Source organism: Equus asinus, chromosome 5 (assembly GCF_041296235.1).
Source record: "Equus asinus isolate D_3611 breed Donkey chromosome 5, EquAss-T2T_v2, whole genome shotgun sequence".
In the NCBI taxonomy this organism is placed as follows: domain Eukaryota; kingdom Metazoa; phylum Chordata; class Mammalia; order Perissodactyla; family Equidae; genus Equus; species Equus asinus.
The window spans coordinates 53721318-53865496 of NC_091794.1; the positions used below are offsets into that span (position 1 = coordinate 53721318).

Consider the following 144179-nt stretch of genomic DNA (forward strand, 5'->3'; position numbering starts at 1 on the left):
TCCTTCTTCATTAAATTAGAGACGGGCCTCAAGAACTGGGCTATTCAGTTTTATATGCTATTTATCAGACCACTGACTGAACTCACTCATATGTACAGCCAAAGAGCACGTGGATTTCCACAGATCTTACAGGAGTGCTTAGGGATAAAGGAGCATAATGCCCGCAAATAACATTGAAATAATGCATAAAAAAGTGATAGGCACATATAGGTACATATAGATTATCATATGCATATATAGGAAGAAAAAGAGAATGATATTGAAAATGGGTCAAAATATTAACAGGGGGCAAATATGGGTAAAGTTATATGAGAGTTCTTTACAGTGCTTTGAAACTTTTCTATAAATTTGAAATTAAATGTAAATAAGAAGTTACATTTCAGGAAACTAATAAACACATGATAATGTGGTTGATCACAGAAATAAGCAAATGCATTAAACATAGAGTCATATTTTATCAAGTGGAATGGGAAAAGATGTAATAATCAGTTGTCTTTTGAGCATAAAAAAACATACACTTTCTTAGATTGCTGGTGGGAGTATAAATGGACAATATTTTGTGCAGGAGGCTGGCCCTATGTGTCTTAGCCATAAAAGTGTACATACTTTTTGAACAATTCTGGTTTAGGGAATTATTCCAGGAAAAATAAGAAATGCATAAAAATGTTTACATTGTTGTATCCATTTTTATAGTGCTATTTCCATGATAAATCTAAAACAATCTACCTTTACAACAAAAGTAAGTTAGATAAATTATAGTGTATCCAAAAAATGATTAATATACAGGCAATAAAATTGAATTGAAGAAAAATATTTGATAGTATCAGTTATATGAAAGTAGAATACAAAATATATTTGAAACATTTCCAAATTAGCTTAAAGTAAAAGGTGTAATTGCACATGCATAAATAGGAGAAAAAAGATAAACTATATACATGATAGGATAACAATTTCCTGAGGAGCCAGGGCGCTCGACTTTGCCTCCTAGAGTGTGGTCTGTGAACTTTCCAGATCAGTCCCTCATAAGAGGCTCATTTAAAACATACCACCCCAGGAATTCATCAGACTAAAGAGGTTCTTCAAGGCAAATGACAACAGGATTGAAACAAAAAAACAACCCACTAACTGGGAAAAAATATTTGCAAGTCATGTATCTGACAAAGGCTTAATATCCATAATATATAAAGAACTCTCACAACTCAACAACAAAAAATCAAACAACCAGATCAAAAAATGGGCTGGAGACATGAACAGACATTTCTTCAAAGAAGATATACAGATGGCCAATAGGCTCATGAAAAGATGTTCATCATCGCTGATCATCAGGGAAATGCAAATCAAAACTACACTAAGATATCACCTTACACCCATTAGAATGACAAAAATATCTAAAACTAATAGTTGCAAATGTGAGAGAGGTTGTGGAGAAAAAGGAACCCTCATACACTGCTGGTGGGAATGCAAACTGGTGCAGCCACTATGGAAAACAGTATGGAGATTCCTCAAAAATTAAAAATAGAACTACCATATGACCCAGTTATTCCACTAATGAGTATCTATCCAAAGAGCTTGAAGTCAGCAATTCCAAAAGTCCTATGCACCCCAATGTTCATTGCAGCATTATTTACAATAGCCAAGACATGGAAGCAGCCTAAGCGCCCATCAACAGATGCATAGATAAAGAAGATGTGGTATATATATACAATGGAATACTACTCAGCTGTAAAACAGAACAAAATCATTCCATTTGCAATAACATGGATGGACCTTAAGGGAATTACGTTAAGTGAAATAAGCCAGTTAGAGAAGGATAATCTCTGTATGACTCCACTCATATGAGGAATTTAAAAATGTGGACAAAGAGAACAGATTAGTGGCTACCAGGGGAAATGTGGGGTGGGGGGTGGGCACAAAGGGTGAAGGGGTGCACCTACAACACGACTGACAAACATTAATGTAGAACTGAAATTTCACAAGATTGTAACCTATCATTAACTCAATAAAAGAAAATAAAAGATACCACCCCATGTTGTTGCAAATGGGACGGTTTTGTCTTTTTTATGGCTGAGTAGTTTTCCATTGTCTTCTTTCCATTCATCTGTAGATGGGCACTTGGGTTGCTTCCACATCTTGGCTATTATTAATAATGCTCCCATGAACATAGCGGTGCATAAATCTCTTTGGATGATTGATTTCAAGTTCTTTGGATAAATACCCAGTAGTAGGATAGCTGGATCATATGGTATTTCTATTTTTAATTTTTGAGAAACCTCCATATTGTTTTCCATAGTGGCTGCCTGAGTTTGCATTCCCACCAGCAGTATATGAGCATTCCCTTTAGGGTATGATGCTAAGTAAAATAAACCAGACAGAGAAAGGCAAATACTGCATGATTTCACCCACATGTAGAAGATAACAAATACATGGATAAAGAGAACAGATTAGTGGTTACCAGAGGGGCTGGGGGTTAGGGGAGTGGGCGAAAGGGATAAAGGGGAAGGTATGTATGGTGATGGATAAAAATTAGACTACTAGGGGTGAGGACAATGAAGTGTATTCAGGAATTGATAAACAGTAATGTAGACCCAAAATTACAAAATGTTATAAAACATTATAATCACAGAAAAATTAATTGGAAATAAAATAAAGTATAAAATTCAATGGCAAATAAATAAATAAATAAAAGATACCACCCCAGATTTATTAAAGCCAAAGCCCAACGAAGGGGCAGGAATCTGGACTTTTAAAGAGCACTCTGATTGATCTGGTGGCATGCTAATGTACAATTTTTCTGAGAGTAGAATTCTAAGACTAATCAATTGTTTGCAAGAGGAAATTTGAGTCAATTCAATAAATTAGAGTATAAACAAAGAAGGTTGCTACTTCTCTCTTTTTAAAAAAAACAAAAAACGAAAAAAACAAATGAGTTTCTCCTTCTTTGCTCAAGCCCGCAGAGTTTATTTTCTTGCTCTGATCCCCCTGCCTTTGCAAGTTCCATGAAAATCGGCTTGGTACCACATTCCCTCAGAAGTTGTGGCTTTTTCTTGATTAGTTATCTTAGAGAGTATTGTTGTAGAATCTAGCCATTTGTTAGTGCCTACACACCCCTTTCCAGAACTCCTTTACACGAACTAGCTGTACCGCTACAATGGCACAAGACTGCTTGAGCCTCCCCATCATTCCTTCTCCCTTCACTCCGAAAGATCTTCCCTTTGTCTCTACAGACGCCACTGCCTGCAGGCGCTTCCACAGTAGCTGCCACCATACAGTTAAAGAATTTTCTTCCTAGCGGGGCTGGGCCCACTTCTAAAATCTGTCGAGAAATCCACTTTTAAACATATGCCACACCTAGGTATGAATGTCTAGTCTCTTGGTTCCAGAGAAGTGTTCAGATTTATTCTGATAAAGAACATTTCCCTTTTTTGTCAGAATTGTTGGAAACCTCTTCTTATTTGACAGTCTATGAAGAGTGTCAGTAGATGGCAAAAAACAAACAAACAAGAAGTCTACTTTGTACTAGTCGATTTCAGTTATTCCACTTCCTCGAAAATAAATTAAGAAAAAAAGCAAAAGTTGCACCTAAATATCTACATATAAAAATGCCAGTTGTGATAGTGTTTATATTAAACAAAAATTAGAAAATACATTTATTACCTGTCTGCTTTTTGGCACATTGCTTATACCTTTTGTGGCTAAATTTTCTCAGCCATAAAATTGGAATAAAAGTAGTACTTACTTAAAAGTGGTTTTGAGTTTTAAATGAGTTAATATATTCAAAGTGCTTAGAACAGTGTTTTCAAATAGTAGTCATTAGCTGAAATTATTATGATCATAAAAGTAGCAAGTGGTGCAATAAATTATGGTATACTCATTGACAATATGTCACACAGTCATTAAAATATTGTAATAAAAATTACTATCATGAAATAAATTAAAAATAAGAAGCAAAATTATGCTAACAACATGTTTAGCTATTGCTATATATATAACTCTGTAACTGTAAGTATGTACACATATTTAAAGAAAAACTAGAATGGAATACATCTAAAGATCTTTTCCATATCCGTGATATGTAAAATGTAGGAATATACTTTTTTTGCAATCCATATTTTCTTTAGCGATGACATTGCTCTTATAAAAAAATGTATTAATAAAAGATTAGGGCATTTGTGTGATATCGGTATGCCTGAAGAAGACTAATGTAAAATATGGGATTACTATTTCCCATAGCGTCTCAAATCTCCTGGAATGTTGTTAACTAGATAACAACCAGCCCAGTGGTACTAAGGCACAATAAAACCTTAAAAGCAAAAAGTCACCACAATAGGCTAACGGAAAACGGTCATAGAGTCAAGACTATGATGATTGCCTTGCTTGTGCTTCAGCATATATGGTTGCAAAGTCTGAGCAGTGTTAATGCTGTGTCAAGTGTCTTGAGATATTTCAGCAGTGCCACTTACAAGGCACACTCAACATTTCACAGCATGATCGTTAATCAAGGCTGTCAGGTCACAGAACAGCGCTTGCCTGCTGATCCTGACATGAGACTCACTGCATGTGACCTACATCCTCCTACTGGATATGTGTGAAAACACAATGACATCACAGAACTGAAGCAGCTGCCGTATGTCGAGCCACAAAGGAAGAAACCTTCAAATAAGACAGGAAGAAGAAATGCACTGAAATAACGCATGAAGCAACCGGGCATAGCTGAGAAATCCTGAGAGAGAATGAACGAAAGGGGCAGGAGCCACAGGTGGTTCACTGAAGCAAAAGTATGAAGCAGAGAAAAAACTGTCAGGTTTAATAGCCAGTTCATGTTGCTGCTCAACCAGTTTAAACCTGTTAAAAATGAACATCTGCTTGCAACTGATTATTTTACTGTTTAGCTTCAGGTTCAAAGATGAGAATGCAGTACGTGTACATACATGATATATTTTGCATAGTGGTGAGTGGATGCTAAGACCATGCAAAATGCTCTGCTGAATTCGCTCACAGCAAAAATATTCCTCAACAATCACAGGATTTGAGAATAAGACCCACCATGTGCTAGCACAGAAAACAATACAGTGAAGCTGTGTTGGAGAGAAGAATTTAGACATTTGGATTAAAAATCACATATATTAAACCAATGAACTCTCTTCCGTGTGAGTCACCAAAATGACTATGTTTTAACAGAAAGGCAATCACTTTCCAAACTATTACATGATTGTCAGTGTACTACATTTTAAAAACCCTTTCCTCCTTTTGGATAGATCATGTATTCCGTAACGTTTGTGTAACTAGATTGTCGTCACATAGACTATATGCTAAATACATCAAAAATCATTGTGATTGTAAAGTTTATTATAGAATATACTCCTGAGTAGCAATTTTCCCAGAAAAGATAATTTTGAAAGAATAAAATGGCTATTATCTCAGAAACAGTTGACATGAAATGACATCAGACAAATCTGTTAAAATTCTGCTCCCAACAACTACTAGCGGTAAGATACATAGCAAGTTTCTGCTCTTTATAAGCCTTAGCTTCCCCATCTGAAAATATGGTTAATAACATTTAACTCATATATTTATTGGAATAAAATAAAATAATTTCTGTAAACTGTCCATAATAATAGCTGGCACAAGGTAGTATCAATAAAGAATAACAGTTCTTATATTTGCATATTTGAAATTTTAAACACCATTAAACAAAAATGGGCTTACCTACGATTATGGGCGTACTGGTTAGTCCATAGTAAGCCCAAAAGCTGGAGATTTAAAAGTGAAAGTGATCCTTTGCAGGACGTAAAGAAGGTAATTGTATTGAGAAGTCAGGCATTGAACAGTTCATTAAAAGTTTTGGGATTTTTTTTTCCATTTTCCCAAATATCTAAGTCAAGGAAGATAACCCTAAAAGACATCAAAACATCCTTGAGAGCTTGCACACTTGCAGCTTACAGAGTTTGGGGACAATCATTCTTCATTGTATATTCCTTATCTTGACCAGAAAATTGTGGCTTCTCATTACACTTAACTGCCTGCAGGACCCCTGACTAGGAAATTACCAGAGCTGAGATCTGACTTAAATAAGTGTTGGTGTGTGGGGGTGGAAAGGACATTCCTGTCAGAGACATTCATTCAGTTAATAAAATTAATCTTTTTATTTTCATAGTTTTATCTACAGAGCAATTATTTTGTTTCCTATTTTATCTTTTACACTCCTTTCTAACTACACAATTGGCACAGATTGAAGGTACAAAGATTTCAATAGCAGCGTTTCTTCAGAAAAACGCGTACATCTTTAAATCTTAAAATGAGCATAAGAAAAGTGTATAGTCTATAAAAGAGGAAAATACCTTAAAAGTTCTGGCAGTGTTAAAAAAAAGTGCATTTTCTGTGCATTTTCAGCTTCAGTTAAAGAAGCTTCTACATCTTTTTTTCTTCGCTCTTAAATGAGTGCCTGCAATCGTAATACATTTACCCAGTAACGCTTTTGTAAATGAATTACTATGGCATTCATACCTTCAGTCTCTGAACAGAAGTCAGAAAGTAAAGATTGGCTGCCTCTAGATCAAGTTGCTGCTGCCAACTCTCGCGAGCTTTGTCAGGAACAGTTGATTGTAATGTCAGTGCAGTCCAATTTACAGGCTGGAGCAGCAGCTGCATACTGCATTTCCCTGAAGTGTTACATGATTTCCACTCCTTGCAAACTTTATCATCTTTGTTGCAGTGAGTCGGGTAAGTTGCTCTGAATTTATGTCTTCCTTTAGCTGCAAGTTACTGTGAAGCTCCTTCTGTAGGATTGTGTTCCCTTCACGTGTTTGCTGTGCCCCTTTGGTGCTCTGTGGGGGACAGTCATTGCAAATGGGACAGATGAAGCAAGCGAGCAGCCACAAGCATCAGATCTTCCTGTTATTCAGGGAATGCAGACTGAGTCCATTTAACTGCTGAGGAAATAATAGAATTGCTCAATTTTGTATAAAGGACGGTGGCACTTGTGGAGTCACTGTGATGTCTGTTCTCTGTGCACTCCCTAAGGGGAAACATTCTATCTGTTTTACCCTTAAATGTGCTGTTTAGGAAATTTCTCCTTAAAAGAGTAACAAAAGTGATCTTTGATCAGTCTTACTTTATTATTTTTTTCTTTTTTCTTAAATGGCATGAAGTGAATAGATCTCTTATTGTCTGGCTTGACAGGACACTTTTCTTAATAAACATTTTGCCATCTAAACTTTATAACAATTGGCAAAGCAAAAGTCTAAATTTTTTTTTATCTAAAAGGAAAGTCTATTTCGTAATTTGATTTCCCAACTTTTGTCCACTTTGCCCTGTTTATCCTCTTTCTTTTAATGTGTGTGTTTAAATTATGTCAAAATATTTTATATTTTTAAATTATTTTTATTATATCAATAAGCCAATATAGACTTTCTGTTGTCCTACATCTTGTAAACCTATTTTTATTTTGATGATATCCGGCTCTTGTTTAACCTGAGGATTAAGCATTGAATATAAAAGGTATGAATATTTAAAAGTAAAATGAAATGTGAACAAAATTGTTTCATTATTTATGGTTTCTATTTGCAATTTTTTTATCTTGAGTATGAATTTCAAAGTTTTGTGAATATATTGCATGATAATAAACCTAATTAGGAGTTACTATCACTAGTTCGTGTAATGTCTCTCATAATATAAACTATCACATACTTATGATAAATATAATTATATTTCACTTATATAGTTACTCGTTTAAGGTTAAACACGAGCTTTTAAAGAGTGGCTTTATACTTTAAATGAAAATCTTTAGAATTCTCTGTGAATTTGAAATAACATGGCCTTTGGATACCAAATAAAATTTCTAATTGCATTTGCAAAATTCTGTTCTATTCTCCTTGATTTGTTGTTGTTGTTTGTTTTTAGTGTCCTGTTTTTTTTAACTGTAAGGAAATGTTTGGGATCTGCTCCACATTTTAGTTTTTATAAATACAAGCTAATGATATCTTAGCAAGTCTTATCTATAAATTTTGTTTCTGCTCTGATTCATCTCTTGGTAACAACTAGTAATACATATTTAAATTGTATGTTGTCTTCATTTTAATGCTTTCATGACAAAATCTGCTCATTCTTATCAAAACTGAACTGTCCCAGATGTTAGAGAATTATAATTGGATAGATGTCAACCTAAGAACAGATTCAACTTTCAAAGACCTAAGATATTTCTCTAATATTAAATGTTCAAATTATTCCCACAATGAAAAGTTTATGAATCTTCCCGATTAAGGATAGATACAGATCTTATGCTTCTCATACTTAATATAGTGTCTTCTATCTGTACATCTGTATCCTTTTAGTGCCTAGTGGGTATCAGAAGGATCCCTGAAAGACAGTGATACAGTCTATTTATAAACAGACTTCCTCAACTCCCCACTTGACTTAGCCTGCAACAAAACAAGCTTTCTAGGTTTGGTATAAAGGCTTAGTTGTTTTAATTTGACCAAATACATTTTAGTGGCGCTTGTTCTAGATCATATTGTCTAGGTGGCTCTTTCCCACCATTTTAAAACACTTTATTTTTATGCAGAAATATATATTCTATTTAACTTTTTGAAAGTCAGGAAAATTACTCTACCTTCAAAAGAAAAACTGTCAATATTTGCTTGACCATCCTTTAAGAAGTCCTTTGGTGGCTAATGATTTTGAATATTTCATTGATATCCTACTATGGCAAAACTATGGCAAATGAATAGCTCTCTATAACAATCATTTTATTGTACCCATTCTTGTAGTAAAGATATATTTCTTCTTAAAATTGGTTGAGGAATTTTGATGTTACTTTCAAAATTGAATTAAAAATGCAAAAAGAAGGAAATAATTTTTGCCTTTTTTTACTTTGAAAGTCATATTATTAAAAATTTAGAATATTTTCCAAAATTTCCAGTAGATTTTGATATTCTAGAGCTTTTTATAAACTTGGAACATCAGAGTATTCATTGTCTTTCAGGTTTTCCACCTTCCCACTCCCATCGTTTGTTTTCTTTTTCAATTCCACACAAAAACTTCTGCCTTTCTTTCAAATATTATGAGAATAAGTTTAATCGATCTAAATTTGGATACTCAGTTATACTCAATATGAAAATTTGCCCCATTCTTTATGATAAACATCTTGTGTATTCTCAGTTTGAATTGTTTATGTAATACGCCAGTAGACAATTTGCACCAGAATTTATAGGAGGAAAAACAATGAAGTTTTGCTGAATATTTTAATTACTAATAAAGATTGAGATATAGACTAATAACGTTTTCTTAGTCTCCTTTATTTATTTCTCTTTTGATCGTTTAATCATGTGATAACTTATAATAAAAATGTAAACATCTCTTAACAGTAAAACAGCAGAGCAGCGTATTAAAGAATACCAGACTAGGAAAAGGACAAAATAATAATTAGTTAAATAAAGTGCTGTAGCTAAACACAAAAATATTAACCTACACTAATAAGTATGTGAGCATATGCATATTTTCGTTTTAAAATCTAGATTTAATAATATGGTATATAACATTCTCCAACAGGTAGCATGACAGTGCGTTAGGATTATACTGCCATTCTTGCAATGAACGCATGCTTACAATGATTTTTTGAATGTTATTAGTTGCATTTTTACAAGTTGATGACTCACAGATATCATTGCTGAAAAGGCTACTTTATCATTCATATAAATCATTACATATAACATTAAAATTCACTCAGCACAAAATATAATTAAAAACATATAAGAAATACTTATGTAAATCAAAGTGACATGTGAATGATATTATAATCTTTTAGCTGTTGTGGTAGCTATTATTTAACATATGCAATGGAAATTATTACATTTATTAATTACATAAGGAAACAAAATATTCGGTAGTAATTATACTTGCTGTGCAACAAAATTAATAAACTGTAGAACAAAAGTTTGAAAATTATCTCAGACCAAAAATCATTAGCATTTGGTGTTTGGCTTAAAAAGACAAAATAATATTTATATAAAACCAAGGGGAAAAAAAGAGGCTCTTAACACTAGCCTCAGAAGAAGACTGACTGAGCTGGGCCAAAGGTCGGAACGACTACAACCAGAGAGCCTGCAATTGATCTGTTGAAGTGAAGTTTAGAGTCTGCCAGCTTTGTGTCGTAATTCCTTTTTCCTCTCCAAAGCGGATTTTAAAAAAGAAAAAAAAAAGTCATCATAAGACTTTTTTCTCCAAATGTCCACCTCCGTTTATTTAAAGAAAGGGTTTAGAAATCATCAGAAGGAAAAAAAAAGACTACGGGAGCAGCGCCTCTAAAATTCCTAAACTTTCAAAAATATAAAGTTTCATTAGTGATTGTCAATTCCACAGGAAGCTTTATATTATTACATTTTATTTATTTATGATTATTTATAATATAAGAAATGCATTTATGATTGTAATAATCTCTGAATATCATAATAGTAAAGAAATTGTGTTAAAATATTATATACTTCAATAATATATTTTATTGTTCTTAGCAAAAATTCAATTGTATCGAAATCGAGAACATGAAAAAAAATCTTGTGGTTTGATTTTTTAAAACTTTATTATTATAACAATCATCATATATAGATATATTTGTATATTTGTCCATATACATATAGACATTGATAGAATTAGGTAGACAAGTATAGATATGGACATAGACATAAGTATAGACAGAGTCAGAGACAGAGAGAGAGGGAGAGATACCCATAAGTACTGGACACTAAACAAAATACTGTACACAATGGATTGGTTTATTCAAATATTTTGGGGAGATCAAAAAATACTTGTTGATCACCAGCTATTGTATGAGCAGCAGTGAAGAGGCTGATTTAAAATGTGAGTTCCTAAAGCTGAGACAGTTATCAAGATAGTGCCTTATTCTCTGCCTTCGAAGACAATCTAAATAAAAAAAAATACAAATTCTCAAAGCTCACAGGATTAACTTCTTGTACATATAGGTTGGATTGACAATTACGATATAAAAAAATAAAGAAAAGATTCTGTACATTTATGGACCTTTGTTGTTGATATGTGGATGTGAATGAGTGTTTGTTTGAATCAGGTTTCCTTTCAGTTATATCATGATGTTCTTTTAAATGGTATTTGCATTACATTTTTCTCTCCCTCTTTGCCACATGGAGTTTCAGTATCTGATTTTTAAATTTTATTTATTTTAAAGAAACTCAGGTGTGCAATATGATTTTTTAATAAAACTTTGATCTCCCAATCTCTTCATGTCATCAAACAGATATCATTTAATAAAATGCCAGATAGTTATGATTGTAGGTCTCAAAAATTACCTTTGCTTCCTCCACTTTTCCAAGTAATTTCTCAGCTTTACTCCTATTTCATTCATTTTGTCCGCTATCAGAATACAAGTAAATCTGACCATGATAACACATTTAACCTCACTAGTTGCATATGCTTTAATCAATTAACAAATTAACAGATGTGCATCGAGTAATTCTTGGGTGTAAAATTCCTTTGAAGTCAGCATCTTCTCTGGCACATTGTATTACTGCCTGCCGGTTCTCCCCATTTACATTGTAATTCAGGTCAAGAAGCCCTTCTTGGTTATTCAATTTCAGGGAAATTCTCTAGTATATATCTGTAGCCCTCCCTTTCCAATTTTTCCCATAGGTCTTTATAACAGTAGCAGATTTATTAGTTTTCACAATCTGTATGATAAATGGCAACTACTGTGTTTTTGTTACTTAACATTCTATAGATATATTGTCCAAATTCTTTTCTGACCATAGACTGTATAGATTTTATCGAGGAAGAAACTACTAGGCAAAAAGGATCACAGAAGGACGTGGAGACAGAAAAAGATGATAATAAAAGTCTAAGGATCCTTAAAAGTTCTTAAGAACCATTCACCCATGAATAGAAGTGTACATATTTCAGAGAATACATGAGCTTGTATTTCCTCCTCTAACCAACGTAGAAATTATATTTTGTCAACGTAAGTGGACAACCACTTAATACCACTTTCTGTGGGGCTGTGTGTGCTAGAGAAGTATATATATTTATATACACCCCGGGGATAAAATTTCTCTTTAAAATACTAAATCTTCCTTACAAGCATTTGATAATGAATCTCTCCAAAGTGAAATAATTTATACTTTTCCATGTCACTTATTTATTTTCTACATTGAAAACTGAAATATCTCCAAGCATTTTTTATGTTTTTATTCATAAGCGTTTATAGTGGTAGCAGATTTATTAGTTTTCATTATTTGTAGGATTAATAAGAACTATGATATTTTAGTCAAGTATAACGTTAGAAACATGAGGCTGTTAAAACTTCCTCCTCACCTCTCTTTCAGAAATCAGTATGCAGAGCTGGGGTACAATCATATGCATTCGAATTCTCTTGCGATTTCTTCTGCTCTGGGTGCTTATCGGGAAGTCACACACTGAAGAAGACATCATAATTACAACCAAGAACGGAAAAGTCAGAGGGATGAACTTGCCAGTTCTTGGTGGCACAGTAACAGCCTTTCTTGGGATTCCCTATGCACAGCCGCCTCTTGGTAGACTTCGATTCAAAAAGCCACAATCCTTGACTAAGTGGTCCAATATTTGGAATGCCACAAAATATGCCAATTCTTGCTATCAGAACACAGATCAAAGTTTCCCAGGCTTCCTTGGATCAGAGATGTGGAACCCAAACACTGAACTTAGTGAAGACTGTTTATATCTGAATGTGTGGATTCCAGCACCTAAACCAAAAAATGCTACTGTAATGATATGGATCTATGGTGGTGGTTTTCAAACTGGGACATCATCTTTGCCTGTTTATGATGGCAAGTTTCTGGCTCGGGTTGAAAGAGTTATTGTAGTTTCAATGAACTATAGAGTGGGTGCCCTAGGATTCTTAGCCTTATCAGGAAATCCTGAGGCACCAGGGAACATGGGCTTATTTGATCAACAGTTGGCACTTCAGTGGGTCCAAAAAAATATAGCAGCCTTTGGTGGTAATCCTAGAAGTGTAACTCTCTTTGGAGAAAGTGCAGGAGCAGCTTCAGTTAGCCTTCATTTACTTTCTCCTAGAAGCCAGCCTTTGTTTACCAGAGCCATTCTGCAAAGTGGATCCTCTAATGCCCCTTGGGCAGTAACATCTCTGTATGAAGCTAGGAACAGAACATTGACCCTAGCTAAACTTATGGGTTGCTCTAGGGACAATGAGACTGAGATGATCAAATGTCTTCGAGACAAAGATCCCCAGGAAATTCTTCTGAATGAAGTATTTGTTGTCCCCTATGATACTCTCTTGTCAGTAAACTTTGGTCCAACTGTGGATGGCGATTTTCTCACTGACATGCCAGATACACTACTCCAACTTGGACAGTTCAAAAGAACCCAGATCTTGGTGGGTGTTAATAAAGATGAAGGGACAGCATTTTTAGTATATGGGGCTCCTGGTTTCAGCAAAGATAACAACAGTATCATAACAAGAAAAGAATTTCAGGAGGGTTTAAAAATATTTTTTCCAAGAGTGAGTGAGTTTGGAAGAGAATCAATCCTTTTCCATTACACGGACTGGTTAGATGATCAGAGAGCCGAAAACTACAGAGAGGCCTTGGATGATGTTGTTGGGGATTACAATATCATATGCCCTGCCTTGGAGTTCACCAAAAAGTTCTCAGAATTGGGAAATAATGCCTTTTTCTACTATTTTGAACACCGATCGACCAAACTTCCTTGGCCAGAATGGATGGGAGTGATGCATGGTTACGAAATCGAATTTGTCTTTGGTTTACCTCTGGAAAGAAGAATTAATTACACAAAAGCTGAGGAAATTTTGAGTAGATCCATTATGAAACGCTGGGCAAATTTTGCAAAATATGGGTAAGTGCCAATTTTTGTAATTGTTCTTTTTGGTCTTGCTTGTTTTGTTTTGTTTTGCTTAGCTTTGCTTAGTTTCTGGTGTAGCCTTCATTAAAGGCACAGAAATGTTTTAGTTATTTATTCTCTTTGTACCTTAAGCTAGTTTTATTTTTTTAATATGTAGTGAATATCGATTCCTTGCATCAGAGTGCTTAAAACAAATCATCAAAGAACTTTTTTGAAAAATATTTTATGATTTATTTTCCAAAATTCTGCAGAGTACTTTAACAAAGTTAGCCAAAGTTTGTATGGAAATGGATGTTTACCTTGAGAACTAAAATTACCGTGACCATGTTTTTTAACCTGAAAATTTTAGGAAAGAGTAGGAATATGTCTTCTCATGCTCTTAAACGGTGGTACAGTGGTAGCTGATACATGAAGAAACACATTCTTGCTCAGGAAAATCAAAGGGCAAAATGGTGATGGGGTTACCCAAAATACAGAGGCTGCCAATTTGTCCATTTTTTTTCCCTACTAGGTTTGTTCAGATCTTTGAGGTAACTTGTGTAGGACCCGAGTTACAAGGGTCCTTATGTTTAGCTAAGCTGTTCCCTACATGAGCAGTTAGATGGATGACGTCATATAATCAGAGACAATACAAAAGAGCATATTTTCCCTCATGTGTTATAAATATTGTGATACCACGGCCTCAATAGTCAGAAGAAAATAATCTGTTACAATATGTTTTCATATTCGTATATTTGTATGTGTATAGAAAAAAGGTTTTGGACCAGCCCAGTGGCACAGCGGTTAAGTGCTCACGTTCCGCTTTGGCAGCCTGGGGTTCTCAGTTCGGATCCTAGGTGTGGACATGGCACTGCTTGGCAAGCCACACAGTGGTGGGCGTCCCACATATAAAGTAGAGGAAGATGGACACGGATGTTAGGTCAGGGCCAGTCTTCCTCAGCAAAAAGAGGAGGATTGGCAGCAGTTAGTTCAGGGCTAATCTTCCTCAAAAAGAAAAAAGATTTTTTTTTTCTATACATTGGAATAATTTATATCAATGAGAACACTTAAAAAAACAGAAATTTGGGCATCTACTTTCAAAAGGAGTGCTTACAGAAACTCACAAATTGATTGCCGCTTTACTCAATCTTTCATACTGTCTTTTATAATTGAAAAGAATGTTGAGAGTGATGCTGTTACTCTTTGGTCTTCTTTTCCATCCCCCATTTGGAATTCATTGCATTCCATGTTACTGTATGTATCGTTCTACAAAGTACTTGTATGAAAGAATTCTTCTCAAAGTTTTTTAATACTTATCCATTGTGTATAAAGCTAAAATTCTTCTATCTGGCATTAAGAGGCCTCTATAATCTTCCTGCAACTCATATTGCCCAAGAACACCTGGCTGCTTGGTAGGCCACTTATCTCTTGAATGCCAAAGATTTCAAGCTTAGCTGCACCTTACAGGCTTGTTCTTGCTATGTGCCCTGTTGAGGACATTTACCTCTCTCCTTTGTTTTTGGTGAGGAAGATTGGTCCTGAGCTTACATCTGTTGTCAATCTTCCTCTATTTTGTATGTGGGATGCCATCACAGCACGGCCCAATGAGCAGTATGTAGGTCTGCACCCAGGATCCGAACCCACAAACCATGGGCCACTGAAGCAGAATGTGCCCTTAACCACTATGCCACCGGGCCGGCCCCACCTCTCTCCTTTTTAAAGACACAAATCCCACTATTTTTTAAAGGTCCTCACCAACTAAATGTTTCACACAGCATATCTTTCATTCCTAGAGTTGTAATTGCTTCAGACCTCCTTTTCACTCTCTCAGAAGTTATTGATTGAGTTTTCTATCTGCTATCTTTCATTGTATGCCAAGCCTCCTAAACTAGACTAAACTAGCTTCTTGAAGGAGAAACTATCATTTTATTGGATACTCATTAAGGTACTACTGACATTGGTATATATCATACTTAACAAATATTTGATTAATGATTGAATGAGAACAAGTAAAAGCTAATATGAATAAAAAATATAATTGATTCAAGATCCATGGGCTATTATATTATCTGCCACTGTGCATTATCTTCTACCATCTGAGCATCAGCCTAAATTTCTACTTAAGAAGGATCATCTTATTTCAGAGCTGCACTAAAATTGCTTGTGTCTCATTCTGTTCTCTCTCCAAAGGCTATAGCCATAATAAATCATTTGAATATGTTTTTAATTCTTTCTTACAATTCTAGAGATTGTAAATAACTTAACGGGAAATATTTCCTAAAGTTACTGATGCCTGTTATTTTTAAAGGACTTCGTATTTTGCATATTGAAATCATCAAGGAATTTATATTTTCTCATGTCCCCATAGAGAACATTGAGAATCAGATGTGGTAAATATCTTGTTTATGATAGACAGACGGCAACAGATCAAAGAAGAAAGTCTTTGACACTTGATAGAATACTTTGTTTAATCTTAATCTGTTTCTATGATTAACATATGTTAATGGGAAATAAATGAAGGTTGACACATTTTAATTATACTGATAAATTCATATCAACAAGATTATAAACCATAAAGATTAAAGTACACTTTTTAAAGTAATTTAGTTGTAACAAGATGTCATGGCTAGTCATTTTAGCTGATAAGCTTCTTTACAGTCCATATTGGTATAGCTGAACAGAGAAATAATAATACATCATATGCGTTGAGAGTTGACTTGATGGCAAACCTAGTGTTAATCTCCTGGTGTCCATTGTCTTTTTTCAAAGTTTTTATTTTTATTTATTTATATATTTAAATTTACATATTTATTTATATTTACCTATAAATAAATATAGACACTTGGAATGGGCAAGTCAACTCCAATAGAAGCGAAGTTGGTGTTAGGTTTGGAATTCACCCACATTCGTTTGACCACAGACATGATGTTCTAACTCTGTGGTTCTCGATCCAGGAAATCCTCCCTCTTCCCCCCAACCTGGGACACTGAATAATGTCGGGAGCTCTTCTTGAATGTCACACTAGAATGGGCACGCTACTAGCACAGTAGAGGCCAGGGATGCTGCTAAACATCCTACGATCCACAGGACAGCCCCCACAACACAGAAGTCTTCATTCCAAATGTCAATGATGCCAAGATTGATGAACAGCAGGTTTCTACTTCCACATAACCCAAAATGACACATTAAAACAGTAAAAAATGTAGAACCAGGAGTCATAATTATCCTTCAGAGAAATGTTTCCAAGTTTATGGTTCATAAAATGTTTTAATAAATTCTTCTCCTTCTTAAATAATAAATTTAGTGTATGTTGTATTTTTTGTTATGATTAAGTTCAAAATAATTTTGAATTTTTCTTGGTGATTTTTAATTTTGTCAATAGGTTATTTAATAGTCTATAATTTAACTTCCAGATATTTGGATCCTTTCTGGATATCTTGTTGCGGATTTCTAATTTAATTCAGTTCTAGGCTGTACTCTGTAAGATTTTCCCCTTTGAAATATTCTGAGAGTCATTTTATGCCCCAGCCCCCAGCGTATGATGTACATGGGGAATTCTTTTATGCGCTTTGGAAAGAATGCGTGTTCTTCAGTTGTCTGCTATGGTGTTTTCTGTAAATTAATTAGTTCATGGTTGCTCAGGTCTTCTATTATTCTTCCTAATATTTTTGTCTACCTGTTTCAAACATTGAGAGAGGGGTATTAACATTTTCAACTATAATTGTGGTTTTATTTATTTCTCCATTTAGCTTTGCTAATTTTCCTTTTAGTGTTTTAAATCTATGATATTAATTCCATGCACATTTAGGATTATGTATTCCTGATTAATTGGCTGTTTTATCATTATGAGATGTCTCTCTGTCCTGACGTTGGCTTTGTCTAATATGAAGATAGATACATCATTTCTTATTCTTATGATTACATCATACATTTAGTACTATCCTTTTATTCCAATTCACCTATATTTTTTAAAAACCTTTCCTTAAAGTTAGTGTGATTAATCCATTTGACATTTAATGTAATTATCAATGTTTTTGTTTAAGCCTACCATCTTATTATTTTTTAGTTTGTCCTTCCTATTGCTCCTTTGCAGCTTTTTTTTTGCATTAATTGAATGCTTTTTATTATTTCATTTTATTTTTATATAGACATTTTAGTTTGTCTTTAACTTTTTTTCGGTGGCTATGTCAAGTCTAACAATTGTTTCTTTAACTTACAACAATCTGCTTAGAGTTAATACGGAACCACTTGGCAGTTTGCAACTGACATTTGCCAATTTCTTCACAATCCATGTTTCCCCTTTCCCATTTCACTCTTACTACTTCACAAATGTAAGAAATTAACAATACAGTTGCCTGCATTCTCCTCCATATTTCTATATTTTTGTCATATGTTTATACAATATATAATACAAAATCCCTCTTAATATATTATTTGTTTTAAACAATTATATTTATGCAAATTTATAAAAGAAAAGAAAAAAATAATCTTTTATATTTACCCACATACTTACCTTTTCCAATGTTCTCTACTCTTTCCTGTTGATCCTAGTTTTCATCTGGTATAAATTCTCTTTATGCTGATGAACATCCTTTAGGATTTCTCATTGTGCAGATTGGCTAGTTACAAATTCTGCCAATTTTCTTTTATCTGAAAACGCCTTTATTTTACTTCAATTGAAGGATACTTAAGAAGCTAAAATCTAATTTGATCTTTTCTTCTATTCCTTTCATTGGTTGAAAGCTGTGTTCCATTACCTTCTTTATCTCTTTAGATCTGATGTGAAATGCATCTCTATTCATGATTTTTCCCCTGTATTCCATCTTTTTTTTTTTTATTTTCCTCTGGTTGATTTCAAAATTTTCTCTTTTTTTTTTATATTGTCTATGATGTTTCCAAGTGTGATTCTTTTTTTTTTTTTTTTGTCTAGGGTTCACTAAAATTCTTCTTGTTGATTTTTTTTTTTGAGGAAGATTAACCCCAAGTTAACATCTGCTGCCAATCCTCCTCTTTTTGCTGAGGAAGAACAGCCCTGAGCTAACATCTGTGCCCATTTTCCTCTACTTTATATGTTTGATGCCTGCCACAGCATGGTTTGACAAGAGGTTTGTGTAGGTCCCCACCTGGCATCTGAACCTGCGAACCCTGGGCCCCGAAGTAGAATGTGCAAACTTATCCGCTACGCCACTGGGTCGGCCCCCTTGTTGATTTTTAATGTCACAGTTGAGAAATTTTATGTCAGTATTTTACTAAATATTCTTTATGCTCCATTCTCACCCTCTTCTCCTTCAAGAACTCCAATTATACATATATATTAGCCTATTTAATATTGTTCCACAGGTCACTAAGGTTCTGTTCACTTTTCTTCAGATTTACTTCTGTTCTTCAAATTAGATACTTTTTATTGATTTCTCTGCAAGCTCATTGACGCTTTCTTTTACCTTCTCCAATCTTTGGTTAACGCACCCAATGAGTCTTTTTATTTCACTTATTTTAGTTTTCAGATCTAAAATTTCCTTTTCTTTTTTTTAGTATTTTCATTTTTTTTTGCTGATAGTCCCTCCTTGTTTCTTATTTAAAGATATTATGCTTTAAGTTCTTAAACATATTGAAAATGGCTGCTTTAAGATTTTGTTTGCTCATCCAATATCTTGTTCATGGGATCAGTTTCTGTTTTTGTATTTCTTTGCATGCTTAGTAATTTTCAAATTTATACTAGACTTTGTGGGTGATATGCAGTATAAATTCTATATTATGTTATCCTCCTCTGAAGAATGTATGCTTCCACTGAAGAATGTTTTCTTACTTTACCAGGCAGTTCAATTTAGGGATGTTCATAGACTTGAATTTGTCTCAGATATGTATAAGCTTGGTTTTATATTTTGTTAGAGTGAATCCACACAAGGGTCAAGATATTTTATAGACTACGACTTGGCAAGACTTAAACTCTAAAGTCTGTTTTTACTGAGGATACTGCAAGTACTTGGTTTAAGTGTCTATTGGGGTGGGGATAGACTAGGTTTCCTTGTATTCTCTACTGCTGAGATATGGTCTTCCACTCAGCGGGACACAGAGTATTAATGAGGAATTAATAAGATGTAAACAAAGTGTTGGCCACATTATGATAGTTACTCACTCTCCAGCATTTCCCATCTCCTTTCTCTTCTCAGCCCTGCAGCATCTTCTCTCTGGCCAGCCTCTCATACTCTCATCCTGTATATATTCAGCCCAGGTCTCAGCCAAAGATCTGCAAGGAACCCCTGCAGGGAATTCTAGCCCACTCCCTTTGCTAGCCCCCTCTTTTCTGGAGTACTGCCACACAGATTCTAGTTTCTTCTATATCCCTGAATTGTTCTGTCTTTTAACCTCAGTGAAACTACTGTGCTCTGCTTCAGCTCAAGCTCTCTGCATCTTGGACAAGAAATTATCCTCATGTGAGTAACCACGGTAAACAAGAACTCATCTTCGAGTCCCCCTTCTCTCAACTGTCATAGACTCGTGCTGCCTATTATCCAGTTCCTGAAACTCATTGCCTTGGGGGTTTTTTGGTCCATTATATAATTTTTTTTATGAAGGGAGGGTTAATCGAGTTTCAATCGCTCTGTCACAGATGAAGATGAAAGCCCAACCTCTCCCCATTTGTATTTTAAGAGAATCTTAACCTTTATATTTCTCATTCAGTTTATGAAACTTATTTTTCCAGTTACTTTAAAAGATCTTATCAGTTTCCAAGATATATAAAGAAACTTTTTAATTTGACTTCTTGGCAAAAATAAAGAAAACATTATTCTGTGATAGCACTAAGTGGTATTCAGATTTGGTATCTTTATCTGCAATGTTTGAGATTCCTTATCAAATAGAAGGCACCGTGTAATTTATGCCTTTGCTAACTGAAATCACCACCTGTATGTCCTTTGCTTGTTCCTGCTTTTCCCTCAATCTCCTCTCTAAAAATGAATTTGAAACCTTACCCAAATAGCACCCAGTTCCATATGTGCCTTACATCCAGTATCCTATAATAATATGTTGAAATATCAATATAACATATATATCCATCAATTATTCATCCAAGCAATAAATTGATGGCCAACAAATTAAATTAACCAGCAATCAACGACACATTTTCAGCCCTATCCTAGTGATACAGGAAATTTGTGAAATCAAACTCGATTTGTCAGAACAGCTAACAAAGGAAAATAAACCAAAATACAATTAGTAGCATAATGTAAGATAGAAGAGGATCATTATTCCAGGACCCCTCCAGTTGCCTCCTATTGTTGCAGATGACCTTTTGTTTACTACATCCTCTCTGGGTGCGATATTCCCAGCTCCCCCAGTGTACACCTTCAAGGGGAGCCATTCGCAGTGCAGGTATATGATCCTCCCCGTTGTACATGACAGCCTAGGTGTGTCCAGTGTTAATCTTCCTATAGATCCTTTGTATATAAAACCTTAGGTAAGTTACTTAAAATTCCCTACTCTTTTTCCTAGTCTGTAAAGTGGGGTTATAAACATACCTCCCCTACTGACATGCTGAAATATACTTTACCATTGACAGGGAATTCCATTCCTCATTTTCACTCTAAAAATTTAATTTTTCCTCTACCAGGCATAAACTACTTTAATCTATTCTCATCTGAGGTTGAACTTGAAATCCCTCCCAAAATGTATGATTGTTTAGCTTCCTGGTTCAACATTAATTAATCAGCTATTTTCAAACAAACAAAAGGCAATTGAGGTGATTGTTGAGGCAGTTAACTTACTTCCGTCTTTTTGGTGATCATTTACTCATTCAGAGCCCATCTAAAGTAGTCAATGTTGCCTAACTCTTTTCTGCGAGAAATAAATGTTTTGACGCAAGTCACTTTTACTTTGTCCTATTTTGATATAGTGAAACAGAAAGTTATTTAACAAAGTATTTGTAAGTAGCTTCGCTGTAGCCTGCCTGCTGCTATTCTCATGTGTTTTATTTATTTATTATTTATTCTCTTTGACTGTAAGGAACTTTATCAGAGAAGGAACAACTTAGTAAATGGGAACAAAAATATATTGCTAAACTTTCAGTCCCATGGTTTACTGATCCATAAAAGATAAATAAGAACAGTGTTTGACATTTGTACTGGGGAGCCAGCGTGCATTGAGAACAGATGAAATGCTAAGCTGTAATTTCTTAATGCATAAGAGTTTGTGAAATAATTGGGACAATTTAAAATAGACATGCTACTGTGCACTAAATCGTAATTATAATCATCAGAAATTACAAACTTGCCAGATTTCTAAAGCAATGAACTTTGTTTCTGATTTATATATATTATATATATGTTATAAATATATAAATATTTTTATATCTGTATATATCCATGTATACACACACACTAAAGGATAGAGCCTGATATACATTGCTGGAACCTCATTACATTAGTAGGAATGCAATCAATAATAATGTATTTTCCAATGTTTGTAATTTGAAGTTGATTTAGTAATATTTAGTGTTTAGTAGGTACATTTCTATCTTGTTTACTTACATATGACAAAAAATAAAGTGATTGCAATAATATTTCAACCCCATTTATTTTTCAATTGGATGTGTTTTCTTTGCGTGTTCTTTTTTTCCTCTCCTGGAGTCATTTTATGTTTTCAAAAGCTCACAGAAAACCCGAGGGAAATTCAAACAAAGTATAAGTGGAGAACTAGGGCTGAATAGGAATTTAGCATGCGTCTGCACTCATTATATGGAGTTTTTGTGCAAATCCCTCACCAAGAACTTAATTTTCAAATTATGCTTGAATTTATTTTTTATTATGTTTTTCAACTTAACAAAACAAATATTCTAGAACTTCAGTACAACACACTTCTTAATAAGCGATGTCTTAAATATACCAAAAGGTTAGTAGTTAAAGATAGTTTTAATGTGAATGATACCATTACACTGACAAGGTATGAAGTATATGGATTCTATTATTAGAATGAAAAAATGCCAAAATGATGACACTATCCAACATTTTCTGATGAGAAAAGTGTAGTCCATAGAAGAAAAGTGAATTGGAGCTGGTAGGTGACAGAACAAAGATTAAATATGACTCAGGACTATTAGCTTTCATTTCCCTGTATTACCCATTCCCCAGGCTGTCTTCATGCTGAATTATTGAAAGCAGTCATTAAATATGCTTAGGAAATGCATCTGATGGCAAACTTATGATTTTAACACGTTAGCATGCTGATACCTGCTTGGTCAATGTTACAGAGGTAAGGGCAGAGAACAGATTAAAATTAGACATCGTGACATACAGAGACAAGTTCAAGTTTGTGAAAGACAGTCATCTGGCCATCTAGTCCAATTATTATCAGGCTTATAATTAGATTTTCTGACAGATAATAGTTCATACGGCTTCCAGAATGAAGAGAAAAATTCTTACCCTCTGATTCTATAATTATTTGTGGTACATTATCATAATTAACCTAACTGGAACATTTTGATGACTTTGCAAAGGGTCAGGGTTCATATCCCCTTGGATTTATTTTATTGCTATCATGACAGCATCAGTGTTCTATCACTTCAAATTCTTTATCCCCCTTAGGAATTAGGTGAGAAATTACTCAGTAAGGAATAAAACAATAAATGTTAGCATCAGTGTTGCTATAAAGTACCTTAAGTTTAACAGATAGAATATAAATGTAGATTTAAAAAAAAAGTGTATATATATGCATTCGTGCACCTTATTTGAAAAATAAGAATTATATAGGGGACAATTTACCATGTATGTAAGACCACCAGCAAAACCATTTCAAATGCAGCAATATTTTATCCTCAGGACAGTGGAATGAGAAGGATAAACCAGATTCCCCAAAGGACTACATCCATGAAGACAGTGATAAAACTAAAATGTGTTCAACTAAGTCTTTTGAAATACTTTACCACAGTGAAGTAGGGAAAAACTAATACTTCTGTAGTTTAAGGGGGCTCAGTATTCATGGTATCCATTTACTTAGAAATAACTTAATGTGATTTGTTCTCTATGTTTTGCTTTTGGAAAAATTATAATATTCAGTCCACTTATAAATCTTAAGTTCAGTCTGAAATTAAACTTAATCAATTATTTTTTTAAATCAAAGTCATACTTTCAGGAATATACATATAAATGCAATACTTCAAAGACTTGTCGGATACAAAAGGATAGTTTTGAATTTCACAAAGTAACAAAATACAGTAACCAAATGTGACTTTAAATAGTTTACTGTATAGAATACTATGTTTTTCTGACTGTTGTGCAATCAGATATGACTAAACTGTTTTTGGTCAGAGTGATGAGTTCCTAAGAAATTATTTTTGCTCCAATTTTCCTTCCCAGTCAACAACGCTAACTCAACCCTCTTTTTTACTTTGTATGTGTTAATATTTTGTCTGAACTCCTACATATTAGCATCTTAGGTGCAATTAACCTGCTGCAATGATCTATAGATTTATTAGAAATGAAATGTTAATATTGACTTATCCATAGACCTCTGTTATGTAAAATCAAGTGATTATTTATCTTGTACAAATTAAGTTGACTTACTTTTGGTGTATCAGACACTAAAAATTGATATCAAAATAATAGTTCTTTTGTGACTTGAGTTAAAATATTAATTATAAAAATATATTTTATCTAATAAACCATTACAAATTAAAATAACCCAATAATGTCACAAGTGTTAGAATTTCATGTTTTGCTTAAGCCATAAAACCAATCAATATCAGCTTTTGTTGGTTTGATAATGTTTCTAGAAGTATGAGAAATTACACATTTTATCAAACTCTTTGAAATAAAAATCTATGTTTTTTTTAATAGAGCATTTGCTAATCATGTTATATTTGTTTGTATGGATGAGTTATATGTGATGGTGATTTGTTTATTCATTCTTCCATTTAGTCATTCAATAAATATATTTGAAAGTCTTTATGCACCAAGCCTTACCTATACCAAAATATACCCAGAGAAAGAGAGAAAGAACTGAAAGGAAACAGTGTGTATGGGGGGAGGGGGCGGAGCGGGGTTAACAGAAAATCTCTACCTTCAGGATCCTTACAATCTAATAGAAGGAAAGAAAATAAACAAATAAATGTATTTTATATCTTACAGTGATCAAAGCTCTGAAAATCTATTAAGCACAGTGAGAGGCATAGAGCACGATGTGAGTGGGACATGCTATCTTTTGTAGCGTGGCCATGAAAAACCTCTGACAAAGTTCCATTAGAGTGGAGTGACAGGGCTCATCATGTGGAAACCCAGGAGAAAAATACCATGGGGATATCTTGGGAAAAATTTCCTCAGAAGAGAAAGCAGCAAGGACCCACCCTAAAAGTAAAGTATTTAGTATTTTGCAGGAACAGCAAGAAAGTTCATATCTTTGAGGAGTAAGTGGTAGAAGCTGTCAAGTCGGAGACATACAGAGGGTCAAGATCCATAGGATTTGAAGCTTTATAAGTGTTTGGAATCTACTCTGAGTGAAACGGCAAGCCATGAAAGATTTGGGGCAGCTGAGCGGCATAATTAGACTCAAACTTTATAAACATCTCTCTGACTGGTAGGTAAATAAGGGGGAAGCAGAGAGAAGATCTAGCAGGCTATTTTAGCAATCCAGCTAAGAATGATGGTGTCTTGGATTAAGTATAAGTGGAAAGAAATGGTCAGATTCAGGATAGACTTTGAAAGAATATCTGACAGGATTTATAGATTGGATGTGAGATATGAAAGAATAAGTGGAGACAGGATGCGACAAGGTTTTTGACCTGAGCCTCCAGAGGAACAGAGGTACCATGTTCTGAGATAAACATGACTATGAGAGGATATGGTTGGGATTGTGTAGTCAAAAATGCTGTTTTAAATGTTTTAAGTTTAAGGTTCCTATTTTGCAGACACTTGGAGCAATCAAATAGCTAATCTGACATTGAAGTCTGAAATTCAAGGAAAGGTAGGGGTCACAGATAGAAATTTGGTACCTAACAGCATGAAGATGGTATTTAAAGCCATCAGATAGGATTATCTTATTTATGGAGGATGTAGATGTTTTAACACTCGAAGATTAGAGATTTGGAGGAAAAGAAACAAGCAGAGAGAATGAGTAAACAATGAGTTGGAAGGGCAACCAGAACAAGATATCTCCCCAAGACCAAATAAAGAAAGCATTTCAAGGAGGAAGTGAAAATCTGTATCAAATATAGGATGAGTATAATGAAAACTATGTGAAACTATTTATCAAAGGTCTGTGGGTTTGGAAGTGTAGAGGTTACTGGTGGCAAAGCCTTGTGGTATTTTGATGGAATGGTGAGAACTAAAACCTTAATGGAGACTCAGAAGAAAATGGGGAGGAGAATTAGAAATTGCAATTTGAATCACCTTTTTCAAAGATCTTTACTATGAAGTGGAGCAGGGAAATCCAATCAGGGGACGTGGGGACAAGAGAGGGCAGGAGGTTTGTTTGATTGTCTTTGCTTTTTTATGAGAGATTGCAACATATTTGTGTGCTGAATGGAATGGTACAGTGAGTAATGTGACTAATTCGGTTTCGTGTCAGCATCCTACTCATCTACCTAATTTAATTCATCCATTTATTTTCTTTTTAGAAAACAATGCATCTAAATACATTGCAAGCCCTTTGGTTAGAAGTCAGACTGTCAGTACCTTGGATTTTACAGAGCACAAACTAAAGGAATCAAGAGATGAGAAGCAAAGGGAAAATAAACAAAACCACTACCTAAATATTCTGAACATAAAAAAAAAAACGTATCATGAAATATTTCTTTGATATTTACTCCACAGAAAAGGTGGTATTTCATCATTTGGAACCTATTGATTTGTAATGTGCCCTAAATTCTGAAAGAATTATTCCTTTATTTTTGAAGATGAGAGACAAATCAGAAGCAGCAGTTTTCTGAGAGCTGAGGCAGGAAGCAAGCAACTTGACAACAGAACTGAGAGGTCACAGACTAAGGCAAGACAAGCAGCTGGGGAGTGTTTGTAGGTGGGATTAACCGCTGATAAAGGAGAGTGTAAGTGGTGACAAAATATTGACCCTGAGACCACAAAACATGTTATGTAGTACCTTCTATGTGTCCCTTAACATTCAGGGAAGTACTATGCAATGTCTGTTTGGAAAATTAATTTGTTGAAATAAAATGCATGTGGTTATAATAAAAATAACTGAGCCCTTAAGGAATATGCTTCACGTGTAACCTATAAATAATAATTTAGCTTATTCTGTGATCTGAATATTAAGAAAGTGCTGAGCAAGTAGCCTTTGGATTAGCAATGTTAAGCCTATAGAATTGTTTGTATTCATAATAACATCAGTTAAGGTGTATTAACTGCTGACGTGTGCCAGCTCTCTGCTCAGGACTGCACTTCCATTATGACAGCTCTTTAAGGAAGTATGATCCTCATCAACAGGTGGCGATAAGGATACTAAGGCTTAAAGAGCTTAAGCTGCTCCAAATTCCACAGCTATTAGTAAAAACCAGAGCTCCAGTCTGAACCCTGTGGTCTGACAGAGGAAGCCAGGTACACCATCCCTATACTTAGCTCCCACTCTGTTAGAATGTTTGTGTACCAGTGGGAAAGGGAAAGAGGAAGTAATTGAATCCCTTTGCCCTTGGTTTTCTTATCTTTAATATATGAGGGTGCTAATACCCACATCCTGGGTTGTCATGGAAATTTGAGAAACTCTATGTAGAATACCAGCCATATTTCCAGACACAGAGTACAAGTAGGGTTGCCAGATGAAGTACAGGACACTCAGTTAAATTACATCAGCTAAACAACAAATATTTTTTTTTAGCATAAGAATGTCCCATAAATTTGCATGAGGTATACTTATACTAAAAAAAATTACTTGTTGTTTAGCTGAAATTCACATTTAACTGGGTGTTGTGTTTTGTTCTGTTTTTGCGAAATCTGGTAACCCTAACTGCAAGTCAGTCGGATGGCTTACAGAGAATGGGAAGTAGCGCCTAGGATTGGGTTTGGCAAAAGCTGAGAAAGGTGTAGAGGGAAGTTCAGTGAAGGGCCCACAAGTTGGCAGGAAGAACAGAAGGAAAAACAGGACACTGAAATGAGAGCTGGTTGTCACAAGTGGACCAGGCCTGCAGGGATTGGAGAAGGGAGGCTCCCAAGGAACTCGGCACTCCTAATGCCCTGGCTGCATTTCTCAAGATTGGCTGTGGGACAGGGCAGGGCTCGGCTTGCATGTTTAGGGTTTCTATTAAGGGTTAATGCGCTGAGGAAAGTACAGATTAACATGATAGGGGCAAAAAATTGATCTAAATATTAACATTATGATAGAATTAAGGTTTCCTTCCCCCTAAGCCTGAATCTTCAGAGCTCTGAATATGCGTTTATTTTATTGTTTATTTTGGATTTTTTAGGGTTTTTTTTCTTTTTTACTTAAATGATAACCTCTGGGAAATGAATGTTTCATAAAATGTATTCACAAGGACTTTTGAATTATATTAATGGACCTTGAAATAAAGAATGAGGGAAAAATAACATAAACCAGAAAACATGTTATTTGTAGAATCTTCAAACTGATTCTATTTATAACACTAGACTTTACAATCTCAGATTTCACTTTCAAATTATTACAAAAATAACTAATGACAATGCTATTATTTTTGTAATAATTTGAAAAATAACTAATGACAATGCTTTATCTAATTATCAGTTTGAATTATTAGAAGTAAACTATACAGACTTTCGAATATAAGATGTTTTATTATGAAGTAACCATTGTGGGAGTCAAAGAAACCTAACAATTATAAAAATGAGTAAAATTCAAGGGTATACAAGCCCTAATCTTGTCTTCTCCATCAACTTTGAGTTTACATATTCTGTTAGTTACTTAGATTTATAATAGACTATGTGTAAATTAAGACATGTTTTTTGAATCTCTACCTAAATTATTGTATAGACCCAGATTATATAGACAAAGTTTCATATCTTTCTCAATTTAGTTACATTCTTTTTTTACCATTAGTACAATGGAGATCATTTCTACATAGTGAATAAGTGATATTAAAGTGGAAAAACATTAACTTCTAAATATAAAATTGAACTTCATCTTTACAATTGCCCTTTCTCATATGGAAACTTTTACATAAAATTTGCTCAACTCTGGTAAATTTGTATTTATTGTAGTCAAATGAAAAAAAAAATTTAGCAATGTGTTTGATGTCCTTTATCCAAGGGGAACAATCCATGGACTAGGGGAGCACAGTGCCTCACGAGCAGTGGAGCACTCTTCCTAAGGGATGTTTGAGCAAGAATGAGTTTCCTGCATGGAGTGTTAGATGCCACAATGTGAAACAGGGCATGACTGGCTGGGGTTACATATCTGACCTTATTTAGAAAGATCAAGGAACAAGGAAACAAATATAGGGCCCTGAGATGGCTTGATGTTTGGGAATTGGCTGACTGGATATACTGCATTTCTGGTCGAGTGGAGCAATTACAGGAAAATTATGTAAGTTTTGGTTTGCTGACATAGCACCCTGGGCAGGAGGAGCTCCATCGTGACCTAGAAATTTATTTCAACATTGTATTTTAACTTTTTTCTTCATTTTTTGGACTAGGGAAAGATTTTGGTGTAAATAAGTAAATCTAAGAGGTGGATTAATTATGGTTTAAACAGAATATGCTCTCAACCAACTCTTCAACGTGGTTAAGAGTCAACAACCCATATTTCATAAAATAATACTGACTTTACAAAATATTAGTATACCGTATATAAATTGTCCCATTGTGAACCTGCTCTAGAAATAAATGTAACCAGACATCTACAAATGGAAAATAACAAGGTGATGAAAAATCAAAATTAATCTTCAATCTTTAGTGAATTTAAGAACTGAAAATTTTTCATAAGGAAGAAAAACAGAAAAGAGAGTAAAAGATGATTTTAGTAAAATAATCAACAAAAATATTTGATAATTTAATACCTAAAAGAATATAAAAATTATCGTTCAATATCAAAAGATTCCATCTTTTAAGTTTTATTGGTAAATAGTCAAAGTGAACTTATTTCTTGTTTAACAGCATACCATAGAGCATTGATTTAGTATAATTCTGTAGTTTGTGTTGTTTAATCCATAGTAGTTTCTCTTTTTACCTTTTTCTTTTTCCTGGTAAAAAAGTTTTGAATCATAATCCTGACAAAAAAGTTCTGCATACAACCCTCTTGGAATGAATGAAAGTAAAGATGATTGAGCAATTATAGAATTGTAGAAACCTGATAACATTATGAAGGTCATCATGAATATTTTTAGTAGCTTGAAATGGTAGACAAGAGAGAAAGGAGTCTAGAAAAGAATCGGTAAGAAGTAATGCCAATGTGCAAAGCTTCAGAGCGCGGTCCTTTAATAACTAGACAATAATTCCGTATTTAGAAGGCACCCCTCCCACACCCACACACTATTAAGGAGTGTGCCTGTTCATAGTATTATGTGTCTTTCTATAGGATATTGCTTAAACATTTTCATCATGGGAAAATACCACATTAAAGATAGACCAAATAAATAATAATTATACCACTGGTAACTAGCAAAAAAAATTATGGAAAAATGTTTGTAAAATATTTAATTTTCTCTTTATTTCTCTGGTGTTCTAGAATAGTTCAGTTATAAATATAATACCAGGCATAAATTTAAAAGGAAATGTATTGTAATCTACAAAATTAGAAATGGCAATCTAAACACAGTTTAAAAATTGAACATATTGGTGCCAGCCCAGTGGTACAGCAGTTAAGTGTGCACGTTCTGCTTCTGGCAGCCTGAGGTTCGCTGATTCGGATCCTGGGTGTGGACATGGCATGGCTTGACACACCATGCTGTGGTAAGCGTCCCACATATGAAGTAGGGGAGGATGGTCATGGATGTTGGCTCAGGGCCGGCCTTCCTCGGCAAAGAGAGGAGGATTGGCAGCAATTAGCTCAGAGCTCATCTTCCTCACCAAAAGAAAAAAAAATTGAACATATCATTTATTTGAAACTACGGTAGTTTTACAGTTTTCTTATGTCTAGCTTGTGAAATGAGTAGTTAGATTATTATGCCAACAAAAGCAAATTAATGTTTTAAACATAGAGTATAAATGGTGTAAATACCTTTTTTTCTTTTTCTTTTTCTTTTAAGTCTTGTACTAGAACCACAAAAAGTGAAAAACTTATGAGATCCAATTTTATTCAGTTGTGGATTCATTTCTAAGAAATCTTTGGATGAGGATGTTATAGTATTTTTTAATCTTTTCAAACTGTTCACCTATTAATAAAATTGTATATTTTAGATCTGTTAACAAAGTGTTAAGAATAGATAAAGACCAAAAATATTTATTTGTATTAATTTCTGTTTGTTCCTGATAGAATTGAGGTGTCCCTTATCCGTTCTTAAAAGCCAGTATTCACAGTCTTCAGGATCCAGCCTGCAGATGTTCTGAACTCTTGAACTGATCTGCACTAAAATGAATCTAGAGAATGAAGAATGAGAAGGAGAGAAAGTAAGAAAGCAAAAGAGGAAACTTGACCAAGTTTCTAGCTTTGGACTAAGAGCTTTCACATATATTAAGACATTTAATTTTCATAACAAATTTGCTTAGACGGTATTAGCTCCACCAGATAGATGAAGGAATAGGTTGAGCCGGGCAAAGTCAAATGGCTTGACATAGTTCGAAATGGGTTTCTAAGTCTTTCTGACACCAAAATCCATTTCTTTCCACTAGATCACCTAGCCACCTTGTCACTCTAGATTTTACTAGTTTTATTATTATTTTTTAGTCCCCACTGTGTTCAGTACTTACTCATAATTCTGGTTTTAGGCTGGAACTCCACGCATTGGGAAGGTACAACAATGGTTGTCCATGTGCCCCACGGTCTTGCTGAGGAAATAAGTCTAAATTATCAGATTAAATTTTCTGTACTTGAAATTTCCAAATTAAAAATTTAATGCTGAAAAATAGAAATCCATAAGTGGAATTTTTGGAGAGAAAATCAGATTAATTTCTTTTGTCAGTTGAATTTTCTGTTTTTTTGGAAGATGAAGAGAATTCAGTCATTCTTGAAACATTACCATTGTCTGTTTATGCAAGACTTTTCTCATGTTTAAAATTATTTTCTTGTTTTTCCATTTACCCCAATTCTTGCATCTCCCCCCCACACACACTTACACTCCTCTGTTAGGCATGTGTGCACAAAAATGGGGTATCTGTTCCTAACATATAGGTAGGTATGTCTTCGCTTATATTTCAGACTGGTGTCCTTTGATTTTAAATGGAAATTTAGATAAGAGAAGAATTAGACCTCCACCTGCGTGGGCAGAATTATTTCTAATCTCACCTCTCCGTGAAGATCATAACAGTATATTAAATGCAATATGAGTCTTCCACTTTTGAGCATGGTTGTTTCATTTCTTGGGCTGTGATAGTCCACAAATTAAAATTTAACATTGCTGCTGTTTTCATGGCTGATTTAAAAAATTAAAGACTATTGTATCTATTTCAGCTATCAGTTGTGTACTGAAGCTTCGTTTTTATCATTGCTTTGAAATAAATTTCAGTCAATTTAACTTATAACTCTTAAGTAAAATTACAAAAAATTCTTCACTCAACTCCATGTTTTAGTCCAAGTTTTAATATACTAATCCTGAATCAGGAGTTTCTGTTCTTCCAGAAGATTCCTCTCAGTCTTATCTTCTGCTCTTGCCACAATTTGTCCGAGATGAAAGCACCACACCAGTTCTTCATTTAATGGCATACTAAAGAGCAAAAGTTTTTAAAAGGGATAAAAAGAAGAACAGCTTGTCTCAAATACTGCTAAGAAAACCAATGTCTAACATTTCCTAATAATTTCAAATAGAGGAACTTGATTCTCCACATGGCCACCGAAGCAGCACTGATGAACACAATGCATCCTTACTCCCAGCGGCGATTTGACTAGTGATGTTTGTTTGTCCCAATATCACAGCCTAGCCTCAAAGTGGAAAGCTGGCAACAAAACAAGACACCCAAGGACACAATGGGAATAAATATAAAGTGATAAAGCTATGCAAAGTATTCAGTAAATCTCTTAAAATGCAACATTAGCACACAAATGAAGGAGATATAGGTACTAGGAATCTGCTTTCTTCCAGGACACTATATATGTATAGTGTATTTTGAGTGGGCATAATCTTCCTAATAGGGACAACATGGACAATTTTCATAAGCATTTTCTCCATGAATTTGAATCTGCTGCTAGGAAATCACAACCTAAAAAGAAAAATATTATCTACAGCTCATGTTGAGTATAACTATAGATAACAAAACTAACACAACTCATCTCATTGTCAGACATCTATTTTAAGAACTTCAGTAAGCAAGAATATAGCCTACCTGAAACTTACTATTTTTGTCTCCCCAATACATAAATAAACTTCTATATTTGCTGTGAAAATAGAATGTATTTAAATCAATTAATGCAATGTCTATTACACACTAAACATGATAGAGAATAGTAATTTTGAATGATATTACTAATAATCATAGACATAAAAACTATCCTAGGAATGTGTAAAACTCTACTGACCTCTATAAAATACCAAAGAAACAGGGTCATTTTCCAGTAAGTTATGATAATAAAATAATGGGGGTTTTTTTTGTGTGTGTGTGTGAGGAAGATTGGCCCTGAGCTAACAACTGTCGACAATCTTCCTCTTTTTGCTTGAGGAAGATAATCATTGAGCTAACACCTGTGCCAATCTTCCTCTATTTAGTATGTGGGACACTGCCATAGCTTGGGTTGACGAGTGATGTGTAGGGCTGCGTCTGGGATCTGAACCTGCGAACCCCTGGCGCCAAAGTGGAGTGCATGAACTTAACCACTACACCAAGGGGCCGGCCTCAATAATTCTTTTTTTGATAACACTTTTTCTTTAAGTTTGACAGTTAAGGAAATTTAACTAAGGTCCATGCTCTCCTAGGCATGCTTAAGTGAGCTTTTACTATTATGAGTTTAATAATCATAAAAACTACGCCACTTCTCTTAGGATTTGTGTACATTATCATGTTATGTACTTTACCTTGGAAAGTACGGCAATAGGAATGTGTGCCAGGCTTGGATTATAAAAATGCATGGTAATGTGGGTGAGATAGTTAGAGGGGAGCTTACCTGACAAATATTTGCCTTAAGGCAATGTTGATAAACATATGTTAAACATGAGTAACGAATCTAAGCAGTTATGCACGTGAGATTATGTAGACACATACATAATAGGAAGTAACATATTTTAATGCATCTTGAATGCTAAAAAATCTTTAAAATCTACCCGTGCATCCTAAATTCTTATTATATAACAGTAAAAACATGAAATGTGCCCTGTAAGTATTTATTTAGTGTATCACACAAGAGACCTACAAACATTCAAATTTGGCAATAGTGTTATATCTTGAAATAAAAGTTGAAAAATTCTCATGAACTTTTACAATTGAAACCACATGGAAATTGAGTTTAGCTATTTTTTGTACCTGGACTTCAACATGTTCACTTATCGTGTCACTTGTGACACTTCTCGCTTCACTTATCATGACTATGTTATTCATCCAACCTTGCAGATAGCCCACATGAATTAAAGATTAAACATTTTTACAATATAGGAAATGAAAGTTCATAACAATTTTGTCTTCCGTGAGCTAAACACTAAATAGTACTGTGGAAAATAATTACGCAATATCTTCACAAATACATGTATGTCATTTACTTTTTAGATATATAAGGTAAAAATAGTCCTTGGCTTTCTTAGTGTTGAAACTTAACATTATATTTAAAGTCAAAAGGAATAAATACTTTTATCACTCCATAACTGATGATAGTTTTCTTTTTTTCCTACATTTCACTTTCTTAACTTACCCAGAAATAAGATTATATTCAGCATTTTTCTGTAGTATATGTCTGTTTTGTAGCTATGAATGGCATTTTGGAGGTGTATTCTTAGCAGTCCAAACGCTACCCAAAATTGACCTTCTTGAGTTGTAGCAGAAATAAATTACCACAATATAGTCATAACCTTCAAAATTAAATATTGATTTATTATGTTTATAAAAGAAAACCAAGTTGGTATTTAATTAAAATGGAAGATACTTCCTAAAGACAATTTTATCACAGTCGATGGATTATACAGCCATCGGTCATAAAATATCACTGGAATATAACAAATCAAACATACCAAAAGTTACTAAAAGGAATATGCAAACTCCTTTCATTGTTTCCTTCTGGTGGATGTAACTGGTATACTATGATTAGGTATGTATTTGACAAGTCCAAAAGAAATTCCTTGAAATCTATTTTTCATCAGCGTATATGAATTCATAAAGAGCATCTGACATATCTATCACTCATTTTTTAATAGCTGGTGTCAGAATATTTAATATTATTTAAAATGGGCAAGACTATACTAGGTCATCAGTTTTTCTTAATGAAGTTTAATTCAACAAAATCTTAACCATAAAATTTCACTATGGGTAAAATACTTTTTACTTTAAAAATCTTAGTAATAAAATGTGTCCATTTTGATCTCAATCATTTTTTAAATGACTATCTCAATGTACTTTGCAATGATAGGTTTTAAAAACAACTGTTACTGTTTTAAGTGTATTAAAATATTATTGTGTTTCACATAGGGAGAACTTCAATTCTATTTCGTAAGGAAACTTATTGTAAAATAAACTTCTAAAAAATATTACTAAGCTTTAAAAATTGCCTTTATCATGAAAGATTGCAGCAAAAAAAAAAAAATCTTGTATGATGTCAGAACGGTAGACAAACATTATAATTCAAATATAATTTACCACAATCTGGACAATTTTTGTTTTTAACTTATAAAAACAGATGCTGGAAAATCTTAATAAATTAAAGTGAAGAACCTAAGGAAATATTTTTGGTTGTTCTGTAATATTTACCTCAAAAAACAAGAAAGAACTGAACATCATGCACAGTCATCCCTTGGTATCCAAGGGGATTGGTTCCAGGACCTCTGCTGAGACCAAACTCAGAGAATGTTCAAGTCCCTTATGCAGAATGGCATAATATTTGCATATGAGCTACACACATCTTCCCATATACTTTAAATCATCTGTAGATTACTTATAATATGTAATACAATATAAATGCTACGTAAGTAGTTGTTTTACTGTATTATTTAGGGAATAATGACATGAAAAATGTCTGTACGTTCAGTACAGAAACCACCGTTGTAGATCTTTCAATCTGTGGTTGGTTGAATCCATGCACGTGGAACTCATGGATATGGAGGGCCGACTCTACTGTTTGTTTTTGGGTCTTTCTTTTTGAGGAAGATTAGACCTGAGCTAGCATCTGCTGCCAATTCTCCTCTTTTTGCCGAGGAAAACTGGCCCTGAGCTAACATCCGTGCCCATCTTCCTCTACTTTATATGTGGGACACCCACCACAGCATGGCTTGATGAGCGGTGCATAGGTCTGCACCCAGGATCCAAACCAGTGAACTCCAGGCTGCTGAAGTGGAATGTGCGAACTTAACTGCTGGGCCACAGGGTAGCCCTGGGCCAACTCTACTGTTTGAGTTTCTATCTCCATTCCTCCAACCAAAAAAAAGAAAAAAAAAATGTAGTAACTTCTTAAGGAAAATATGATAGATTATAGTTGTTTTAAAGTAAAGTGGGTTTTTTTTAATTGAGGTAAAATTGCTATATAACATTATATAAGTTTCAGGTGTACAACATTTTAATTTGACATCTGTATACATTACAAAGTGATCACCACCAAAAGTCTAGTTAGCATCCATCACTATACAATTGATTCCCTTCACTCATTTCGCCCACCCCCCCAACCTCTTTCCCCTCTGGAAACCACCAATCTGTTCTCTGTATCTATGAGTTTTTTGTTTGTTCCTTCATTTTTCTTTTTTTTAGATTCTATATATGAGTGGAATCATATAGTATTTGTCTTTCTCCATCTGAATTATTTCACTTAGCATAATAGCCTCAAAGTCCATCCATGCTGTTGCAACTGGCAAGACTTCATTCTTTTTTATGGCTGTGTGGTATTCCAATGTGTGTGTGTGTGTATTTGTGTGTGTATATACACCACATATTCTTTGTTCATTCATCCATTGATAGATACTTAGCTTGTTTCCATATCTTAGCTATTGTAAATAATGCTTCAGTGAACAGAAAGGTGCTTGTCTTTTCAAATTAGTGTTTTTGTATTCTTTGGATAAATACCCAGGATTGCAATAGCTGGATCATATGGTAGTTCTATTCTTAATTTTCTGAGGAATCTTCATACTGTTTTGCATGGTGCCAAATTACATTCCTACCAGCAGTGTATGGTACAAATACACTTTTCTCCACATCCTCTCCAAAACTTATAAGTACTTGTCTTTTTAATAATAACTATTCTGACAAATATGAGGTGATATCTTATTATGGGTTTGATTTGCATTTCCTAATAATTAGCGACATTGAACAACTTTTCATGTGCCTGTTGGCCCTCTGTATGTCTTCTTTTGAAAACTGTCTATTTGGGTCCTCTGCCCATTTTTAAATCAGCTTTTGTTGTTGTTGTTGAGTTGTATGAGTTCTTTATATATTTTGGATATTAACCTGTTGTTGGATATATAATTTGTAAAATGTTTTCTGTTCAGTAGGTTCCCTTTTCGTTTTGTTGATGGTTTTCTTGCTGTGCAGAAGCTTTTTAGTTTGATGTGGTCCTACAGTAAAGTTTTAATAATATCTATTTAACTATCCTCCCAAAACATAGCATTATTGTTTACAGTTGTTTATATAAGATTATAGTGTTCCAGTCAAGCTAGATTTTCTCTCTAATTTAACAACTGAATTTTGCATAATGAATCAACACAGCCACGGGAAGTACCCAATTTGGTCATTGAAACAATCAGAACAGTATTTTATCCATTTTGACTATTTCAGGCAGATTAAAATAAACTACATAATTATTATTATAAAGATGTGATTATACCATTATGTGGGCATCTGGTTCTAGCCCCTTTTTGTTTTATACAATATTATGAATATAAATGATGTTTATAAAAGATCAAATGTTTTATATTAAATTTTACCTCACATCTCTATAATATTTTATAATTTCATTCATTTAACAAATATTTATTGAGCATCGATTATGAGGCAAGCACTGTGCTAAACGTTATGAAGTCAGTAAAAATATAGTGCAGAATTAAATGCAAACCTACCATCAATGAGGTTATCACTTCTGCTGGAGGAGTGCAGCGAATAAGCAATTCACTGTGCATAGTGATAAGGACTAACTATAGACTTCTGTGGAATGAAACATAGAAGAGCCTCAATCCAGTCCTATAGTCTAGGAAACCTTTCTCAAGGAGACAGAGTCCTTTAGGAAGATAAAATAGTATTTGCAAAGACCCAGAGGTGATAGACAGAGCAAGAGAAATTAAGAAGGCAGGTGTGGGGAGACGAATCTGGAGAGGTATGCAGAAACCAGGTCGTAAATTTGTAAACCCTGCTAGTTTTGGACTATATCCCAAGGGTACTATGTGAAAACATAATATGGTAACATAGAATATTTTGTCTTATTTGTTAGTTTTTTTTTTTAAGTCAGGAGAGAACGCTAACACATTTGAATTTTAGTAAGATCATTCTGTCTGCAGAGGAGAGAATGGTTTAGAAATGAGCACGAAAGGTGACAGGGTGAATAATGTAGAGATATATTGCAGTGGTCCAGGGCAGCAACAGTAATGGCCTGTATTAGTAAAGTTACATTAGGAATGAAAAGACCAGTCAGGTGATGGATTTGAGAGGTTGAGTGGATATAAGTCTTAGGGTTAGGTGATTACTTAGATAGTTATGGGGAGTGTGCGAGAAGAAAGGGAAATCAATGAATGTTACCCAGTTTTCTCACTTAACCAGCCAGGACCTTTTACTGAGTTAGGATCAGGTGGAGAACAGGGTGAAATTGATGAGAATAGTCCTTCATACACTGAGTTAGTGCCTATGAGACGTCTCATGGGGATAGGTGCACTAGGCGCTTGGATGTAATTGGTAATTTAATCAATCAAATTGGGTGTGATCACTAAGATATTTTGTATATAATGAGAGCCTAACAGGCTTAGGAAACCTGACAAGACCCAATGTTAGAAGAAATACAAGGAAAAGGTGTCTAAAATTCAGAGTAAGAGGAGTGCTAGAAAATTAGAGGAAAAAAAAGAGAAGAAAACAAGAAATTTGTGATGTTTCTGAAGGCAATGGAAGTAAGTTTGTCAAAAAGAAAGGTAAAAAAATTGGCAAAATAAGCGCTAAAAACATGACTTTTATATTTAGCAATTTAGGTCGTTGATGTCATCCATCTGTGCTGTATCTTAGATCTTCCAGAATCATATGAAGAGTTATGTGTCTGTCCGTCTACCTATATACATCTGAGTGTGCAAGCATCGTTAGATATTTCAGATATGTAACAAAACATCTTATGCCTCTGAAAAACATAACCTTATGTTTAAAAATCCCTTTGGAAATATGTTTGTGTTCCTTTAATAATTTATACTGAAATACATACTAATCATATTTCCCCCTTTTCCAAACATCCAAATCCCTTCAACTGTTCCTTCTAGGATTCCCAGTCTGGCAACAAAATTCATTGCAGTTTCTACTTCTGAACATTTCCTTCACCCTTTGGCTTTAACTGATATCTGGCAGATCCTGAAGATTTCATCACCTTCAGCCCATTCAAATGATGGCTGTTATTATTCCACTATTTGTGTACCACAGAGTTGTATACATATATCTTCCTCAGTGCTCATTGTCATTTCCAAAACGTTATTCCTCCCTCAGAATAATTCATCTCACTGAAGCAGATTCTATCAAGACTATGCTATCCATTCCTCATTCTTAGTATAGTCATGTGGTGAATCTTACTCATTGATTGGAGATTTTTAGCATCTAGCTTACTTTCCTTCTCTCTACCTAAATCATGTATTTTTAATTATCTCAGTGTTCATACCAATAATCCATCCAATGCTTTGACTCCTTTCTCTCAATCTTGCTTACCTGCAGGACTTACAGCCTTATTTATATCTAACTGTATAATTGCAACAAAACAACTTAATGTGCCTGTAAACACACACACTCACACATGCACACGTGCGCACACACACACACACTGTGCTAATAAATTCAAGACCTTAAACTCAAGATCTTTAATGTTGTATTAAATGTTGCTAGCCAATTCATTTCTCCAGCTTTTCTAGAGAATATTTATATTTTCTCTCTCCTCAAAGCTTAAAAATTCCTCCTCCGGGCACACTTTCAGTCATAAACTTGCATTTTACTTGGGGAGAAAAACCCTCAAACCCGAGTCAATCAGCTCACCAAATAAACCAACCTATAAAGATTCACACCTATGCATTCCACCTTCCTCGTCCTGCAATGTGTATTCTGTCTCCCATCTCTACTGCGGGTCAGATTCTGCAGAACTCATCCATTCATGACTATAAAAGACCTTAGCTCTTAAAATTATTTTCCTACTCTCCTTTATCATCATGTTTTTCCCTCTCTATTGTCTCATTCCTATTACTTACTAATATATAATAGTATCTCTAATCTTAAAAAAAAAAACCTAACATTGTCCAATAGCTACTTCCTCATTTTCCTGTTCTCTTTGACAGCAAAACTCTCTCATATGACTTACCTCTACCAATTGCCTACTTTCCCCCTCTCCTTAGATATGTAAGCTATTCCACTATCCCAGTCACCTCATTTTGACTATTCTCATAAGGGTCAGTGGTTACTTCCACATTACAAATCATGTAATCATTTCTCAGTCATCTTACTTAGCCTGTCATCAGTGTTTGACCTTTGTGCCTTCTCTCCTCCTTGAAGCATCCTTTTCAGTAGGGTCCTGGGAACCCAGCAATCACCAGGTTTTGTCTAATCTTTGCAAACCTGCCATTTTCATCTCCTTTGCTATTTCTCCTCTTCCTCTCATCTCTGAATGTCATAGTGTTCCAAAACTCAGTTCCTGGACATTTCTCTTTTCCATACATATTCATTCCATAGGTGACCCCATCCAGTTTCATGCCTTAACAACAATCTACGTACTGGTGGCTTCAGTTACATCTGCAGCCCAGACCACTCCCTGAACCCCCAGACCTTATGTAGATATCCACTTCGACATCTAGTCAGTTATCATGACCTTTAAATATCCATAATTTTCTTTTAATATTCTCCTCACAAGCTTCTCCATCTCAGCTAAAAGCAACCCCATTCTTCTACTTGCTTATGCCAAAAACCTTAGAATCAACGTTGCTGCCTCCCTTATTATCATTCTCCACATCCAGTTTGTCAGTAAATTCTGTCAACTTGACCTTTAAAAAATAACCAAGCCAGAATTCTCTTCAAGAGTACGCCTTGCTTATAATTATAAATAGCCATTACATATCTTTTAATCTAAAATAGTCATAAATACAGTCTGGGCATTAGGTGATATCAAGAAATTATTGTTAAATGTATTAGGTATGACAGTGTTGTTTTGTATAAATAAGAATATGCCCTTTTTAGGGGAAAGGAGATGCATACTGAGATGCTTAGATGAAGAATGTGATGTCTGTACTACAGCATAAACAAATAAATAGAATAAGTTAGAGAATATCCAGAATTTAACCACTCTTGACCACTTCCACTGCTACTATTTAGGTTCAAACCACCATCTTCTACCTGAATTTTTTCACTAGCCTTCAGTCCGGTGTCTGTGTTGTCTGTGTTTGCTCAACTTCTGCAGGTTCTCAACATATCATCTCCATTCCGCACCAGCCACACTGTTTTTCTTGCTGTTTCTTGAAGTTACTGCACACATTCTCATACTGGGTATACTCAGAAAGTTTGCACTCAGGCTCCCTCGCTGGTCCCTTTGCCTTTTTCTCCAGATGTTTGCATGAGTATATCCTCCATTTTCTTCAGGTCACTCAAAAGTCATCTTCACATTGGAGCCTTTCCTGACCACCTGAACACATTTTCAACTTTCTACACACTTAACATTTTCCTTCTCTTCTTATTTTTGTCCTCTGAGCATGTATGATTTAGCACTTTGATCTCATTCATCATCTTTCTCCCACCAAAATATAAGATCCAGAAGAACAGGTTTTAGTTTATTTTGTTTAGAACTCTATAGCCAGTACCTATAACACTGTTGAGCACATAATAAGTAGTGAATGAATAATAAGTTCAATAAGTGAGTAAATGAATAATTGAACGAATTCTTCTCATCTTCCCTACCTCTAAAGCTCTCCAGAGCTCAGTTCTTAGATCTCTTCTCTTTTGTTTTCCAGTACTCTCCCCTAAGTATTCTCATCCATTTCTATGATGTTAAACACCATATATATGCTCACAAATTCCACTTATATCTCTATATGTCTCCCACATTTACAAGTTTCTCAAAACCCGAAACTCTCCTATTTTTAAATCCTTACTTTCCCCATTCCACATCAGCAAATTCTTTCAGCTCAACCTTCAAAATAGATCCAAAAATAACTTAGATCTCACTCTTTTCAGATCCAAGCCTATTCTATGCCATCCATATATCTTTTCTGATCTACTAGAATAGCCTGTCTCTCTGGTTCCACCTTTGTTTCTCCATGGTTTATCCTCCTCACTGTAGTTGGAATTATCTTTTCAAAATGTAGGCCAGATCTTTGCCTAGAGAGTAGGTCTCCAGTGATTTGTTATTTTATGTGCAATAAAATCCGAATCTCTTAGCATTATCTACAAGGACCCATATGACATGTTCTTTGGCCACCTCTGTTAAGATTCTCTCCCTGCTCACTATACTCCACCCAATCTGATCTTGAGACCACCTATTAAAAATGTATGGATAAACAGACCCTGAGAAGTTGAATAACTCCATTCAAGTTCAACTAGTTTTTAGTAATAGAGTCGGGTTGCAAAGCCTGTGATTCCAAACCATGTATTATGCAGCCCCTCAGGGTGTAAGGTGATACCAGGAACAGGTTGAGGACATGAACTGAATCAGAGGACACACAAAGTGTATGATTTTGTGTAAGTTAAATGTGGTGTGGTCCCATAGAGACAAAGAGAAAGCAGAATGATAAATATAGGTGTACATGCAGTGGCTGGGACTTCATGACTAGAGCCCAGGAAGGTGTTATGGATGAAAGAATATGGAGAGAGACATATGAGTTCGCCATTTACAGAATAATTAAAGCCGAGAATGGATAAGTTTGTCAAGTGAGTGGATAGAGGCAGAAAGAAAATTTGAGTCAATGTTAGGCCTTGGGAACCCAGAATCTGAATTGCAGTTTGATTTTTTATTTATTACAAACATTTGAATAACAAGGTCTTATTTGCCTCTGGAATATTTGGTCACAATGACAGTGATTTTAAAGGTAAGGACTAAGACATATATCTTTATCAAAATCTTTAGGTAGGCATGTGCAATTTTAAAAAGTCCTGCAAATAAGTCTGACATGACCCCTCAATAGATGTGTCTCCTTATCACCTCCATTTTCTGCTTATTCTTATTTCCCTTCCCATTGAAAATCACTGATTTATAGCATAGAAAGCAGAAATACACCTAAAACGTCTTTTTTTCAAATTACACAGACAAAAGAGCAGGTTAACCGCATAAAAGAAAATAATGGTAGTAGCAAGAGAGACAGCATAAAAATAAATACGTATTTGAGTTAAAAGCTATTATATGGCTAACACTCTCATCACTGTATGGCTAATATAAATTACTGGTAAATTCATGTCTGAAGGAATGTGTTTTCTAAAAAAGAGTTGGGATGAAGATTTTTAAAATTACAAACATGCTTAAAAGATGAAATACTATTTCATTCTTATTACTTTTTAATCCTAAAGATATTGAAATAAATCATGATAAAAGTTGAAAGCTTAAGCATACTTAAGCATGAATTTCTTGGTTTTTCTTTCACCTCCACAAAACAAGCCTTGTTTTTTTATTGAACTTCCAACAAACTATAAAGCATCAGAAAGAGCATGGCTCCTGGAGGAAAATATGCTTGATTTTGAGTCTCCTGTTTACCACATAGTTGTCAGGGCAATTAATTCCTCTGTGTCTCTATTTGCCCTGTGAAACCTACCTCACATGCTTGTTGGGAAAACTTGTCTAGTGAGTAATATGGCTCCTATCGTGGAAAGTCAGCAAGCAGCAGCCAGAATGACCTTGGTGGTTATAGGACAGCATCACTATCTACACTGTCACTGTTGTCTTCCTCTTCAGCTTGATAGCTTTCATTTATTAAATATTGTATTATGATCCAGGCATGGCTCTAAATATTCTGCATAGGTATTTCACGTATTCTTTACAAACACTTTATGTAAAATGAGTTAATATCCCTATTTTACAAATAAACTGATGTTTGAAGAGTTCAGGCAAATTACTCAAGCTCACACAAGCAATAACATTTTAAACTAAGACTTTTTCCATCTTATTTCTTGATATTAAAACTGTTTTTAAGTTATGATACCTGAAATAACACTTTAGAACTCCTGGTATCAGGAAAAACCTTTAAAACATAAGATGGATATATTTTTGGCATGAATACTTCTAATCTTCTTTATAAAACCACCACTCTATGTACAGAAAATAAACTTTTATCCCACCTCTCAGATTAAGGACATTTTAAGATTTCTAATTAAAAAATAGTATGTTTATTAATCTTACATATTATATTTTATAATTTCTATTTCAAACTTCATAAGTATGTATCCATATAAAATGTTAAAAATATATCTAATCATAACAAGGCAAATATTTTTGTAAGTCTAAGCATAAAGCAGTATGCAATTTCATAGAACATCTGTTTTTAATTTTTTAGTATTACCTCAAATATTTTTGCATAAAATTCACAGAATAGTGTCTAAGGAAGACTGCCTTTAAATTGACAAGTTATTAAACCCTACTTTCTGGTATAAAATAACTATCTTTGTAATTTTTATTATGGTCCATCTGCCTTGGACACAAGAAGTAAAATCCTGTGATTGACTTAGCTGCAATTAGCAAGTCATTCGGAAGTCACATTCATCATTGTCACTAAAGAAGAGTCTGGAAGGAATTGCCTGAGCTGTATTTAGCATTTATGAGAACAGCAAAGTCCACACTGTTCGTCCTTCTCATATTTCTTTTTCTAGGTAAAAGCCAGAAAGCTGTAGCCAAGAAGCTGTGCAGGAAGTAAGCTTTGCTTTCAATACCCTTGTTCAGTTCATCTCACCGTTCTTCGCTATGACTCAATAGCCAATTCTGAATTACCACATTGTCTATAAAGATATTTGGTTATCCTGCTAGTCTTTTCTCATAGACAATGGTAGTACCTCAATTTTTAACACCTATTACTTTATTTATTTGTTGTCTATCTCCACAGATTAAATTGATGGAGCTCTGTGATCAGGGACGTTATGGGTTCTGTTCACTGCTGTAGCCCTTGCCCATAGAGGAGTTCCTGGCTCACACTAGGCCATAAAATTCAATGAATGAATAACAAACAGCTTCCTGAAAAAATCAGTTCAATATTTCATTGTAGATTAAAAAAATCAACAGGATACCAGCTATCATGTGATATATCTCCAGACAAGAATAACCTCATAGTCTTACAAATGAAGAGCTTATCTGTAGTCTGAAGGACAAAAAAAGACGTTTGTGTGAAGGGGTGAATGGATCTGGCCTCAAGAAAAACAAAAGAGTCATAAAAGAAAGTTTAGCTATATTCTAAGTGGGCACAGAGAACCTACAGGTAAAATTCATAGAGAGACCATTTTTAGCTTAGTATAAACAAAACCAAAACATATTTCTCTTTGAGAAAGAATAAAAGATAGCCTCAGTGCCTGGAATTCTAGTAGAGCCTGAATACAGGTCTGTTGTATCAACTAGAGTTAGTAATGAATAAAGTTGTCAGGGATTGGAATGACCTGGTCCAGAATGTGACACACATCTCATTATGGAAAGTGAACAAACAGAAGCTAGAATAACTTTATGCTGATATTCTAGAGAAAATGAAACACTGAATAGGAGATTAGACAACATTACTTCAATAAAACTTCAACTTTATTTAAATAGTATAATATTTATCTTTGAGTAAAAAAATAAAAATTATTTAAGTAATAGAAAAGGTGGAAAAAGTATCCAGAAAAGATTTAACTGAAACAATTTAAGAATCAAAAAATGTTTGATTATAAAATATTTCCAACTACATGCTAATAAAATGCAATGCTTTGATGAGAAATAATTAAAGGTTCAAATGGGACATCATAAAAGTTTCAAATAATGGAAAATATGGATAGGATAATTTTTAATTTACTAATTGCTGGTCAAATAATTAATATAATAGAAGAATTATTGAAACACAGCATTATATTTTATATAGTAGGTAGCAAACATATACGTACTGTTGTCTCTCCGATGTTAATATAGATTTAATATCACTTGGGTCAGATATTCACCAATTAGTTAAATTATAAAAAATTGGTCATTTAAATGAAATAAGATTATTTTCTATGTGTAACCATTTTACTAATTACAAATTTAATATGCTTGAGTGCTCACTTTGGAAACGTCATTAAAGTGGCGTGATTTGGGGCTTCATTCTGTACATACGTGTATTTCAATAAAACTTCCTTAAAAATATTTGCCATGTTAACAGGTTTCTCAAAAAATAGTGTCACTCCTCTCTATGCACCTTAACATGGCACATTTTTTTCTTTTACCTTGCTCTGCCTAGACACAGTGTCCTGTAAATGTGCAAATAAAATCAAATATACATAGGTATTCTAAAAATTTTAGTTTGCAATATATTCATCCCATTGCCTAAATTGTTTCTTTGCATTTTGGAGATACTTATATTTACATGTGTATACATAAAATTGCACTGGGTTACAATACAATCAGTCTAATGGTTTATTTACTTAAGCAAGAGCTCTGGTAGTGTAAAACCTTTACCAGGAAGCTCTTATTGAGCACTGACTGTGCTAGGCTAGAGGAATGAACAAAACAGGCGTGTTCTCTGGTTTCATGGAGCTTTCCAGTCTAATGGAGGTGATTCGTCAAATTAGAGACTTCCAGTAAATAGTGATATAAAAAGTAACTTTGAATTCAAGGAGAATTATTTGATGAGTTCAAACTACCCATTAAAGGAAAAAGTTGCAATAATTAAAGCTTTGTATAATTTTCTTAGAGCATTTGATTTCCCAAGTCCCTTCTAATGTTCCCTTAAAGTCAAGCTATTTTAAGACTTGTGCATGCTCCTACACAACTAAGTTTCCAGGACTTTTTCTTGGCATTTCCTAGGCTTATTCCTGAAACTGTAGGCTTGCTGCCATCAACTTGATGGCACAGACTAGAGAAAACCGACATGAAGAAGAGCAAAACTGATAGGATTTGGAAGACACAGAAGAGAAGCCAATTTGTTTCAAGTTTGGGATTATTTTCTTATCCATAATTAATGCTACATCTGCCCCCTTATTAAAATAAGTGCTCTAGTGCTATTATGTGGAAGTGCATTCGAACTTTCTACAGCCCCTTGGGTTACAGCCCCTCTGGGATCCATGTGATTGCATCCAATTAATAGCAGTTGCTCTACTGTCACTAGAAAACAAAAATAGGTACAAATAGAATGCATTTTCACATTAGGAAATTAGGCATGATATCTGGATGCACTTGCCAAGCTAATAAAAAAGAAAAGAAGGAAGGGACAGTGAGAAGGAAGAAGGAAGGGAGGGAAGAAAGGTTTCCACTTCTCTCTAAATCAATCTGGTATTCAGCCCAGTTCATTTACTGGAGAGCTGGAGGCGGCTAAATGTGGCCTGGTATCCCTCTTTAACTTTCCAGCTAATTAAGCAAACCCTTCTGTCCAAACAATGCAGAGGAAAGAAGGAAGAATAATCTTCCAGACCACGAAAGCTTTGTTCATCCATCACAGCAACAGTGCAGTAAAGACCGTAGAGATCTTTTGTCTGGCGACCTCGTGCCCTTTGAGCTAAGGAAAAACTGAAGCTGTGCTATGCAACCTAATTGCTAATGAGAACTGTGCACTGGGAATCCATTTGTTTGCATGACTGTATCCAACTACTTTAGCAAAGTATCTGGGAGAGTGGGTTAAGTACAAAAAACTCTTTTAAATACTAATTAAGATTTAAATGTTTTTACAAAACTTGGAACGTGTGCTTTAAAGTGGGCACCTGATTCCTAGTTATAAATTTAGAATAAAAAGTGCTACAGCTCAGCAAAGGTGAAAATATGTTGGAAGATTTAGATTTGGATTAAAAGGGAGAAAATATTTGTGTGTTTAAGACAGTTTTCACTCCTCTTTTTTTTTCTTAAATATGATTGGGTTCAACAACACTGATTGACAATGCGTACCAGGTTCTTTGTTACGTGCTAGTAATAAAAAAAAAAAAAAGGTTAGACAAGGTGCCTGGTACAAAGGAGCTCTCAAGAAGTCTCACCTTATATGCAGTATTAGCTTTACTTTTTTGAATCATCCTTTACACCGGATGTTTCTTTCTTATTAGCCAGGCGTCCACTTTCATAGCACATGTCTAGCTATATTATATCAAAATTGGCCTTTGCTTACTGCTAATGCCAAAACCTCATCCCATATTCCGCATGCCTCCCGTTACTACAGTTGCTAATTATTCTTAAAGTTAGAAGATGATGTGCAGCTAAATATATCTCATCTTCTTAATGGTGTTTGTTTAACAGAAATGTAATTTTCTCCTTTTTATTAGTGATGAGTGAAAATAAATCTTCCTCTTTTTTTTGCTCCTCCCCTGGAAGGGTTAGCCCATTGAGGTATTTTGCCTTTCCAGCAAATTTGGTAACAGTATCATACAGTTTATATATTTCCTTTGGGAGTCTTCTCTTTCCTTCCCTTCCCTTCCTTTCTCTTCTTTCTGTGATAAAGATCTGTATTTCTGTTTCCCTGTGAAGTTAAGACTGTATCCCAATCCACTAGTTAGGAATGATGAAATAATAAAACTTTAATAACCGATTGACCATGGACGCTACTTACACAGTATATTTAGATCCAAGAAGTCATTGTTAGAGACTCTCTGAATTATTACAAACTTATACAGCATACTAATACAATCCTGTCCCTCTGGGTACCCAGATTCCTGACTAGAAAAACAAACTTGTTGAAGTAGGGAGGAAACTTAACAAACTAATGAATCTGGGGAATGGTTCTTCAGTAATTACTTCCCTCATTTCCACAGTTTGCAATGGAAGCGTCAGGAGATGGGAAAAAGCAAGTAACAAAAGTGAACTAGATTTAGATATTTGCATTAAATATAATCTAAATTGCAAATAATCCACTTATAAAAAATTCTCTATGCACAACTACATTATTATACGCTCCATATTGCTTTAGTAACTAATATTTTTGCCCTTATTACATCCAGAGGGAAAACAGTACAGTCATAAAAACCTTCCTAACAAACAACAGTGAGTCTAGACGGAGGACATAAGTGAGCTTTGGAAAAAAGCAGAGTTTCAATTTGTGAACAGAGAAATGCGTGCACGTTGTGATTCATCAGCTCATGCGGGACTTTGAAGTCAAATGTGCTATTGTTTTAGGCACCTGAAGAATCAATGTGAGTTTTCAAATTTTTAATCTCAGAAGAGAATATTTACAAGACTTTTTTTTTATCTTAATGCATGAGAATAAAGTGAACCTCTCTCTTCTAATACTAGGAAAATTAATATTTTATAACTGATACTGAATTAATCTAAAATATATCCAAAGTTCTGAAGGCTGTTCTCTTAGTTCTCATTTCAACAAGCATTTATTGAGCATATACTTTCTGTTCAGGCTGCTGATAGATGCTGAGCATGCAAAAATAAATCAGATATGATTTGCTCTGAAGCTCCAAATACAGTTGTTATTTATGTAATTTGTCACTGTTACAGTGAGTTACAACAGTATAATATGATACAAAATAAATGTTTATGTGAATGATATATGTTCAATTGTTTTTGGTACCCCTAATATTCAAGTTGCAGGATACACACACACATATATGTAAATATGTAATACACAGGAATCGGGAGTCAGATACACAGAATGTGAATGTTTCTGTGTGTATGTGTGTCTAAAGGCAAAGAAAAATTGTTTAAATTGTTCCCTTTGTCTTTAAAAATTCATCTTGGAAGCTTGTAGAAAATTATGAAGTGCAGTATAAGAAGTTTTATTAAGATAATTGAGCAACCTAGGGTATAGCCTGTAAATTAAAGTGGGCTCAGTATGATTGAATTATTGGAAATGCATTTATGAATTAATACTAAGTTGCTTTAGCAGAACTTAGGGAGTATTTAACTCATTTTAGTTGGTTATATAATTAAGAATAAATGATGAATTAATTATTTAGTTTAAGAAAGCTATCTTTGGGTCAGTTTTAAAGATTGCACAGATTTTGGAATACTTAAACAAAATCAGTAATGGAACTTGGTCAAATTTATAAATACGTTACTGTCCCAGAAAATTTCTCCAGAAGGAATCAAAAATTACTTCAAAATGTATTAATGTCTATATTTACCCTATGCAAAGAGAATCAGAGACTGTGATCTTAGGAGAAATAGGATTTTATTTACCCTTTGCTCTTTATTAGTGTCACTGTTTTACCCACGTCTCCATATTTTTTTTTTTTTTTGAGGAAGATTAGCCCTGAGCTAACTACTGCCAATCCTCCTCTTTTTGCTGAGGAAGACTGGCCCTGAGCTAACATCCGTGCCCATCTTCCTCTACTTTATATGTGGGACACCTGCCACAGCATGACTTGACAAGTGGTGCCATGTCCACACCCAAGATCTGAACGGCGAACCCCGGAACTCCAAAGCAGAACATGTGCGCTTAACCACTGTGCAACTGGGCTGGCCCCCACCTCCATATTTTTTGAAAACATTATGTTATGAATTCATGCTTATCATCATATACTTAATATGAAGAGTAATTTTGTTTACATATGAAAATTGCTTTGTCTTTTTTTATATAAATATGTCAAAATAATAGAAGCAACTTGTGTAATTTTTCATTTGCTGCTACCACTACTAATCATGATATGAACTAAATGTCTCCTTTTTCTTTTCTTTTTGATCCATTTCGCTCAGTTGGTTCCTAATTTTTTCTAAAGGTACTAGATCTGAATACCTTGCTTTTTAAATGTGGATCCTTTAGGCACAGGTTATATGCAATGTTATCAATTATTTTTATTTAAAATTTAAATTATCATGGTAAAAAGTAGTTTACACATAAGGCACATGTTAAAACTGTCCTACAGTGTCTTGTAGCCATAGTAAAAACAGAATTTCACATTTGGCTCAAAATAGTGATTTTCCTGAAATTGGAGAAATGGTCATCTGTGGAATATAATTTTCTATGTGGTGGTAGTTTCTAAATGTGAACATTTACTATAGTTAAAGGAAAATGAGGTAACTTGAACTATCAGTTGTGCTGTTTCCTAATTATTCTAGTCCTATTTCTTGCTTAAACACTATGAGTCTGGCACAGTTCCAGGTTGCAATCAAAGCAACCAATTGATGTTTTGCATGGAGCTTGCCCTCTGCCTTGGTCCATTTGGGCTGCTAGGACAAAATACCACAGCTTAGAAACAACAGAAATGTATTGCTCACAGTTCTGGAGGCTGAAAGTACAGGATTAAGGCACCAGCATGGACACCTGCTAGTGAGGACCCTCTTCCTGATTCATGGGCAACCCCTCCTCTCTGTGTCCTTACATGGTGGAAGGGGAAAGGGATCCCTCTGGAGCCTCCTTTAGAAGGACACTAATCCCATTCGTGAAGGCTCTGCCCTCATGGCATAAGAACCTCCCAAAGGCTCCAGCTCCTCATAACATCACCTTGTTTGGGGAGGACACAAACATTCAGACCACAGCAATCTCTAATGAGAGAAGAGGGAACAAAGCACAGTTAAAATAAATTTTACAATATGAGGAAATAGAAACTATTTTAATTCTTCCATCAAGGAAGTCCTGTCTGAAGAGATGGTAGGATAAGCACAGGACAAGGAGCTACCATCTGGGAAGGGACAGGTGCTATAGTCTATGAATTAATTTATTGCAATATGTATATTTTTCAATGTTATTTCTGTATTGAAGTTTGTACACTGAGTCACACTTTTAGTGCTCTAGGGGAAAAATATATTAAAGAGCTTATAAATTCATTTGAAATGCAGATTCCTTCAGAAAATAAAGGTTAACCACTAAATTCCAACTGCCTACTTATGATCTCTATTTGGATCTCGAATTTAACATACGAAGAGCTGAATTCTTCATATTTTCCTCCAAACATGCTCTTCTTGCTGCATTTCCTGTCTCAGTAATGGAACTCCATTCATTCTGCCAATTTCTCAGGCCAGACTCTTTGGATTCATCTTTGACTGTTCTCTTTCTCTCCATATCTAAGCCATTGGCCAATTGCAAGGGCTCTATCTTCAAAATGTATTCAAGATTTGACTGCTTCTCTCAACTTCTACTACCACCTCCCTGGTTCCAGCGACCACTATCTCTCACCTCAATTATTCCAGTAGTCTCCTAACTGGTCTCCTGCTCTGGCCTTGGATTCTCCGCAGTCTATTCCCAGAACTGCAGCCAGACAATCTTTTTAAAAATACAAGTGATACCTTTTCCTTTCTTTGTGCAATATTTCCAATTACTTCTTCTCTCCCTGAGAGTAGACGTAAAAAGCTTATAAGGTCCTACAGGTCACTAAATCAAGTGGCTCTCCTGTCACCTCTCTGACCTCACCTCAGACCTACTCTCTCCCTGGCTGGCTCCACTCTAATCACACTCTGCTACTTGCTTGTCTTGGAAAACTCCAGGCACACATCTGTCTCATGCCCCTTGCTTTCTATTCCTTCTGTTGAAATGTTCTCCCTCCAAAAAATTGCACGACTTACTCCTCTCCTCCATCAAGTTTTTACTCAAAAGTTTCTTTCCTATCAAATATTGCAGAGTTTCCCTGCTCAGAGTTAAGCAAAGTCAAGGTTAAGAGCTCAGTCCTTAGACTTCCAAATTGCCCTAAGATTTCTGACACCAGTTGTAAGTTCAGGGTCCCCAGGACCACTCTCACTTCAGACTAGCTGGCTACAAATTTGGGGTGCCACAAACTCCCTCAGATTTGCTAGTTCACTAGAATGACTCACAGAACTCAGGAAGTGTGATCATTACAATTAGAGTTTAAATAAAACAAAAAGACATACATCAGAACCAGTCAAAAGAAGAGATACGTAAAACAGGGTCTGGTACTGACAGGGTTCCAAAGGCAAAGCTTCTGTATCCTCAGAGATAGTCTACAATGTGCAGATGAAGTATTGCCAATCCGATAAGCTCATGTGAGCTTGAGGTCCAGAGTTTTATTTGCATTTCATTATATAGGCATACTTGATTGAATTATCAGCTATATGGTTGAACTCAATCTTCAGCCCCCTCCCCTTCTGGAGATCAGGCTGATATCAAGTGGCTCAAAGTCCCAACCCTCTAATCACGTGGTTGGTCTTTCTGGAATGGCCAGTTCCTTTCCTAAGATTGTCAGTGTGAACAGTCCCACCCTAAGTCTTGTCATTAGCAAAAGCCACCAGGTGCACACCATGAGTGACCTTGTTAGCATAAACTATCAGTTATGGTGCAAAATTCCAAAGATGCGGAGGTTATCTCACAGGAACTGTGGACAAGAGCCAGTCAAATTCATTTTCATACACTCCCTCACCATGCACACCCTAATACTTGCTCACTAGTCATTTCCTATTATCCCCACTCTCCATTTTATTATCTCCAGCAGCTGTTACTGTTGAACATATTATGTATTTTATCTTGTTAATTGTCCATCTTCCTCATAGAATGAAAAATATAAGAGGCAGGAATTTTTGTCTACTGTCTTTGTTAAATCTTCTGTGACTCAAATAAGCCTGATGTGGTATGCACTCAATAAATATTTGTTGAATGAATGAATGAATGGATTTCTTCTCTAAATTCAGATCCTCTTATACCCCTCCATTCTTTAATTTAAGATACAATTTCATTTGTATACCATGCACAGAATATGAATCCTTGAATATTTGCATATTTAAGAATTATCCAATGTAAATTGTATCCTCTTAGTCTTCTTATGACAGTGGAATATTTCAGGTGGGCTTTCAATTTATAACTATTAATTATGGCTTCATTTTACTAGTTATAAAGCATACTGAAATATACTCACTTTAAAATCACTGTATAGTTTACTTAGAAATCGTAATCTCTGAATTTTTAATCTAATTTAATTTTTTATCCCCAAAGCCCCAGTAGGTAGTTGTATATCCTAATTGCAAATCATTCTAGTTCCTCTATGAGGGAAGCCACCTCAGCATGGCTTGATAAGCCATGCTAGGTCTGTGCCCAGGATCCTAACCAGCAAACCCCGGGCTGCCAAATTGGAGTACATGAATTTAACCACTTGGCCATGGAGCTAGCCCATGAATTTTTGATTTTTAATTTAATAATCAAAAAGAATCAATTCTTGTGTAGCACTGGGTAGGCAATATTGGGATATATAACCACAAGAAAACTTGATGCATGAAGCCGAATGCATACTGCTTCTTCATATCAGGCATCCTGAGTCAGTTACTGTCTTTTCAAAAAATCCATTCATAAAATGAATTATCAAATCTGTCCTCAAATATCAATAACAAGCAGGTAATTTCCTGAAATACGGATGTTGGGAAGATGCTCTCTGCCTTTTTCGGCTGAATAAGCTGTGTCTTAAAACTTTTCAAACCTACATAAGAGGAAAACTATAATGGATGATTTTTAGACAACTTTTCTATACCACAAAGTAGAAAAAGCACCTGATACTCAAGTAAACTGAAGAACTCAAGTAAAAATAAAGCATAGATTTCTCCATTTCTTGTGAAATTTTAGATATTATCAGTTTGAATTCTTTATTTTATGACAGAAAATATTTTTGAAAAATAGCAAAGTCAAGATGTTTAAATTTATCTTATAATTTTGAGATTAAATTATACAGTGTTGCAGAATTGTCTATCTGGGAAATATGTTGTATTTCACAAAGTTTTTATTTGATACAGATAGGAAGAGAATTATATCTAAGTTTTAAACTCTTTGGAGATTTCTTCAAATTATAGAGTAAATGCTCCATCACTTCAATCACTATTTCAATCACTTTTTGAAAACTATATCTGCATCCATAGGCAAAGAAATTTTATTATCTCTGTATTACAATTTGGAATGTCATGAGTTGTTTCATAGGACAAAGGTTGTTAAATGAACACTGGCAGTGCCATTAGTGCTTTGCTCTTGAACTCAAGTACATGTCAGCTCTGTTTAAGTCACCATTTGCAAAGCCAGAAATGAATGTGCAGTTAAAATGGTGCCATAAGTTAATTAGAGTGGAATTAGAAGAAAAGTGGGCAATTTAGGAACATGAGAATTGCTGTACCGAATCAAACCAATGATTCCCCTGGTTTAATATCCAGCCTCCAGCAGCTGTACTTGTTAGTTTCTAAAGCTTTGAAAGAAAGGAAAAAGACTACATAATTCACCTAGACAACTGTGCCTTCTGTGATCTGGAGAAATTTTCTTCAGGACATCTCTCAAATAATACCCTAAAGCAGGAGGTTTCAATCCTACCATGATACTGGTTTAGCTTGAATAGCTCTGGTTATTAATAATTCTTATTAAATCATCCAATTCCGACATAAAGTCAACTAGTCCATTGGGAAGCTATTTATCTCTAAAGCTCCTGAATCCATGGTTGAACATGTCTGCTCTCTGATAAAATATGAATTTATGGTACTTATTCGATACAAGTTCTTGATGTAAAATCTCCCTGTAGATAACCATACTGGATAAATGCCCAATTCTCTTTCCAACCTTTTTTGGGTTCACACCAATTCTCTTTCCAAACTTTGTTGTGTTCACACCTTTTGGCAAAAAGAAGTCTTGTATATCCTATCACTACTCCCAATTTCCTATCCCTTAATAATCTACAGAAGCTATTTCAATGATCAAGAATTTTGTGTCCTGAACTTTTAGAAAAGTTCAACTGGAGTTTTTCGTATATGATTTTGCTTAAGTTAGATGCATCTAAGAGAAAGGAATGAATTACTGATTCTTATCACTTTAGGCTTCTGGTTTCTCGATTATTTTAGACACCACCTCCATGTCAATATTTCTAAAATGTTATGTTCACAATAAGCCATTTAGTCAAAAATCCCTTAAAAATAGTAAATGCCTACAAGCTAAAGTCTAAACCATTTTCCCAGGCTGTCAGAACTTAATGTGATAACATAAAGATCCTAAAGCTATAACTCTAATAGGATCTCCTCTATCCTAGAATCCAAGAAAGCTAGTTTTCTCATTGTTATTTGAATTAAGATCAACACTCATTATTTTTGCATATGCTAATTTTCTTCCCTTTCTCTTGCTTTCTCAACTTTTCTTTCTGGCTCAGGTCCTTATTTCCTCTTGTTACTTCAGCTAGAATCTCATTCCTTCAGGTAATTTCCTTTCAAATGTAATGACTGCTCCCTTTTCTGAGGATTTCTGTCTCTTGGTTTACACATGATTTATGTTACAATATGTTGTTGGTTCTTTGTTTTCATGGATGTTATTGCTTGTAAATTCCCTGAGGGAAACTACATTTCCCATCTTTATTTGTATTTCTAGAGCCTAGTGCAGTGTTTGACTCATAATAACAGCATAAAAATATGTTAAAGAGAAATCTATAGAATCACCAGTGACCAATTAGTTGGAGCCACTTTCAAAATGTTTAGTCTTTGAGTTTTTGTTTGTGAAACCTAGCCAATAATATATTATTGAGTGCTACAAAGGTATAAATGAAATGAAAACTATAAAATTCTGAAAAATAGAGCCCAGTAATACTGATTTAAAAATCACAATTAAAGATATGGAAAATAATGGCTCAGAAAGAGAAAATGAAAGTTCTGAATTGGCTAAGACCCATGATGTTGGGAAATGAAAGAATTCTGAGGAGAAGTAATAGGAGGCACAAAGGCAAGGAAGTGAAATAAGGAACTGCCACTAATTCCTGTTGGTTGGCTCATAAAGACAATACCTGAAAATAAGCTTGGAAATATGAGTGCACCATTTTCTTTAACCTTTATTTAAACCCACTGGGGAACTATTGAAAGATTTTTAAGCAGTGACCAGATCTAAAAGAATGTAACAATAACTTGAATGTGAGACTGAAGGCAGTTTCCTAGAGTAATGAGGCTATTGCGTAATAAGGACATATGTAATAAATCGGTCCCAAACTCAGGCAGTAATGAGAACAAATAGAAGGAAATAGATGTCAGAGATGTTGAGTAGATGGTATTAATGTTCACTTCGAGGAGATTGGGACTGGGATAAGGGAAGAAGATATAACAAAAGTAACACTGCCACTTTGAGCATATTTAAGTGTGAAGAAAACGTTAGCATTATTGAAATAGAAAAAAAAATTTTTCTCCCTGTACATTGAGCAGAAATGCAAGTAAAAAGTTCTTCTCTAAATTTTAATCCTACAATCTTAACTAACATACTGCTTCAAGGTACTGAAAACACTCAACCCAGTTCATTTATGCCTGACATCATCAAAACAAATCTACAATTTTTTCTGACTTTTTAAAAGCTCTTGCTGGTTTTTGAGAACAGTATTCGTTTTTCTAGCAATGACTTCAGTCGAACCATAATGTCTCTCTTTAATTTTTTAGAAATCCAAATGGGACCCAGAGCAATAGCACAAGATGGCCTGTCTTCAAGAGCACTGAACAAAAATATTTAACCTTGAATACAGAGTCACCAAAAGTGTACACCAAACTACGAGCTCAACAATGTCGATTCTGGACACTATTTTTTCCTAAAGTCTTGGAATTGACAGGTGTGTGTTATTTAGTATTTGGTTAAATGATTGGTGGTGGATTATGTAAAAGTGGAAAAGGTAAAGCATTCAAGGCATGGTGATGGTGTTAATCTGTGACTTCACAATTGCTTGATTCCAATGAGTCCATTCTTTTAACTTTCCTCCAACAAGTTTAGATATGTTTTGAGGTCTTAGTATATGAGCCACACTTTAGTAGTTAAATAAAATTAAAATAGAAATTTTCCCCTAGAGGAAGATAAAACCTAGTAGTGAAACTAAAATAGAGCCCTACTGGTTATTCAGGCACTTTTTGTGGAATTAATTAATGGATAAATAAATAAATATATAAAATAAGCTATAGAACTAAAAAATAAAAGTAATAAAATATAGAACTAAATATAATTTATACTCAAAAAGAGATAGAGACAAATTTATTGATTCATCGTAGAACCCTTGCTTTCTAAGGGGGAAAGAAACTCCAAAATTTATATATTTAATAACACAATCCAAACATTTCTAGATATTCTGAGTTTGGAAATATTTATCTAACACATACAAATATTACATAATACAATAAACAGATAGTAATTTAGTTAACTAATCTTCAAGAAATGATTACTTAGACTTATGTAAGGAGATACTAAAAAAACTGGTTCAGATTATCACATTATTTCAAAATTAATTAGTAAAAAAATGTAAATCAACTTGAATGATCACATCTTCTGTGAGAAAAATGAAATACACATCCAAATCACTGCCTGCTTTTAAAATGCCCAGCTGTTTATAACCCATATGGCTCCTGAAGTCTATTTTCTAGCTTTATTTTTCAAATAAAAGTAATACAGTTTCAACCATCAGACATTTTGCTGGCCAGTTCCTTTAGACTTCACCGTTCTGTTCATCATAACACTCTGCCATTTTCATGCTGTGCATTAGATATCACAGTATAGTAGATTTTTTAGTTTCTTGTTTAGAGAGGTTAGGGGTTAGTTTCAGGCAAATATGGGCATCTCAGAGCTATATTTGATTGTTTAATATGCCTTGTGATTATCAGACATTACTCACCAAAATTATAATTATGTCCTCCATCTGTTTGGGAGATGTTCCTGGTATACCAGTGCTCTGTGTATTACCAAATGTTCTGTGACATAATATATATCCAGAGATGGCTTCTGCCGCCCTTGGCAGAGCTACAGTGCTGCCCTTGTGTCCTCCGGGTGTGAATAACAATGAGGTAACGCATTCAGTCTGCCAAGAGATCAGAAGAGGTGCCATTTAACATACCACAGCCTACACAGTCTTAATCTTTACTTACTGGTTTTTTAAATGAGAGGGTCGTAATTGAGGGACAATAAGAAGGGAGTGAAGAGGATTTTAAATAACTAATTTATTACAAGCCGAACTGAGTCTTTCTGGTTCAAGCACATATGGTTTATTGCAATTTATTTGTTGATAAAATAGAATTTGAATATCAGTAATTTTTGAAGATGTACTTCAAAATCTTTATCTCTAAATACGCAACTGCCATAAAGCAGGTTGTATAAGTGTTTGGCTAGTTTTGCTGCTGCTTCTGATGCAGTGCCAAACAACTTACTAGTTCCAGCCATACTCAGCTGGATGGAAGTATGATACATACCTTGCTCCGGGTTAGTATCATGCTCTGGGATAGTTCCAATGTGTCTTGAGGACAATTTTATATTTTAGCACTATATCTTTTTTCAGATAATTCCCCCCTAAAAGTTGTATTAAAATTATTTTATAAATTTTAAAGTAAATGCAGGATATGATCGTTGTAACATCAATGTTTTCATTAATAATCAAAAATTTTTAACATTTAAACAAACAAAGCCAGTTTGAAGTTAGGTTTGGGGAAGTTTTATAAGTAAACAATGTAGGGGAATTAAAAAGATCAAGAACACATGTTCTTACCATACCTTATATTTTTCAAAGTGAAATTTTCACAAAACTTCAAACATTTCAGTCTTTAATGTTTTGAAAATTTATTCAGATGACTTGGGCTGAAGTTTTTTGGAAATAATTTTTTTAATAAAGGCAACTCTACAAGTAAAGGAAAATTTCAGAGAATAACTACTGATTAGATTGCCTAAAAGGGGAAATGTTCAACTCACTCAAGATGGAGCCCCAATAAGCTTTATAAGTAACACTGAAGGAATACTTTACATTTGAGCAACAAATCTTCTCAAATAAAATGATCCTTAAGACTTGTTTAAATACATGAATTCCAGCATTTAACTTCCATACTATACTTCAGCACATGCCTGTGCTGTTACTGCATGCACCTGCAAGAAAAAAAACATGCAATATTCGTTTCAAATCAAATTCAGATGTTTTCCTAAGAATGTAACTGCACAATATCTCAGAATCATTTAAAAAAGAAAGAAAAAGAAATAGAAAAATGACCCATTCAATGTCAATAAGATATCAATATTTTTCACTAAAAGTGGAAGAGCAAATTTATTTAAAGGAAAATCATCTTTGACCTTCACGTCTTCCCAGTGAAGAAAAAGAGATCCAGTGGTTTCTCCTTTGGCATTTGAATAAATCATGAAACATTGTTGCTTGCCAAAACTGAAGAAGACTACATATAAATCTAAGAGCTGAGATACCTCTTGGATTGGTCGCTTGGGAAAATCATTTACTGCTATTTGCTAATCAGTTAGCAAGACTGGCAGCCAAAGATGAGTGAGCGGAATGGTGGTTAGGAGAAAAAAACTGTTTTGCTGTTTTTGTATTTGAATTTTCCATTCCTCACTAAAAGAAAAACAAAACAAAAAAATAAGCAAAAGGCTTTGGGTAACTTGATAATCAAACCCAATTATTTTTTGTTTTACTTTAGAAGTGTATGTGGGCTGGCCCCATGGCCAAGTGGTTAGCTTTGTATGTTCTGCTTCCCCAGCCCAGGGTTTCGTCAGTTCAGATCCTGGGCACAGACTTAGCACCGCTCATCAGGCCGTGCTGAGGAGGCATCCCAGATAGCACAACCAGAAGGACCTACAGCTAGAATATAAAACTATGTACTGAGGGGTTTTGGGGAGCAGAAGAAGAAAAAAAAAAGATTGGCAACAGATGTTAGCTTAGGTACCGATCTTTAAAAAAAAAAAGCGTATGAACCGTTCACAAAGCCTAGCTTGAGTTTGTAGTAGTTCACTCTATCTTACCCCACACTCAAAATAGTAGCAGGACAGCTAATAAGTTTGTGATCTACAGCATAAAGAATTATACATTCCTTGGTAATTTTAATAATTGGTCAACAAATAGGGAAATAAGCAAATAATGCGGACGGGAGAGACTTTCAACAAACTCTCAAAGTATATGAAATATGGTGGTTTTTAAATTATAATGCTCAGCACAATACAATGTTAATTTAATCTCTTGTTCTAACTTTGTCTCCATTAAGAGTTTTGGGTTGAGACACCTCTCCTGTGTTCCCTCCTAACGCTCAGTCTTGATTAAATAGACTCGGCTCTGGTGAAATACTGCTCACTCTTTTTAATTGCAACACAAAAACTAGTTTTATTATTATTACTCTTTCCATAGGGAAGAAAGCCTGACTTTCTTTTTTCCAAATTAGACAATAATGTGGGCAAGGCAAAGCCCTGAAAATGTTGTGTCCGTTTGTTTATGAACTACTGGTATTGATCTAGCTGTACAAGGATTCAATAAAGGGCAAAGTTAGGAATAAATTTTTGTAACAAGGGCAGTAACTCCATTAGTGTAGCTCTGATAGGTGCATAGAGCTTGATAATGTACACACCATCTGATTTGTCCTTCACAGTAACACTGCAAAATGGGGATTACCAATCTCATTTACACTTGGAAAAGTATTTTCAAAAGTTAAGGATTTTTTCAAGGTCAAGCTGAAATTTCAACCCATGGCTCTCCAAAGCCTATAGTGCTGTCCTTTATTTCACACTGCAGTATCTTGTTAAGTACAGAACAAATAGAGCTACATCTCATAGATGATAAATCTATAACCAGTTAAGTAGCATTCTAGTTTTGGAGGAAGAAGAGAAAGAAAGGGAGGAGAAAAATTTCTAATTTTGGCTTTGATTTGTGTGATGGGACTCACAATTTTTATTATCTTTTTACTATGATATATTCAGTTCCTCTGGATTCTATTAGAAAATAATCAAATGTTTCATATTTTATTGTCTCAATCAATGTTCAGTACTTTTAAGGGAAGAATGTACTCAGGTTTACTAAGCATTTGTACACTAAAAAGTAAACTATTTCAATACACTAAATTGTATAGATGTTTGATTATGACACATATGGAAATAAATTTACATTTATATGAATCAATGGATTTGGTATTATTCCATGAACAAGAAAAGAAAATCAAATCTAGGACCTTTTCCATAAGTATTAAAATTCATGATCTAAATGCTAAATTACCAATCATTTATTTATTATATCAAAATTTTGTTCTTTCTGAACTTTAGAGGCTTTATTTTGTATAACATTTAAAACAGCATTTAATCATAAAAAAGAATGCAATAGTGAATCATTTGGCATACTATTTAGTGTCTTTCATCCACATCTAAGTTTTTTGACTCTTTAGAAAAGTTCTATTATTCACAAAATAATTATAGTCATTGACCTTTTAAAAGCCATTTTTACATAAAAATGGGACATTTTTGCATATATTCTCAAATATTTGTCCAATGTCCAAGCATTATGAATATTTCAAACCTAAATATATCCTAAATTACAGGGCATATTTTAATGGCTGTACGAATGTTTTAAATATTTTGATTTTCGTGTAAACTAAAAATGACTCATTGAATGTGCTCCATTGTTAATAGTGTGAACGAAAAGAAGACATTTTTTCATGTATACTATAATATAGTATGAGACCACATGAAGTTTCTTCTCCAAATTAATATCTTATGAAGTTACAATTAATTTAAAAAATTCCCAACTGAAAAATGTATATTAAAATAATTTTATCCTTGTTTACAGGATAGTTGAAGTAACTTACAATTTTGGCTTTAATTCAGTGAGTATAGCTCAGCATCCTAAAATTTTAAATAGTAAGAGAATTACAAATGTATGAAATACTTATAGATTTAAGTAATTTAAACCATCTTCTAGCCTTACCATATCTATTTATATTAGGAACATAAATATGTGATCTTTAAAAGTTTGTAAGTAAAGAGTTTTATTGTTCACAAACTTTATTCTTTAACATAATACACTTTCAAATGAATCGATAATTCAAGGTTTTAGTAGTACGCAGGCCTTTTTTTGTTCATTGCCTCCCATTATTTCTGGCATAAACACTTCTCTGGCCTGACACATACACACACTTTGCAAACTACTGGAAAGCAGCGATTGTCTCTGTCATCCTTCTAATTTGCAAAGCAATTAATGAACTGCTTTTGCGTAGCGGTTTCAATAAAGTGCTTTCAATGACTACACGTTGTTTGGAATTAAAATATATGGATATAGGATGAGTGTAAAATTTATGTAGAATGCCAATTGCAAAGTTATCCTTATGCATTAATATTCATTACAAACATTTTCATCAGAAATAATAGCCTGCTATATAATTATACGTAAATGAGATACATTAAATGAGATTTTTGTTATGTGTATAGAGGTCAAAAAAATAGAATAATATCTATATATCTTCTTAGAAACTAAAGTAAATATAAAGTAATATAATTTGGTATAATACATAAACTGATTTTTGCGTTTTATGTTATGTACATTCTATACATTATATTATTTACATTTTCATATAATGTATAAAATTTTATTAGAAGATTTTCAGTTAGTGAAAGAACCTAGTAATAAATTATGAAGAATAAAAAATTGCTGTACACTGTACTTAGAGAAAATGGATCTGTAATCAAAGTTATTTTTCAATTAATGTAAACAGATTAAAAGTTAGATTAATGCAATTTATTCCATGTTTTACAGGAAATATTGATGAAGCAGAACGAGAATGGAAAGCAGGATTCCATCGCTGGAACAATTACATGATGGACTGGAAAAATCAATTTAACGATTACACTAGCAAGAAAGAAAGCTGTTCAGGTCTCTAATTAATAGATTTACCCTTTATAGAAGGTTCCTTGTCCTGTAGATGAAGGCAAAAATATCAGTAGCTTTCTCACACACCTAATAGGAAAGCTCTTATGTAGCCGAAACAAAAATGCCAGAAGGATAATATCGATTCCTCACTTCTTTCATTTAGTGTTGTACCTAGCATTTCAAAATCCAAATGGTTAGAACGTGTTTAATTAAATTTCACAATATAAAGTTTGACAATTAATTGTATGCATATTAAAATGATTTGCAGCTTCTAACTCTCTGTTTCCCGAATAACTTTCAAAAATGTTTCCCCTGAAAGTATCTATATTCTGGTTTTAGTTGCATATATATTTTCATTACCACTCATAAAAAGGTATCTTTTTAAAATGAATTAGATCTTGAAACACTGGCCACTATAATCTACAGTACTGCTTCTTTTAATTTATAAATTTAATGTCAATATGAGATATTAAAATGAACGGAGAAAATAAGTGGCCCCTTTGTTTTTTATGTAAAAGCATGAGAAAATCTTAAAATAAAACCTCGGTCACTTGGAAACACCTCATGATAGAAACAAAATGTTGCTGCCAAGAGACAAAATGTAAAAGAATGGAATTATTTCTGTTTTGTATTTTTAAAAATATGTATGCTTAGAGTCCTCCAATTGTATTCCTTATTCTTTCAACTGTTCCCTTTCCTCATCTGCCTGCTTCTCGACTCTCCCTAAACGTGTACATATATTACTGTTTCTGTGTCTCAAAAATAAAAACTATAGATGAGCAGCAATCTAAAATCAGATGTCATGTACCATCTGGGATAGGGGAAACCTTGGCTGGACTCACAAATATTAAGATTTTAATAGGGAAATTGTTCAGTTCCAGGAGAGAAATGGTTATACCTTCTGCAGACAAATGAGAGCATTTTTATAATTTAAAAACTTACGAGGATGCATTTACTAACTTGCATGGCATGGTAACACATCCAGTGACTAAATTCACTAAGTAATTCACTGAAAGGGAGAAGTTGAAGGATTTTAAGTTCCAGAAAAGGGCATACTTATTGATCATGCTAATTACGCATTGAAAACTAGCACTCAGGATAGGACAAAGTGAGTCTGTAGGTCTGTGGAGTGTTGGTTAAGTCATGCACCATTGTTCGTTGGTCCTAAGTATGTCTATAGTTAGATCCAATATGGGTCTGCCATCCTCATTCAGAGAGTCACTCAAAGATCATGGTACTTTCTCAGTTTCAGCTGGTTACAGAGAATTGCTATACAAGCAAAGTTAGTTTTGATATTACTTCAGTGCTGCTGTAAATGGACATTTTGCTTTATAGTTCTTTCCTCCTCCCGAGATGAAACACACACACACACACACACACACACACACACACACACAAATGATTAGAGAATTATCAGGCCTCCCATTCTATACCACCATCTTGGTTTCAGGTGCCATTCTTCCAGAATCCATTATGTTTTTCTGAATCACTTGAGCCTCCTTTTGATGCAAGTGCCTCTGAAATATGAAACAAGAGGATGATGGCTGTTCAACAGCATTAAAGACCCTTTAAAAATACTCTTGGGGCTGGCCCGGTGGCATAGTGGTTAAGTTCTCATGCTCTGCTTTGGCATCCCGGGCTTTGCCAGTTCGGATCCTGGGCATGGACCTGCACACCACCTAACAAGCCATGCTGAGGTAGTGTTCCCCCATGGAAGAAACAGAAGGACATACAACTAGGATGTACAACTATGTATTGGGACTTTGGGGAGAAAAAAAAATACTCTTGATGAGAATAATAATTCGGAAAACATAACTAATGTTTGCAGAATACCTGTAACCTTCCTCACATGACAAACCCCAGTCATATAAAAAGATCCCATCAACTACTTGTCCCACCTTGGACAACTAGTTGCTTTGTTCTTGAATGTCAGCCAGACTCCCTTCACTTACTCTGAAGCTTTTACCCAAAGGCAACAAGAAGTGTTAGCCAGCACATAAACCCCTCTGAGCTTATTCTTTGAATAAACTAATGTGAATCCACTGTGTCCATCATCGCTGTAGGAAGTCAGGTTAAGGCTTTTTTTAAAAAAAACACTCGTATAAGAGAGTCTATATCATTTCCCTTATAATTTCTCTTATGGTTGTCATTAAAGGGCAGTTTAAAAGCAGGATTCTAATTCAGGGACCCCAAACCAGGGAAGGAACTTATGCATAAAGTAAGGGAAGTCAGTATCTCTGACTTCTTCTTGGAGATTTGCATTTCAGGAGGCTCACAGATGAAAGAAAGTTTGGTTACGTGAGATATTAGCAATATATAAGTATTAAAACCTCAAAATGGCAGAAAACCCTTCCTAGAAGGCAGAGTGTGGGGAGCTGTTATCTTAGCATGTGTACCCAAAGCCACAGAGGTTATGAACTAATTTTGGTAAATTTTTTAGGTACATTTCTAAAAATCTTGAGGGACAGTTAAAGTTTACAACAGAACAAATGTAATTCGTCCAACCAGTGTCAGGATACCTAGCTTAATCAATTATTTCAGTGAAAAAGTGTTATTATTTCTTGTGGTGTGGCACCATCTGTAAGACTTTATACTGTATATCCTTACTGAAAAATGATTATCCCTTATGGTTTAGTATCCATGTAATATTTATAAGGATTAAGGTAACAAGTCACATATCTTAAGAAAATACCATTATAACTAGTTTTGTTTTTCCAAAAAAAAAATGTCTGCTGAATATTATTAGCATGCAGGGTATAATTTTTAAAAGTAAGGCAATTAATTTCTGCCTAATCAGAAATTAAATTTCATGGATAAACCTTAACATAATTGCAGCTGTGACATTTTTATCAGAATATTCTAATAAATGGAACCTTCCTGACATTACTGAAGAAGGATGACAAACTCAACTGTTAGAGTTTCCCTTTGCAGCTGTAGCCTTACTGAATTCAGCAAAAGTGTTCTCATTATAAACAGTTTGTTTTAAAATTAGGGTAGTAAGAAAAATAAGAAATGTAAGTTTTTTGACTAAATGTACTTAATATAAATGTAAACCAAGAGTGCTGTTTATCAACACAATCTTGGTGAAGCTTTAGACTGTCAGAGAATAAAGCAAAGACTACCAGAATTAAACACAGGTACATGCGCATTTACCTTCATATATACCTCCAGGAGTCCAGCAGGGGATCACAGTGAAGAAATCCATGGAATGGTTCCAAGAGGGTGGAATAAACGAGGGTTTTGGAGTGTTCAAAAACAAGAGTGTGGGCCAGCCTCAGTGGCCTAGTGGTTAAGTTCAGCACGCTCCACTTCAGTGGCCCAGGTTTGGCTCCCGGGTGTGGATCTACACCACTCTGGTAGCAGCCATGCTGTGCTGGCAGCCCTCATGCTAAAAAATAGAGGAAGATTGACATACATGTTAGCTCAGGGAGAATCTTCTTCAGCAAAATAAAATAACAAGAGTGCATACGGCCGTATGATGGTCACATGGTCATCTAATCAAACATCAAAAACTAAAGTAAGATATAAAATATATTTCATAAATACAAATGCAGTATATACTTATTGTGCATAAATATATAATTATAAAAACAATGTTAAAATATATAAGACAATATATATTATATTAGGGCCAGTTGTGATAAAAGAAAATAGACATTTTGGTATGTCATTGGTAAGTGCTGCTGTAATGGGAAAACATTTTATTTACAAATTAATTGAACAGACAGATAATAGACCGAGTATATGTCAGTAACTGAGGAACATTGTCAATCAAAATATGAGGAAGGCACTGCAAGGAGCAGAAAAGATAAAACCATTACATATCCATGCAACAAGTTTAATGCTATATCCAAATGTGAACAACATCTAAAATTCAGAATTTTCTTGGAAACAAAGAAAGACAGAGAGGCAGGGAGGGAAAGAGGGAGAGAGGAAGGAAGGAAGGTAGGAAGGAGGAAAGAAGGAGCGAGGGAGGAAATACGGGACGGGGAGAAGGAAGGAAGGAAGCAAGGAACTTCCTTTCTCAATTAGGACCCAACTTTCATGAGTTTAGCTTGCCTTGTTTTGTCTTATCCCTGGTCCAAAATCTCACTATGAGAGTTATCAATTGATGACCCAATAAGGCAATATAAGTGGCATATTGATTTTAGAAGTGAATGCTAACATAAGTAGCCATACGTGCACAACACAAAACCTCATTTATCTTACAAAAAAAGGCTGTTTTTCCCTCCAGATATTGCCCATTTTCTTAGCCTAGTTTAATCCTTTATGGATTTCACATGAAAGGTGAAAAACACGAACTGTCAACACCTTGATGTTCACCTCCAGATTCACCTCTGGGTTCCCAGCCAGGAGCCGCTTGCACAATGCCACCACTCTGGGGATGGTGCTTGTTGATTGAGTAGGTGAATGGGAGGATGACATACAGCAGAGTCCAGTTTCGCCGTGTAGGAGAAAAATTGCATTGTGAGTCTTTGGGGGCCAGGAGGGAGCATGATAAAAAGTAGAAAAGAAGAAGACGAAGAAAAGGAGGAGGAGGAGGAGAAAAGGGAGAGCCACCACTGCCAGGCGCTGGAACTGAATTTATCCAGATGAGCTGTCCAGGCACTTGAGAGTTTCAGGGTAGAAGAGGTGATGAGATATTAACAACCTCTGACCTTGACTACACGTTAGAATCCCTGGGGATAACTGTGGCCTGTGCACAGCAGGCCAATTAAATCAGAATAGCTAAGATTAGAGTCTAGACATCAGTATTTTTTAAAAGTGTTGCAGGTGATTCTGATTTCATCAGGTTGCGATGTGCTGATTGACTTCCCTGTGATAGCACTACTTGCCTTGAAAGGCTTAAGGAGGATGTTTCTCTAGAGAAGAAATTATAGATCCTAGAGTAGGAATTTCCAAACTTTGTCACATGTCAGAATCACCCAGGAAGTTATTAAAAATCCTAGTATCCATGCCACACCCCATACCAATTAAATCGCAATGTAGGGGTGGCAGCCAGGCGTCAGTGTTTCTTTCTTCTTTTTTTTTTTTTGAGGAAGATTAGCTCTGAGATAACTGCTGCCAATCCTCCTCTTTTTGCTGAGGAAGGCTGGCCCTGAGCTAACATCCATGCCCATCTTCCATCTACTTTATACGTGGGATGCCTACCACAGCATGGCTTGCTATGAGGTGCCATGTCCGAACCCAGGATCCAAACTGGCGAACCAGGGGCTGCCAAAGCAGAATGTGTGAACCTAACTGCTGCACCACCAGGCAGGCCACAAGTCAGTATTTCTTAATGATCCCTGATTGTTTCCAGCATACAGCAACGTTTGGGAACCAACGGCTCTTTCTACATGGTTAATTGAAAGAACTGGGAGGATATTCATATTGTTTTAGTATTCATAAGCAGATAACTATAAAATTTGAAACTTTGTGTGAGAAAGAAATGTACTTATTACTGATATATGAGAACCTAATAGTTTTTCTCTGAACAAGGAGCTGCAACAGAGATTACTGAATGTGTAGAATAAATTTGGGGTGCGCACATTTTTCTAAGACCTCTACACTGGAAAATTATCTTTTCAGGGTATCATTTTTACTGATAAATCTATGCTTTGGGGAGAGGCATGTTTGAAAAGTAAGAACGAGTAAATGAAATATATATAATATTTTACAGCGGTTTGTATAATAGCAGTTATTAAGGAATATCATTGTTGGCTTTGAGCTAACCCAGAATTTACTCACTTGACAATAACTGATAATAATAATTCAGAGTTAAGAAAAGGAATTTTAATTCACTTTTTCCATTGCACATTTCATGTAAAAAGTATCGACTGTCCAGTGAATTCTCAAAAATACAAGTAATCATTCTTGCCAGGCTCATAAAGAGGTATTGTCGGGCTTAATTACTTAACGATTATTAAACTAGGTAGGTGAGTACTAAGAGTTGATTTCCCCTCAGAAGAATTAGCAGAAGTCCTTTGCTTGAAGCAATTACTTTTACCTTGTTTTTCTGAAGTGAGACCTTCCATTCTCTTTTAATTGTTTTTTATCTCCTTCAATGGTTCAGGGAAAAAATATCTTATCAAAGAAGTCTCTGGGGAATAAACTATAAAAACGTATTTAACAATGTTAAGCATTCTCAAATTCTTGAAATGAATATGAGAAGAGAATATCAATCAAAGGATCCGTCTATCTATCATCTATGTATTTATCACCTATCTAGGATAACCGCTGCCAATTTTAGCCTAAGGGGGAATGAAAACCAGAGGAATGTTACTAATATGTCTGATCCAGCCGGAATGTAAATTCAAAATCGTTGCCTTGACCAGAATAGTCTTAACATTCCCCTGCACTTGCTTAAACTTTCGACAGATTTCTCCCTGACTATATGCCTCTGACCTCTTGTTTTTAGAGCATTTACTTCAGAAGTTTTGCAGTTGTAAATTCTTTCTCTGCCCCTTTAAAATGTATGTAAATCTCCCAGCCTCTTGCCACTTTTGCTATCTAGGAAAGGTCTTTCTCAAGGATCTGGGAACTATCACTTTGAAATTAAACATTAAAAGAGAGTGCCTCCATCTCCCAGCTCTATGGAAAGGTAGGAGCCGAACTTCAGTGAGAGCCAATTACCAAGCACAGGTGGCCTAGTCTCAGAGAAAAACATTTGCAAACTCAAGAATAACTCTATGTGCTCAACACATCTCATTGGCCAACCCGCTCCCAAATGTCCACCAGCACTTTGCCACCAGTTCACCTCAGCGCTTAAGAATCCTCACAGCTTTTGCGTCAGCAGCAGGGTTGAGTTCTGTCTCTCTCCCCTATCTCACTGGTCTTGAATGAAGTCTTCCTTGACTGTTGAACTTTGCCCAGAGCAATTTTAACTTTAAAAGCCTAAACTAAAATCCGACACTCCTTACAGTGCATAGCGCATCCTCAAATTTCTACCAATTTTCTATTACCATATCAGCAAAGTATACATATTTTTCTTGTAGCAGATGTCCTTCAGAAAGAGTGATTCCCTTGACAATCTAATGAGGAGAGTGGCAGGACTGGCATTATGAGGTGTTGAATATCCATTTTTTTCCCAATATCTTTTAGAGCTTAGGCAGGTAATAATTTCCCTACCTGTGTTAATCTCAAATTTTTGGCACTTTTTACTTTTAGCATTTCTTAACGTTTTAGAGTATTTTTTTCTTCTTTCTTTCTACATCAAACTTATTTTCATGGTCATATTATTTTCCTGATAGAATTGCTGTCAAGAAATGGATTCTCTTTTCTTGAAATAGGATTTTTTTAGTTTCCTTTTTTCTGTCTCTCCTGTCCTTGTACTTTTTGCTTTTTCGTTAATGCAGACAAATAGCTAAAGATACCTGTGCTGTGGTCTAGGACTCACTGGTGATATAAAGAAGGACATTTACATCTGTAATGCATATTTTCATTATACTGTTAAGCCTTTGGGAATAGACCTTAGAAAATAACCTTTTCCCAGCGAAAGATTTATCTTTAGTTTAAGCTAATATAACTTAAACTTTAGGAATTCTCACTTTCAAGGACTGCTTTGAAAGCACCATATGTAATTTTGTATTATTATCCTTAAACAGGGTTCTCAGAAATACGTAAGTTTCAGAATGAACAAAATTTTGTTTAGCTGTTGATTTTTACCACATCAACATAAATGAGCCTTTAGTCTATAGCTCCAGGCACAAAACAACATTTTTAGTCCAGGAGGACTCCTCCTCTCCCACTGCTCTTAAAGATATTTCCATGGTTTTCTTTAGCTGAAATGCACTATCTTTGTTTTACAACATTGTAATATGCTAATTTCAAGTTACTATCTTTGTGCAAAGTAATAAGTGAGTGAAAAACTCAAATGCTATCTGCTGTGGCATTTCAATTTTAAACCAAATGTGTGTATAATATTCTCTTTGGTAAGTGAATTAACATTTTGACATAACCGTGAAAGATAAAATTTTAATAATCTCCTTTGGAGTTGTTTCTTTGAAGTCATGTGCAAAATATTAAGTGAGAATTCTAACGGAACACCATTCCTTCTTTCTTTAGATTTTTGAAGATTTCAAAGACGGCACGTGTGTACCATGTTCTCCATCTCAGTTCACCTGGTGTTACAGCCAGTTAGAGAGGAAGCTATGTACTTAATCTTCAAGTAGATGGAAGGCTGCCAAGGAATGCCTCTAATTCCAGAGCACCTAAGCTCCTTGATGGTTCACTGGCCCTGCTATATGGAATTCTACCACCTCATATACACTTTTCAGCACCTGAAAAACATTCTAACTTTTTCTAGGCTATCTTTCAATCATCTTTTAAATCTCTTTTTGACCATCACCATCCCTTGGAAGAATAAAAATTTGAACTATTATATGCTAATGTCCTAATGAACAGTGTTTGATTTATCCCACTACTATTACCAGTCCAATGCATAGGGTGTAAATTTCAGTAAAGTGAGTCTGGCTTGGATCCCACCTAAAGAAATTCAGTGGTGAAATGTTTTGGGACATTGTCCCATTTAAATTTAGGCAGAGGGAACAAATGAGAAGGCCCTGGGGAGAACTTCTCCTCGACTACTGTGTTCAGGGAACAGCCCGGAGGCCTAAGCTGCTGGAGGAAATAAGGCAGGGTGGTAGGAGATGAGGCTGGGAAGTTAAGAGAGGGGCCGATTAGAAGGCATCATAGGGCTTTGAGCAGATGAGTAACATGATCATAATCATACTTTATCTTAGAAGGATCACTGTGGTTCCTTGGAGTCTAGACTACATGAAGGCAAGAGTGAGTGTAGTTTAATTCTTCCATGCAAGAGATAAGAGAGGCGTAAGCTAGGTAGTAAGTACTTAGGGGAGTAAGAGGTGTTATATTTCTTATATTTCTAAGCAACAGACAAGAGGATTTGCCAAAAGACAGAAAGGAGTAACCAATAAGTACAAGACTTTTTGCCTAAATAACTGACTCAATGGATTTATCATATTCTGAGACAGGGAAAGCTGTAGGTTCAGCAGGTCTAAATAGAGAAATTAGGGTTTGGTTCAGGACAGGTTAACTTTCAAATGCCCATTAGATATCTAAGAAAGAGGCAGAGATGACACTTTGTTAAGTGACAGTAGAGTTGAGAGGGGATGTCTAGATTAGAAATATAAATTAGGATGTTTCCAGCATAAAGATGGTACATAAAGACATAGGACTGAAGGAGAATCGCTGGAAATTGAGTGTAAACGTGGACTGCACAAAGCCGGCACTCCAGCGCTGAGACTCAATTGATGTTTAAGTCTCTGTTCAGCCACCGTGCTTACTGTTAGACATTTATGAAACAACTTCCCTCTTCTTAAGTTTCTAACCTTGACTTGTCTCCCATTCATGGGTAGTTCAACAAAATTTTTCTTCAGGAAAAGTAAACCAAGCCTTTTTATAGCTGAGAAAATCTTTTGATTGCCTTCACAAATAAATAAATATTTGGTTGAATTTGTATCGCCATTTAAATATATTTTCCTCAACTCCATAGAATTCTCTAGAGATTAAAAGTCTGAGAACAATTAGATTTTTATTTCCATGCATATAATCTACATCTTCTGCTTGGATGCTTGCAAGATTTTTACATACACACATACATACATGCATGCATATATAAAATTCACAGGCTAACTCATGGCCCCCCAAAAGACATCCACTTCTTAACCCCTGGAATTTGTAAATGTTACCTTACATTGTGTAAAAGAATTTTGCAGAAGTGATTAAGTTGAAGACCTTGAGAGGGGGAGATAATATTGGATTGCCCAGGAGGGCACTAAAGGCAAGCAGATGTATCCTGATAAGGCAGAGGCAGAGGGAGAGCTGACCCACAGAAGAGGAGAAGACAATGTGACCACAGAGGCAGAGACTGAGTGACGCAGCCACAAGCCAAAGAATGCCAGCTGCTGCCAGAAGCTAGAAGAGAAAAAGAATGAATTCTTCCATGGAGCCTGTGGGGAAGAGGTGGCTCTGCTAACACCTTGGTTTTAACAGTGAAACTGATTTCAAATTTCTTACCTCCCGGAACTGTGAGAGAATACATTTCCATTGTTTAAGCCATCAGGTTTGTGTTAATGTACCACAGCAGCCATAGGAAACTGACGCATATGTATAAAATTTCACACAGATTTATCTAACATAATTTTCCCTAGGTTTTCAAAGATATTCTCAATCTGCCAGTAAATGTGTACCTTCATTTGGTGAAAGTTTTCATATATATGTCTTTGTTATTTTTGCTCTCTCTGCTCTGTTCTCACCTCCTGTGGTATCATACATGGGTCAGATTACCTAGTCTGTCTGACGTTAGCCTCACTTTAATTTTTCTTTATTCTTTTCCTCAAAAATACTCTGATTTGGGAACATTTCCTTCTAGCCTTTGCTCCTCCTCTCAGATTTATCTTCTATATCTAATCCATTATTTTTATTTCACCATTATTTTCAATAAATTTTATAATTTTTATTTGCATCCCGTATGTTTTTTATTTCAACCTAATCTCTATTCATGATTCATTGTTACAATTTCATAAATGCAAAAAATTCCTTTAATCTTTTAAAAATAAATTCTTATAAATTTATAAATATTCTAAAAATTCCTTTTATTTCTGCACCAACAGAATTTCAAAAGTACGTTATCTTTGGATATAGTCATTCCTTTTAGATGAACTATTTTTCCACTAGTCTATGCTAAGTCAGTATTATGTGATATAAATTTTGGCAGAAATAGGTGGGAAGTCCTGGTGTAATTCTTCAGATAGAGGCAAAGGAAGAGGAGACAGATTATATTTAATACAACTTTAATTTATCAGTGGGGAAATCCCACATCTGGTAGGATCTAAGAGACAATTCTAGTGGAGAGCCCTGCCACAGGAAGGGTATTTATCTGCATTCCACTCCACAATAGGTGTGACAGAAAATTGCCTTAGCAATGTCCCGTTTCAGCTTATTTTTCACTTTACTTATTGATTTTATTTCACATGATGTCAGCCTTGTGTGGCCATGGAATGTATCAGAGTTCAACTTCAGTCTGTCTACTCTTTGTCTGGCTCAATTTTCAGTACTAGAAATATGATTGGTTAAAACAGTAGAGTCCAATTGTTGCTGACCTGCATTTTTAAAGGTTTTTAAAATTCTAACAAAGTAAAGGGATGTAGGTTGGAATCGTGTGCGACACGAATGCAGAAATTCCTATTCTGGAAAAAGAAGAAAAAAAACAACATCCTCAAAAACAGTGGGTAAATCAGTGTGTCAGAAATCTTTCATCAGAATCTCAAAGAAACATATCACCCAAGAAAAAGTAACTCAGCCACACTGATGGCGACTGGCGATCACAATACTGGTATTGCTTTTTCTATAGACAAAGACAACTAAAAATGTATGTCAACACCAGCAGAAAATAGTCACAGGAACTATAAAATTATTTTTACTGAGTCATGGCACTACAGTTTTCAGTTTGAGTAGCACTTCTACCAACTATTTTATTTCATTGTTATAAGCTCAATAATTCTCAGACATACTTTATATAATATGCTTATATGTTCACTAGCACTTAAAGACTCTTTTTATTTTTCATTGAGGTGTTTTCTTTTTCCAAGAGTCAAGAGGCATGATGCTGCCAACCCTGAGTTGAAATAAATCAACTCGTTGCTTAGACAGATTAAATTCACCCAATGCCTCTTCTTTTCATTGTTTTAAGATGGCACTGGTTGGCGAAGATCAAGATGAACAAGTGGGGACCACTAAGCTAAGAGATTCTAAATGCCATAATTAAATATCAGAATTTATTTTGAATATAATAATAACATATTTCAATAATAAACTAAGGACATAATGTCCTAATTCAATAAAATCCTAAGCAAAATTCATGCCTTATGCAAATTATTGGTCCCAGAACTCAACTCATTGAAGTTAAGAAACTAGCACAGGATTTACAGGAAAGCACTAGAACAAAAAGAAAATGAATATGAAAATAAATGATGGACAAATAACACTCACTTAGAAAAAAATGATTTCATGGAGCAGATAAAAATTGCTTTAATTGTATAAATAAAAGTTTAATATATTTCAATTAAAGAAAACATCTTAATGAAGCAAAAATTACATAACCAATAGTTCAAAGCAGAGATACAACAGTTTGGGAAAGATGTGGTAGATAACAGAGAGAGACAACACAAAAGTTAGCAAAGCAAAGGAAAGAAGTAGGAGGAAAAGAAGAAAATCTCAGGTAAGAAGCCCACATTAGGAGCAGCATAAAAGAGAACAATCCTGGCTGAAACAGTGAAAACATGACAAGATTGAAAAATAAACAAAATGAAATAAAAGTAAAGAAAGAGTAAAAGCAGACAAAGAAGAATAGGAAAACTTGGAAAGGAAATCCAATACAATCAGCTTGCTAAGTGTGAAAAAGCAAATAGAAGGACAAAAAGAATTGATGTAATTGAAATAAAAGTACAATATTTTGTCTGTAAATTGAAAACGGGCACTTCCTCTAGGGGATAGATTGTTAGAGCCTATACATATCCTAGGAATTGCTTTTTTCTTTTTTGAAGATTGGCCCTGAGCTAACAGCTGTTGCCAATCTTTCTTTTTTTCTTCTTCTTCTTCTCCCTAAACCTCCCAGTACAAAGTTGTATATTCTAATTGTAGGTCCTTCTGGTTGTGCTATGTGGGATGCTGCCTCAGCATGGCTTGATGAGCAGTGCTAGGTCCACGCCCAGGATCCAAACCAGCAAAACCCTGGGCCGCTGAAGTAGAGAGCACAAAATTAACCACTGAGCCACAGGGCCAGCCCCTATCCTAGGAATTCTACAAGACTAAAAAAATTCTTCTTTATTAGAAAGAGTAGAAAACAACATAAATGTTCACTAATAGGAAAGTATTGAAGCTGATTTAGTTTATTCATAAGATGCAAAACCATGCAGCAATTAGATGGGGTAACTCTTTATGGGCTGATATGGAAAAGTCTCTAAGATTTTTTTAATTGGAAGAAAGCGATGTGAACCATATCATACATGTATTATGATTTCTATTTAAAAACAATGTATATCTGCTTGAACATACATAGATTATTTCTGGAAATATTTAAAAAATATAGCAGTGTATGCCTCTGGGGAAGGAACTAGGTGGCTGGGATAGAAACATCAGACCGAGAATTGTTTTTCATGTTCCATCTTTGAGTGTCTTTTATACTTTATAGCATGTGTATATATTACATATTCAAAACAAATAAAATAATATGTAATCTTAAAAAGGCAGCCAAACTCATTGTTTAATTATTCTCAGGGAAAAAGAATGCAAACAACAATAACTGAATACCCCTGCTATTGCTTTTGGCAGCCTTTGCTCAGCAATATAACCGATGATGCTAAATAATTCCATCCAACATGTTAATACCTTCAACTTCTTGGAGCAGAATTTTGCTGCTAACTGATCCTGGAGGACCTATGAAGGCAGTGCTGTTCAAAATTATACATTTGGCAAGAGATTTGCTAAAGTTCTTCAATGTCCGTGGATAGCTGGTGACACCTGCCCTTAACATTCAGGCCAAAGCGGCTCTTCTAAGCTCTGTGGTGCAGAACTCTAGGATCTTAACCAAGGCATTGATTCGTTTACAGACAAAAACTAGCCAATAGAATTCCTTAAGTGAAAACAGAATTCATAACCTTTAATTTCCATAATGGAATGTTAAAATGGGCACTTATAGTTTGCTTCAATCAATATCAGAATGTATCTATAGCCTAAGTTGTTGGCAAGGATAAAATGGATGTGAGGACCTATCCAGATCCCAGACCATTCCCCCTTCTCATAAAATTAAGGAAAAGAAGCATCAAAATTTTGCTATCAACCACACCCAGGCAGAACTCCTTCAACCTTCATGTTATCCACACACACTCCTTTCCTCCCTTTTTCTGTTGATAAGATACAAGAGGAGGGTAACAAAAAGCAAAAAGTCAAAATATCACACCTAGACAGGTTCTTTGCCAGATAACCACGTCTGTTTTCTGATCAAGATAAAGACACTTCTCAGAATTTTCACCAAACTGGCTTCTGTAGTTTCTGAATAAAGCAAGTATGATTCTTACACATAAGATGTTAAAGCTGACATTTTTGTTACACAGCAAAACTTCCTTGATAAAGAAAAAGTGCATTGTTTTGCATTCTGTGCCAAGTTTCTTATTTCCATTTCCAACTACTCAGAAGGTCTTACTTAGACAAGCACTGTGCTAGCGTATACCTGGTAGTCGACTTTATGTTGAGAAGTCATAAATGGTTCCCCAAGTCAGGGATACCTAAGTCTGAGATAAAAATAACAAGAATGAGACCATTATGCAAATATCTGAGGGAGAGTATTTGAGGCTGATGCAAAAACCCCAAGGCAAAAGCAAGCTTATTGTGTTTGAAGAAAAGACTGGAATTCAGAAAGGGTGGCATGAGCCACAGGAGATGACGTTGAATTATGTAGGGTCTTATAAGAACATTAAGACTTTGCATTTTATTTTAAATTCAATGGAGAGCTATTAGAAGGGTAATACTCAGGGGAATGACATGATCAGATTTAGATTGTAAAAGATCATTCTGACTGCTGTGTGGCAAATGGATTCCTGGAAATGGTAGTCCAAGCAGAGCAGCGAGCCCAATACGGAGGCTATTAAAGCAGCGCAGACCAGAAACGACTGTAGCTTGAAAGTGAATAATAACAGTGAAGATTTAGATAAAATGATGGAATATGCTTTGAAGCTGAAATCATCGGAGCTTTTTAATGGATTGAATATGGGAAAAAGGAAGACTTGAGAATGACTCAAAGATTTTTGGCTTAACTTAGTGTATTGTGCCACAGTGAGATTGGGAAGCTGACATGGGGAAACTCAGGAAGTGGAACAAGTTTATTAGTTGAGGGTGTAATTCAAGTGTCCTGTTCTAGACATGCTTACAATATATGTTTTTTACATTTAAATAAACCCATATTCCTTAGGAAAAATTATTAGATCTTCATTTCTGACCCAAGACTATCTCTCCAACCACATCTCTTGTTAATCCTAAGAAACATACATAAATCCCATTTTCCAAAATAAACCTGTTATTCCATTTCCCTTTGCCCAAACTACCTACATCTGCAAACTTTCCTTATCAAGTACTACAAATCCTATAAGCCCTAAGTATCCATCGGTTTCTTTCTATTGCTTTCCTTGACCCTTATCAGGCCAATTGCCTCTCCTGCACCAGTATCACTTCACTTTATTCATACTTTGTGGTAGAAGGTATCACACTGACATTCTCATCAACTCTACCATAAGTTGCTCAAGGGTGAGTCTTCCTAATTTATGTTAGGATTCCTGGAAACTAGCCCAACGCATAAATTCTCACTAAACTCAAATTTTCAAATGCACTCATGCTGAAAAACAGCTCACAAGCAGTATTTTCAGACCCTCCCACATATATAAATAGCAATAACTGTCTTTAGATGCATCTTCAAGTACAAAGCACAAAGGTACGGTTGGAAAATCAAAAGTTTAATTTGAAAATGAATAGCAAATATATGACTTTTTATCAAAGAAAACCTTTTTTAAAATGCATTTTTATTTTTGTTGTAGAAATATTTTGTTTTGAATTAGGAAGAAAAAAAATACTATCTTCAAGTTTCTCAGTTCCTACTCCTTAGTTGGTAGTAAATATTGCAAGAAGAAGCATATTATTTCCATATTAAATTTGCACATTTGTAATTAAAGCAAAATGGTTTCCTCGCAAGTTGCCGATAGGGGTCAAGAATTTGACGGTGACTCGGGACTAAGGGGCAACCACAGCAGTGAGTCCGGCTCAACTGTACGGCCCATTGCGGAGAAGGATGAATGCCAGCTGAATGCCTATGTGCTTTCTTTTTGCTTCTTTTAACAACTGTGGGGGGCTGCCAAAAATCTGTATGTTGCTGGCAGGCAAGCAAAGCCAATCCAAGCACCTGTGTTGCAAAACCCAGTAATTGGGTGATTGTCATTACTGATCCATCTGTGAGGCTGGTACTGGCCACATGTCAGTTGACTCACATAAGGTGGCTTGGAAGGGAAATTCCATTAGATAAGGAGGACTGCAAAATTAATACATCATTTGTTCTTCTTTATGATAAAAAACAATATAGCAAACTGATGGAAAGTGAGAGTTTTACAAATAATTTGAACAGATTAGCAATGGCTGTTATACAACATTTTGGAGACCTTTAATTCAACAAGAAAAATAAACAATATTATATAGTTTCAGGAACAAAGCTTTTACTGTCTTTAGTGACTCATTACACACAAATGGAGTACCACAGTCACTAGTCTGGGATAAAAGTAAAAGAACGATGTCTTATCAAAGAATCTAAAACATTAGGTGAGGTTCTTTAGCCTAAATTCTTAAATGACAAAGTCTCATTTACTGAGACTCAGAAATTTCAGGCTTTGTGGTGTCAGAACTTGTCTAAGCTAAAGATAAGACTGTATTACCAACCAAGGGGCTTAATAAAGATATCAATAATGTGAAAAATATGGGAAAATGTTGAAACTTTTGACTACAAACGTTTTTAGTACATTTTAGTCTGTCAATATACTAACAATGTTCAAATCAAAAGTAACCTACTAAGAGCAATTATCATAGTTCCTGAGTGTGTGACATGAACTGGGTGAGATGCTAAAAGCATTTTATTCTTTTATTTATTTATTTTTCTTCTTTTAAAGCTGTTAAGGTTTGAGATCTGGGGCTCAGAGAAGTAAGCTACATTAACCATTCAAGAAAATGACCTGTTTTGTATTTCTTAAGATATGTTTTATTTCCATTATATTATTTTTGTGGCACCATTCAGTGGTGCCTATTAGGCAGTACTTGATAAACATCTCAGTCCCTAAGCTATTGAGATAGTACAATCCAATAGCATTGTATTATGAAGTACACATACAATACTGCACTAGCTGAGAAAATCAATAGAACATAAAATACCCATGGAATCGGTCAAGAGAAATCTGAAGGATCAAAACAAATATGTGTCATGATAAGGTTCCACTGGGAAATGATAAATTTGGATTTTAAGAAGCAGGGTTTCTGGCCAGATCTTTGAAATGACAAAGATAATACATGCCTCCCATATGTTTTCTTTAGTCTTTTTAACTTTTAAGAGAGCATTTATTAAAGCAAATTCTAAAAGAATATACAACAAAAATCTCTGAGTAGGGTGTACACAGATAATTTATATTTTCAGATTTTGTTTTCCTGTATTTCTAAAATGCGTAACTACTCATTGTGGAATTAAAAACTTGAAAGAAATATTCAAGATGACCCGTTGTAAACAGTGAGCATGGTACACATTGAACTTAGAAACTCTAAAGATAAGTGAGCTTAAAATAATGTAAAGTACTATCTTGAAAGTAGGAGGAATAAAGATTCTCCTAGATTCTCAGGTGCACAGAAATATTAATTGAAAACACACTCTTTATGTTAGGAGGTGCTGATTCATTAGGTATTTTTTTTCCCAACATTTCATTGAATAATTTTCAAACATACAGAAAAGTTGACAGGGTTTTACAGTAAAAATTCATATATACACTATTATAGCACTACAATTAACATTTTACTATATTTTCTTTATCATATATCTATTCATCTGTATTCATCCACACAGCCCTCTAAGCATCAATTAATTTATCTTATTTTTTTAAACATTTCAGACAAAGTTACAGACATCTGTATATTCCCATAAACACTTCAACATGCATATTATAACCAGAGGTCAATATTTGTTTCCAATGCTTTCTTGTTGCTGTTATTGAGGTAAAATTTATATACAATTAAGTGTATAAATCCTTAGTGACCTTGCAATGAATTCTGACAAATGCATCTAAATGTTAATTTTAAAAGCGCATGAATTCATATTAAGCTCATCTTCTTATTGTTATTTTCTCAGTAGCTGTCCAGGTTGGTTGACTGAGGGCTATAAATGAAAATCAAACATTCAGCATTAATGAATTGTATTTTATGAGTATTGTCTTTCTTTATTGGGTAATTCTGAGTTACAAGCAACAGAAACCAACTCAAGTGGATTTAAATCTTTTCTGCCTAAGCAGAAAATAAATTTATTGAAAATATATGAGCTTATAGGTTTCAATTGAAGAGCATAGACAAAAGCACCAGGAAGCTGGAAGAGCCAGGCTTTGAAACTGGTAGAAACATGGGCTAAGGTAATAAGTAGGATCCTCAGACCCAGTCAGGGAAGCCACAGTGTGACAGACACTGAATACTGCCACAGCACCACTGCCACCACTGACCGGGAGGAGGTCGAGCTGACACAACTACTGGGCTGCCATGGCCCAACACAAAACCGACTCATGGCAACTCTATGTCACGCCATATGCAGTCCCTGGTGAATGCCCCTGAGTGGCCCACCTCGGTCACATGTTCATGCCTGAGATATAAGGGAGACTTAGAATGTGACAATCTAGTGTTTTTAACTTCTGTGATGTGTGCAGGAACTTAGCTTCCCAACAAGAAGGATAAAGAAAGAAATTCTCTAAATATAGTGAGGAAGTTCATATGATTGACACCGAAAACATTGCAAATATTACTAACATATATAATTTCATTTTTCTGCTCAGCAATCCTATAGTGTCACAACTAGAACAAGCAAAACATTCTTGTTTCACAAATGAGGGAGTTTTTTAGACAACTGATATTTTGTCAATTTGGCCTTATTACTGTATTTTCTTGTTTGCCTAGTGAGTACTTGTCAGGTTAGAACAGTGAGACCTTTCTCTGGACGCAGTAGCAGGGCTGCAGGACTTGTTGTGGTTAGACTAGGAGTGATACTTGATTGACACCAACTGGGCCAAATAGTTCCTTAGCAAGGAATCTAGATATTTAATCTCTATTATGGCACCCTTCCACAATATAAGATTCTAAACTTGAAGTAAAAGCAGCCATTTCCAACTAAGAGAAGAGGTTGGTCAGCAACAAGACTGAGCAAGGAAAGAGCCCAAAGCGGTCATTGAAGAGAAAGCCCTGCTAGCCATCACGGTGGTGGTTCCAGTTCTTTTCCTGAGGTCTAGAGGCTTGGGGCCCTTGTGAACTGTGAATTACCCTTATCTTATATTCTGGTAATAAAATTCCCTTTTTGTTTAAGAAATTTCCATGAGTTTATTTGCCAGTAAGAGCTATAATCACTATACTAATTATAGGTAGATGATCCTGATCTGAAACCTCCTGTCACTCACATTGCCAAGATATATCACAATTTATTAGGTGTGGACCTCAACATTTTCTGAGTTTAATCTTTCTGAGACAGGAACCAGCCTAACGAGACAAAGCCATCTGCAAGGCCCCTGGCATAGCAAGGTAAGGCCTCTAACCACTCTGGCAGGCTAGGAGAATCAGATAGAGGCCACCAAGATCCACATTCCACAGCCTCTGGACTTTCCTGGGCTTACGCATGTGCCCTAGCATGCAGGAGTCCACTGAAGGTGACCCTAGTCCCATTAGGATAGTAAAAATCACACCCAGAGATGGAGAGCTGACCTGCTAATGATACATGTGTGACATGTAGTAGCATGCTACATGACAACACAGACACAGGCACAACCCTGCCCCTACATACCATGACAAGGCCCTCCTCTCCAGTCTTGCCTAATAAAAGCCCCATGATCCCATTCCCAAAGGAGGGTCACCTTGCCCCTTTCCTGTCCACACCGGCTCCCTTGTGCCTCTCTTGTGCACAAGCTAATAAACTTTCACTTTTCTACTCCTGTTTGGTTTGTTGTCTCTCTTGATTTCCATCCTGGGGGACAATAAGAACTCAATGCCATTACCATTTCCTTGAATCAGTGCTGAAGTTAGTCCCTCCTTAATAAATAATGCCATAGAATCATAAGTTTCTTTTAAAACAAGGAATGCCTGCTTGTGCTCTTAGAAATAGCTGAGAGACCAAAAAAGGATCAAGAAGTACAGAAGAACCATCTCATCTCTACTTAAATTATTATCCATTTTATCTTCTCCACCCTGTTTCTATAAAATATTAATAAGGCTGTAAGTCTAAGCTCTTATGTCATTGTAACTGTGTGTAGCTTTTGGACTCTACAAGAGATTGACTCCAAATATGGTATTTTCTTGCTACAAGTAATGTGCATGTGAGAGGCAATAACTCATCTCGGCAAGCTCTAATTCCATAATAATTTATTCCAAGGCCTTGGCAGCTAATGCTTCACTCACTATTAATAGAAAACTGTGCAAGTAGTGTAGGTGGGACTTTCAGTTTAGTGATGCTGTAGTTAATTTCTTTAATTTATAAAGTATTTATAAATCGCATCTTTGCAAAGCTGCTGAAACTGTGTAGGCAGAACCCAGTTCTCTCCCTATCTCACAGCCTTCCAAACTGTATCCACTCCTGGAGCCCACATAATCACATCTACTTCTCTTACTAAATCTGCTGCATGACCCCATCTGTTACTTTGCATGTTGTGAAATAGCTGATTATTTGTATGGTTCATGGTTAGGACTTATTTTGTTATTCCAATTACTCTACCTAAGGCAGCTTTTGTTACACAGGACTTGGGGGCTTGTTTCAATCCAGATTCCCGGGCTCGCTCTCAGCTCTAGAGTAGCATTTTCTACTTTTACCTTTCTGATTTTCCTTATTTATATCTGGTAATACCCTGTGCCCTGAAGCCTACTTTATCTGATCCCAGTAAAACCATATCAGCTTTATCATGCTCAATGTTTGCATGGTCCATCGTTTCTCATCCTTCTACCCTCCTATGTTATAATAAAACTTTATTTATGAACTCTGACGTTTGAATTTCATACAATTTTTCACTTGTCACATAATATTTTCTTCTTTTGTTTTTTTCCAACCATTTACAGGGTAAACACCATTCCTAGTTTGTGGGCCATACAAAAATAAGCTGTGGGCTGAATTTAGCCTATGGGGCATCATTTCCCAAGCCTCGCTCTGCAACACAAAATAAAGTTAATTCTATTTAAAATGTTGGAGTCCATATTTATAGTTCACTTTTATTTGCTCAATTGATATTTATTGATTATCTAAATTGGGCAAGTCTGCAAAATTGCAAAGTAAATAAATAACTCAGACGAGACTTTATAATTCCAACAGGGGAAAGAATACATACAAACATGTAGAAAATCCAATATTAAATGTCGTAAGTGACAAGAGGGCATTATGTAGAACATTGGGCAGTGCTTTGAGGTTTTGTTGGGAGAGAATTTAATTGGAATAAAATGCACAGATTTAGGTGTATAGCCCAAGGAGTTTGACAATGTGGATTCCTGTGAAACCACCATCCCAATCAAGAAAAAAAAATATTTTCATCACCCTGAGAAAATACCATTTGTCCCTTTACAGTCAAACCTCCACCAAGAGCAATCATTATTGAGATTTCCTTCAGATTAGATACTTTATGTTCTCGAAATGTATGTAAATAAAATCCCAGCGTGTCCAACTATAACGATGGATTTCTCTAGTTCTCTCTTTAGTTCTGACAGTAATTACTTCATGTTTTGTTAAACTGTTATTAGGTATATGCAAGTTTAATATTTTTAGATCCTCTTGTTAAATTAACTCCTCTCTCATTACGAATATTCCTTATAGCTGGTAATGCCCCATGTCCTGCAGTCTACTTTATCTGATGTTAGTATAGTCATATCAGCTTTATTATGCTCTGTGTTATATAGTATATGTTCTCTGATATTTTTACTTTCAACTTTTCTGTGTTTAAAATTCATCTCTTATAAACTGCATATAGATGAGTCTTGCTTATTTCTTCAGTTTTGCAATTTTTGACTCAATTGGAGCATTAAGTCCACTTATATTCAACGTAATTATTGATATGTTCGGGTTTAATTATACCTTCTTGCTATTTGTCTTCCATTTTTCATCATCTGTCCTTTGTCCCATTGTTCCTCCTTCACTGCCTTCTTTTATTTATTTTATTTTATTTTTTTGGGAAACAATAAAATGACTTTAATTTGCTACTATTCATTTTGAAAGGCCATTGTGGTATCATTGGCAAAATTCTACAAGGAAACATGGCCCTGGATGACTGCACTTGAGCATCACTGAGAAGCCTCAATCCTGCGTGTGGTAAAAGGCATGGGTGAGAGGGCTGGACTTCACAGGCCAGCATTTCTTCTTGCTTCCATCCAATCCAATCCTGAGCTAAGACAAGCCCAAGTGGCCCAAAGGTTTGGAGGAAACCAAGTTTATCTGTGATGAAAGCACCTGGCTAGGGGCTGGGAGGTAGGGATGCAGAGCACAGGGCTCCCCCTGGCAAGGATTCAGGTAGGAGAGTTCCCAGTAGAGGCCACACTGTGGACTGAAGCCACTATGGAAGGTTTGGAGGTCCCAACGTTTCCAGCTACTGAAAGGTGGCACGTGAGCTGTTTTATTGGAAAGCTCTCTTCCACTATATTCTGGATGAGGCCCTTGAGCTCCTTTCTATTTTCATGAAGAACTTGTAGAATGTAGAAGGGAAGAGTGAGGGACACAGGTCCAACTACAACTATTTCGACTCCTTACCCTGAAGTCTGGGTGAGGGCCTGGGTGGACACACTTGATTAAAAGATCTGCAGAGAAATAAAGCACATTTCCTATTCCTATTAATTATCCAGGTTCTTACCTGATCCCTGAAAAACTAGAGGTCAATAATGCCTTTGAGAAGACCAGTCATGTCCAATAAAGAAAAGGTTCTTTTGGTGAAAGTGACATCCCAAGTTAGTTTCTCCAAATGTGGGGACAGAACTGGCATCCCAGGAAAGCACTGTTTTGCCAGCGCCAAAGATCAACCACAGGTTGTTGGTTCTATTTCCTCCCATCTCAATGGGTACTAAGAATCAGCCAGGATATTTGACGTGTAGTGAACATAGAGCTAACCTGTTTCCTAGGCCAGCTGAGGTACAAACCACCTGGGGTCACTTGTCCCTTGGCCAGCCACCTGTCTGCACTCCATGCCCAGGTCTGTGCTTCACAAACAACAAGTGGGATTGGAGAACAAGGTGTCCCCAGTCGTTTAGCTCAATACTGCTCAGATGATCAGAGTCCCCTTGGTTTCAAGGTCCCTATCAACTTGACACTCAGGAGGGAGCTTCCTCCCAGGAAGTGCTTTTAAACTTCCGTCCTGGCATTGGATCTTTGTAAATGTCCTGTCTTTTCTTTCTCATCACCAAATCTCCCTTTTGGTATTCATGCGGGGGATCCAAACATTAATGCCTATTAACGTTTTTCACAAGACCCACGAAGAGGGAAGGTTCAAGCACATTTGTTCTTTATTGATCTAAAATCAGGAGCAACTTTAAAAAAAATTCTTACTGTGATTTCACATATCAGGGGCATGTTAGACTTGGGAATGAGGCATAAAATCATTTGTTGGAGTTATTCCTTTGAGCCATTCTTGACCAGTCTCTTCTTCCCTTTTCTGGCTCCTCTGGCATTGGAGGTAGAAGGTATTGTGTGTCAGGTAGGTGAAAGGGTGACTTCCCTGCTGAGTGAAGATACGGTGTCCAGACCATATGTGATGACTGAATAGTATGGAGAGCCTGGCCTGGGCTGGGGATGGGTGAGCATGTCAGGGGAGATCCCAAGTCTGGCAACCCAATGACTCTTTCAGGCTTGTGAGCTGGGACTCCTTCCCCTTCCCAGGGGAAAATGGACTGCTAGGACAAGACCTCTTCACAGATCTTGTGTGTGTTCTCTGTCTCCATCACAGTGTAGTCCACTGGTCTTGGGTCTGTGAAGATCTCATGGTCATTCCCACCTGCCATACTTTTGTCTCCAAAGGAAAAATGGTCTTATAACTGTCATCTTCCACATGTCCAGGAAATACCTCTTCTCCTATCCATCAGGAAAGACTTTAAAGCTATCTGGCCTCCTAAGGGAAAAATGAGGCCTTTTCCTGAAAACTTTCCACAGATCTGGTACAAATTTTTGTCTTATATTTCCTTTGTATTGAGTTCTTTTTGGCTGCAGCTTCTTCCAATAGAGGCTGCATTTAACATACCATTTTGAAATTCAATGAAAGGACCCCTCTTCTTTGGGAGCTTAATTTTCCCAATGTAACTCAGATAGTAGTTGATTAAATCTTAGATTAGAGCCTCACTCTGGTGACCTTGAATAGTCTGTTTACGCAAGAGTTTCCCATCTTTATATACTTCCAAGCCATTTTCTGGAAACAATCATTTTTTTTTTTTGAGGAAGATTAGCCCTGAGCTAACTACCGCCAATCCTCCTCTTTTTGCTGGGAAGCCTGGCCCTGAGCTAACATCCATGCCCGTCTTCCTCCACTTTATATGTGGGACGCCTACCACAGCATGGTGTGCCAAGCGATGCCATGTCCTCATCCGGGATCCGAACCAGCAGACCCTGGGCCTCCAAGAAGTAGAACATGCGAACTTAACCACTGTGCCACCAGGCCTGCCCCACGCTTAATCATTTTTAAACCACAGCATTTCCCAGTTGCTCCCGCACTTTCTCAAAGTCCAACTCACCTACCACACTGACTCTGATCTTCTGCCTCAATTTTTGTAGACAGCCATCCATTTTTTTTGGTAATTTTCTGCTTCAGGGCCATCAGGTCCAGTCCACAGGGAAGAGGCAGAGCGCCAGGCCGGGAGCCCTCAAGTCCCCAGTTTCAGTCCCCTCCTATCCCCTTCTTTTAAAGTAATTGACTGTTTTTAGTATTCCATTTTATCTCCTATTATGGAATTTTGTTATTAACTCTTTCAGTTAGTTTTATAGTGGTTATTTCAGGGATTATAATATTCTTCCTTAACTTTTCCTCTACTTTGAATTAATATACTACTTCAAATATAATACAAGAATTATTTTCAGTCTCATTTTATTCAGCCTAATTCACTTCTTGTAGTGGCTTTTGCAATGCTGCTCAGTTGGCAACTCATTCTCTTGAATTTTGTTTATCTGGAAGTTTATTTATTTTACCTTATTTTTTGAGGAATACTTTCACTGTATATAAAATTCTATGTAAATGTTTGTATGTTTTTAAACATTTTTAAGGTGTCATTTCATTGCCTTCTGCCCTGCACTACTTCTGTCCTACTTTACTGATGAATTAGCTGTTGTTTATTGTTTCTTCACTATATGCTTTGTTCTCTCTTTATTTACTGGTTTCTTTCAAGTTGTTCTCTTTATCTCTTATTTCTAGAAGTTTGACTATGTTGTGACCTGGTGTGGTTTTCTTTGTATTTATCCAGTTTGGGATTTCCTTTCTACTTGGCTATGTGGGTTGACATTTTAAAAAGCTACTGAAATTTTTAGGCAGTGTTAATATGATTTTTTCCACTTTCTCTCCTCCTTCTGGAACACTAGTTACATGTATTTTTAGACTGCTTGTTGTGATCCCCTAGTTACTGTGGCTGTTTATTTCTTTCAATTTTTTCTATCTGTGCTTCAGATTACATTAGTTTGCATTTCATAGTCTTTAAGAACAATGATAAGTCCACCCAATAATTTTATTTCAAATATTGTACATTTTTAGTTTTAAGACTTATTTTTTGGTACTTTGTAAACAAATTACTTATGTCTCCTGAAATTCCCTATCTCTTCACCATTGTAGTTATCTTTTGCTGTAAACCATTTAACATATTTATAATACTTATTTTGAAGTCCTTTTCAGCTACTTTTAACAAATGTGCCATCTGAGTATCTTATTCTTTTCACTGGTATTTTTCCTTTGATTATGGAAACCCCTTTCTTTTGCTTCCTCACATATCTAGTAAGTTTTATTTACTTACTACAATGAAACATTGTAGGTGATATATTGTACGGAATCTTGATTTCGTTATCTTCATCAGAAGAATGTTAAATTTTCCACCTGGCAGTTAAATTATTGGTTGATCTTCTCTCTCCTGTGAAGACTTTTGTTTTAGGCTTTGTTAGGGTGAATTTATGTTTATTCTATCATTCCTACAATATAGCTGTGTATTTTGGGAAAGATCATTCTTCCTAAGGCATTGGCCCATCTGTGTTTCACTCACATTCATTAAGTGTTTGCCAAATGTTTTCTATATGACCTGTTTAGGCAACTACAAAATTTTGACATATCTTCATCCATTTTTTGGCATTTTTACTCTCTAGTGTAAAAAGAATTTCTAGGCTCATCTTTTCCTTTCTCTTTCTCATAAATGAAATCAGGAGTTCTGGTTCATTTTGGTGGTTAATGGTATTTGAAAGCAAAGATCTGGCAGCTAGGTATCCTTATGTCTATGATATATAGATATATGGACACTTTCAGTGGAAGAGATGGGAGAATTATTTTTTTTTAAATGATTTTGAGGGTATTTCCACTTCTGCCCATAAAGCACTGCTATGATAATGGCCCTGCTACTATAAACAACTAGAAAAACAAACATGTCTATGCACACACATAACACCAGGTTTCAGACATCAGACAACAGCCAAACAGGACTGTGATCCTTGAGAGAAAGGAAAAAAAATAATCCAGCCTTAAGATTGACATAGTTTACTACCTGAAGGCTGTTCCCTGGCTGTGGTGCAGGGAAAGAGAAATCAAACAAAGCAAACAAGAAGTCTCAATGAGTTGCTGAGCCAGAAGTCCAAGTTAAAGGAGGTAGAGTGGCTCAAAAGTCTTGGAAAGAATGAGACGCATCAACAGCACAGAGGGAGAGCTTCAGAGAACCGCACAGAGGTCTCTTTGAATATTTACTTCTTCCTGGTTTGTACCTGATGGGGGTGACATTCCATGAGGTGGTTAGGATAATAACAATAGAAACAAATCCTAGAGCTTAAAAACTACCAAAAGTAGAAATACACGTAAAGTTATGGAACATCAAGGATAGTCCACATATGGGTATCACTTTAGAAGTTGGGCCAAATCAGCCATAGACTAAAGACTTTTCTGAAGCCAGCCTCACAATGCTTAATAGCAGTCCCAGAAAAATCAAATTGGCTGAAAGTAACTTACCTCCATGCCAGAGAAAAGTCCAAACCTCTTTAAACAAATAAAACAAAATCCATCACCTAACAATGCAAAATTCCTAACATCTAGGATCCAATACAAAATTACTCAGTATGCAAAGAAGCAGGAAAAAAATAGGCTATCACCAATAGAAAAATGAATCAAACGAAAGAGATGCTAAAGTGAAGTGAAGTGCTTGAAGATGCAGTAATAGAATGGAGCACAAAGGGAATAGCCCCGGAGGGGGAAGAAAAAACATTTGAAGAAATAATGGCCAAAGAATATCCTAATTTGATGCAAACTGTGAACCCACAGATAGAAGAAGCTCAGCAAACCCAATCAGAGCACATATAAAGACAAGCACATCCATGTACATCATAGGCATATTTTGAAAACCATTGAAAAAGAAAAAATCCTAATTTTTTAAAATTCAGAATTAATAAAGATTTAGCGAAAACCTTTAGATGTACATTGATTGTTTTGAATCTTTACTAGGTCAGTGTGCTCACCAGATAATTCTACAAAGGGTCCAGGGTGTAAAAAGGGAATTACTAAATCAAAGGATAAGAAGTGAAGAGATGATAACATGGACAACTAATAAGGACCTATTGACCGATAATTGTACTGCTTCAGGCAATGGCTGTTTTCCTCAATTATTTATGTCAATGAGCTTTTTTAATGCCTTTATCTTTTCTTTGTGAGTTTAGACTTGTGAGTACCTGGACCACAGAAAACTGTGTACATCTGTGTATATCCATGATTTAATGGCATACTATTTTAAGCATCTCCTGGAGATGCTGCAAGATTAATAATGCCAGATATATGATATAAAGCATCTCGCCACTTTGAATTTGCTGCTTGAGCAACTTTGCTTTAAAAAAGTGTATAAATTACAGTGGCATTTAATGACGAGACGTTTGCATTGATATTTACCGTTTAAAATCATTTATGTAGAAAGAAGGACTTTCTAAATACATTTAAATCTTCCTTAGAATAGGCTGATTTTTTAAAAAAATCCAAACACATATACCTTTAGCTATCTCTCCATTTACCCAGCCATCAATCCATTTACCTTTTTGAGAAAGCTATATCAAATTATGAAACTTAATTACTGTGGGATTATGGAAAGTATTCTCAATAAAGAAAACATAAACATTAATATTTCACTAACAGCAGTCTAACAATAATCATGTCACGTTTACATTATGTTTAATACTTTACAAAGCGCATTTATACATATTATCTCATTAGAATTGCACAACCCTGTGAGAGGAGAAGAGAGCTAGTATAACCCCCATTTTAAATACAAGAAATGTAGCAATCACAGAAAACAAGAAATTTCTCAATGTCACATGGCTAACTCCGGACTTGAAGTCAGATATTTTGGTTGCTGTTCCAGTGCTTTTTCTATTATAAAACAAAACCTCTTTAGAAACAGAGACAAATTTATATATTACCCTACATGGATTATGCTTTCACTAAAAGTAAATATGGTATCATTATTATAATTTCTCAGATTAAACATGCAGTTAAATTTAATGAAATTTATCATTTTTTAATGCTTAAATCTCTTAACATTGAAGTGTCCCAGCAGCTCAAACCACAATGGTATTGAACAGTGATTTAGATAGCATATTAGATTCTATTGCTGCATAACCAGTGATGACGAATATAGCAGCTTACAACTATGCCCATTTATTATCTTACAGTTTTGGTAGGTCAAAAATCTAGCCTAGCATAGGTGGATTCTCTGCTCAGTGTCTTACAAGGCTGAAATCAAAGTGTTAGCAGGGCTGCAACTCAATCTAGGACTCCAGGTCCTTTGCCAAGATCACTAGCTATTGGCAGGATTCACTTCCTTCCCAAGCTTTCTGTGTGATTCCCTCCATCTTCAAGCCAGCAACAGCAGGTGGCAGGTCGAGGCCTCCTCATACTTCAAATCACTGATCTACCTTTTTCCCACATCTCTCTCATTTCCTTTTCTGATTTTATGGGCTCATGCGATTGCTTTGTGCCTACCCGGATAATCCAAGGTAAGCTTTCTCTCTTAAAGTCAACTGATTAGCAACATTAATTATATCTGAAGTCTTTTTGGCCATTTAATTTAACATTCATTGGTGTAACCCCAAGGGCAAAGGTTATGGAAACAAAATTCTGCCTGTTATGGATAGAGAAATAAGTTATGAAATATCTTGTGACAAGAAAGAGATACCAAATTAATTTTTGTCTGGGAATGAAGTCCTATCTACTCAAAATTAAGCTTTAAATGTTAAAAAGAAAATTGAGATTAATAGTCATTCAGAAGTATTTATTTTCAAATATTGAAAATGTCTCCTTTTGGAACTTAAGACTGCACATTAGAACATTAAAGTCTCTGAGAAGTTCTGTAGTAAAGAAAGATATTTTTGCTTAACCTCGTATGGAGCATTTCCCAAATTTCAGTCTTTTTTTCTATTTCCATCCCCCCTTCCTTTATTCCTTCCTCCTTCCTTTCCTTTTGTCTCTCTCTTTCTTTTTTCTTCCTTCCTCCCTTCCTCCTTCTCTCTTTTCTTCCCCTCCTCTTCCTGTTTTCCAGGACACTGCTAAGATTTTATTGGCTTTGAGTAAGAAACACTAAGACCTACTTTGAATAACTGAATAATCCAACACAGAGATTCATCTAATGAAATCCCTACAGTTCTGTGTCTTATTAAAATGAAAAAAAATTGCCTAGAAAATAATGTCTAGTCTTACTCTTTGTCAATACTTCTGAAAAATAGCTTTCTCTTCTGTGAATCTTATTGGATTCTCTAGAGTAACATTTCTCAAACCTCAAAAAAAAAGTGGGTTAACAACAAAAAAGACCATTCTTGATGCTATGAAGAGAAGGAATTATAGGCAGGAGGGAGGGAAGCAAGAGAGAAGTTAAGACGCAGTGGTGTTACTACCAGACAGAGATGGTGACCTCTGAACAGGGGTGGGGCTCTCATGCAGACAGACCTGGCTGCTTGACTCACTAGCTCTATGAAGCCGGTAACGTTGGCTTGCTAAACCCTAATTTACATGTTTCTAAAAAAGTGGTTAGTACAATCCAGCTCGGAGATTTTTTTGGGGGATCAAATGAGATAAAACAGAATGCCCAGCACATACTCAATGACATTCTATGAAGTCAAAGGATGGTGTGCTGGCAACAAAAAAAGTATTTATTTGGTGCATAATAAAAGACAGTCAAGAGATATATATTTAGCACTTGCTATAAACCAATACTACTAGAATCAAGACAAAACTGTCTTAATATTTTGTTGTCCCTGATGGGTAGCACAGTATTTGACAAAAAATGTGCTAGTTTCACAAATAATCATAGAATAAAAAATTATCATCTCTGACCCCCAAAAACCCACAATGTATAAAGGGTAAGTGGCAGGCAAATGACAGTGAAAGAGAAAAAACAGTGTCTCTTCAGCTTGTGACCATCAGGGGTAAAAGGGCAGAAGATAAACCTGGAGAAGTGAGCAAGAACCAGATCATCAAAAGAAGGATTTGGAAAACTAACTCAAAAAAACAAACTGATAAAACAATCTACAGGCTTTTTATACTCTTTTGCTCTTTAATGTAAATTGGAAAACTGTGTTGTCTCTTCTAAGCCATATTGCAGTCAGGGGATAGAAGAATAAGAAGATATCACTAATATGTCTGCCCTACCAAATATGTTATAGGTATCGATAAATATATAACGTATTTGGGTAAATAGTTTGTACTGTCTGTGGAATTATATAGTATAGATTATCACCTGTTCTATCTGTACATAATTTAAATCTCATGATCCATTACCAGATCCATTATTATGAGCAAGTACACATTTTCTCTGTGACCTGTGATTAGACACCAAGATAATTCTTTATGATTGCAAAATTGGTGAAATTATCATAATTGAACATATTTCATAATTGAACATATCTGATCACTTCTTTCACTGTTCAAAACTCTCAATGCCATCCTACTGCATTTAAGTTAGTCATAACCTTCTAACAAGCCCAGAAGACTGCATTTTAAAGTCTCTGCCTACTCTTCCAAACTTTCTCTGATATCTGTCATCACCTATACTGTCCTTGCTACATTATCACCGCCATTTTTTTAAGTATGCTATACTATGTGTTTCCTTTCACCTCAGAGCCTTTTAATACTCTGTTCTTCCACACAAACTTCAGCCCAATTAACTCATAATAATTGTGTCAGTTGTAAATCAATCTTTTTCTTTTTTAAGAAATCATGGTTAGGGATAGATGTGGGTTTTTTTAAATAGAAAAAGATTTAAAAACTTTTACTTTCTTTTTCTACATTATGGAACATTTTAAATAGAATTGGGATGTTCTTATATTAAAAGTTTGATAAAATTCCCATTCTTCAGTTCAAGAGATTTGGGGAGTGGAGCGACAATATTCTTGTATTAGTCACTGAACCGTGACTTCCCTTCTGTTTGCTGTGTTCCTGCCTTCTGGAGATCTTAGTAGACAGATGTTGGGCATTGGAAGTCCTGGCTCCATGCTTTAATTTCTCTGACTTCCTACTTTCCATCTCTTTCGTTGTTGTTGTTCTACTTTCCAGAAACTTTGCTCAAACTATTTTCCAAGGCTTTTATTGAATTTTATATTTCTGCCATAATATTTTAACCTCTAAGATCTCTTTCTTGTTCTCTCAATATTCTTTTATCATGATGTAATAATACTTATTTCTGTATGCAATGTATTTGCTCTTTTTGAGAATGGTTTTGAAATTTTTTCTGCTATCTCAATCTCTCTGTCTCTCTCTCTCTCTCTTATTATCTATATCTTTCATATTGGAGTATTTCCTTCATGTATATTTTAAGGTTTTAGGAGTGAGTAAAAGTCAATACAGAATTTAATTTTCCAGGTTTAATGACCATATCTAGTAAAATAAAAATCAAATGTAAGGTATTCTAATCCTCTAAAGCAGCTCAAATCTCTTAATTTTATAGGTTTTTTTTTTCTTTTAAAGATTGGCACCTGAGCTAACAACTGTTGCTAATCTTCTCTTTTTTTCTGCTTTTTTCTCCCCAAATCCCTCCAGTACATAGTTGTATATTTTAGTTGCGGGTCCTTCTAGTTGTGGCATATGGGATGCCTCCTCAATGTTGCCTAATGAGTGGTGCCATGTCTGCGCCCAGCATCTGAACAGGCGAAACCCTGTGCCACCGAAGTGGAGCACAAGAACTTAACCACTCGGCCATGGGGCCAGCCCCTATAGTTATATTTTTATAAGTGCGATTTTTAGAGTAGCTTCTAAATCCTGGAGAAAAATGGCATTTACAATGCAATTTTCTAAATTGTCTGTCTGATCCTTAAATTTTATGTAAAGAAAACAAGTCCAACAGGTGATTAGTTTTATTATCTTGATTAGCAAAGAAACTAAGAAAGAGACATTAAATCAAAGCTCATGAGGATTCCCATGTTAAAACTTTGGCTCTGGGGCTGGCCCAGTGGTGCAGCAGTTAAGTTCGCACCTTCTGCTTTGGCAACCCGCTGGTTCGGACCCCGGGTACAGACATAGCACCGCTTGGCATGCCGTGCTGTGGCAGGTGTCCCACATATAAAGTAGATGAAGATGGACACGGATGTTAGCTCAGGGCCAGTCTTCCTCAGCAAAAGGAGGAGGATTGGCAGCAGATGTTAGCTCAGGGCTAATCTTCCTCAAAAAAAAAAAAAAAAAAAAATGGCTCTATTGAGATACAATGAATAAACTGCCCCAAATCTTCACACTTGCCATGGACACATAATGAGTATAGTGCCCTTCTCTCTTCTGACTCTAGGCTTGGACATGTGATTGTTCTGGCTAACAGAGAGCAGATGACAGGATCAGTGAGCCAGTTCTGAGCTAAGAAAGCTCATGTTTTCTTGAGAAGAGTTTCCGCGGGTATATTAGTCAGGGCTCTCTGTAGACACAGAACAAATCAGATATGTATATGTTATGTGTTATAAGGAATTGGCTCACATGATTATGACAGCTGAGAAATCTCAAAATCTGCAGTCGCAAGCCAGCAGCCTCAAGACTCAAGAAGAGCTGATATTTTGGTTGGAGTCCAAAGGCAGGAAACAACTCATGTTCTAGCTGAAGGTGGTCAGGAAGAGGAGTTCTTTCTTACCTTCAGGAGAGTGAGCCCTTTTGTTCTATTCAGACCTCCAGCTGATTGCATGAAGGCCACCTGCATTAGGGATGGTCATCTGGTTTACCTAGTCTATTAATTCAAATGTTAATCTGATCTGAAAACACCTTCACAGACACACCCAGAATAATACTGGCTAAATATTTGGGTACCATGTGGCCCAGTCAAGTTTACACCTAAAATTAGCCAGTACACCTGGGTAGCTGCCAGCTCCACACCCTGGGCCCTAAGATGAACATAGCTAAAGTAGAGCTGGCCCAGCCAAGCCCAACCAGACCCACAGCCTGCAACACAGCCAGCAGCCAAGCATAGCCTATATGAGCAAACTCCAAGAATCCACAGAGGTAGGAGAATAAGTTAAGTTTTGTGTTAAGCCATTGAGTTTGGGGTGGTTGGGTATGCAGCAATAATTAACCTATACATCTAGCACTTCCCTACTAGATAACTGGATGGCCAAACATCTTTATGAGAAGACCCAGTACAAAGTCGTACTAATGTATTTAGTTTAAAGATCTCTACTGATATCTATATCCACCTCTGTATTTTGAGCCATTACCACATCTGCTGTATTGGAAACTGCAAAAGCATGCTTTTAGGTGGAAAACTAGTGTAAGTATAAATGTCAGTGTATATCCCACAGGTGATTGAAAGTAGTGTCTTAAAATGATAACCAAAATAAGCTTTGAAGCAATACTGAAGCGATTTTATTTTTCATTTTGAATGTGGCATGTCTCTGTAAGCATTTGTTTCTGTACTTGGTTTTCTAATATAGTTTCCCCTTTAATTTATGTTAAGCTAACCAATTTTCTGTTCGTGCACTTGTCATCACTTAATGCCTTTCCGATAAGTGTGTTATGACAACCACTTTCTAGTCTTCAGGAATCTAATCTGTCACAAGTGCGCTTCTAAAAATATCACTTGCAACTTTCCTAATTTCTACTGCACTTACTACAAAATCTACAAATGCGTGTGCCATGTGTTTCCAACACAGCACATTTTATTTCCCTGAAGAACATTTGATAACACCTGAATGCTACTAGAAGATCTTTCATAAAATGAGATAAATTTCCTCTTGCCTAAATTACACCTAAACTCCACTACAGATAGCTCTAATTTTTCTTGAAATGAAGACAAATCTATTAACAATTAAATCAAATGTTGAAACCAGATAGACACCTGGATTTGAATGGTGTGCCTACTACGTAGTAGCCATGTGATATTGGACAAATGCCTTATGTCTCCAGCCATTTGTTTCCTCAGCTTAACACCTAGCTTTTATGTATCTTATAACGATTAAATTAGATAATGCAAGTAGTAGATAATTTAGAAGTGGTAAGTTGTTCAACAGTGGTATTTCTTCTTTCTATTTTTATTTACAGAGGGCCCTTTTCATATATGGAGAGGCTTCTTAATGTCAGCTAATTGTGATCTTGCTATAGAAAGAAGCTTTTAATAATGAAAATGTCAACTGGCAGCTAACTTATAATAATTATAATAACAATAAGGAGAAGAAATCAGCAGAGTTAGGAGACCATAATTTGTGCCTATAGAAATACACTAAATAAATGCTTCTAATAGGTAGACAATCATTTTGTTATTTATAGCCATTAGAACCCTAGTCCAAGTGAGAAACTGCTATTAAGTTGTTAATAAAAACAGTGTCAGTATTTTCTTACCCCTCAGAGAAAGAGTCACAAAGGAAATATGGATTAAAATTGGTTGGATTATTTTATTCTGCTAAGCGCTGGGGTAAAAATCTTTTTGAACTCAGAGTATATGATAGTATAAACACAGAAAAGAGAAATCCATTTATTATATATAATAAAAATAGTATTTATGGCGAATTCACCAGGTTCTAAGTATTGCCACACATTTTATATATTAATTAGTTTAAAACTCACCACAAGACTGTGAGACAGCTATTGTGATTATCTCCATTTTACAGGTAGGAAACATAAGTGCCAAGAATTTACGTCACTTATCTAAAGTCACACAGCTGGAAGAAGACAGAGCCACTGTCAGATAATAGCTGAAGCTCATTAACATCCATGGCCAACACTTAAACCTTGATGTTGATATCCTCCACTGTGGAAATTTAAATATAGTATTCTAATTTCAGACCAAAATTTTCTAATTTTTTATTTGTCTGAACAATTCATCTTCCTGTTACACTTCCAAATCCATGCTCCACCTCTATGTTTCTTGCTACATAAATCCATGATTCTCAAGTACCATTGTGTGTGAAATGCTCCCCACCATCTTCAACTCATTCCCAGGAAAACCCCACTTGGCAGAGGAAAAATGGACACTTCACACCCTCTGTTCCAAGCCATTACTACTCTCCTGTTGCCTCTTACTTGAGTAAGACAACCATCTCATCCCAGGAATCAGAAATGCTTCATAATTCAGAGAAAATCTATTTTTATCTCTATACATCCAAAAAGTAACTCCTTATCCTCTCCCAGCAAACCCAGTCTTCCCTAAGTGGTACTAAGTGGTACTTTCTCAAGAGAGAATACTAGAAATCATTGTTTACACTTCATATTCTCTCATCTTCCATTTCCATCAGCAGTTCTTTTAATCTTACCTCTTTCAAATCTCTAACATCTATCCTCTTCCCTTTGTCCCCATTCACCTCCCTAGAACGATCTACTATAATCTCCTATTAGGGCTATTATGATGCAGTTCTACGAACTTGTTGCTCTGCATCCACTTTCAGCCATCTCTACTAAGGCAATCAGTTCACAAAGCAAGTCTAATCAGGTCAAGATCCTTACTCAAATGATTCAAAGTTTTAACAAAAAACTTTAATAAAACCCGATCTTACATTATTATTGGTTTCTATGTCCTACCACACTGGTCTGCTTTCAATTGCTTAAATTGAAATTTAATTAAATCTTCACCACTAGGCCTTTTACATGTTCCTTGCTCTGTCTTCAATGTGCTTTTCCCTCCTCTATGTGTTTATTTCCTACTATTCCTTCATGTTACAGTTTAATTTCCTCAGGGAAACCTCCCCTGACCCCCAATAATAGGTCATTTCTCTACTCTCATGGCACTGTTTGATTTATCTTCACAGATCTCACTCTGTTGTAATTACAATGTTACATTTTGGGGGCCATTTTATTAATATCTGCCTCATGTACTAAAGATCTGTAAGTTTCACAATAACAGAGGTAGTGTCAATTATCGAGCTTTCAAAATAGAAAGTCTCTAATAAATATTTGTTGATTAATGGATTGATTGATATCAGTGTCATAGGGGTCCTTTATTTGACACCTTTTTGGACTTCCAAACTTTAGGATACTAAGATAGTAAATTTGTGTTGTTTTAGGCCACCAAGTTTGTGGTACTTTGTTAAAGCAGCAATAGGAAACTAATACACTGGTGTAGCATTTATAACTGTAGAACTTATTTAAAGCACAGAAGTGTAATTTTCTGTTTATTATGCCTCGCACCAGATCTTCCCTCGCAGTAGAGAGGAACTCTTTGGAGAGCCCGGTAACCTGCACGATGTTTGGCATGTAAGTTGATTGACTGAAAGAATAAATTATCATCTTCCAACAACCTGGTGAAAAGGAACATCTTCTTGTACATAATGGCAAAATTTTTATTCCTCTTGCATTTTGTATAACTTTTGTGACTACTTGCTGGTCTCTTTTTGAAAAAACAATAAAACTTGCTTCCCTTGGTATTCATTTTTCTCCTTCATGGTAATAAATGTTTACTTCAAACTTAGCCTTGAACATTGTTTTACATTCTAATGACAATATAAATCAAATTAAGAAGACTAGGAGCGGCTGGCCCGGTGGCACAGAAGGTAAGTTCGCACGTTCCACTTAGGGGGCCCAGGGCTTGCTGGTTTGGATCCTGGCTGTGGGCCTACACACTGCTGGCAAGCCATGCTGTGGTAGACGTCCCACATATAAAGTAGAGGAAAATGGGCATGGATGTTAGCTCAGGGCCAGACTTTCTCAGCAAAAAGAGGAGGATTGGCGGCAGATGTTAGCTCAGGGCTAATCTTCCCCAAAAACAAAAAAAGACTAGAAAAACATTATGGTTCATTTTTCCTACAACAATGGCGTTTGGAGCCATAGTTTTGCTACTTTTCCTGATTTCTTAGAAACCCTCTTTTCTGAAAAGATCAACATTCATAGTGGTCAGTTAATTGAAAAAAAATCTGGCAGGTGGGCAATAATTAATAAACTACATTCATACTTACAACAATATGCTTTAAGTTAAAACAAAAATGTTCTGATGTGAAGTTGAGTGTACATCTTCACTGTGGGCCTACTGACTGGAATTGCATGATTTATAATAACCACAGCCATATGCAGTTGTATTGGGGTTTTTGAAGTAGAGTAATAATCTAATGAAAAGCAATCTGAGTAAAAATCCTTACAGTAAATACTTTAGAATTTTTTCACCATATCTTTAGCATTGTCCATGTATACCTAAATTGACAGCAATGCATTCAAAGTCTCGCCTAATCCTTTCCAAAATATTTAAAGGTTTTATATAAGTGATTTTTATTTCTTTCTGCTTCATCTCTTTATGCACTATTTAACTAATTATAAAATTATAATAAAAATTTGACTGACATAGCAATTTTAAGAATAAATGTAGCATGTGATGAACATACAACCCAACTGAGAGGAGGAGGGGAGCGTGGACTCCACCAGAAAGCAGCGTCCTGCCCCCAGCCTGCTTTGCGGCCCAGTCATGACAATTCGAAGAAGGGCCATTAATCCAATTAGTTAAATGGAGGTTCGTTAACAGACCTACAATTGCATATGCTTTTCTTAATTCCACTCTCTTTTCTATCTGGAAATTTCTAATTCCTCTTTTAAAATTCAATTTACACATTACCTTCTCCAAGAGGCCTCCAACATCACCAGACAGTCAACTATTCCTCTGTTCTCTCACCACACCTGTGGTACTTAAATTTTGTAATAGTCAATGTATTATTTGCCTGCTTCAGCAAAGTTTCTGTGCTCTCCAAAGTACAGAGATGGTAATCTGTTCATCATTATACCCCGCTGACCAGTGCAGGCCTGCTTCTGCACAAACAGATGATTAATAATTTTTTTGTGTGTGAGTGAATGACATTCCAGATATAAACGTATGCTAGACAGAGCCTGGGTTCACACCTCTGGAAAAAATTGTTACCCTGAAGTAAACATAAAGGAAAAGCATTGTAATGGATATTTGAGTGAAAGGTGTATGCTAAGAAAAGACTTAAAGGAAACAAAAGTTTTGAAGGAAAGAAGGATTGAATGTTAAGCTTTCATTTATACCCACATGGTTGCATATTAAGCAGAATCAGCACCAGGAAAATCATCACAAAACTGTCCAGAGACATGGGAGGTAGGACTAGAACAGAATGAAGCAGTGGGGGTCAGGAGGCTGGAATATTCCCGCCTTTAGCAAGCATTTATCGAGAATTTATTCATAGGTCTTGATGAAGTGGGGAGTTATTTAGAAGTGAGGAGGCCTTGACTGCAATGTATATAATTTTTAAGGAATTAATATTTAAGGAAAAGAAAAGAGGATATTGCTTGAGTCTTTAATTCTAAAGGCTAATTAAGGATGCAAGAAAAAGCTCAATCAAATACTTAAGAGAAAACGAAAAAAGGCTCTAATTAACATCCTCCAATAAAATATAAACTAATAGATAATATCAGGTATGATATTTAAAACATTTAAGAAGCAGTACAGCATGGACACTGACCAAACGGAATAGACACAGGCCAGTTGGTCGAATTGGAGCACATCCGCTCCTTGGCAGATGTGGATACAACGTTCTTCCCAATAGACACAAATTTATTTTCACTTCTTCAGAAATGTTTGGAATAATTTCAGCCTATTCTTTGAAGAATTAAATTCTTAGCACTCAGTGTCTTCTTTATTTAGCCCGTTATTCTACTCTTCCCCTAAGCCAGGTGTTTAGTCATCTACTTAAATTTTGAATTTTCAGCAGTTTTTAATAATGCTGACTTTTCAGAGTTTTTCGCTGTAATTTAAATTATAATTTTCAACAATATTTCTTTTCAGCATTATAATGTGCTTAGTGATATTCAGAAATATAATTGCTGTTTGGCTGAAAATTCATGGTCCAATAAATATGAAGAGAGTTTTATTCTGCCCTATCAAAAAAGCTTTTGACTAGAGCTACAAATATATTATAGATTTTTTTCAAAATAATTTTATAAATACGGAAACGACATATATGTGTCTGTGTTTATTTTCTCTTTTTTATCAACAAAATCGTATACTGACATCTTTCCAGTATGACATACGTTATGTCTTATTTTTCTATTTATAGGCATGGACTGAATAGATTTCTCTATTTCTTTTCTTCATTTCCCTCAAATGAACAAGTAAAGCCTCTGAACTGACATGCTGAAATGTAAACTTTTATTAAAATATATGCTTTTGAGTAAAATAGTAAGTAATTGGGTAAAATGATGAAAACATGAATACACCTAAATAAAAATTTTAAAATTCCTGATACTAACTAACTCTTCAAAATGTTCTATATAGTTTCACTAATCCTTCAGTCATTCAATCATTCAAAAGATATTTATTGAGCATTTACTGTAAGCTGGGTATCCTGACCAATTGGTTGCTAGCAGAAGTGGTGTGTGTCACTTACAACTGAATATTTAGGAGCCCATGTATGTCCTTACACCTCTCCAAGTGAGGGTTAAGCGAGAAATTAACCCTCATTATATTAAGCTACTGAGATTTTACAGTTTAATGCCTCACCACTGTAGAAAGTGGCCTCTCTGCCTAATGCACTAATTCACTTCATCGTAATTTTATAGTCACCAAACAAACAATATAGGTTTGCTCTGCATATAACCGTAATTATTCAGAAAGAATGTATGATCAGGCCACCATGAAAATTCTTGTATATGTGCAGGTACATGTCCCATTGTCAATTAACATATAGGTACTAGGATTTTATGCATCTGTCCTCTTGTTTTGGTTAATTTTAGTCTTTAAAAAAGAAAACTATTTTTCCTACATACAAAATAAAGTTTTAGATACTTTACTAAAATACTGAGTTCCTGGCACAGAACTAAAGTAATTCCTCCACGAATGGTACTCTTACCTTATACACACAAATGCCCATGTCCTTCCTGGAAAATCTTTTGATGGACTTTCAGTCTGCCATCGCTGAATTAATTTAACTACCTTTTGCAATATACATTCAGAAAAATATTTATGAAAATCCTAGAAGCATGTGTATAGAGATAAAAATAAATAACATTGCTTTTTATCCAAGTAGCACTAAACATAATTCAACGTGTTTAGGAGTTTAGACTCTTGTCCTCAAAATGCTATCAAAGCACCAACTTCAGAAATGATTCAAGTATATAACAACACAGTTCAACTTTATGTTTAACCTTTTTTCTTGGTACAATTTAAGTACACTTTTATATGCTATGTTTTTGGTTTAAATAGAATTTTCAGTAACTTATTCCTCAAGATTCTCTTCTATGAACCAACCACCCTTTTTAGCCTTTTTATATATCTTATTTTCCAGGCCATTTAGTATTATCATCATTCATGACTGCACTCTCTGGGTTCTTTCCAGATTTTTTTTCTTCTTTAAAATTTATAACATAAAATTCTCAAAATAGTCTGAACTTGATACAAATAAAAAGAAATCTCCATATTTACTGATATGCTTGCCAGTCAATAGCTCAAGAAAAAGGCAAAAAAAAAAAAATCTCCAAACATTGCCATGTCCTCTCGGGGGCAAAATTTCCCCCATTTGAAAACTATTGATAAAGATGATGCAGTTTTCCCATTCAAGTTTGAACTTACTGAAGAGTGTCTGGAATATTACAAGGAGTATTTGGGCAGAAGAACTGAGAAAAAAGGTAAGAAGATCGAGGATGTTCAATACTCACAGCGTTGGTAGCCCAGTTCTGAGACTGCCAGTTCAGAAGAAAGAAGTGATTCTGTGTCTGCTCCTACTTAGTGCAGTTTGCTGATCTGAAACAATTTCACTTATACTCAAAGCATGGGAAATCTTTTTCAATCTCTTAAGCTTTATGTTTTCACTCATCCTCCTGCATTGCAAGTATTTAAGGCCTCTTGGACCTCTTCTTAACTGACTTGTACAATCTACCTGGATAATCTTAACTACTGTCATGGCTTCAAATAATATCACTGTCTGATATATCTACATCAGTGTGTCACCAATGCTGACTTTTATCCAGAAATTTCCATCCAAACTGAAAATTTCAAACTCAATTTCTTACTCCCCAAATCCTGTTCTTCATCTTTAATACGTTGCAGCTTCGTCATCTTCCTGACCGCTTGTGAGGAATCTATCTTGATTCTTTCTTCTTTTTCACAATCTTCTTCTCCATAGACGAGTCTAATAGGAGTCCTATCTAGTCTTTTGTGTCCATGTCTCTTAAATCTTTCACCCTTGTTTCATCCTGCCCTCCTTCAGGCCTTTATCAACTTCAGCAGTCTTCCCATCTGGTCAGCCAGCTACCAATCTCTTTTTGAATTCTTGTTCACATGGCAGTATCTGTCCATTCATTTCTCATTTATTCATATATACGAAAATATTTATTGAACACTTGCTATGTATGCCTTGTGACAGACATTGGGATGAAGTGACAAAAAGGACAGGCATAACTCCTTCTTCTATGGAGTCTACATTGTAACGAGGGAGACAGGCAAACAGCAAGTAAGTTTAATAAAATAGGTATATAGGACAATACAAAAAATACAAACAAGATGCTAAGAGAGAGTGTAACTAGAGGCGCGAGGAGAGGCAAACTCAGGAGAATGTTGTCTGGGAAGACCCCTCGAGGAGGAATATTGATGTTGAAGCCTAAAGGAAGAACAGGAGCTAGATCTGTCAGTCAGGGTACTATTGAAGAAATAGAATCACCGGCAGTGATATATAAAAGATTTCTTACAGGAATTTGAGCTCACAGATTGTGGGAGCTGATTAACCCTATATAAACCTATAAAATCTTTGCATCTGGTACTGGAGGCTGAAGTCAGCAGGGCAGGAAGTTTGGAAGGGAAGACGGGTTTGAAGTGGGGAGAGTGAGGACAGCCTGGAACGGGTAAGGATGCACTGGAACTTGCAGCAGTTTCTCACCACCTCCAAGCTACCAACCTCAATGGTTCAAGTTACTTTCAGGAAAATTTGGAATCTTTGTCATGAAGCTAAACATGTACCTAGTACAGGAGCTGAAGAAGCCAAAGGAAGATCCGGTAGTTGCTTAAAGAGCTGCAGGCCCCACTGCTTCTCCTTGCTAACGAGGTGAGCCAGTCAAGAAGAAAAAGATGGTTTGGAAACACAACAGCGCCTGCACAGTTCCCATGCTCAACTGTTGGAGTGAGAAAAAGAATATGTATTTGTTGCTCTTCTCTGCCTTTCAAATCTCATGCCAAATATCTCTCGCATTTGCCGCTAATTTGGAACTATGTAGAGAAGAGAATACTGGGAAATGTGGTTCCCACTTAGCTAAGTTGACATAATAAAATTCCACTGCACTAATCAGGTGAGGAGGAGGGGAAATTGTTTCCTCAGCATTGAGACTCATGTGTGAAATCCCTGAGGCATTAAAGTGCTTGGGATGTTTGTTGAACTGGGAAAGTGGTTGGACAATAGTAAAGGAGTAGAAGGGCACAAAATGATATTTTCTCAACAGGGTTGAGACTGTGCAATGTCACATAGGCTGTGTGGGTTGTAAATGGTCACCATTTTCTTCAGTCTTCTGTTTTCTCCACAGTAAACCCAAGTCTCTTGACTTTGCCCGAAGTGGGGTTGCAACATCTAACTATAGTAAGAATGAAGTGCTCCGAATGCACATTGTAATCACCTGGAGAAAGAATAAAAATCTTACTCTTGGCCTGACTGCCAGAGATTATATTTTGAATTGGTCTGAGCTATCTCCTAGTATCTACTGAACTAGAATAGCATAGAGATGGGCTCACACCACAGTACTCCTGGGTATCTGAGAGTTTTCGTTAGCAATTAGCTGCTCGTTTTCTCAAGCCCTGGAAGATGAAAAGTTAAAATAAAATAGTTTATTGGAGATAAAACACTGAGTCTTTTTGTAAGATAACACATTGGAATTTTGCCAGCACCTGCTTACATTCTTGATAGAGAAGGGATCTAGGTGACTACTTCCATTTGAGATGACTAACTGTGAGGACAGACTTGCAAGGTCACTTTCCTTTACCCCTCTCGTCCTTATCCTAGGTTTTGAGTGATGTAACTCTTCCTCCTGCCTTCCTCGCACATCCTCCACCTCATTCTCTGGAAAATGAACTAAGACTGAATACAATTTGTGAGGAGAATTACGGATTGTATTTTATCCTCTACTAGATTCCTCAGATATGCCTGATATTTAAATAGAAAAACTCCTTGATAATGGATTATTCCTTTCTTCTGTCCACATATTAAGGCATAGCAAACAAGATAAAGGATATGGCTAATTTTCAGTTTTCAACTTCAAGTTTTAAGTTTTGGTGGGAACTAGTTGCCTCCACCATTTTCTATACCCTTCTAGTACCTAACTGCAAATGATTCAGTGTAACGTTACTAAGCCAACTTTAGATTTGGTTAACTTTTTTAATTTCATAGGAGATACGTGGCAGATAGGAGATGGATATTCAGTATATTAGATTTTTGGAATATGTCTATCTGGCTATATAGAAATAAGCAATGTCATAGGAGTAAAGTCTCTGGAATCAAATGGCTTCCTCCATCACTGTGCTGTGTGATTTTGGCTAAATCACTTCACTTCTTGGTGACTCATATTCCTTATCTGTAAAATAGTGATACTAATACCCCATAGACTTATTGTGAATTGTGAGGATTGAGTGAGTTACTGTATGAAGCACTTAGGAAAGCACTGGACACTACAGAAACTTGCTTTTCATGTGTGCATTTGTGTGTGTATACACACATATGCATGGTTGTATTATGTGTTTGTGCAGTATATACTTGTGTTTATAATCTTTTAGATATTTATAATCTTTCATGTAAAAATTCTTGGGAAAATGCATAATTAAGAATTTTTGAAATTACCAGATAAAATCCCAGCATATTACTCCTGAGGATTTGCACAGCTGGGATATTATGGCCTGCTTAGGGGAGAGAAGATGAAGCTGTAGGTATTGAGCTTATTTATTCATTGTATCACTGAGAGATTTTGAGGTCTCATGTGGAACAGAAGGGAAAGTGAGATTCTCAGAATTGTCATGGAGCAGGAAAGCATTTCAACTATTATGCTATTTGGAAAAGGTTATGGTCTCAAAAAGGTAATTTTTATTCAGCATTATTACAGGCTATACAATTGATTCCATTCATTTCAGTAGAGGGAATCAGAATCAGAGACGATGAATCTCTTTTCAAAGAAAAACACTTTCAGCTTTAGAAGTAATTTATGAGGCTGTGTTCATGTCATGAACAGAATGAAGAATGACAAGAGATAGTAGCTCTGCCCCATTATTTACCAGTGGTCCTCCTGTCTTTCCCTTGATGTCTATTACTCTGTGAAGCGGTGTTTATTGGTCCTTCTTTTTCTCTTTCGTGTGAGAGAAAAATTGCTGTGCTCTTCATCACAAGATCACGTTGGCCTTCCTCCTCCCTACTGCTTTTTCCTACTGCTGTACATGACACACACTCTACAGTATCCCAGTCAGCAGCAAAGATCAAGATAACTGTGCCAATCAGGAATTATCTTTATTGTTGTTGCTTTATCTTCATTGTTGTAATATTGATCTTGTATTTATTGATATTGACATTGTATTAATTTACAATGTCAGAAGATACTGTATAGTCAGCAAAGAGAATAGTTACCTCTGATGTCCCCAGTTGTTCCAATGAGATAATAGATGCATGGAATCAGAATTTTAGAGCTACGGCAGACTTGAGAATGTATCTAATCAAGACTCCTCATTTTACAGAAGAAGAACTAGAGATCCAGAGAGGTAACATGAGCACAGCTGAGTTTAAGCCTCTTTCTTCCTAATGAACCAACTACCATGGGCAAAAATAAAATCACCATAATCACATAAGAAAAGACTGACAATTTACCTAAAAAGGTCAAGCAATTATAAGGGCAAATGGAGAAATATGAAAAATGATGGGAATAAAGAACAAAGCTGGGGACAAAGAGGCCCTAGAGGTACCTTATTGTAAAGAAAGCCATCAGCAAATGTGGCCAGTTACCCCAAGATCTTAGTAAAAGTCTCAAATCCATCCCTGCTACTAGAGAAAAATATTACTAGTACCTTTATTTATCTTCCCCAAAGTGTCTAAGATCTAGAAACTGTACCATGTGGACATAGTTGAAGAAGTATGGATGCTTGGTCTATAAAAGAGGACTTTCATGAATACAGTAGTGGTATTTAAATTTTTTGAAGGTTTGTCTAATGAAAATGGTACCAAATAGTCTATGCAACTACAGTGAAAATTAGGACAAATAAGACAGCCTAGAAGAGAGATACTTCCCAAATATAAGTATAAAAGAGGCAGAAAGTAAGCAAGCCAATCACTGGGAGTATTCAAATAGAGGGAGGAAGACCAGTATTAGGGACAAAATGTCAGGATGCCTTTTAGACAATGAATAATGGAAGGTTCATCCAAATAACATTGAAGACCCTTCCGAAAAGCTTCTATGATTCATGGCACAAAGTGAAGGACGTGTATAGCTCGCCCAGCAGGGGACAGTCAAAATGGACCGTGGAATGTAAACGGGTTAAGGTACTAAGTGGCCTCTTCCTTCCCTCCTACCAAAATCGTAGCATTCTTTAAGATCTCTTTTGGATCCATTTCCTCCAGGAAGATTTCTGTTTCCAAGCTGACCTGCAATTATCTTAATCTCATTGACTGTAATGCATTTGTTAGGGCTCAGATACATCTTTAAGGGCCTTTACTTTCTCGTCTGCAAATGCCTACCAAATTCATGACCACTTACATTCAGTTTGTCCTAATAATCTATCACATTCTGTTTCACGTGTTTCTACTTCAATCTTAGAATTCTTATCACATTTCATTTTAATTAGTTATTTACATGTCTGTCTCCTCCACAGGACTGGAAGTGCTTTGAAAGCAAGAACATTGCCTTGTTACTGTTATATTTTCTGTGCCTAGACTGTGCAAGGCACATTGAAAGTGTCCAGTAAATGTTTGTAGATTAATTGGACTAATGCAGACATAAATGAGTAAACAGATAAGAATGTCTTATCTGGTAACTTATAGTGGTACTTTTAAGGGCAGAGAGGATGTGCTATATTTCATGGTATCACATAGCTCTTTTTGACTTGCATAGTATATAACAAATACTAAATATTACTGCGATATAATTTGTCTTTAGCTTATTTACACTGTCATGCCACAGCATCATATTATACTACATTATGTTTTGATTTATGTTTTATACATGCACCTATACAAAGTGAAGCAAATTTAGACTATATCATTTATAAAATTATTATAATTTATAGTATGCCACAGTCTTGAAATCTATTATCTTCCAGGCTACCATGTAAAGAACTCTAGAAATACACATCTACAGGGAAAAAAATTGAAAATCATGTGACCCTGCCTCATGGATATTCGTATGAGTGGAAAGTCACACTAACACAGAAAAGAGAAAAGGCAAGAAAGAAATTACTTTCATGATATCACTCACTGGTCACTCACTCAACACACATTTATCAAATATCCACTCCCCAAGAAGCTCTATAGCAGTTGCTAAGGCTCTGAAGATAAAACTTTCTCTTATCCTTTTCCTTATGTAAAAATAGCCATAGTAAGGACAAACGTTTATTTAGCACTTTTTCTGCCAGTCTTTGTGCTAAGCTCCGAATACAAATCATCTCACAAAATTTTCACAGCAATTGAATAAAAAAAAGTATCCGTGTGTTACAGATGAGGGAACTGAGGCACAGAGAGATGCCCAATATCCCACATTTGCTAAGGGGTGCAGTTAGGATACACACTGGGGCAGGCTGCTCTGCAGCTGATTCCACAGAAGACCCCAGTGAACTCAGTCAGGGCTCCCCCTCGCTCACTGGGGAGCTGTCTGTCCAGAGCACCTGTTTCCCCCTGCCATAACTAAGCCTTGTTCAAATATGTTTTGTGCAATGCATTTCATTGGACAATATACCTGAAGTTTTATTTTTTAAAATTATAAAGAACATAGTGTTACAAGGATTTCCAAGGATACACTTTCTCTCCTCTTTCCCCCATCCCTGAGCAGTCCTCCACTTTTTCCCAAGGTTTCGCTTGAACTTGGAGCTCTTGTACCAGATTCTGTTAGGAGGATTTTTATTCTCCGTCAGAGGTAGTTTAATAAGAACTGAGTATGGCACAATATCGTATGTATTGAAGTCCTGCCCTGCCACTTGCTAACTCTGCTATTTCTCATAAGATTACTCAGCCTTTATGTTCTAATCAGTTAACAGAACAGGAAATGTCTACTGACAACAAACAGCATCAACTTCATTAAGGATGCCTGGTGACAATATCATGTGATAAATCAGCACTAGAAAATTCTCTGATGGGCAGTCTTGCTGAAGATTTCATTCATTCATTCAGGGCTGACATCTAGTCATTATTTCATGATAAACCAATACTGGTGACTAAAACATTGAAATACTTTCTGGAGAGTAAATAGCTGCTCTCTGCTTCCCAGACTGTCTCTTCCATCCCCTCTTAGATCCCGCAGACCTCCCAAATGTCCAGAAAATAAAGGATAATGCCTGCCCCAGCAGAACCTTCCAGCATCCTGCTCCAGTTCCACAGCTTGCATCCTTCCTAACTAAACAGAACTTTTGCTATACTGGTTGTAAATTAGCTTTAAAAAATACTCTTGCTTTTAACAAATATTTCTTGAGCATACTAAGTGCCTCTCAGAATGAGACATACACGGCCCTGTCAGAGAATTTAAGGTCTCTGTTTAACCTTCTGGAAAAGAGAACCAGTTTCAAAGAAATAAGCAGCATTGCTGGCAACTGTTGTAGCATATGATTATACGTCTGACTTGAGAAAGGGCTGTGAGTAATCAGTATGCTACACAATTTTCTTACCTGTTTATACTGTTCTCTCTACCACCTAAGTGGCTTAGGCTTAATGAGAATTGGGGATTTAAGCATTCAGTTTTATTCTTTACTATAAGGTATAAATTGTTTGTGTTCTTCTGAATAGTTTGTAAACTCACAAGAAGCCTTGGCACCTGGATTCCCATTGACATTTGGTTGTCTCTGAATGCTCCGTGTGCGGCAAAGGCATTTATTACTTTACAGCAATTTTCCCCTCGCCTTAGTCACTAATGACTCATTACTGATCTATTATGGTCCAGCTATTCAACTTCTTTATCACAAAAGCTTGTATTTCATTTTCAAAAAATCTGTGCTTTCAATTTAGACCAGAGGAGCCATTGATGTACAGATGCAAAATATGCTTGAGTAAGCTTTCACATGGGAAATATTTTTCTGCAACATAAAACTTGTTTCATTAAAGGCAAGTAAAATGTTGACACTCAGAAAACTGATCAGAATCTTAGTCATTAACAGATTACCATATCAAGTGTAAGTATACAGGAGAGAACAATTTGAGTGGAAGACAAAGCAAGTCCAAAAAATTCCGGTATTAATAGTGAAATCTATTTTATAGTTAATACTATATTCACCTAATAGACAGTAAATTATTCAATGAGAAATGAATTCTATCGGGAACACTGAGGTCAGGTAGTAGAACCTAGACATCGAGTCTGCCATTCACAGAAGCGTTCATAGAAGATGGGAATGCTAATGTACATATCATGACTGATTAGTTTATTGTAATCCTGCATAGAATTTGTAAAAGCAAAAGACATCCCCAGCCATCTTCCCTGCAGCTCAAAGAAGTTACAATTCTAATTACTTTCACAAGATTTTAGGCATTAAAATAGATTCCTCCATCAAATTTGGTAATTACTCTACATATCCACGAGTTTAACTGTAGCACAAATATACAAGTAGACTAATTTCTGTGTGTTACCTCAGAGGGCTCTCTGTGGTTGTGAAGTTGAGTGGACCCTAAAGTTATACTAAGCAATGGATTTCTTTGAAATGTAAATTAAATGTAAAACAAGTTTGAAGACGATGTCAGGCATCACTCTTCCCTCAATATCTGTTGGCTCCTTTCTGCAACTTTTCAATGAGAAGAATACAAATCAGAATACAAAATTCTTCACTGAATGAAAAATCTCAATGACATTTTAAGAATGAGAATAACAAACTAGTAGAGCCCAAAAAAGATATTTGATAGTCAAAAAGAAGGAAGAAGTATATAAGGGAGCATAGATTAGATTGAATTTATTCCAAAACATACTGAAACTTATCTCAACACTGAAGAAACCAAAGTTTACTTTTCTGATACACACTTTTTGTGAAAGCTTCCTTCCTGAAAAGAGCCTTATACAGAATTGGTAAATATTAGAGACTGAAGATTGCTATTTTTTTGGACTGTTTCATAGCTCTTCTCTCCCCTGAGTAATGAGTTTGATTTTTCCGTTTCTCCAAAGTTGCTGAGTGACATTTAGGATGTGATTTAAAGTATCCAAATTTTGTGATTGATACAGAACATATAGTCCAAAAGACTTCAGAGAAAAATAAGAAGAAAACACTTACTACATAAGACAAAAATAATTAAAATTCAGTTAATAAATAATTCAATTTTAATTACTTTCAAAAGATTTGTGAAATACTTTTATAAAACAAGCATTGGGTTCTAACTCTACCACTTAATGCATAATATTTACTTGTTTGGCATCGATTTGTGATGCAGGATGAATTAAACGATTGGCATTCATTGACTAGTTATCGTAGGCCCGTCACTAATAACATCTAAAGTAATTTGTTAGAGTCAAATTACATGATTGGCTTTTGAGAAGTTTAAAATATAATTGGTGAAAATACACAAAAAGTAATAAATAACAGTAATTGAAGACCAAAACTGATTTTTTTAATATGCGCTTAATGATATTATAGGTTTTCAGAAAAGAGAGAGCTTGAATTAGGATGAAGGACTTAAGCAAAAAAAAAAAGAAGGAAAGAAAGAAAAGGAAAAAAGAGACCCTCATAGAGTAACTGGAGCGTATAAAGCTGGAATTAAGTACTGAAAAATGAGTCCAATGTTGACAAGTAGTAAGAATGCATGAAGAATTTCAAGGGTGAGCTTATTCCAAAATGGTAATGCCAATGTGCACAGTTGGAAATAAGTAAAGTACATGTATAGGACACAGGGGAGAGAAATTGGAAGAAATGAATCATTAAATGGATGCTGACTTAAGAGACAGATTTTGGCATCTGCAGCAACATAGGCCAGCTGGACACAGAAAAAAAAAATAAAGGACACTGATGGAATGTACCAAGAAAGCTAATGTGCTTGGAGAGGCTGGACCATTTGCAAGACACTAGATGTTTGAATGTATAGCACTGGCAGAGGCAAAGCAAGTTCAGACATGATTTTGAAAGTCTGTGTGGCACTAAAGAGAAACAAATGTTCCAACTTAATGTGATAGAAAACAGCAGAGGATCTCACAGAGCATGGTACCTTTAAAACAAAAGCTTAAAAATGCATTCTCCCAAGTAATTTATCCATTAATGTGTGGCCTCCAACCAGGTGAGTCAAGGTAAAGAGAAAGTAGAAGCTACCTCAACTTCAGAAGACAAACCAGGTATTAATGCCCTAGCAAAACCAGTCTCTAATCTCAGCAAAGTAGCGGAATGTTATTAAGAAAAATCAGAGTATAAACTCAAGTAATGAGCAGAGAACATAGAGGGAAAGGATAAGGGCAGACAAATAGATAACCCTAAGATAGATTTTGCCTGCAGACACATTTCATTTAGCCTTCTCAGTGTTTTAAGCAAATATTTAATGAATTTTTAACATTTAGAAATTATAATATTTAATATTATGAAAGAAAGCCCTGGAATTCTACTTCTGAAAAACCTAATTGAAAAGTTGGGTTCTTATTCCTGAACGGCAAGCAGTACGTATTACTCCATTAGGGCAGCTTCTCTTGACTTCACCAGAGTCCCTATTTCACCTGCTTAATACAGCTATGTTACCTGCCTGGCTGCTACATACACTAACATTCTAATCCCTGGTTTAAACAGCAGTCTTCAAGCTGAGATCTACAGCCTCTAGCGCTCACAAAGATTTTCCAATGTGTACACGAGTATGGATGGTTTTAAGAAAATCAAATTTCAAATCTTTAATATACACATATTCTCTTCAAATTTTTCTGCCTGGGAGGGCCAGCCTGGTAGCACAGCAGTTAAGTTTGAGCACTCTGCTTCAGCAGTCTGGTGTTTGCAGTTTCAGATCCCAGGCGCAGACCTACACACCGCTCATCAAGCCATGATGTGGCAGTGTTCCATATACAAAATAGGCACAGATGTTAGCTCAGGGATAATCTTTCTCAAGCAAAAAGAGGAAGATTGGTGACAGATGTTAGGGCAGGGCCAATCTTTCTCACACAAAAACCCCCAAAACAACCAAAACATTTATCTGCCTGAAAAGACATTTGGTGGAGGCAACCAGCCTATTTTCTTCCTCTTCAGAAGTGTCCCTCCCTACTTCTCACTAATTTCAAGTCTTACTATGTTGCATTGCCCCAGGATGTCGAAGCCTGTAGGTGGACAAACTATAGGGAAAATTCAAAGTATTGATATCAGTAATAGCTGCTATAGACCAAATAGGACAAACCATATATAGAGCTTTATATCTTTTGCCAATCTTAAATTAATTCTATATTTTATTTATTTATTTATCTGTTTGCATCTGTTGCCAATCTTCTTTTTTTTCTTCTTCTTCTCCCCAAAGCCCCCCAGTACATAGTTGTAGGTCCTTCTGGTTTTGCTATGTGGGACGCTGCCTCAGCACAGCCTGAGTGCTGCCATATGCGTGCCCAGGATTCAAACCAACGAAACCCTTGGCCACTGAAGTGGAGTGCACAAACAACCGCTCAGCCATGGGGCTGGCCCTCTTGCCAATCTTACTAACTTGAAAAATGGCTTTAGAAATGATGCATTTTGACTAATGCTGGAATTCTCTGAATTTAAGTATTTTACAGAGTAGAACTTAAGGAATATGAAAATGTTCATTTATTTATATTGCTTCCTTACTCCACACTACCTCTTTCCAATTATTGTTGAAAAATTCATTGTTGTATGTGGGACACTGCCTTTGTAATTTAAGTTATAAGATAGACGTTCTTTTACAGATAGAATCAACCAAATCTGAAGACATAGTGTCTTAGTAAAAATATTTTTCAAGTGCATGTTAATATAGAAGGATTTCATCAAATAATATTATACTGAATATATTTATGAAATTTCAATTTTCCCAGCCCTTTTGGATACTTTAACTAAAAGGATAATAGACATTTTAGCTAGTAATCATTTGATAAGACTAAATAAAGCATTTTGACTACTTCTAAATAACTAAGAAAGGGCTGAGTAACACATTCTTTTACAAATCAGTAGATTCCAAATTTAATTTAAAAAATATGAAGAAAAATAACTGAGTCGTACATTGATAGAGCAATGAAAATAGGATGCCATATCACAACATGGCTTCTGGAATATAACTTTGAAGGAGTTCAAAGGAGCTGTAACAGTGCTATACCAATATTTCTTTCATTTCTATCAACTTAGTTATATGAACTTTTTTTCCTCAAACTTATATCTGTAAAATAAAAATAGGAATAGAAGTGATGTCAAATAATGTCCCATAGTAGTCGTAATATCCATCTATAGATCATAATCTAGTTGAAAAATAAGACATAATCCTTTATATGTTAAGATGCATTATCCTCTAACATTGCATTATTTATAATAATTATAAATGTAAACTCAACATATATTTATGTTGTTACAATAAATATGCATTGATAATAATCATAACAACAACACAATCCAAATTTTTTAACATTGAGCCTATAGTAATATGAAATTTATGAAATGAATTAAATTTAAATACATACAGGGGCTGGCCCTGTGGCCGAGTGGTTAAGTTCGCACGCTCCGCTGCAGGCGGCCCAGTGTTTCGTTGGTTCGAATCCTGGGCGCGGACATGGCACTGCTCATCAAACCACACTGAGGCAGCGTCCCACATGCCACAACTAGAAGGACCCACAACGAAGAATATACAACTATGTACCAGGGGGCTTTGGGGAGAAAAAGTAAAAAAATTAAATCTTTAAAAAAAAAAATTTAAATACATACACGTATTTTTGACACAGAGAAGTATGACAGATTGATCAATAAAATACTTAGAAGCATAAACATATAATGGGTAAATTCTGAATGCAGAAAATAGAATGGAAATGTGAGTTTAAGGAGAAAAGGGAACATTGATAACTTCATACTCTGGCTTATTTATTTATATTTTTAAATTGATGATATTCGGTATCAGATTGATACAGTATTTTGATTCAAATGTATACATTTAAAAAAGTGAGCTAATAGTTTTATTTTTAAATGGCAATATTTACATAATGAAGGAAATTACACTCTTTCATACTATTTAAACTTGCAATGAAAGCTTTTTAGATCTCAGTTTACAAATATGTGAGGATGTGTATAATTTTTCAAAACCTTTCTAGAAGTATTCAAGGGGTAATAGTGGAAGATTACTTGTTTAGAGAAAATTGAGATTTGGAGGTGTCATGGGCCACCAAATCCCCTTCCTGATAAGGTAGTTACAGGTTTTTAGCTGCCTGCCTTTGTCACCCAGGAGTCTGGAGCACTGATATATAACACTTCCTAATCTGGTCATAAATGAATTAGAAAATTAGGCAGAACTGAATTTTTCCAAGAGATTCAGCTGTGAAAGCCTGGGGAAGGCAGACGGTAATAGAAGTGGGTAAAAGCAACATGAAAATATTTGAGATTAGATTGTGGATAAGTGTGAAAATCAAGCAGAGAATTTTATATTAAGAATAAATAAAATGTCTATGAGTATTCTAAGTTGGCTACCTCAAAAGAATGTTGAGGAGAAATAAAGTAAAATTCAGAGTAAAGATATATGATATTTGGACTAAATAATTTAAGTAGTAGGTAAAATAACAGGATACCCAATCCAGGTATTATTGAATGATGGTAATGGATAACAACATAATACGTAAGATTGTATTAACAATCTACAATTAAAAGTTAATTTTATTATTATTGTGGATAGCTAAATTATGTCATTCTTATTTAAAGCATTAAGAGCAGATTGTGCTGGATAATAAGTAATATAATATCTTTGAAAATTTATAGAATACACCCACACATCACTTAACACAGGAATAGTGAGAAATGCCTTGTTAGGTGATTGCATCATTGTGTAAATATCATAGAGTGCACTTACACACACCTAGAGGGTATAGCCTACTGCATACCTAGGCTATATGGTACAAATCTTATCAGACCATCATCATATATGCAGTCCGTCATTGACTGAAACATCATTATGAGGCTCATGACTGTATGAAAAAACTTTAAATCATGATATTTAATAAAAATCAATATTACTAAATTTACTGACTGCTTGCTAGAGACCAGGAACTATTCTCAATATTTACCTGCATTAACTTGTTTTAATAACTCATTATCTTTTCTATCAGCCCTCTGAGAACTGTGTTATTATTATGTTAATAATGTTTTAGAAACTAAGGCACAGTCCATGAAGAATGAATCAAGAAGAAGAAGAAAATGCTTAAATCAGACAACTTATTTTTCATCCAGTTCATAAGATAGGAAAGCTTAAAATTTGTAGCTTTTTATTTATTTATTTTTTTTATTTTTTTTATTTTGGTGAGGAAGATTGGCCCTGAGCTAATATCTGTTGCCAATCCTCCCCTTTTTGCTTGAGGAAGAGTGTCACTGAGCTAACATCTATGCCAATCTTCCTCTATTTTGTATGTGGGATGCCACCACAGCATGGCTTGATGAGCACTGTGTAGGTCCATGTCCGGGATCCAAACCTATGAATCCTGGGTTGCCAAAGCAGAGCGTGCAAACCCAACCACTATGCCACCAGGCCAGCCCCAAATCTGTAGCTTTTTAGAACTAAAAGATAAATCCAAGTGTCCTTGACACAGAGTCATTTTATTGATGAAGCAACTGAGCCTTGTGCCTCAGCCAAAAGCAAGATCACAATTGGATACAAGCTCTCCGAACTCTTCATCCAGGACCTTAACATAGCCATATATTTCATTACTAATAGAAGGAAAATAATAATAATGTCAAAATGTTGCTTCCAGAAGTATATTATCAAAGGGTTTGTTTGAGAAGTAAACTCATTAATCCACATAAAACACTTAGAAGAGTGCCTGATATATAATTAGCACTCAATCAATTTGAGCTAATATTGTGTAGACTAATGACTAATTTTCTTTCACCTTTAAATATTTCATTTCTTTTGCAATTCTCAGATTTCTTTCATGTTGTTCCATCAACTTCAGGCTTTAATCTTTTTACAGATTAATTAGTTACACAAATGCTCAAAGCCCAAAATTCTTTGCTTAATGACTTAAAAATACAATTATTCAAAGCTGCTATTGTACTGTTTAAAGTTGAAAATGTTTGATGTTTGCATGTACTGACCCCATATTTCTGGCAATCAATAAATCATGTCTAAACAATCTAATGCTGTTTTAAACATAGCCATCATGTTATATGCCTAATGATATATGCAAGATTGAAGTTAACTCTGAAACAATAACATATAACTTCTTTTTTTCCCCTGGCATAGGATGGTTTTCCAGTGCATAATTAATTTTTAGTGCAGTGCTGCTAAAGATGGGAGGTTAGGAGATTTAGGGTAAAAGGGACTACATAGTTCTAGCAATTTATCAGTCTCAGGCAGTGGGTGAATTTATAGATTGAGAAAGCCCTCACACCCAAACCAAATATATCCTCAGAGAACACACCTCTAGTCATACACATTAAGAACCTGGGCCCTAAGGAAATAGGATTAATACTGAGGCTAAATAGGAATCTGGGGCTATGTTGCACATATTTGTTAGAAAAAAGAGTAGAATGATTAACTTTTGAATAAATTTACGAGATTGTTTTAGAACAATATTTATTTAGAATATTGTATAGAACAATATTGTTTTAGAACAATACCTGGATAAAAATTAAAATCTTTAAGATAAATTTAAAATTTATGGGTTTGGAGTACTCAAAAAAAACACCCAAGTATTTGTAAACATTCAGAATTTCAACTGAAAATTTCTACTCTTGCAGATGGTTAGCCTCATAAAAGACAGATCCTCAGTTCCTTTCAGCTTTTTGTGGGGGCAGGAAGGGGAGCAGGTAGTTTACAAGGAGAAACTGGTGCCACATCTGTAATATTTTGTGGCCAGGAAATTATAATTCCATTGTTAACTTCTTTAGTATCATATTGTCAATTTCTACTCCATCTCTATTTATTAATTGTTCTTTGATGGAAAATAGTGGTTTTCACTCAAATTTATTAAGAGTTTAAAAGTTTTCTAGAACATTCCATGTAAAAAAAAGAATTCCACAAGTAATTATTTATGTAGATTTTTTCCCGAAATGAGTTCAGTTTGTGCTACATGAATCTACAGTATATCATTTTAGCGTGTACATAATTGACATTTACCACAGTTGTTAAATATTCAGTTAAAATGTTCACAGTACAGTCTTGTCAGCTTGAAAACTATTGGACTCCAGGTACTGCTTATGGGAATTTGTGTTTCAATAAAATATCCTCCAACATGAGCAGCTGTGTTTTGTCAAGAAGTTTCAGATCCATAATATTCAGTTCCTTCTTCCCTTCTTACATTCTACAAGCACTCCCATTCAGATAACAAAATAAATATCTGAGAAAGAAAAGATGTGGAGAGACAGAAAGAGAGAGAAAAAGAGAAAGAGCAAAGGAAAGGAAAGGGAGAGAGAAAAACAGAACTGATTGTGATCCACTTAGAGCATTTTCTCTTGAGCTGTTCACAAACCTTGCATGGACGAGAGAACTAATGACTGGTTATTTTCATCCCCATGAGATATTACTGCATCATTTGGAAATTTTAAAGATTATGACATATTTTTCTTAATTTAGATCAGAACAGTTTAGACCACTTCTTTGATCTTAATTCAACCAAACAATTAAATATTTATATTAAAATACAAATAAGACCCTAAAGAATTTAATTTGTCTTACTACAACCATTACTAACTCAAGTCACATAATCCTCATCTTCAAGATGAGAACACTTTCATGTCTTCCTGTTAAACAGTGTTTTTCTCTCCTCCTCTTATTATCTTGGCAGCCAGCTTATAGTTAGCATTTTCTCTCTTTTTAAAATTTGGATACATTCTACACATAATGGTGACAAGTAAACACTGAAGTTTTTAAAAATAATCAACATTTATTTTTATCAAAAAATTTAATAAGAGGCTTTCTAGTTAAAGAAGATAGAATGAAGGCACATGTTTATATTTGTTCCATCCCCAAAACCCTATTAAAATGATAGTAATGTTTAAATGTTTTTTAAGTCACAAAGTACCTAAAAGGACACAGCATACAGGAGAGGAACTATCAAAACAGTTTGAGAAGCTGTAGAACAGATTTATGAATGGTCACTTAACACACCCCAGGAAGCCCCATCCTAGAGCTCACTTCTAAAGCCGCGGAGTTTATAATAAAGCAACTGAGTTTACACTGTGGGGACTTACAGTTTCAGGGATTGTTAGTATCTGCTATCTCTCAGAAAAAGGGCGTGGGAGTGAGGCTACATTAAAACAGGATAGTTTGAAGGTTTGTTTAAGAAGGAGTGAGACCCTACAGACTCTCCCACACTCCGTGCTGCCAGGCAACTTCTCTTCCTTTGCACCATCAGAAATCTGGAGTCTTATTCTCTACAGAGGGTTGGACATTTTCTGTCAATAAAAGTACTTCATCTGTGTGAAAAGAACAAGATGCCATATAAAGCAACACAGACAGCAAAAAAAGTACTGGCAAATTAATAATTTTATAGTATTAACGAAGGGAAGAGACATATAGTTGAAGAATCTTCCGGAAGAGAAAGCGAGGAACATGGAAAATTAGGAAAAGTTTTAAAGAACTATTTCAGAGGTTCCAAATACAAATGACAGGAGTTCTAGAAAGGTAAACCAAAATGGAGCAGAAAAAAATATGAGACAAGCAAGGTTAAAATGTCTAAGAACTGAGAGAGGTGAATTTCCCGATTATAAAGGATCACTGATTGCCTAGCAAAACAACCGAAAAAAGATCAATATCGATATGTATCATCCTAAAATTTTAGAGCACAGAGAATAAACTATTCTAAAAGTTTTCAGAGAGAAATAGTAATATTCATTATTAATACAAAGGATTTATAGAAGAAATTGCATGAAACTTTTCAACAGCAACAATAGAAGCGAAAGAAAATGAAATAAAGCTTTTAAAATTCTGAGGAAAAATAACTTGCACCCAGAATTAGATATCCAAACAAATTATCTACTAGATGCAAAGGTAGAATAAGGACATTTTCGGTATGCAAAATCCCCCCAAGATTACCTGTGTCACTTTTCTCAGATCTTAGAAAAATTTTAAGTGTAAATTGTTTAGATTTAAGTTTTGTTTACCTAACAAGCGTCTTCAACTGTGGAAAAAATGAAGTCAAATTACTTATATAAAACAAACTGCTCCCTTACCTGTAAGCATAAACTAACAATTATATATCGTTATATATTTCAGAATTATCAGTATATGATAAAAAAAAAAGCTGACCCAGGATAAAGAAAATTATGCCCATGACATAAATAAAATGCAGTATAGACGAAAAATTGAAAACAAAATTGCGTAAATTTTTCCTGAAATTAAGGAAGGATTGAATTTTCTGAAATGGAAATGGTCCACCCTAATTTAGGGAAAGCTCATCAAAGGCATCCATGCTGAGACAGATCATTATTTCAAGCATAAAGAACTTCTCAAACATTTAGGGACGGAAACAATGCGAGTCATACGTCGAAGGCCTCCAGAGCCATGATGAGCAAATCCCTGACGACAATGGAGCACTGACTGTAACATCGTGAGGGCCAAGAAAGATGAAGAAAGGTGTGCCCATCCACATGTGTTAAAGTACCCAGGAATCAGGTGGACCTCTGCAAACATAAAAGCCTTTTTAGTTATAACTACCAGGAAAATCCAGTCCACTCAAAGAAAAAATGGTAAGACCAGATGAAAGATCAGTGATCAACACGGAAATCATTCATACACAAAACTATATTAAATGCGATTACAGACATTAAATGCCATATAGAGATATATATATATAAATCCTATATATATATATACACACAGAGAAGTCATAATAACAACAAAAAACTGAGAGGCAAATGGAAAATAGTAGAAAATGGGATTCTATTAATTTTCTCAACTCTCTTGGTGGAGAATCAACAAAATATTGAAAAAACTTGAAAAAATAAAAATCTAATTAGCCATATACTGTTATAGAAGAAATGTTCGAAAAAATAATGATATCAAGGAGGTTAAGAAGAGAGGGAGGATAGCAGAAAGTGAAAATGAGCTGTTCGTATTTTTCATAACATAAATATTGTATAACATTGCTAAAATCATGCGAAACGTGCATATTATAGCTACATTTGCATCAATCTCTATCTACATAGATTAAAATAACTACTAAAATAACTCAAAGGGTATTTGCATATCTATCCATCTATATCTTTTCATCTATATTGGCAGATAAATATTTATTTGGAGGAATGAAACAAAAATTTTAACAGATATTATTTTAGGGAGAGGACATGGCGAGTGAATAGCTTTTAATTTTTGTTTTATACATTTTGTATTATTGGAATTTTATACTATTTAAACATGTGTTTCTAGAAGTTTAAAACTTATCCATATATATTTTTTTGCTGGGGAATTCTGGATCTCTGTTTGTTAGTTTTAGGTTCAGCAACATGTAACAAAACAAAACTAAAATGAAAGCAAACAAACAAAATAAATAATTGATGAACAAGTAGTTTTTTGTCTCTCAAGGCATTTTAATCCAGGCCTTCTCTTCCAGAATTAGGTTCATTCTAACTTGATATTCCAACACAATTTTCTCAAACTGGGCAATCGTATGCAAATTACAGATGAGGAAAGAGGTAAATAAAGAACCAATCATTGCTGTTTAAGAATAATTCCCAGAGGACCCACAACGAAGAATAGACAACTATGTACTGGGGGCCTTTGGGGAGAAAAAGGAAAAATAAAATCTTTAAAAAAGAAAAAAAAAGAAGAATTCCCAGAAATATCTTTAAAGAAAAAAAGAGATCTTCTTACCTCTTACCAGTCAAAACTCGGTAGCTCTAATTGCAGGCGAGGCTGAGAAACATCATCCCTATCTGGATGCTTGGCTTCCCTAAATGTATATATTTTTAACTTCCCAAGGAGAATGGATGATATTGGGATGAAAACTCGCCGTCTTTGCCACCAGGGCTTAGAGTGTGTTCTTTATTTTGTTCTGGATTGGCAGACTTCACAGTATTCTGTTTAAATATACAGTAAAATTCTTATAACAAACTGTTCTGTTAAAAAGAAAAAGCATTAACTATATCTATGTTATGTTTAAAAATCTGTAAAAATTATGTCTGTAAATGGACAATGGCTGAAATATAAACACAGAAAAAGTAAAAACCTCTGTAATTGCTGGGCTGATGAGGTTAGGAATTTTTTCCCTTCTCTTTTCTTTCAATTAAAGCTAATGTTCTACAATAAATATTTAACATTTTGAGAGAAGCAGTTGAAGCAAGAAAGCAGGGCCCCTGAAATTTTATCTTTGACCTTTGCAATAAGATTTTTGGGGGCAGTGATCATTAGAACGCTTGGACAACTGAAGGTCTTCAAGCGAGCCAAAGAATATTACACGTTGTACACCCATTTATTTTATTCTTTAAATTTTGTCTTGCAGTTGTGAGCACTTGATGTTTTAGTGGGAGTTTAGGAGGCATTGTCCAAATCATTTACGCTTTTAAAAGGTTGCTAATAAATTATTTATTTACTAATGTCAGTACGTTAAGGAATTTCTAACTATATAAACCAAAAAATTTTTTCTTCTTTACTGGTTTGGAAAGAAACTTCTACAATTTTAAGGAACCCTAGAATCTGCCTTTCCCATAATCAAAGTATGAAAGATGTTAATGTTGTTCACCTATATCTGACTTCTGTCACCTTCCAGGACATGGGAGAATGTACTCCGCCTCTCCCTCAGGGTGGGACAGGGCCAGCCATATAACTAATTCCTGCTGGTATGGAAGCCATGTACCTCACTTTCTGACTGGAAAAAATTACCAGAGACCCTACAGTCTTGCTTTCCTTGCGGTGGTGAATGTGGAAACTCTTCACCAAGTGCCTGATGAGCAAAGCCACCAGCAGCCCTCCGGGACTTGTGGACCAAGTGAGAAATAAACCTTCCTGTATTTGGCCACTGAGAACATGGGGCTATGTGTGCCCACGGCCTAACCCACCCTGTCCTGGTATAAGAGTCTTAATATATGAATCAACAACTACATTGAAGTTGAAGTTTGTAAAGCCTGAAGAGACTATGTTTCTTTTCTTCACATTAAATTTCAAGTTATCCACAGCAATTGCTAAATCAGAGCTGTGTTTCTCTTTTTTTTTTTTTCAAAGGAAGAATTGTGAACACTAGAATTTTAAATAGATTTATGGATGCCCCTTGTTGTATAATCTTGAACTCCACTTTCATTAAAATTCACCAATTATTTTCTTGGTACAAAATATTATTATAAAATAAGCTTAAAACAGAAAATCTCGACTGTCATTTGCATTTGGAATCAATATCTTTCTTAGATGTTTGAATTTTAGCAACATGGAGTTAGAAGGGTCAGTTCTAGTTTAAACAATTATATGTTTATTTGTATATGTCTAAGCCTATATATATGTGTTTGTATATAATTTGGGCCTAATTAGTATAATAATAAAATATACCAGGCTTTAGATATTTCATTTGTTGAGTTCTGACAGTTTGGTAACTGTGGTCACTATCCATAAAAACATAAGAGCATTTCATCACCTCAGAATATTCCCTTTTGCCCTCTCTGATCAATCTCCCTCTTTCACTCTCCAGGAAATCATTTTCTAGTTTCTAATATGATACATTAATTTTACCTATTCTTAAATTTTATATAAATGGAACCAGAGAGATTGAACTCTGATTCCTGGCTTCTATACTTAACATAATGTTTTCACAATGATCCATGTTGTTGCATTTAGTTCATTCATTTTAATTGCTGAATATTATTCTGTTGTATGGAGTTTCCATAGTCGTTTAATCTTTTTTCTTTTGATGGATATTTGGGATTATTTCCAGTTTTCAGCTGTTACGAATAAGGCTGATATAAACATTTTTGTACAAGTCTTTTTGGCAAAATATGATTTCATATATCTTGAATAAGTATCTAAGGGTGAAATTGCTGGATCATAATGTAGAGATATATTTAACTGCAAAGAGTTCTATAAAGTGATTGTACTATTGTCATACCTGTTATGGATTGAATTGCATGCCTCCAAAATTCATTTGTTGAGTCCTAACCCCCAGAACCTCAGAATATGACCTTCTTTAGAAATAGAGTTGTTGCAGATGTAAAGTTAAAATGAAGTCATTAGGGTGGGCCTTGATCCAATATGATTGATACTCTTATCAAAATGAGGAATTTGGAAACAGACACATCCATAGATGGAAAATACCCATGAACATGAAGACAGTCGTCTGTCTGCCAGCCAAAGACAGAGGCCTGGAAGAGATCCGTCCCTCACAGCTCTCAGAAGGAACCAACCCTGCCAATGCCTTCACTTCACACTTCTAGCCTCGGAACTGAGACAGTAGATTTCTGCGTTTAAGCCACCCACTTTGTAGTACTTTGTTACAACAGCCCTAGCAAACTAATACAATAGCCGTCAGCAACACTTGAGAGTTCCATTCAGCCCACATGCTTGACAACAGTTCGTATTATTAGTTGTTTTTTTTTTCCTTTGGTTAGCCTTTCTAGAGGAATGGATAGTATCTCGTTGTTGCTTTCCTTTGCATTTCCTCAATGATGAAAGATGTTGACCATCTTTTCATGTATTTATTGGCGATTCACTTACTTTTGTGAAGTGTCTCTTCAAGTCTTTTGCCACTTTTTTTTACTGGGTTATTCTCTTTTTATTGTTCATTTGTAGGACAATGTATATGTTCTAAATATAAGTTCTTTTTGCAATCTATATATTCTGAATATATTTCACAGTGTGTGGATTATGCTTTGAGTTGTCTTTTGATGAGGAAATTTGTAAAATGTTGATAAAATATAATTTATCATTTTTTTCCTTTTAGAGTTGGTGCTTTTTGTATCCTGTTCAATAACTTCTGCCTACCACATACGTCAGATTTATCTTACATTTTCCTAATATTTATGCCACTTTTTGCCTGACTGGGAGGTGAGCTACCTGGGGCCTCTGCGAAGCCTAATTCTGTCTTGATAAAGGTAAATATTAAGATATGCCAGAAAATTAAAACACAGAATTTAAAAAAATTTCTTGAGAAACTACTTCATATTCAATTTGCTTGATGCCTTCTTTTCACAGTAAATTTAACCTTATACTTTTAATGCCAAAATTAATTTCAAGAGTTAATTTCAAAAGGACTGAAATTATGCATGGATTTATATATAAGACTCCTTTTTTTTTTGGTAGAAAGCAGCAAATGGCTTCTTTTAAAGCAATTCAATCCCATCTTTTTTATGTAAAGTTTTTATAGAATTTGCCATATGCAATTTTGGCAATTAGGATAACGAGAAAGATATTTTTTCATCTAAGTACAAATTTATAACTATTAAAATTTTACTATGAAAAATGTGGTTTGACTATAAGAAGAAAAAACTCAGATTTTAAAGCCTGAATAATTTTTTATTACAGTTCATTTAATTATGTTTTCTCACTAACCTATACAAGTAAGCAGTCCCAGAACCTTTCAAAAAGACAGTGATAATAGGATAGACAATGTCTAAGATCTTAATAACATCAGAGGTCTTCAGGGAATGCGTCAAAGGTAAATCACAATATGCAAACTTGTTGGATAAGGTTTTCTGCAAACTCATGGACACAACTAAATGACAACTGTTTTGTGTTACATAAAATTCTCTTTCTTATTTTGGCGATTTATGTTAACTCGTGATTGATGGTTTGAGAATATAAAATTTACTGTAGAAAAGAGATCTGGCTTCAACTCTGGACTTTGCCATTACTTCTAGCCACTGAAAACATAAAATGTGATGCCTCTTTATAAAGTAATGTAAATATGGGCAATTTGGTGCCTAGGAAAGAAAGCCCCTATAAAAATTTACTACTTTAGTGTCACCAGTAGATTAATTCCCTTTTAACTATAGGTAATCAACATAGGTACATAATTTCTCATAATTAGCATGCTTACAAACTTTGTTTCCCTGAGACAATTTTCCCGAACGTCCTTACCTCCGTTCCCCATCTGGGCCTTGGCTCCCTTCAGATGATTTTGCTCTCCAAGCCCAGTTTCTTCTAAATAATCTCCTCAGGCTATTTTTAGAAGAGGCAGCATACCTGGATTAGCCTGAGTTGCCCAGAAAGTAAAGTCTGAAGCATGGGCTTACTAACGCATTAGGGAATGCATGTGTCTAGAGCCAGAGTTTGGGGAAAAGGTAGTGAAACAGGAAAGGCGGGAGAACCGTTACGAGAGTGTCCTGCAAAGTTGCCTACCACGTACTGTAAGCGCCACTGACTGCTTCATATCATGGGACTCTCTTCTATGAAAATACAAAGACCACTACGTATTGTGGTAGTTGGGAAGGAAGGAAAAATCATTTATCCTCCCATCTGTTATTCTATTGTCAGAAGTTCATTTGTGGGGCATTAATTTACCCTTACTTCCAAGTTGTAGGCCCTGAGTAGACCCGCTGGTATCTCACACGTCAGCATCAACAGGTAAGCCAGAGGGAGTGGGGTAAGCATGGGGTGAGACATGCTTTGCTGATTTGACACTTTTTGAAGACTACTCAGAATCAGCTAATGAGCAACAACAGCAAGGCTGGGAACAGTAGCCCAAAATGCCAGAAACAGGTAATGTACACAGGATAGAAAATAGCATAGAGGAGGTGTCTGATACAGCATCAAAGCAAATTAATATTTTAAAAGGAATTCAAAATATAGTTATTTCCAGTGCATGAAAAGCTGTGAGGTTTACTTCCCCCCAAGTTATGTTTCTAGAGATAATCCCTAAAATTCTCTCACACTAAGTTCTCTTCCAAACCGGAATTGTATATTTCTCCTCAGAGAATTCATTCCATCAAAAAGTTTGAAGATTCGAGAGAGATGAATTCAACAAAGACCTCAGTCAAAATTATCTTCATTCAGATCTGGTAAAGTCTAATTTGGTTTATGTGCTCTGATATGCATCAAGCTGTTTATAATATTTTGGCTGAAATTTGTGGAACAATTGAGCATCCTTGGTGACACATGCCATGAGGAAGCAAGTGCACTCCATGGTGGCAGTGGAATGATCCGAAGACAACGTAGTCTACAGAGGTAGGCAGAACTTAAGGAAGAGCTAGATTTGAGAAAAGGTGGCTAGGTCTTTGGCGTTCTCACTCTGAACTTGCTTGAGAAAATCTGAATGTAAATACCCAGGAGAGAAACAGAAATGAAGGACTGATTCTTCAGAAAGATATTTGGGTTACACGTGCAGACTTAGTACCATCCACGTAGGTAATAGTTGAGGCTAAGAAGATGAGTGGTATCTCTATTGGAGAGCAGAAAGCAAAAGAGAACTTGAGAGGTATCATTATTTTGGAGATAGGAGCTGAAAATCAGTAAAGAATAAAAGAAATAGAAGTAAAAAAGTGGTTAACTCTAATAGAATAGCCTCATAAAGCTGAATGGAGAAAGGATGTCAAGGAAGAAATGTAAATCACTTAGGAATAGTGTTACTGTGTCAAAGAATACTGTATAAGAGATATTACATGGTGTAATACATATTTTTATGTTACCCAGAATTGGAACAACCTTTCTACTTCGAGGTTATCCTCAACTGTGCATATCTGAATGGAAGATATTATTAAATCAGAAGCCAGTTAAACTTCTCCCTGCTTTGTGATTCACTAGAGTGTGAATACTCAGGCTCTGATAATTAAATGCTCATGCTTCCAGGTTGAATCTTGACTCTTGAAAAGGTGACCAAATGGTATGTGTATATAGAGTCCTTTTTTATGCCGTATTGGGAATCAGTGCTGCGAGGGTTCAGCACTGAAGGCAGTGAGAAGTACTCACTGGCATTAGTGCCAGCAGTAACATCTTAACCAGGCTGTTCCTGAGGCATGATATTGATTTTCTTTTGAAACTGCTACCTAGATGCTCTTGGTAGTTGCTCAGTGTCTGAGCCTGGTTTTCTAGCCTTCTGTTAATATTGTGAGCTGCCGCATATCCTTCCAGCAAATTCTTTCCCTGCTTGAGTTTTAAAAAATATACTGGAAACTATTATAGTCATTCTGTTGGGACAAGATGGACTCCCACCTAAAATTTGATTCTTATATCAAAACTGATGACACCACAAACACACACTCACCAAGAAGACTTGAAAAACTTTCTCTTCTCACATTAATAAGCTGGCTGAGGAGAGTAGTGCTAGCTCCCAAGCTGGTCAGAAAATGATTTTAGAGAGCTGGGAAAGAAGACTGGCCTGACTTTTATGGTAATTAGGGCGCTTAGTTTGATGAAGTTTCTCACGTGTGCTGGCCTCAGTTGCATGGCTTGACCTTGCAGGTGCCAAAGGAAGCAGCATCTGAGCTTTATATCAGCTTGCCTAGATGTGGGTCAGGAGGGGAAGGGGAGTGAGGGACTTTAAAGCTATTAGCAGCCAAACATCAAAAGTGGAGTTAGGGGCTGGCCTGGTGGTGCAGCTGTTAAGTTCGCACATTCCACTTCTCAATGGCCCGGGGTTTGCTGGTTCCGATCCGGGTGACGACATGGCACTGCTTGGCACACCATGCTGTGGTAGTCCCACATATAAAGTAGAGGAAAATGGGCACGATGTTAGCTCAGGGCCAGCCTTCCTCAGCAAAAAGAGGAGGACTGGCAGTAGTTAGCTCAGGGCTAATCTTCCTCAAAAAAAAAAAAGTGGAGTTAGAGTTGTTCTTAGAGGAACTAGTATAAGTTAACCCAGACCAAATCAACCAGACCCAAATTACAATGAATACTTTTTAAGGGAATAAAAAGTAATGTTGCCTCATTAAGAAAGACTGAACACATTTATCTAAAATGTGGCAAATGGAAAATTCAAGTGCTTTGAATTAGATATGAATTAAATTCTGATCCTCCCTTCATTAGCTAAGTAATCTTTTGCTAGTTAGTTAATCTCTTTAAGCTTTTGTTTCATCATCTGTAATAAAGGTATCTACCAGTCTTGACAGGATCATGCGAGCAGATCTTGTTTTCAACCAGGACTCACAATAACAACTTTGTCCAATATTAAGAATGCCATCTCAGGAGTCACAGGGCCTTGGTTAAAATCCCCACTCCACCATTTCCCAACTCAATAAACTTGGGCAAAGAATCAATTTCCTCGTGTAAAATGGGGTTAACCATAGTACCATGACAGATATTGTTTGGGGAGTAAATGTGATCATGTGTTTGGCACAGAATAAGAATTCATTCACTAAATGTCAGCTGTTACTATTTTACCCAACCAATGGATCCAACTCCACCATTCATTAACAAAGATGGCATAGTTTACTGAAGATACCGTGGGAATATGTGACTGGGTTTCACATTACCCACACATAAAAAGCTTACTCAAATTGCCTATTTCGTGCGTGCTTCTTCTCCATCAGGATTTTTTTCTGTACAAGTCATTTGCCTCCTTTCTTTTCCTCTAGACACTAAAATCATCCCAAGATTTGATTATTAAAAATTAGTTCTTATTCTCCACTCCTATACCTTAATGAATCAAATAAAAGCCCAGACGTCATCATTGTATTGAAATTTATCCTCTAACATGCTTACTGGAGAGGATCTTATTTGCTACCACACCGCTAGTGACTTACCATATTATTAACTCAACAATGCACGTGTCTGTATGAAAGGACATATGTTTCCTAAGAAAATGACATATCTAAATAGTGCTTCATAGGAATTATTATACTTGCCTCATGAACTTGTGGAGAAGATTTGACTGGGTTATTTCGTTAAAGAATCTACTACAATACCCTGCTCTTAATAGGTGAAAAATTTTTGTTAGTAACTCATATTAGTTACTTTTATTTGTGCTGTTAAGAATCTATTCTATATTTCTCAGGATAGTATTTAATCTTAAAATGAATTTGACATTTTTAAATACTATTTGTTAAAAATCATTTCTTATTTGTGAAGCTAGTTTGTTAAAGTTCAAATGCCAAATCAAATTTGATGCAATTGAAGGCAAAGTGGAAAAATAATTCCTTTAAAACCATAGCAGGGCAACTCTGGACTGATAAAATATACTATTTTCCCGGACTTTTAAAATCTTCATTAGTGTTTCAACTTTTCTTTTTCTCTTTAGATCTATGAAATATATATTTTCTTGGAAAAGAGAGAGAAAATTCTCTGATTTTACATCATGGAAAATATTCTAAGACTCTAAAATGTTTAGTTCATTTCTTTGCCCGATAGGTATTATTTTTATGCTTTCCAGAGCTTCTAAGCAAAAACTGCAAACCGACATATTGAGTTTATCACCCTTTAAATGTTTTGTGAGCATCTTTGCTTATATCTTGTTTTAAAAAAACTGAGCAATGCTCAGTAATATTTGGGCAAAAGTTTAAAATATTATAACCTCCTCCCCCAACAAAACAAAAAAATGTTAAGTTTGCACATTCCCTTGCTGACCGTTTCTAGATCTCTACTATTAATGATATTGAAATTGAAGAATCCTAAATGAAACCCCATAGTCCCTTTCTCTCTTAAAGTACCAAGGCAGGCCAGGGTTAAATGAGAGAAAAAGGGCAGCAAAGATTCTTGCATTACTAACCTACAAAAATCCACTATCTCATCTACTTCAGGAAGAATAAAAAGGTCCAGGTTATTTTTAAAAGGAAATATTATTGATATCGACAAATAATACCCTTGCCCTCCTTGCTGGAGGGCACATGCAAGAAGGTTAAAGTTTTGGCAAGAGATGGATAAAGGACAAGTTTTGGTGAGTGATTCTTACCCTGAAATCCTTTTCTTGAACATAATTCCATTCACTCTAATTTCACTTTTCTGCACACTCTAAAGTTCTGCATTTTTATCAGGGAAAGAATACTATGTTAAAGATATTGGTGAGGAGGAAGAGTGTTTTCTAAGCCTGGTTAATCTATATTTAAAGATAAAAAACTATAAACACAGATACAAAAAAAAGTAACTATTTACTGAGCGAGCAATCAGAAAGAGCATCAACAAGTGGCCTATAAATATATTCATCCAGTGCATAAGGAACATGTGAGTCATTGCCAAGTGTCAGAGCAATGTGTGTTAGACTCAGAAGTTACTCGGTAAATATTTATTGAATTTAATTGTGTGGATATCTTCCTAGATTGCTTTGATCCTGATTAGGAAAGTAGATCTATTTCTTCACAAATAGGACAGGGGAGTAACTCTTGGCATGATTAATATGGGTCCAGAATAGCTGATGGTTTTTCAGTGAGTCTGTCTGAAAAATACTTAATGAATCCTGGGTTAAAGGTGACACTAGTCAATAGAAGGAACTCTCAGAATTCTGAGATGGCTTCACAGCTAAAAGACCTCCAAGATCCAGAAAATATCCTTTCTACTAAGAAGTCACCATATGTACAGCAGAACCAGAGCTATGCACATCAGCCAAGGAGTGCCTGCTTCACACTGTAGGGACACATTGTGCTTATCGAAATGGACATTCCAAGCTCCATTTCACACATCCTGCATTATGTAGCAGCTATGGAATTTTGGGAATTGACTCTGTTCTACCCAGTAGTGTGACTTGATTAGTCTATTTATTCTTCTTGCTTGCATTTGGCTCAGATGTATACAGATTTAGCCACTTTCAGCCAATAAAATGTGTAGAGACTTTTGCCAGTGGAGCCATGGTAATTTGTGAGTCACAGTTTCTCGCCTTCTAGAGGCGAATGGGGAGCTTGTTGTCTGAGTTGCTGCAGTAGCCATCCTGCTGCCACAAAGGAAGTTACCCAATGATAAAGCCCATACAAGGAGGAGGGTGAAATCAAGAGAATCCCAAAGAAATGGAGTCAGAGCCACAATTATGCGACTCAATAAAATTCCTGTGGGTTAGGCCAGTTTAAGGGGAGTTTCAGCTTTCGAGGGAGAAAGTATGCTGATACAAGTCGCTGTGGAGTAGCTCTTCCACTGCCTGAGAGGCCGGTGTGCAGGAGCACACAGACAACTGGGCAGTATTTGGGAGAACTGAGCATAGGATACTGAAGCACGGTACACTTAAATTTTCCAATTTCTTTGTGCTTCATTCTTTCAATTAGTTTGAGGTACATTAAAATTTTATATGAATTTTAATAATCTGAACTTAAGAGTAAGAACTGATTGAAATAAGGATATTGTTATTGTTTTCAATTTTTCCCCTATTTTACCTATTTAATTATAAACATCACCCTTACTATACATCTATTTTTATAAATTTTACATAATTTTGAGAAGTCTGAAATAGTAATTAATTACGTTTTATCACATAGCATAGTGTTAGTTATTTTTATTTTATCTTAGGCCAGATATATGAAGCTAGAAGGATAGATTGTTATTCTGGGAATTTTGGATTTCTATATCAAATTTATCATAATGTTATGAAGCAAAGGGCTTGATCTGCTCACTGCAAGATGAAGCCAATTAGTCAAGAGGCAAGACAGTGGTAGAGAAAGGACTTTATTAAATGGTGAACGAGCTGATCAGAAGATGGCAGACTAGCATCCTAAAAAAAAATGTCTTAAGTGGGTACAGAATCTTGAAGTAGTTATGGCCCACTGGCCAATAGAGGAGGGGGTCAGGAATGTTAACCATCTGGTATGGCAGACTCAAGTGGCCACACCAGGCCTTTCCGTTGTCATTGATGACGGATACCAGCATAGAATTTCAGCCCAAAGATTATCACATTCCTAAGGAACTCAAAAGAACAAAGTTATCTCCTTTTTGTAGCTAGGAGTTATATATGAAATCAGGAGTCAGAAACCTCCAGAGCCTGCACACTTCCCAGAGGTTGGTTATCGATTCATCTAGACTACATGCAAGCTCAAGCGCTCCCTATGAGGGGAGAGAAGCAAAGGTATAGAGAGTTATAAGATGACTTCCAAGTCTGGTTTGCCTTATAACAATATTCACATAATCATTTTATAGCTTACTTTTGAACTTTATTATCTAATGACTTCATGTTTGCTAATAATAATTTATAATATGTGTTATTAGACTATAAGCAGAATTAAAACTAATATTTTTCCATAGAATTTAGAAAATTTTAAAGAGATAACCTAAAAGTCAATGAATATCAGTGAATTATAAAAGGAGATATTTTAATCAATATTTGAAAAGTCTCTTGAAGGCCATTTTATCATTTGACAAAATAAATATTGTGTTTTACCCATGAAAAGAATTTTGAGAATGTTTGAAACATTCAGATTGATGTTTATATTGATGTATGGAACTTAACGTTTGGAGAAATATACTTGAGTAGATATTCGAATTATCATTGTTATTGAAATATCTGAAATAATTGAAATATGTAAATAAATAGATAGATATAGATAAGTAGATATATGTGTGTATTTGTGTGTAATTTTTTAAAAGAATTGCTGAACACTTAAAATAATGAATCTATAGATCCCAGAAACAAAGTGAATAGAGGAAACTTAGAAGGCATTTAGAAGCCAAAGCCGTGTTTCTGCCAGCACCTGGAAGCACTAAGCATCTAATTTGGGAACCGCACAGGATATTGAGAACAGTATCTAGAGCCTATTTCCAATATCAGAAATATGATAAAATACCCCTTCGTAAGACTGAGACCTGGCATAAAGTTGAGACCTGGAATAATTACAGCCTCAGTCTAAGGATGAATGAGAAATAAATCCCACTTTGAAGGACAGTCGTCTGTCCTGAACCTGGTATTCAGTTGATGGGGCAAGATATTCCCTGGGAATTTACAACCATAGAGTCACCATTTTGGGGGGTTTCATCCATAGTCACACTAATTCTTTGATCTGAAAAACATCACAGATTTTGACTTAAACTGCCACCTAGTTGTCTAGCAGGAGCAAGGCAAGTCCTCTCTAGAGAAACTGTACTTCAATCTACTCTCGAGAAAAATTCCACAAAGCTCTATGGAAAATGGTCAGGCTGCTCACCTTCCATTTCTCAAACAGTCCGTGAAACAATACTCCATGCATCAAAACTAACGGACAGGGTAGAGAAAAGCTCATAATCGCATATCAAAATCAGGCACAAGATTTACCAAACACAGAATATAAAATAACCATGTATAATGTTTTGGAAACTAAAGGAGAAAAAATGATATGGAACAACGGGAAACAAATCTGCTTTGCAAAATAACAAAATAGAACTTTTAAAAATAAATAATTTAAATTAAATTATTTATGCATGAATTAAACAATAAATTGAACACAGCTAAAAGAGAGTTAATGGAAAGAAGATAGAGCAAAATCAATTATGCAGAACTCAATCCAGAGCGACAAAGCTGAGGGAAATAATGAAAGGCATCCTAAGAAGCAATACTGCTTCTTACATATGTCTGCTTGGAGTTCAGAAGGCTGTAACAGAGAGAAAACATGAGACAATAAGTAAAAAAATTGTGAATATAATTGCTTAAATGTTTCTATAATTGTAAGAAGGGGAGGACCCCCACAAATCCTCATATCTGGAAAGCCCCTCTAATTACTTGTAAAATAAATGAAAAAATTCCCAACCTAGCAATATCATAGTGTAAATGCTGACGACACATAAAACGAAAACTTTTCTGAGAGAAAGAGGGATTTTAAAAGTAACCAGAGACAAACAGTAAATCACCTAGAATAAAACAATTAGGCCAGTTGCTGTTTTCTCAACAGCAACAATAGAAGCCAGAATACAACTGAATCATTGTTCTGATTTCAAATAAATAAAAACATCTATCACATAGTTCTATGTGATGATAGAAAACAACCATCAACATAAAATTCTATGCATAGTTGTGAGGAGTCACTGAAATGAGTGGCCAAGATCCCTCTTCAGGAATAAAGGACTTATTACAGCACCACCTGAGAATGCTTCAGGACGACAGCTCTGGGCTCTTAGGCTCTGAACTCTTAGCCCTCTTTGAGTATTGTCTTAGCTGGTAACAGGTGGTTTACTGAGGTCACAGCTTCTTTCTCTTGCAGAACACAGCCAATGACTAATCAATGCCAAGGTACAAAAGCTTGCTATCCTGGCCCAATGTGAAGTGGCTCTGAAGGGATACTCCATCATGTAAACTTCCAGTAAGGTTGACTAAAGCTTCCATTGAAGCTTGACTTCTCCCATTCCCCAGTTACATTTTCTTCCCTTTCCTTTCACAGGTGTTAATCGCCAAATTCCTAATATTGCTTGCTTTTCTGTATATCAAAGTTTGTTTCTTGGGCAACACAACATATGACAATAGTGAAATTATATAGCAAGAAAGAGGATGAAATAAAAACCATTCTCAGAAATTAACTGCACCACCAAAAGACATACATTAATGGAAATTCTAAGGAATGCATTAAGGAAGAGGAATGTTCTCAGATGAAAGACTGAAAATTTAAGAATGAAAGATGACTATAGATATTATAAATAGAGTAAAATTGAGTTGATATTTATGGTATAAATTGATGTTAACAGTGTCTAATTATTGGGTTGAAAATAGATCAGAACTATAATACTGAATAAAAACTGGAAGAGGATAATTGAAATTATTTTTATTTATATTATATTTTTATTGTCCAAACAGAAGTTGAAGATGCTGACTAACTTTAGATTTTATTAAGTTAGCATTACTATTCAAATAATTATTAAAATTATAGACTTGAACATAATTCTCTTCTATGAAAGAATAAAGGGAAAAATCTAATAAATAAAAAATAATACCTTGAAAATTGAAATGAAAAAAGGGCATTATTAGAAGAAGAAAGCAACAAAGAAAACAAATTAGAAGACTATGTATTATATGATAGAAATAAGTCCAAATATATCTCAAATATCACAATAAATTCAATAGACTACCCTGTTAAAGACTGTCAGACCGTATTTTAAGAAAGTACAGATGTCTGTCGTTTTAAGAGACATAAGGACATCAAAGGAATTGAAGTCAAATGAACAGTGAGCTATATCAAACAAATATTACCAAATGAATAGTTGTGTAGCTATATTAACAGCAGTCAAACAGACTTTAATACAAGCTTTCCCAAAATGAAAAAGGTGGGATATAAACATAAAAGATTCAATTCCAGGGGCTGGCCCACTGGCACAGGGGTTAAGTTAACACATTCTGCTTCGGTGGCCCAGGGTTCACCGGTTCAGATCCCAGGTGTGAACCTGCACAACACTTGTCAAGCCATGCTGTGACAGGTGCCCCACATATAAAGTAGAAGAAGATGGGCACAGATGTTAGCTCAGGGCCAGTCTTCCTCAACAAAAAGAGGAGGATTGGCGGCAGATGTTAGCTCAGGGCTAATCTTCCTGACAAAAAAGAAGATTCAATTTCACAGGATAATAAAACGATTTTAGACGTTAAAATAAAAATAAATTAAACATAATTTCAAATAAAGTAACATAAGCATTAAAGAACAATCTATATCAGCAACTAATTGATAACGTGGAAAAATTGAAAGGATAGAAAGATTTGAATAGCATAATTGATATTTGATTTAAAACAGATGTTTTTATTCAAGGCCACACATACTATTTTATTGACTTTATTTTGAGAGCAGTTTTAAGTTCACAGGAAAATTGAGAGGAGGGTACAGAGATTTTCCATATACCCCCGGCCCCCACGATGCATAGCCTCCCTCCTTATCAACATCTCCCACCAGAATGGTGCATTTGCCATTCAAATGATGATCAACATTGATGCATCAGAGTAGCCCAAAGTCCATAGTTTACATTTATTTTCATTCTTGTTGTACATTCTATGGGTCTATGGGTTTGGACAAATGTTTAATGACATGTATTCATCATTATGGTATCATATAGAGTATTTTCACTACCCTAAAAATCCTCTGTGTTCTGCCTATTCACTTCCCCACACCCCTAATCTTTGGCAACCTCAGGTCTGTTTATTGTCTCCATAATTTTGCCTTTTCCAGAATGTCATACAGTATGTAGCCTTTTCAGATTGGCTTCTTTTACTTAGTAGTGCACATTTAAGGATCCTCTCATGTTTCTTCATGGCTTGATAGCTCATTTTTTTTCAGAAATTCCTTTTTGGCAACTTTCACATCTTTTCAGAACTGAATAATTTTTCACTGTCTGGATATACCACAGTTTTTTTTTTTTATCTATTCACCTACTGAAGGACATCTTCTTTGCTTCCAAATTTTGGCAGTTATGAATAAAGCTGCTATTAGACACTTATGTGCAGGTTTTTATATGGACATACATTTTCAACTCCTTGAAGTAAATACTGAAGAGTGAAATTGCTGGATCCTATGGTAAGAGTATGTTTAATCTTGTAAGACACCTCCAGACCGTCTTCCTAAGTGGCTGCATCATTTTGCATTCTAACCAGCAACAAATAAAAGTTCCTATCCCTCCACTTACTTAGCAGCATTTTTTATCATCAATATGTAATTAATTACTCTGGATCATAAAGTATGTCCAACCAAGATATCAAACACAAAAAGACAAATTTGAGATTTTCACATGGTGTGATGTGGGATAAAATATCATTCTAGAATAAACACCTCCTACAATTTAATAACTAATAGTAACTCATGAAATGATTTCCCTAATGGTATAAACACATAGCTTCCGCCTAATTTACCTTTTACCTTATTCAATGTCTACACCACATTTATTTCCTAGATGCCCCTGTTTTATCTAGGTGTTAGTTGTCTCTTTCATTAAAATAAATTCCTCAAAATCAGGAGTCATCTCTTGACACTGCCAGAATTGAAACTGTTCTATACTTCTTTGGGCCAGTAAAATTCATCAGATTACCTATTTTCTCTTAATGTTAGGTTGAATTCGTTATTTAAATGATAAAAAATAATTAAAACTGAAAATTTAAATAATGGCTTTTGGAGACTTGTGAAAGTTTTGTTATTATCAAATGAAAGCAAACTAAAGATGTTTGTGCCGGGCACTAAACTTGGCACTAACAATAGTAAAAGTGAATAAACATGGTTCTACTATTAGATTTTAGCACTTCAAGGCTGGGAATAAATCTGGGGATGGAGTTGCCTAAGAGTGAACACCAGAAATAAATAGTCCCAAGAATTAATCAAACCGAGAAGGATGCTTACCTAAGGAAACCTAGGATACCAAAAGTGTTTTCTAAACGATTATAAATAATAACATGGAAAATGGAACCAAGTTTCGTAAATAAGCAGTGAAGTGAAAACAAAGGCTAAATAATGAACAGCATGTTTCATGTTAGCTGATGAAGACAGAATCAAAGCAGGATCAGACGGAATTTCTGAATTTAAGTGAAAAACAAGCCGCTTTCAAATATGGTAATCCCCAACACGCCCCTGGGGCCAGCATGGCGGATTAAGAGAATAGCTCATGCCTGTACTCTATTTCAGTTATCATCAAGTATTTTACAGTTCCTTATGTATTTGTTCAATGCAAAATGTTTCAGCATTTTTGCTGTACGCTAAGCCACAGAAGGCGTTAAAAAGAGAGCCTACCCCTTAGGATGCATTGACTCAAGTCGAAAAGACTCAATACCCCACAATGAGAGCAAACGGCTTTTTTGATTCAGAGCCAGAAAGAATAAACTGTGAAGACCTAGTGAGTCATCCTGAAGGCAGCTCCTAAATAGGCCTTACTGATTTTAGAGTCCGGATTCATGGAGGGAATAAAACCACCAAGTAGTTGGAGATGAGGAAAGAAATGAGGCTTTTTGATGAATGAGTGTAAGAAACTTGACTGTCCCTTAGTACTGAATCCTATAAAACAAAGGTTTCAGGTTGTTTGTGGATCACAGGATCATGGAATGGAGCACATCTAAGGAAGACCTTTAAGAAGATAGATGGGATGCTTCTGTTGTGAATGGTCAGCAAGGCCCATGGCCTGGAAAGTTTAAAAAAAAAGCTACTTGTAACTGAACTGACAAGGGGCAGCACAGAAGGCAGCATAGTCCACTGGCAAGGGCTGAAAGGCCAGGAATTAAAACCTGACTTGGCTTATTTTACTCAGCATAGTGTCCTTCAGGTTCATCCATGTTGTTGCATATGGCAGGATTTCTTTCTTTCTTGGGGCTGAATAATACTCCATTGTGTATATATACCGCATTTCTTTATCCATTCATCCATTCACGGACACTTAGATTACTTCCGTTTCTTGGCTACTTTGAATAATGTTGCAATGAATATAAATTTGAGAATAAAGATATCTCTTCAAAATCCTCATTTCAGTTCTTTTGTATATATGCCCAAAAGTGATATTACTGGATCATATGGTAGTTCTATTTGTAGTTTTCTGAGGAACTTTCATACTGTTTTTCATAGTGGTTGCACCATTTTACATTCCCACCAACAGTGTACAAGTGTTCCAAATTTTCCATGTCCTTGCCAACACTTATCTTTTGTTTTTTTGATAATAGCCATCCTAATAGGTCTGAGGTGATATCTCATTGTGGTTTTGATTTGCATTTCCCGAAAGTTAGTGATGTTGAGCATTTTTTCATATGCCTATTGACCATTTGTGTTTCTTCCTTGAAGAACCGTCTATTCAAGTCCTTTGCGATTTTTTAAATTGGGTTATTTGTCACAAAAACAAATACATCATAATTCCATTTATATGAGGAATGTAAAATAGTCAAACTCACAGAAACACAGAGTAGGATAGCGGTTGCCAGGGAGTGTGGGGAGGAGGAAATGGGGAGTTGCTATTCACTGAGTAGAAAGTTGCAGTCACACAAGAAGAATAAGTTCTAGAGGTCAGCTGTGAAATAATGTGCCTATAGCTAACAATGCTATAACATGCACTTAAAAATGTGTTAAGAGAGTAGATCTTGTCATGTGTTCTTGCCACAATCAAAAAAACAAGAAAACACTTCAGATGGAGCTTGATTGCAGGGAAAAAGGCAGCTGCAGTGACAACATCTGGTAAACCCTAGCGTGTCCAAAAAGTCCCTCTTGTGTAGATCTAAGGAGGGGCCAAAATAGCTGACATTGGATTTCTTTTCTATTTTTGAGATTGGTACCCAAGTTGGGTTTACTTTGATTTCAAAATAGATCTTCTCAAATGAGTTTCCATTACAGAATTTCTCTAATGCCTGAGGCATCCACTGTGTGTAATAAATTAACTTATCCTTTATGCATGTAGAATGGTACTAGCTATGTACCTTCCTTGGGAGAACTGAAAAGACAATGGTGCTTAATTTTCTCAGAACTCTGCTTGAGAAAGGCTATTCTAGAGTCATAAATAAATGATAGGTGCTACACTCCAAGTGTTGTACCAAAGTTCACATATGTGGCATGTATTCAAAGATGTGGCGATAGTGAAGATCACAGACTGCATTAGGAACACTAGTTCTTCAATTTGGCTGGATAGTAACAAACATTTAGAGTTATGGTGAAAGACATGCAAGACTTTTACCTGGGTGAAAAAATTTAGCCATCATCCATTAGATAATTATGAGTATTTTAAGTGTTTTGAGAGGATGTCGGGCGGCTCCTTTAAAGCATATAACCCCATTTCACTGCAGCTGCTTCTGCTTTCTCCTTTTGGGCAGGTTCCTCCATGTTCCCTCACAAACTCTGCTGTATGGCCACAGAGAAATCAATTATATGAATCTTCTAACTTCGGAAAAATCCTATGCTTGCCTTAATATAATATTGTAGAGGCTAATAGAGTTGGACACAATTAAGGGTAACTTACTCTAAAGTTCTTAGAATCCAAAATTATTTCTATAGGCTCCTTGAGGTAGCTACTGCACTAATTCTCTTTGTATGACTAATTCTCTACTTGGTGACTTCAAGCAGGTGGCAGACTTGTCAAAGAATCTAACTATGGATTTAGGCTGATTTTATCTGTATTGATTCCTTACCTACAGTTTATCTCTGAGGAGATGGCATTGTTCTTAAGCAGTACTCCAAGTTAGGTAAAGGGCCTTAAATCTTCTCTATTTCACCCAGAATAGAGAAATAATGGGATCAGAGCTCAACTTTAGGAATACTACTTTAATATCAATTAGAAGAGGAATGACTATAGTTGGGGATAGTTAGGAGGCATTTATGCTTCAATCAGGGAGATGGGGGCTGGAATTATAAAAAGGAAAGAGAAGTGAATGCTTTTCAATAAGGAATTTATAGTCAAGTTAAGGGCACAAAATGTGTATTCAAACCAATTAGTGAACAATATGTTTTAAAATGAAACAGCTCCATATTTGATAATCATTCAACAGCAAAATTTTAATTCCTGAAACTACAGGAAATAATTGAGAATCCACTGTTATGGTCTAATTCTCTTTTTTTCTCCAGAAATCAAGAAATAAAACAACTTCTTGGTCTAAGTAGCATGGCTAACTTAATGAATTTATAGGATGTGAATTATTTTCCTTTATGAGAACAACATATCTTTTCTTTGTGTTCCTCTTTTTTTGTTGTCTCTGTTTTTTAAATTTTCTTTCCAGAAATTGTTTTCCAATGTTAATGAAGGGTCAGTGCTATTGCTAGTTCTGGTCAAATTTGATAAAATTAAGAAAATTCATATGAATCAGAAAGTGACCCGGCTTCTCTGATTCTTTCACTCTTTGAATGTGTCTTTATCTGGTTAGGCATGGTGCTGGAAATTTGTGAGTTTCCCATATGCTGCAGGAGCCCTGAAGGTCAGAGTGCCAACATATTTTGGTTGGCATTAAAATGTCGCAGTAGCCCAGCACAGTGGGGCTTTCCATTTCTTTACTAACTTGTTATCTTCAGGCAATACTGATGGTGAATTTGCTCACA

At 35.4% G+C, this 144179-nt stretch overlaps 1 protein-coding gene and 1 pseudogene across 3 annotated transcripts; one reads left to right on the top strand and one right to left on the bottom strand.

The window, feature by feature from the left end:
• The first annotated feature begins 6589 nt into the window (after window positions 1–6589).
• BCHE (butyrylcholinesterase) lies at window positions 6590–72192 on the top strand. Of its 3 annotated transcripts, XM_014858908.3 has the most exons (5): window positions 6590–6720; window positions 12345–13869; window positions 57622–57788; window positions 63717–63833; window positions 71877–72192. In XM_014858908.3, the coding sequence occupies exons 1-5, from the start codon at window positions 6606–6608 to the stop codon at window positions 71882–71884; spliced, it is 1932 nt and encodes a 643-aa protein (XP_014714394.2). In that variant the 5' UTR covers window positions 6590–6605; the 3' UTR covers window positions 71885–72192. The 3 variants fall into 3 exon arrangements, with proteins under 3 accessions (XP_014714394.2, XP_014714395.2, XP_044626960.1); XM_014858909.3 differs by lacking the exon at window positions 71877–72192 and having other exon boundaries at window positions 63717–64620; XM_044771025.2 differs by lacking the exons at window positions 57622–57788; window positions 63717–63833; window positions 71877–72192 and adding an exon at window positions 16809–18321.
• A 15314-nt stretch (window positions 72193–87506) lies between these two features.
• LOC106842402 (phosphomannomutase 2-like) lies at window positions 87507–90796 on the bottom strand (annotated as a pseudogene).
• Between the last annotated feature and the right edge of the window lie 53383 nt (window positions 90797–144179).

Excerpts from the sequence above, each read along its gene's own strand:
- BCHE (XM_014858908.3), top strand. The coding sequence starts at position 6,606 with ATGTCAGTGCAGTCCAATTTACAGGCTGGAGCAGCAGCTGCATACTGC. Across the intron at positions 6,721-12,344 it reads TCTTTGTTGCAGTGAGTCGG|AAATCAGTATGCAGAGCTGG; the intron begins GTAAGTTGCTCT and ends CCTCTCTTTCAG. Across the intron at positions 57,789-63,716 it reads TAAAGTCTTGGAATTGACAG|GAAATATTGATGAAGCAGAA; the intron begins GTGTGTGTTATT and ends CATGTTTTACAG.